General features: G+C 37.4%; 3 protein-coding genes across 4 annotated transcripts in view; 2 read left to right on the top strand and 1 right to left on the bottom strand.

The window, feature by feature from the left end:
* Nucleotides 1-4,420: 4,420 nt before the first annotated feature.
* Nucleotides 4,421-48,354, bottom strand: nup210 (nucleoporin 210). The gene is made up of 40 exons (XM_038281817.1): nucleotides 47,730-48,354; nucleotides 45,071-45,210; nucleotides 44,432-44,563; nucleotides 43,702-43,798; nucleotides 43,344-43,494; nucleotides 42,122-42,254; nucleotides 41,762-41,920; nucleotides 41,449-41,517; nucleotides 41,256-41,362; nucleotides 41,022-41,162; nucleotides 40,787-40,924; nucleotides 40,455-40,610; nucleotides 38,316-38,514; nucleotides 37,892-38,037; nucleotides 36,729-36,947; nucleotides 36,460-36,633; nucleotides 35,393-35,585; nucleotides 35,153-35,259; nucleotides 33,792-33,896; nucleotides 32,347-32,448; nucleotides 32,105-32,233; nucleotides 31,741-31,868; nucleotides 31,532-31,667; nucleotides 31,390-31,452; nucleotides 29,840-30,019; nucleotides 29,680-29,760; nucleotides 29,402-29,533; nucleotides 27,993-28,151; nucleotides 27,558-27,649; nucleotides 27,253-27,427; nucleotides 26,209-26,384; nucleotides 22,500-22,720; nucleotides 21,297-21,433; nucleotides 19,169-19,283; nucleotides 18,766-18,912; nucleotides 16,263-16,513; nucleotides 15,974-16,178; nucleotides 14,832-14,954; nucleotides 9,042-9,119; nucleotides 4,421-5,552 (listed from the first exon to the last, which is right to left on the bottom strand). The coding sequence occupies exons 1-40, from the start codon at nucleotides 47,909-47,911 to the stop codon at nucleotides 5,455-5,457; spliced, it is 5,676 nt and encodes a 1,891-aa protein (XP_038137745.1). The 5' UTR covers nucleotides 47,912-48,354; the 3' UTR covers nucleotides 4,421-5,454.
* A 14,900-nt stretch (nucleotides 48,355-63,254) lies between these two features.
* fbln2 (fibulin 2) lies at nucleotides 63,255-104,610 on the top strand. Of its 2 annotated transcripts, none has more exons than XM_038281833.1 (17): nucleotides 63,255-63,341; nucleotides 66,052-67,407; nucleotides 81,678-81,792; nucleotides 82,084-82,213; nucleotides 85,545-85,728; nucleotides 88,510-88,719; nucleotides 89,420-89,530; nucleotides 91,359-91,460; nucleotides 93,229-93,360; nucleotides 97,465-97,602; nucleotides 98,331-98,471; nucleotides 100,279-100,407; nucleotides 101,602-101,727; nucleotides 102,058-102,174; nucleotides 102,263-102,391; nucleotides 102,748-102,871; nucleotides 104,039-104,610. In XM_038281833.1, exons 2-17 carry the CDS (start codon nucleotides 66,138-66,140, stop codon nucleotides 104,394-104,396), a joined length of 3,516 nt encoding a protein of 1,171 aa, XP_038137761.1. In that variant the 5' UTR covers nucleotides 63,255-63,341; nucleotides 66,052-66,137; the 3' UTR covers nucleotides 104,397-104,610. The 2 variants fall into 2 exon arrangements, with proteins under 2 accessions (XP_038137761.1, XP_038137762.1); XM_038281834.1 differs by having other exon boundaries at nucleotides 85,548-85,728; nucleotides 104,039-104,609.
* Nucleotides 104,611-123,373: 18,763 nt separating this feature from the next.
* The window catches only part of LOC119781403, a 5,990-nt gene continuing 3,708 nt past the window's right edge, over nucleotides 123,374-125,655 (top strand). The window contains exons 1-5 of the mRNA XM_038281835.1: nucleotides 123,374-123,692; nucleotides 123,765-123,827; nucleotides 123,911-124,015; nucleotides 124,101-124,142; nucleotides 124,402-124,530. Of these exons, the coding sequence (XP_038137763.1) occupies nucleotides 123,410-123,692; nucleotides 123,765-123,827; nucleotides 123,911-124,015; nucleotides 124,101-124,142; nucleotides 124,402-124,530 (622 nt within the window). The 5' untranslated portion in view covers nucleotides 123,374-123,409. The remainder of the gene's footprint in view (nucleotides 123,693-123,764; nucleotides 123,828-123,910; nucleotides 124,016-124,100; nucleotides 124,143-124,401; nucleotides 124,531-125,655) is intronic.

Here is a 125,655-nt window from a genome sequence, read left to right as displayed (position 1 = left end):
TAAAAGCACTATGAAAAAAAAGCTTCATAGTGACCAAGTAAGTGTCTGTATTTACGCCTGTTTGTGGTATGAAGCAAAACATGCAGTTCAATCTGTAAAACTCCTGTGTTAATTAAAAGATTCTTAAAAAAGAAAAGATGGCTTCTCTGGCTTGGATAAAATGTTTGGCTTACATTATCTTTGCATATTTGGTCGGGTTAATCGTCATTATTTATCTCTGATCTGAATAATCTAAGAGTGATTTAAAGAAAAAACAAAGAACAGAGAAATCTCTGCATCTTAGCTTAAAGTTAAGAGAAATAAACAAAGCCTTCCTCCTAAAGGAAGGAGTGTTTTACCAGCAGACCTGCAGTCCAGCAGGAGCAGCCTAACCATTTTGGTCAGGTTCAGTCAGTTAGCCCCTCATTGATCACCTCCACTGACAGCACAGTAAGCCATGTGGAACAGTTTCCCTTCACTCTGGACACTGCGGGATGAGCTCGACAGGCTGCTGTCAGGGGCTGGATGGTCTGCATGCTTTAATGGAAAGAATAAATTGAGTGCCGTTTAAGCTGAGGCAACAGCTTTAATCATTGAAAAAGTGCAGTCACACTGAAAACCTACATGCCACTACCTACTGGTGGAGAAAAAAAGAAAAACGGTCACTTTTACTTTTGCATTTTAAGTAAAGCAGACAGTTAATTAAAACTGGTTTGCAACAAATGCCTCAGATAACCATTTCCTAAATTAGTCAGGCAGCCAGTGAGTTTATTCCATTGCTTCTTTGCACAAAGTTTACATGTTTTCTTTCTTCTTAGCCAACCGGCATCTAGAAAACACACACTCTGAGCTAGACAGAGGCCCTCTTGAGCTTTATAAACCCATAAACAGATTTCTGGCATGAATCTGGGATGTATCTGCCTTACCCCACCTTAAAGAATTAATGATCCCATGAAACAAAGGCAACCCGCTAAAGCCCAGGCTAGCTTTAAGTTGCAGAATTGTGAATTAATCTAAAAAATGACATATGTAAAACATCAAGCGAGCATATATCAACACTTAAAGAGCATTGGTAGTAAAACAGCTTTTGTACTTTTAAGTGTTTCTTTGATATGTTATAAAGGTAATGGTCTCTTACTTTATCAAAGCTATCAGAGTCCATATTAACAGTGCTGACCCACATGCTTCATATCAGCTTCTGGTACAAATCCTGATGGCTATTGATCCATTCTCATCCTGTTAGTGCCTGCAGTTGATCACAGCTTTACTCTCTTCTGTTTATGTTCCTAAACTTTTAGAAGCAACCACAGATTCCTAATAGTTTTAAAATGACTGGAATTTTGAACCATGAGTGAATTATAATATTGTTATCTGTGTGTCCCTTTTCTGATTTCTTTTGTGCTATGACACACTGTTTCAACATGCTGGAAAATACAAAGATCCTCATTAATTTGACATTTCAATCTCAATATTCCTTCTAATAGGTGTTTGGGGGCAGAACTGCATTTATGTCAATTTTATTGGGTGTAAAGCAGCCCTTTAGGCTTGTTTTAATGTTCTCATTTCACTCTTTCATCACCAGGAGACTCATCTAAACAGGAATAAACAAATAGAATAACCACACCAGCCTTCTGCTGTCACTTCATGTACTTCCTTGCACAATTTCAGTCTGTCCTTAATATTTACTTTGAGTAGATTTTTCTAAAATTGCTTTAAGGTGGTCCAAACAAGATAATTTGAGCACTTGTCAGTAGGAAATGCAGCCGGAAATTTAACAGGCAATTCATGGTCACTAAGGTGTCCTGAAGTGTTTTTGCACTGCAACAAAACCTTTCACCCTTAACGCTCAGGAAAATTGTATTTGTAGACCTTTTTTTTTATTATTATTATTTTTAGAAGCAGCTGTTTTGTTATCTCCATGTCAGACATTTTTGATGCAAAGATTGCTGTATACATTTGTGTAAAAACAAACATATCTATTTTGTTATAACAAACTGTTTTCTTCTACGGTGTGAAAAACAAACAAAAATTGTAAAACTTGCTGTAAAGGTTGAACAATCAGGGAAGTTTACATGTTGCTTATGGAACAGTTTCTCTTAACAATGTCATACTTTTATTCATGAGCTTGGACTCTCAGCCAGACAACCAATTCCAGCGCTTCAATTTTCCTATAGGATGTTTTATTTAGACTTTTTTTCAGCATATCAACTATTCAGCTACTCAAGCCACTAAAAAGTGTTTATGCATGAAAGAAAACATCCAAATAAGCCTCTTTGACAGCCGCACAGCTTTAGTAAACCCCAATCTCATGTTATGCTGCCTTCCATATCATGTCGTAGTGTACAGGGCTCGCACCTACGTGAGATTGTGAATCGGGTTTTGAGTCAGGCTGCTGCTGCGGGCATACAAATGAGCTTGGTGACTAACACCACCACAGCAGTTTAGGGGAAGGTCTCTGAAAAACGGGACGCATACAATCAGATGTCAAAGGGTCTAACAAATTGTGAGTTATTTTTTTTTCCTTTCGCCTAACATTTCATTTACATCCAGAAATATATATTCAATGCCAGATTTAAAGAACAGATTCTGGGTTGATGTCAAAGATTTCAACTTAATTTGTAAGAAAATCTTGCAGACAACTTAAATGATGGGCCAGTTGGTTAAATAATTTCTATGCGACTAATATCAAGTGACTGAATTTGCAGCGATACCTCCTGAATAAACACATGAAGCAAATGACAACAGTGGACAGGTGACTATGGCAACAGAAGACAGGACTCCCCCATTAAATAAAAAAAGAAAAAAAAACCCACAAGCTTTGGTCCAGAGTTAATGGCAGCAGCAGCTCCTTCACCTTGGAGAAAACAACTAAACATAAGATCTGAGCAGCATTACTCATCCCATCCATCTCTTATTCCAGCAGCTCACATCTGGCAAGTTTAAAGTTCCTCTGGCCCCAGAAAGACACTTACACCAAATCCTTTATTTGTAATTTTCAGCTTGAAAACTAAAAAAAAAAAAAAACAGAATTGTGCTTTTATGTCATTATAAAAAATCCACTTTGTATTTTAATGTCATTTTGTATGTGTCAAATGTACCTTCAGTGCAGGAATAGTTATTGGAACCCTGTCAAGGATTTCTCTCACCATCGTGGGAACAACTGTTTTGCTGCATGTTGCTGATGTAGGGCTCTCTGCCTAATCTTATCCACTAAGTGCACATTTTGTTTAGTGCTTGATGTAGCAGGTTAGCAGAAAGATAACTAAAGATAAACTGGTGCTGAGCACCAAGGTAGAGTGTTTAAACCAGGGAGAATAAAAAAACAAAACATAGATGAATCAGCAGAGGGATGACCTCAATCCCCTCTAATGGAGTAGGCAGGGTCAGAGGCAGTCATCACTTTGTTGAGCACGGAGATATTTGATATACTTTGGAGAAATCCATGGCAACTTCATACATCCCATTTACAAACAAAAATAAATACAAACCTGCAGAATAAGGTCCAACATTTGATGTACTCAATTTGTCCAGATAGGTCCTATTTCAGTGATGCCTTGATAGACAGCAGGTTTGGCAGTAATAAAGTCTGAATGTGGCTGGAGGTGAACTGCAATGTGATAAATGAGTCACTCTGACTGATTAAAATAGTTTGTGGCTCTGAATGACTTAAGTGTGACAAAAATATATTAAAAAAGGAGTAAACAAGTTCACACCACTGTAGCTAGCCCTAAAAAAAAATCTTTTAACTGCTTTGTTGAGGGGAGATTGACAAGAGCATGGCCTTGAAAGACGATACGATGGTACAGGAGAGCGTGCCAGCAGGGAGGTTTAGCTGGAAGCAAAATTAACTAAAAAATGATAGAAATTACTAAAGATTAGCAACTAAAGGTGTTAAGAGAAACCTAAAACTTCCTAGTAGGCAGCTTAACTGTGGATAATCTGGAGGTAATGATACTGCTCCCTAAAATCCTTTGCCTCAAACTGAATGCCTGCGGCTCTCCATGCTTCCTCCAGGACATTCATTTCTATACTATAGACTTGAAATTTACCTAATCTAAAAGGAACTTTGGCTCTCCGAGTTCCTCTAAACTTACCCTATTACTGTTTAGAACATTCCAGAGTTAAAAATCAATTTTCAGAATATCCCCGTTTTCTGGGAAACCCATTTGATTTTAAATGATTTTCTGTCACCAATAAATCAAAACATTTTATGGTTTAACCTAAATTGCATAACAAATAAATTGAGTTTTATATTAAATTCAATTTATTGAGATTCACCTTGACTTTCTAACATAGCATAACTCTGGTTTCCATCTTTCCAAGTTGCACATATATCAGAGTTCTGTTAAACTAAAATAGATGATCTGGCTGGTAATGTTAATGCAAAAGAAAGTTAAACTATGTTATCACATGTGTATTTATAAAACAGATGAGACAAACATAAAATGTAAAATCTTTAATTAGCAAATACAGTCACACTCACACACAAGCAAACAAAAGTAATTATGTGCCAAAAGCTGTTAAGAGTAGAATGTAAGGCGTAACCATCAATTGATAACCAACATAAATACATTCCTGGGCAAATAATCAAATACCAAAAGATGTCACTTGAAACAAAGTCACATGTTGGTGAATCAGTCTTCAACACTGATACAGGTCGTTAACTACCAAGGAAAAAAACAAAAAAAAAAACCCAAAACGATCACATTTTTTCAAGATGACGGCAGGTCACATTTGAGTGCTTTTGTAAAGACACGCCTGCTGCAGATAAATTTCACATTAACAAACCAAACAAGAGCTGCATTCATTGTGGCTCAAACATCAAAACGACTAAATAATGAAATAAGAAATGCCTGAGACAAAAATTAGACCGACTTTGTCGGAGTTTAACACATTTGGAGGGTTCAGCTCCTTTGTGGACGGATTCAGTGGATCGTTATCAAAGCAACAACAAGCAAAAGTCTATAAAAAAAATAAAACAAGTTAGCTTGCTTCTTGAAAATGTTCTTTTCCTGAGTTACTGACTTTCATAGTTGAATACAAGCAGCACACAGGCTGATGTCAAATAGTCAAACCTCTGGCTTTCATACAACATTGAGAATAAAATAATGATTTGGTTTTCAAGCACTTTGCAAATATTTGTCATTAATTGAGTGGCAGAACAGAACAAATCAGGACACTATGTATATTTCCACATCACTCACAATCTTCATATACAAATAGCACATCACACTTAAACATAAAACATACAAAAAAAGGGGGAAGGATCCTTGCATCAACTTCTTCTGATATATCTGAACTTATTATTTTTTTAAGTTTCTTTACTAACATCTTTAAAAAAAAAAAAAAAAAAAAAAAAAAAAAAAAGATATTCTGCAACATCCCAAAGCTGAGGATCAGAGGCACATTCTTCATATATTAATGGCCTGAGATGCTGCCATGTTAATGATCAGAGGGAGCGAGCAGAAGGCCCAATCAGGACTTGTAGTCTGGAGAATAGAGCTGCGAGTAAGAGCTGTTTGGACTAACTCTTGTCCTGCGGTTGAAAGAATTTGCGAAGGGCGAGTCTTGACCTAAAATAGTCAGATAACAAATTGTTAATGAAGTACACAGAATACAATGCAGAAAGGCTTAGAGAATTATTATTGCCTACAGAGAGGTGACGGCAATTAGAGGCTGAAAATGTACGATTAAAAAAAACAGGTGAATCTTTAACAAATTTGAGTTTAATACAAACATTTAATTTCATACATTTCAAATAATTATATTCACACAATGACTTATTTTAAGGGTATATTTTAATAATCATAGGATACAGCTCATCCAATCCAGAAGTTATATTTCCAAGTGAAAATAGATTCCAAGATATTAATTTTACAGGCTTCTATTTTTGTTATACTATGGTTTACACAAGTTAGGAGAAGATGGCTGACTTGATGGGGATTGAGCAGAAATTCATTGACACCCTGCACAGGGACAGGAAGCCACAGGGGGTAACTGTCAGACGTTTGCGGTTTCTACAAAACTCCATCAAAGCATATTAACAGAAAGTTGAGAGGAAGAAGAAGGTTTGATAGGAAAGGGAACTTTAGCATGAAGGAAAACCTCTGCCTTGAGGGGATGAGAGAATCTGGAGGATATTACCAAAATGTTAACTGGCATCAATGCCTTAAGAGGCAGAGCACTGATGTAGGCTACAAAAGGCCTATCAGCACAGCTAAATGGTTACAAAGACTGGACTGTTGCTCTCATCTGCCTAAAGTCCTTCTTTCAGATAAAAGATGTTTTTTATTGGAAATTAAGGACCCAGCTTGAAGGAGGAGTAGGGAAGCATATGTCTAATGTGAAGTATGTCATGCCATCTGATTGAGAGGAGGTCCACTGTGTCTCATCATGTTCAGATTAAACACTTCCTGTTCCTTCTGCTGAAAAGCTTTAGGAGGCTGATTTTATTCTTCAGTGGCATCGGTTAAACACTCTGCTAAAGTTAGTAAAATCGTTTTAATGATCATGGTGTTTCTGTACCTGATTAACAAGCAAACATTTTGTTTTAGTTGTAATCTATATCCAGTTATAAAGAGCAAGATGAGAAACAGCCAACCAAACTAAAATGAGCGGAAGTCTGCTATAAGCTAACCTGGGCTTCCTCTACACCACTCTGCATTATTGCAGTATTTAATGCAAAAAGAAGCCTGATCAGGTACATAATAAACACACTATGCTCTGACACTTTATAGTCGGCTAGAGGTTGTACTGCTAAAAATCTTTTCAAACCAGATTATTGTCATTTTATATTTCTTTGGTTACCTGGAAACCAGTAACACCAACATTAGAAGTAAATGCTTGAAATGTATTACAGGCCATACAGTATACTTTTAGAGCATAGGTTCCTTTTTTGAGTGGAATGACCAAAAATGTAAATTGTATGTAATAATCAGACAGAGAGGATCATCTATGTCCAAGACTATTAAATGCTGCTTTTATAGTCAATTGTTTCTTCTTTATCTATTTTAATAAATCTCCTGCCTTTGTGTCGGGGCTCGATTTCTTTTTCAAAGACTTCTCAACAAATCCAGAGGTCGAGGACCAACTTCGCAGCGATAATGTAAGGAGAAGAAAAAAAACAACAGCTTGTCCACCTGAGGGACAGTCGACCACAGCTCAACAGCCGTCTGTGTGAGTTTCACATCAGACAGCCAACAAATCAAAGTCTGTCTGAAAAACAAAGATCAAAACATCTGAAACACAAATATATTGAGAGCTAGAAAATACTAAACATAAGCCTGCTGAAACCTAGTGCTGTGGCTATTTTATACCTACAAGCTTTACAGCCGACTAGAATAGATTCACTGACCCTCATTCAATTCCAGGAACAGGGCTACGATTTCAACTCTAAACTGTCAGTTTAGCTAAAAAAACATGTTTTGCCTTATAAATTGAGAATATTTGAATAAGCTACTAAGAGAACAATCAGTCAGTGATCAAAACTGGCAAATTCCCCTCTTTCTGCTCTGCCTGGTGATCATTAGATTAACATTAGATTTAATTGCTCCTGTTCATTAAATCTATTAATAGAAAATGTCCACTTTTAGCCTGACGTAGTCCGACTCAATTCTAGTCAGAATATGAGTCTGATACTGCTCCATAGAGCTGTGATTATGGGGCGTGTTTTGAAAGAACCAGGAAAAAAATGCCTCTGCACTCAATTGGATAGACCTACAACCAATAAGAGCAACGGAGTGCGTGACGTATGTTAAGCGAGGCATAGTTGTTGTCCACAAAAATCAAAGCGTGCAGTTGCACGCCTATAATAAGAAGATGAGACTTGATCGCGTTTCTCTGTTCCTCTTTTAAAATTAATTTGCTGTCGATATCTTCTAGAACAGACCTAATAGCAGAATCTACTCACCCAAACTCTCCAGCGGCAGCCATTATTGTTGTCACCCAAGCGCGCTTTGGTCACGTGGTTGATAACGTTACTCTTGATCATCTGTCCATCATCGTATAAACCCCGCCCTGACAATTTGATTGGATCGCCTGACAGTGGGCTTTAATACTCGCGCTACTATGGAGCAGAGCCAGACCGAACTTCCCCGAACTCAAACCTTGTGGGCGGGACTAAGTTCGGACTGGCACCCAGGCTAGTCCACTTTAAGTGTTTGGCTGTAAACACATTAAATCATTAGTAATTTGGTCAAAAAATGATTCAACATTTGCGAGAAATGTAGGAATCAAATTTATCACTGATAAGGAAAGCTCAGCCAGATCTTTCCCTTTTATATCCAATTTTTATTTAAATGTCAAGTGGAAATCTGACAAAAACACAGCATACATGTTTTAGCTATACCTTCTTCCATAGATAAAGCTCCCAGGGATACACGTGTGTATGCAGCATGGCATCCAGAGCCTCAAGTGAAAAATATTGTTGATATAACCAGTTGGAGGGAATCTTGCACCCAAAATCCATGTCTGCCTGCTGCACTGCTCCCCAAGCAGTGCCAAGTTAACATGACGTTTGTTCTTAGCAGATGAGTCTAAATTCACAGCTCGACCTTTATATGGTTGACTTCTTTTACTGCTTATAGTCTGAATATACATACCACAACATTTCTGTGGCAAATATGTGTTCAGATGGTAGCAAAGTGGATATGTTTCCCATTTTAAAGTGGACAAAGAAATTAAATTGGAATTTGCACAAACTGGAATAAGCAGATCTAACCAGTAGGGAAACTGGCATTACAACCCAAAGTGCTGCACCACTAGAAGAAACAGCCCCTTTAACTAATCTTTTTAAATCCATTCATAGAAAATCATCACTTGTTTCTGTGCTATGGCATATTTTTACTGCTTTACTTTCTAGGATAAAAAAATAAAATAATAATAATCTTTAATTTATCTACTGACTGCCTGTGGACTTGGAGATGTTAAATTTCTTGTGGAGAATTGAAATGTATCTTTACTGAATCAGGAGAAATTAACAGCCGCTACAAAGTGTGTTAATTTGAATCCATTAGTTTTAAAATCATTTTGTGGACAAAGCTTTGAAACTTTTTGTTTCCTACCAGTGGTGGATGGTGGTGTCCTCTGGATGAAAGCCGGGTGATATGATTGCTCCTTTGGTGACAACAATGAGTGCAGGACTGCAGGAAAGAACAAATACATTATAATTATTCCAATTATGCAAACAGGGGAAATCTAGATGGAAGGCAATTTTAGGGCTCTTACAGAGTTAAATGCATGCTGTGCTTGATACACATAATATATGCAACAAATGACTAATAGATGAATAAAAAAAATATATGGATATAAGCAGCTAATAAGTTAGGAACTAAAGGTTTTATATTCAAAATAGTGATGGGAACAAGTGATCGACTTATGATTAATGTAGTATAAAATTATGGAGGATTTTTCCCGCAAAAACTAAGATTTCCTCTACTTGAATTCAACATTCAAAAATTCTGCTTTCTCTCAAATGTATTTTTTTTCTCCATCAAATCTTTGTTCTTGCACAGATATTTTTTTTCTCTTTCGTTTACTTCCTTCTCCTCTTGTGCAAACCAGTCTCTGCTCAAGTGTAAAGTAATTCTGTTCATAAATATAAACACTTGGTAAACTCAAGTGTTTATAGTTATCACCTAAATAGCACCGTGTAGCCATGCTAAACAGTTTCAGATTTAAAGCTATGAGAAATTAGCAACAATGGTTTTGTGACATCTCAGGAAGTGTGTGTGGATCGGGAAGTCTGGGCATCTCTGCTTAGACTGCTGCCTCCATGATTCGGCCCCGGATAAAGCACAAGAAAATGGATGGATGGTTTTGTGATGGCAAAAATGTTTTTCAAAACAGTTATTTGCAATTTTTAAATTGTAATCTTAGAAAATGTTATTCCTACGACGGAGTATTAGGGCCACACATGAAGAGAAAAAATATTTTTGCCATGACGAGATTAAACTCGACATGTCCACTTTAAAGTCGACATGTCGACTTTAAACTCGCCATTTCGAGAATAAAGTTGATAAATCGTGGCAACTTTAATCTCGACATTCCAAAGTTTGGAGAAAAGAGCAACCGCGCTCCACAGCTGCAGTCTGCGTTTTAAGAGTGAAGGTAGTCTTTGACGTGCTGCAACTGTATAACTGTATAATCATCACAGAAAGTACAATTTGACCAAATCATCTACACAAGGCATGTCTGATTCTGGATTCTGTGCATGTAACCTGTGCAGCGGTTGGCTCTCTTGAACTAATTTCAACTTTATTGTCGACACGTCGAGATTAAACTCAACATGACATTTCAACTTTATTCTCGAAATGTTGAGTTTAATGTCGACATGTCGAGTTTAATCTCGTCATGGCAAAAATATTTTTTCTCTTCATGTGTGGCCCTAATACTCCGTCGTATATTCCAATTTCCAAACTGACAAAGCAAATTTTTTTTTTCCTAAACCAAACTTGAAACATGCAAACAATGAACCAGCTTCCTGTGCCTTTGCTCGCCTGACATTTCACCTGCCCAATGAAAGCAATCTGTATCGCAAAAGTGGTCTACTGGTTGTCAGTTTCCCCTTAATGTGACGGATGGGGATTTTACGGAGCGACTCACGGTACTGTATATACATTTAGAAGCAGAGCAAAGCGGCCAGCATCCCTGGCTCCAGCAGATCTTACAGAGGTGCTCCCATTTCAGAGAGCCCAGGAGTGGCTGGTTCACGACCGCTTTCCGCAAGGCCTAAGGGAGGCACCTGCTGGAAACTGGCCGGTGTATGGTCTGGATGAACAGTCCAAGGACAAAATTAAACCTCTTTTTTTTTGTTAAATAACACCTAAAAACTTAAGAGGTTTCCTTATACTTTGTCAATATATTTCTCTCCATCTTCAATTTTGATTTTTGAAAAAAAGCTAGTCTCCACTGACCCCTTCACTCTATGTCACAGCCACATCTGGTCCCTGACTGGTTTTCAAGATGTGAATAGAAATAGTTTACTTCCTGCTAATTTCGCTTTTCTCTACTTTGCAAGGGCGGTGGCACTCTCACTCCACTGAATTTGCCAAAACAGTAGCTTTTGTTAAAAGGATAATACTGCAAAATTTATACCTTTTTGAAGTAAAAAGTTCTAGTTTTAAACGAAAAATACGGATTACTGTTAATTTTTACCAACTTTTACAAATCTGGGTTTATGTCATACATTTAAATCTTTAGTTGCATTAATGGGAATCTGCTTGCTTTCACGATAATGGAAACATGTCCTCACATTTAATCCACAGGTGCAAACAGGGAGCTAGTCCTGCATAACATATTGACTGGCAAGCATCATCATAGTATCACTCTGTAAGATATTGCATGACTAAAAACTACATAGATGCAGTAGTCTGTTTAGAGACCATAATTTAAACCTATACTTGCCATAGCAATATCTGGATAGCTGGATGGGCTTTGACCAGCTCCATTTCCTACACCTGATACAAGCTCTTAGCTATAATGCTAAAGCTCAATGAGATAATTGGGGACGTTATGAAGGCAGACTGATAATATATCTTATCTTCTAATGAAAAAATCCACCGAAAAGAAAGAGACCCTGAGCAGTGCCTCGTGTGCATCAGAGGTACTTGTCACAGCTTCTGTTATTGTATGTACTGCTGCCAATAGAACTGGTGCATTTTAATGAATCTCTGCCAACAAAAAAGCATGAATAAATGCAGACTCATGGAGGAGCATCTTGTCCTCACATTCAGCCACATGCATTAAAACTTTCACAGACATTCCATCATTTTAAAAGGCAAAACAATCAGAAACACTGTAGCAAAGTCACATTGCTTTTCAGGATGAAGAGGTAGGGTGTTTGAGTAAAGTAAAAGGCTGATATGGATCCAATGCATCAGCCAACCAGCTAATCAAGATCTGATTGATAGATCTGTTCCACAGACAGCTGAAAGCATACAAGGTTTGAACACCTACAAAACCTAATTTTCACCACAAACAACCCATTTGAAGCCATTTTCTTTGACATAAACCCTTTTCCAATTTATTTTTTATTTTTTACTTTAATCTAGACTTCTGTCTTTTGGTCAAATATTAGACTTTTTACACACATATCAGGTCTTCTTTAAATACTCTGTGCTGACTAAAACTAGATTACTAATTAAATGCTTTTCAACTCCTTAAAATGAGCTGTCCGTCATGCCAGCAACCCAATCTTGCATTTCCTGTACACTTAGACCAGGCTGCATTGGAGAGAAATACAGAATAGCTTTCCCTGCAGGCCATGGAAATTTCCCTCTTCAGACTGATCAGGTAAGTAGAGCTGAAGCTACTTCCAGAACCAGATTCCAGAACCATCCACAACAAGACTGTGTGCAACATTCTGTCCGAATTACGGGAGTAACTTGAAAAATCTGAGAGACTGCTGAATGAGGCAGAACAAAGGACACATCTAGCCTTCAGGCTGGGCTATCCAGAACAGAGTCCATTGAGAACACAGCCAGCACCTGAACATTGAAGATGCCCCATCTTTCAAAAACAGAGATCAATAGTGATTCCTCTGTTGAGTAAAACAAGCTTATGCTGCGTTCACACTGGGGGCAGCTGGCGCGACAGAAGCAGCGAGTTTACATGCAAAGTCAATGGTTGACGCGCGTCAAGGCGCAGCAAAAGGTCGGGCGCTGAAGCAGCGCGTCGGGCGCGTTTTGGCATCTGACGCGCGTGACGCGCCGCAAACGCGCTGCTGCTCGAGATGGAAAAATTGAATTTTTGCTGCTCGACGCGCCTCGTCAACCAATCAGAGAAGCTGATCTGGGAGCTGGCTGGGAGAGAGACACAGCGCTGATGACACAGACCGCTCTGATTACTCCTCTTAAACAGTTTATTAACGCATAATTAACTTAAAATATATACATCTGCTGGCAGAATATGTTCGCTTTTATTATTCTGGTGCCTGCAGATCGGATTATTTAGATGAAAAACACCTACCAGCCGCCGCGGTAAACCGCGAGGAGGCGACCCGGCCAGAGGCTGCTGAAGAAGGGATTCGTTCTGTCGGCGCACTGCTGGTATGTGGGGGTCTGAGCGGCTCCGACAGAAATAACATTGGGAGACAGGATTGTAATCTGGATGAACTGACTGCACTGATGAAGTTTTCAGGTGTATTTTCTCACCTAAAAACATATTAAAACTACTTTATTCCCACTGATCACAGCAAATATAGCTGCAAGGCAGAGAAAGGATAGTGAAGCTCCGCCCAACGCGCGTCAGAGCCACTTTTGCACCGCGCAGCCAGAGCAGCAAAGTTGCTTCAGCCGCGCGTCAGAACTAACTGGTACAAGCAGCAAAAATGAAGCAGCAGACGCGATTTTGCTGCTTTTGCAGCGTCCGGTCTGAACGTAGCATTACAGAAATTAAAAGTAACTGCATTGTAGCTATCCCAATCCTAACATCTTTAGAGTTGTTGTTTAAAAAGTTAAGACAAACCATTTCAATAAGGGTTTCAAGACTAACATGATGCTAATGTTTAAGTTTTCTGAACTGCTCATGAAATTTGATTCCTTAAATATGAGAAAAATCTTTAAAATGAGTTCTGTAGTGTCTGCTAGCATTTAGCTCCATTGCTTTATTAAACCAAACCTAGCAAAAGAAGCAAAAAGCAATTCTTCTAAAAATTCACTAAGAAGTAATGACAGAAAGTTAAGAATATCTTATCTAAACTAATATTAATTTCTGATCAGGCAAATCCTTAATTAAAATGTTGAATTGTTTGAACACATCATTAGTTTAAAGCTAATTTGACCTCATTCTACAGACTTTAAAGTTGTAGGGAAGCAGCTGTTCCAACCGTTGCATTTCCAAATTCTCCCGAGTGGTGCCCGAGTTTACGCGAGTGAATAAAGTGAATGTGATTGGTTGATAATCAAGGGGGCGGGATTGTTGTGGCGGAAGGTTCGCAAGCAAGTTTAGCTGTGGCCAATGTCTTGGAAGCATCTTGCTAACCAGTTAGCAACTTAGTGCTAGTAGGTTCCCAATGGAAATTTACATTGGGACCAAGTAGCACTTAGCAACGACACTGTCAAGGAACGCTATGGACAGAGGAAACATGCAAGAGGAGGAGAGTTTTGTGTCGGAGGTCATGGATGAGTCTCCTCCGTCATTCACTTTTTATTTAGAGGAGGAAAGCGGGGACGAAGTTGTTGTGAAAGAGGATGCCAGGGCGGCAAAAGCTTCATTTGGTGTAGAAGGCTTACAGCCGTACATGTTTGAGCCCTTGCCTGGCAATGCTGCCAGTTTTGTTAGCTCTACGCCTCCCGAAGACACAGATGCCCATTCCCGTGAACACTGGGACGGAACTCAATGGTAAAGCAAATTATTCTTATTTAAACCGTTGCGTATATTAGCTGGGACATATGAATCAAGATGCTATGACCGAAAACATTTGATTGACAGTCTGATAAAGTGTACATTTATATACATGATTAAGCCAGAATGATTTGACATTCAAATATGACGTCCCTACGACTAAGAAAAACAATCATAAAATCCATGCCCAACTGTGATATCATTGCAACCATTTCATTACCTTTTATGTTTACACAATAGCTAGTTCATTTTTGCTGAGTTTCAATCTCTTAGTTAAGAGTTTTCAACTGAAATATGTTTAACCTTATGCTACTAATTTTTTTGTTAATATATTCTTAATTCTGAAAGGAAGTTAAAATTTATTCCATATATGTGCAGAGTTAACCAATTAACCATAATCTGAGTTTGAATCAAACTTTCAGCTGTTTTTCCTAACATGGGAATGTGTTCACAGAACGACACATGAAGTTAAATAAAGTCACAACAGTAACTAATTGCATAACACCTACCAATGATGATGATGGCAGTGCCAGCCAGCAAAGCAAACAAGGTGCAGAACATCATCTGGTAGGAGTTTATGAAGCTGTGGAAGGAGTTGCCGTTCTCCATGGAGGTGCCTGGAGGAGCCACAGCTGGGAGGAAGCAGAGAAAATGTGAATAGATTGTTAAAGCTTTTTTAAAGTGATGAGGACATAGTGCACACATTCTAGTAAACCGCCATGTCCATCCTCTTAATGATTAATGAAGAAAGATTTCCCTTCTGCATGATTTGAACTTAAACCTTCAGCACCTGTTTTTTTTTTCCCCCAGTAACATCATGTTCTTGGTTAACAATCTCCTATAAGCAAAGTATGTCTAAGATCTAAGAGCCAGAGGACCTAACAGGGCTTAAATCATGTTTATCAACAAAAAGTAAGTTAGTGCGTCAGGTTTTCATTCAAAGGAATAATTACAGCCTCGGTCATAAAACATGTTTGTAAACGAGAAGTCTAACTTAAATTAGTGTTTTCTTTTGCACGTTCTAGATTTAGGAGTTTAAAGACCGTGTGATGTAAATTTGAAATATCATTTACCAATTTACGGTAACTATGCAATAGCTTTTCCTAATAATATAAAACTAAAACAGAGGTTTTTGAGGTCTGGCATGACATGTTATTTTTTACACAATTGTTATTCAACTTCAACATCGTTCATTAAACAGTAAAGCGTCATAATTACTGATCACAGATCAGTGCCAGCTATTTAAATCCTTGGCTTTCAGCTAAGTCTTATTTTTATATACATTTCCAAGATGTAAGAGTTAAGAGTGCTAATGCTTATATCAAAGCTTGGATCTGGATTGTCCTCACATTAATAATAATCACATGTTACTCAGGGAATGTTTTAGCAGATTTGTAGAGTTGTAGAGAAAGTCAAATTTGTAAGGATAGTTTCTGGACAGGACTTATTGCTTCCCTGCAAAGTAAGGTTTGCTATTTTAATTGTAAAAAAGAAGAAAAAAAAAAAGCAGAATTTTGATGGAAGATCAATGAATGAAAAAAAGTACTGACTGTAATAATACATTATTTTGAGAAAGATGTCACCAAAAGAAGATCACATTTGGTAACCTGTTGCTAAGCAGATTAATATTCACACAGAAACAGTGTCTGACCTTGTCTGGCTGAGCTGGAGTCACCGACATGAATGAAACTGACCGGGATTACTAAACTCTGGCCGGAGGAAGGGCTGCTTATTGTGATAGAGGCTGAAACAGCTGAATGAAGGTCCACAGCATTAACAGTGTACTTGGTATAACTTGGAAACTCTTCATGGACCTCTTTCTCGTAGACCATAACACTGGGAGAAGAAGGGACCACCTAGAGACAGCAAAATGTGTTTACCTATAGCAGGTTACAAAGCTTTCTATTGTATTTTTACATGTTACCAAACAAACTCCTGACCTCCAAGCTGGACAGAATGCTAAAAGGCCCATAAACCGTGAACTCAGCAGATGGGTGCAGGCTGGAGAGCAGCAGTTCTGTCTGGTCGGAGAAAAGGCCTGGCTCTATAGGCAGCCGAGTGCTGACTTGTTCTCCAGTGAAGACGCTGCCAACCAGGTCTGCCTTCACCAGCAGGTTGCTCATAGACATGCTAAGCACACGTGTCTGTTGGTCAGTCATGGGCAGCAAGGTCATAGAGCATGTGTAGAGACCTGGAGCAAAAACAGAGATTTAAAAAGGGATGGTCGTATTAGTCATGGGCTTAATTAGAAAGAGAGTCATCCTTTTTTTTTTTTTTTTTGCTTTACAAGTTGACGTGGATTTATATTTGGCCAAATTTGATTTGACACCACTAAATAAATAACCAGTGCAACCTATGTCTGTGGATGTCGAAGGGAAAATAAAATATGTGTGTTATTGAATCAATGTATATCAATATATATTATTCTTTGAAGGCCTCAGAGGTTTGTTGGAGAGCATCAGGAAACGAACAGTGTCGTGAAAACAGGTGGACAGCCACAAACTGCAGGGCTGTCCACTAAACTAACAAGACAGGCACAGAGTGCATTAATCAGAGGAACAAGGTAACACTATGAGAGCTGCAGATGTCAATAGCTAAGGTGGAAGCATCTAATGAGAAGATGGCTGTTTGTCATCTACTCCAACCATTTGACTTTTATGGCAAGAAAAGTCAATAGTTACAGTAAACCTGCTAGAAAATTTGCTTTAGGTTTGCAACTAACCCTGTAGGGGATAAAGCAATTATATCAAAGCTCCTCTGGTACAATTTGGTGGAGGGAGCACCATGCTGTGGGAATATATTTCTTCAGAGTCAGGTTGAAGTTAGAAGATTTAAATCTCTTAGATGCTGCAAAGACTTGAGACTAAACATTATCATACAGTGAAGGGGAAAAAAAGACCATAAGCTCAGCCAGAGCTACAATTAGTGGATTTGGTAAAAGTATATTTGTGTGTTAAATGGCCTAGTCAAAGTTTAATTAATCTAATAGCCAATTTTTGGCCAGACTTGGAAAGATATGTTCCCAGATGGTCTCCATCCAGTGAGAAAGAGCTAGAGCTGATCACAAAAAATGGGAAAAATATGTACAGCAACAGGTGTTTATACACAGAACGGACCTGTTGGAGATAAATTCATACATTAAGGACAGTTTGCTGATTTGTTTGTTCATTCAGCAAGTATTGTTTTCCTTTCACTTCACAATATTCAGAAGTCTTCAAGTGTTGATCTTACAAAAGGCACAAAATATCTACATGAACTTTAGGTAACAAAGTTTACTGCAAAGTCCAGAGTTCTAACATCCAACCCCGGGTTCACAATTAAACAGAGTATTTAGAAAACAAGTGGGAAGCTGTAGGACTGTACGATAAAGCACACCTAGTGGAGGCCAGCAGTGATAAACAAGCAACTAGGGCGAGTCCCAAAGCCCAAACACAATTACATCAGTGCTTTCAAGCAACATGGAGTCACCAGAGTTCGATACATCACTCGGACACCTTTTATGGCCTCTGTTAAATTCATTCCTTGGGCAATGCAGGTACTGATTAGGCCCTTGTAAACACTATTTTTCTGCTCTCATGAAGAGCACAGACATAAACACTGTTTCTAAGATTTAAATGTACCTTTTCTAAGAACACATCACAAAAAAAGGAAAACAAGAAACTAAGCCAAGAATAGATAGTTAAATTATTTAAATAAAAGATGCATGAATGAGAGTTTAAGTGACATTATGGTCTGGTTAGTAGACATTTCCCAATCCTTTACAAAACTTTATGAGCAGGTCAGATTTGAAGATTTTTTTCCTTTCCTAAAAACGAGGAAAATCTATATATATATGTCACCTAGTGGGCTTAAAATGGTATGGAGGCAAGCATCCCAATTTAAAAAACATCAGTCAACTACAGGTTAAATCCAAAGCAAAGAAAAAGCTTCTCCAACATTAAAAGCAGAGATCTGGGCATTCTGTGACGCTTACCAGTAAAGAGGGAATGTACAGTATTGGAATTTTGGCCGATATCTGATATGCTAATATATTATCAACTGAACTGACTGATAACTGGTTATTTTCCTCTTAGACTTATTGACAGACATTAGGTAGTTTTCTCCCTCCTTTTTGGATTGCAAATAGGACAATTAGGTGCTGGATCCACTGGTGCTGCAGGCATAATCATCACTTGTTTGTCGACAAAAGAAATATTATTTATTGCTTAATTATATTGGTGGAATGGCGTATGTCTGATATGTCGTTTAAAAGCTAATGTCAGCATGTACCGATAACATGCCGATAATATCATCCATCCCTACAACAAAAACTATTGACATTAAATAAAGTATTCATGAGTGAAATGTATGCAAATGCATCAGAAAATGTTATTTAAGAAAATTGTTCAAAAGGTTCTGTTGTCAGGAGCCCACAATTTTAACCTAAATTTAAATTAGTCTTACCAATGCTGGAGTCAAAGCTTGTGTGGGTTTTGAAGACATCATTGGCAGAGAAGTCAACAGTGTCACTGGTAAAGCTAAGATGGCAGCTTAAAGATTTCTCCGGCTGAAGCTTTGAAATAGCTTCTATCTGGGTAGATGAGCAAGTCCCTGGAGAGCAAATCGGAAGATAAAGCTAAAACACCATATATTATATTTAAAAAAAAAAAGAAAAAAGATTAAACTAGCATTTTTGTTAATTATTTTAGAAAAGGCAACTGAAAAGCTGAAACTGAAACATTTGAACGTCTAGATTTACCTACAAAGAAAACAGATAAGCTGAAACCAGAAATATTTTAATAACGTAATCCCCTCTGTTGCCAACATAGTTCTTTGTACACCAGATGTCTGTTTAAGATATTCTTACCAATGAGGTTGGTTCCTCTCTCTCTGGTTGTAAGTAGAACTTTTGTCACCTTTCCAGACCTGACAGGTGAAGGCTGAGCCATAGTTGCCGTTTTAGAAGGTGCTTCCACAATTACCTACGGAGTAAAAAACAAAAAAATAAACAAACTTCTTCCACATTCAGAGGGATGGGGGGTTATTTTACCCCTTTCCTAGCTTTAATTGTTTGGTACCTTATTCTTTCAGCTAAGGAAAAGGGTCTTTTCTATCAAACATTTACTTTACTCAGATCCACACCCTGTTGCCAGTAACTAACAATTTTCTCCCTCTTCACATTTCTGCACTAACATTTTATTAAATTATTCATGAAATTATACTTGGAAAGAGGCACATGGTCTGTTATGTTGACAGGTGGTGGGGTTGCCAACCATCGGATAAAATATGGACTCTAATAAGGAATCCCTTTATTTGGCAGTTAAATTTTGTGTCCTGTATTGAAACCAAAATAGACAGAATTTGTCCCGTGTTTTCATAAATGTTGCTATACATGTTTGTTTTATGCTGGTGAAGATTCTCAGTCATCCCGGTCATATTTTTTTTTTTTTTTACTTTTACGCAATGTTTGTTATACTCACATCAACACTAAGGATAACAGTAATTAATATGATAAAATCCAGGACATTTCAAGTCCGTTAAAACTGTTATTGATTGACTGACTTTATTGATCTCACAGTGGAGAAATGTATTAATGGTCATTTACTAAATTTACTATGGTCAAATCTAGGCAGAACCTGAAGAGACCAACAGTAAATAAATAATATAAATTAACAATATAGCTAAGCTGAGGTGTTTCTGTACATTTCCTTCATTAAATAGGTTTCAAGTGTAAATACTGATTTTTGAGGAATCAGTATTTAGTGGATCATCAACATCAAGCTGTTTTTTTCCTAGCAAGGATAATATATATAACTTTGATATTTACCCTTGGAGGTAAACCAATAATATCACTTCCTGTGTTCAGTGGGTAATGGAAAAATGAAATTGATTTAATTTCTCTTTGGATCCACTAACCGAATGGTCTGTGTCCTCAAGCATGAATTTGTATGTGTTTTTTTTCTGTTCTCTATTTTATTCTCGCTAATATTTGAAATAAACCAAGAGGTTTTTGTTTTAGTTTTCTTCTTTTAATTTAGCCACATCTTCAATTAACTACCAATATAAATCATTTGAATAATTTCACTTTTAGGGAAATAAGCTGATAAACAGTTTTGTATGTGGGTATAAATGAGTTTGTTTACAGTGCTGAAATGAAAACGGGGTGAAACAGATTACGTTGGTTACATTGCTTCCATCTAATGTTTTGCCGTATCTGAAATTGTGTGATTTGATCTCTTCTGCTATAATCTACTGGGGTAACAGCATTAAAGAAATTAAGTTTAAAATGCTTAACAAGTTGAAAAGCAGCCTGGTTCTGTTCTCTAGAATCTCTGGGATTTTTACAGTAAGGAACAACTCTTAGCATCATTTTCTGAAGACTCTTGAACAACAACAGAGGATCTTCAGTCAGATGCTTCTCCAGATGTGCTGCAAGACAGACTGCAACAAGAGATCCTTCCTGCCTAAAGCTATAAAACAGCTCTCTCTCTATACAACATTAATTTCACTTTGGGGTCAAATAAATTTTGTTTAATTGAATTAATATTAATTTACCCACATCTGGTATATTGAGGTCTTTTCAAACAATGAGAAAAACATTGTAGCTATTTGATAAAATCTCAACACATATCACCGTGTCTCACTTTTCTAATGCATTTCTTGCGTAACAAAAAGGTTGAAAATGGACCAGAGCAAATTAACCCAGGATTCCCAAAGTGTGGTACAAGTTAAAGAGAAACAATGTATGCACTAAAAAATGCTCCTGATTGATACAAATGAGTGTATTCTACAGCTCTACAAAAAAAAAACTGTTGTTTTTTTATAATATAGTTAGCTGATTTGTTAACAGATGCAAGAACCACTGAAGTAACTTAACGAGCCAGAAAGTTGTGCAGAATGTAAAGAGAAAAAAAGTGCTGCTTTTTATTCATCATGCTCATAAAAACAAACAAATCATAAGAATATATTAAAACTAATGTAAATAAATAACTAACCTCTCTGTATGTTTTCAACACACCAGGTATTTCATAGAATACAGTAACTGTCCCAGAGTCTCTGGCTACAGCTGCACCACTTTTAGGGTCCACCTGGAGGACCCCACTTGCTGAGGAGCTCCATGTACCATAAGCACCTAAAAAGGAAGGGAGGGAAATGATCTGAGCTATAAATATTCAGTAGCAAATGTAATTCTTATTGTATTAAGTATCAGAGAAGAAACATAAAATGCAAAGAACAAGTAAAAAAATAAAATTAAGGGAACACTCATAAGTGTTATTTATATGTATATGTAATCCCAGATCTGAATGAAGGAAATGTTATCATTGAATACTTTGTTCTGTACAAAGTGGAATGTCCAGATAGCAATTTCACACACACAAAAAAAAAATATATATATATATAAAAATCAATGGAAATTAAATGTATTAACCAATCGAGGCCTGGGTTTGGAGTCACACAAAATTAAAGTGGAAAAACACAATACAGGCTCATCCAGGTTTGATGGTCAAAATGAGGCTCTGTATTGTGTGTGGCCTCCACATGCCTTTAACTCCCTAAAACACCTCGGCGTGCTCCTGATGAAGTGGTGGATGGTCTCCTGAGGGATCTCCTCTCAGACCTGGACTAAAGCATCCACTAACTCCTGGACAGTCTGTGGAGTAAAGTGATGCACATCCCAGATGTGCTAAACCTAATTCAGCTCTGAGGAACAGGCGGGCCAGTCCATAGCTTCAATGCCTTCCTTGTCAGCAGGAACCCAGGGCAAACCACATCAGGATATGGTCTCAATAGGGGTCTGAGGATATCATCTCTCTGTCCCTAAGGTCAGTCATGCTACCTCTGGTGAACACATAGAGGCCTGCCAAAGAAATGCAACACCACTCCATTACTAACCTACTGCCAAAACGGTCATGCTGAAATATTTGGCGGGGAGCAGACTGCTCTCCATGGTGTCTCCAGACACTGTCCCATTTGTCACATGTGCTCAGTGTGAACTTGTTTCCATTTGCACAACGGCATGTGGAATTGATTGTCAATCAGTGTTGTTTCGTAAGTTGACAGTTTGATTTCACTGAAGTTTGATTAAATGTGTTGTTCATGTGTTCTTTATTTTTTGAGTAGTGTATATAAAATTTCTTAATGTAACATTTGTAGGCTTTTGCATGAAAATGGTTTTGTGCAATTAATGCCCCACTCACCATCTGGGTTTGTTAACTTGGCTTGGAAGCAGACCACATCACCCACAACCAGTTTGTTGGCTCCATCCATATAAATGGCATGTTCAACAGGAAGTGGAACATAGTCTGCCACACCCATGTTTTCACTATCCCACACTGCAACAAGTGTGAGACCTACATTGACGGTTCTCACGGACAGCGAGTGGTTAGTGGGGCCGACTCCTAGCTGTACCAGATCATCCCTGGAAGAAAGCAGAATGCCATAGGTCAATGTAACAAAAATGGCAAGTGATATGTACACCGTAAATATAGCTAAGAGTGTATATAAATATGCTCCCTTTTTTAAAGATGTTGCTCTGTAAATATGTAAATTAAATGTGTATATCAGGTTCATGCTGTTATATCTTTGCTTTAAAGCTACAGTGTGTAATTTTCAGCGACATTTAACGTCCAGACTGCAGACCGCAGCAACATGAACATCTCCCCCCCAACGCTTCTCCCCCCCAACAGTACGGCGAGCGTTACGGGACAAAATGTCTTCCACGACGTCCGCATCACCTACCTTCTCAAGTGATGAGGTTTGTATACATAGATAATTTTACAGATAGTATTTCATTAGTCTGTGTAGGGTATAGATTTCATGTAGACTTAAACAACTTGCCGTAGTTACTTTCGAGCGTAATGGGCGATCTCGCAATCGCTAGTTTGTTGGCTCTGCGCCGCCGTAGCGCAAAGATGTCTGCCTCCATGGCTGCGAGACCCGCTCCTATGTAATTATAAATAACGAATTCTAAGGCAACGCAAATCTTAAGGTTAAGAGGCTGAGCTCGTAGATGATGATAAATAACATAGTTATATATAATATATTACATTTCTGACTGTATATCCCTGTAAATTATTACACTGTAGCTTTAAATAATTTTAGAATATGTTCAACAGTTTTGTTCTGTAAATACCTGAATTACACCAAATATTATGTAGTACATAGAAGCTTTGTGTATACCCTGTGAAAGCAAACCTTCCAAAGTATTTATACATTTTTAATGACTGTGCACTGAGTGTGTGAAACGAAATTCAAATTCCTTGTTTGTGGTCACATCTTGGCCATTAAGCTGATAGGAATTCTTAATTACCAGGCAGGTTTCTGTGCTTGTCTAGGATAGTGTTCTAGTTTACCTTAAATTAAATGTAATTCAAGTCCAGTCAAATATAACTTAAATCTCAGATATTCAGCCCAATTGGTCTCTTTGGGACTTTAGGTTTTAATTACAGGCCAGTGTTGGCAGTTCCCACACAATCAGGACTTTAACAACAGAGCTCAATGCTGTGGCTCTAAAATTATCTCAAGAACTAGAAAGCAAGAAATGACTATAGTCACATCCCTAAAAGGACAGCCACTCTCCTCTGTGCCCAGCACTTCCACAAACTTAGGGCACTACCTCAGGAATAGAAAAGAACAGTAAATTCAGCTTTTAGGCGGATTAAGAAAAATTTATGTTTTTAATTAATGAAGAATTGCAGAAGCCCATTGCCATAATTTTAATGACCAAATGGATTGGACTAAACACATGCAGAGAAAACAGTTAAGTCCCAGGGCATCACTAAGTAAAACTAAAATATTTCAGCATGCCACCTTGTTCAGCTCCATTACACTTTGATAAATGATATTGTTCACAAATAATTAATCGACAAAAGTTGCTCTGAAAATTCAGCAGCATTCTGTAGAATAGAAAGCCTGTCTCTTATTAGATGACGAGGCTTTGCTGCCTTGGGTAATATTAGGGAATTAATTAAACCTAAAACCCGTTTTCCATTTTAATTTGAAATGGTAGGTCTGAGTGGGATACCATGACAATTACTGTAATTATAAATGTCTACAAGCTTTGCTTATAGACATCTATTCAAAATGAGCTAGTTGTAAAATAATCACAGTTCTGCCAGTTTCATAAAAATATATCTTTAAACTGGTAGATATGAGAGTTCAGAAAAGTAGAATAACTTCAATACAAAATGACTTAACATTTGAACCATTTTCTGACCGATACATACAGGTTCTATTTTTTATACAATATCGAGTCCTACTCCAGCCACTAATACTGACTTGACTCCAGTTAAAAATAATAACTGCTCATAGCAGCGAGTAGAAATAGATTTTCAAATCAAAATGGTTCTCATATTTTCTTAAAAGACAAAAAAAAAAAAAAATGCTAAATTCTTTATGAGCAGGACAAAGCTTTAGGAAAATAATGGATGAGAGCAAGGTTACAAATTTCAATTTAGCACATCTCTCATGAATGTACTCTTTGGTGATTTTAGTAACCTTTGATCTTAAGAGAAGTTTTCTTTTCAACTTTGTAATTTGTCAGAAAATTTGTACTTTTGGGAAAAAGTCGTCTTTACCGGCTTTTTTCCACCTGACTAAAATGCATAAAACAGCGCCATTTTTTTAAACCGTTGTGAAAATAAGGTTTTAATCAAGGAATTTTAAACTTTAACATCTTAAGGCATCAGGAAGAATGGCTGCTTTGCACCATTAGCTGCATTCAGGAAGCATCAAACACATCCGAACCAACAGTCAGCGGGTCGTTTTCAGCTTCCACAATGACAATCAGCAAACATATCTTGATGTGAACTGATTTTTTTTTTTTTTTTTTTACTGTGTGCAAAAACATTCTGCAGACCATGAGTGCATGTGACTTATGTAAAACCTGTTTAAAGACAATTTAGGCAATGATAAAAAAACAAATCAGTTCAGCTCCAGTTAGAGGCGGTCATTCTGTGCGCCTCATCCAAAAATCAGGAAGTACATGTACTAACTGCTCTAAATATGGTGCTTTGCTAAAATATACTCTTTGTACAAAGCTTCAAGGACATAATGGTCTAATTAAAAGTACAAATTCACATCTTCCGTCGAATTTCAACCTGAAAATAAATGAAGAAATTGCACCTTAGAATAAAAGCTGCAAAATTATTTAGGTTTAATTGGGGACATACTTTTAGTCTTACAAAACTGAATAAGCAAGCCTTAAAAACATGGTCTACAAGTAATTGCAGTGGGACCCTTTAGTTCATCTAATTAATATTTATTAGTTTAGGCTTCAAAATATTACAACAGAAAAGAATCAAGAAGTGCATTTAGCCAAATCCTACTTATTTTGTTTAATGAAAGAAATGTAACATTTCTAAACCCAATGAGTAAAACAACATAAAAATGATCGTCTTATTGATCATAAGGTTTATCATTGTTTTTTGTTTTTTTTCCCTTCCCTGATATTTTTGTGATTACCGAGCAGCTCTAGAAGAATAAAGCAAAAAAAATCCCTTCCTAGTACACTATGTTACTACAGTAAACTAGCATTTACTTTACATGAGCTATAAAAACCAAACCCTGCTCTTCTACTGCAACAGGGCCTAAATCACATGGAATTAACCTCAGTGGGGAGAAACCCAGCAGCTTTCTCTCCACACCAAAAGTAATACTGCTCCCTCCTGTGTTCTGTATGGGTCATAGATATGCTCAGTGGTATTCAGTCTTAAAAAGGCAGCATAATGTTCATTAAAGGGCATAAACGAAAATTATACAAGAGTAAAATGAAAATTAAGGAATAATTAAGGTGAACAGATAATGTGGAAAAGTTATTATTGTTCCATATTTGAATATATTTGATATTGCTTTAACACCAATAGAGCAGATTCTTAAATTCTGCTTAAAATATTTAATTTGACAGACCTGTTTGAAGAAAATGCAAGTTGGGAGTTTGAGCTGTGCAGGGCTTCTCCGGTGCTAGCATGAAAGTGCACAGTGAAAGTGAGGAGTATTCCCAGAGGAAAGGCGTTCAGGCCCTCTCTAGTGAGCGTGTAAAGCACTGGACTGGTACTGAAGCGAACATAAGACACAGGAACCACCTGAGGAATGAAGAAAAGGGTTGGTGTTTAAAAAAAAAAAAAAAAACTCTTAACAGGTGCTTTCAAAGAAAATGTCAGATTGACTCCAAACGCGTGTGAGCATCTCTTAAATGAATATTAATATTCGCCAAGCTAAGAATGAAAATATTGTCATGCATCCATTATAACTTGCAGATTAAAAGACATAACATGACATAAAATGTTGCAATTTAGCTTTGGTACATTATCAAATGGTTATGGATTAGTGCTTCTAGATTCATTTTGTGTCTGCCTCCTTAAACTCCCAGTCGGCCTCGGCAGAAGTCCGCCCACATTCAGCCTGGTTCTGCTTTCTTCCTGCTAAAAGGGAGTTTTCCTCTTCCCCTTCACTTTGTGCATGCTTGTTGTGGAAGAATGCTGTAGTGTCAACAACAAGATGCAAGCGAATATCTACTGTTGCCACATGCTCACCCAGGAAGAGAAAATCCTATAAGTCAATGACCATATGCAATCAATTGATTTTAATTATACAACTTTTCACCAATTTGACTACATGATCTGACTAAATTGTGTCTGTAAAATGCCTCAAGATGACGTGTTGTGAAATGGCGCTATATAAATAAACTAAATGGATTTGAACTTTCTTAACTAAAAACAGTTAGATAAAAGCACATTTAAATGCTTCTAGCCTATTTTCAACAGAAATAAAAAAGAAAAAACACCTCTTAATTGAGATTAAAGAATTGTAGACTTTACATAAATTAAGACCTAGTTGGTATTGTGAGACCAAATTTGATGGAGAGTTTAAAAGGATGCATTGCTTTTCTAGGGCTACAGCTCATAAGATTTTAAACACTTATATAAATTGTTTTCAACAAACTGAGCTGACCTTCACAGTAAGGATGAGAGTTTGATTGACGCCAAAAATCTCCTGCGAGGTGACCAGTAATGAAGATATCCCAGTGAGAGAGCCAGATGAGAGAAAGCCCTTATTGTCAACTTGAGCGACAACAAGCTGGTCAGGGCAATCTAGCATCCGGTAGGAGAGCACACCGACCCCGTCTCTGTTTGATAGAAGAAAAATAACATGATGTTATGTATGGCATTTCTATGGTTTAGAAAACACTGGTTGTCTGTGTCTGTTTTTCATATTAATGCCATAAAGACATTGTGCAACAACAACAGGCGACTCACCTGTTAGTTTGGAGTTTGAGAGCTGAGTTTGGAGCCATCAGTATCTTCTCAGCCTCTACTTGAGGATTAAGCATGTGCAGCTTGTCATAGACCTTGATTAAAGCAGAGCGTTGAAACTCAAATTATTAGAGGACCTTCAGCAGGCTTTGATGTTTCTGTGCTAGTGACATGTCATAGTTTATTAAAGCCCTGAAGACAGATGCATTCAGCTTCAGCTAATCTGAAGTGTTATCTCTTCAAAGATCCTCCAAACCTCCGCATTTTCAATATTCTGCTGTCACAAAAGCAAGCTTTCAACATAAAGCAGCAGGGAACACAGTGGCGACGAGCAGAGAAGTGCATAAAACAGGTTTGAATTATTTATAATACTGGTGCTGGGATGAAAGATGAACAATTCTTACACAAGATTACCTCCAGCATGTTTAGTTACTGTACCTGGATCTGGATCTCATCACTCAGCTCCTGTACATTTCCCTCCAGCTGCTGTGCATCTGGGTCAGAAACTCTGAGAACCACCTTCAGCCCAGTGCGGCCTCTAGTTCTTCCTGTCACAGTCATGCCGAAATTATGCTCTGGCTGAAGTTCAACATTGGCCTGAAGATACAGATCATTATAAGAATGGCAAAAATAGCAGCAAATCTCATAAAAAGGAAACAGCAACGACAAAAGAGGGACAAGAAGGAGGCTATTAATGAGGAAGCGGCTGAGTGGTACAGGGTTCCACCCTAACAGAGACATTATCTTAATTTAATCTAAAAAAGCATCAAAAGGAAGCAGGTGACTAAAATAGGCATGGTTCGTCAAAAAAAAAAGGCATTTGAATAATCTGTACATTTCCTTAGCTTATAATGGGACTAAAGGGCAGGTTTATACTCCCGCAGCACTGTGTCGCAGGTATGATGCAGACATTTTTGATTAATGCTAAACAATGAACCTCGGTCTGCACTATGTTTATTCCACGCTACAACAGAAAAGGGGAAAATCAGGAACTAGCTGTGGTTCTAGATATGGCTGAGGTGGTGAGGAAGTGGGGGCAGGTTTGTACGACAACAGAGGGACAAACTTCCAAATAGCAGAGTTAAATGATAGCTAGGGGTGGTTGCTTTTTTGTTGTCGTCATCACTCTTTACAGGTGTGCTTTAGAATGTTACAAGCGCATTTAGTTACACATAAGGATTTTCATGTATCCAGGCATAAAAACTCTACATTGATTCAATTAAAGCATTCGCTGAAATTACAGTAAATGTGTTATAATCCTACACTCAGTCCATTATGAAGTTAAACTGGTGTTTGACTTCTGGTTCATGGGAAGTCCTAGACTTGGCCATGCCTGAAACAACTTTCCTAATTCCTCTGATTCAATGATAACAGTTTGGATTACACAGACGGAATGTTGACAAAACTGGGTGATCCAAAGCACACGTTAACATAGAATTATAAAAGGATAAAAACAAACCAACACTTAAGTCTCAATGTCAAGCCTGCTGAAAATGCTTTAACAGTGCATAAAAACTTTATCTATGCCAAGTATAATTGCAATTTAACAGGCTTTGTCATCTCCAATAAGACTCACTATCCTTTTTAGAATCACCCCTCTCCTGGTAAAAAAAAAAAAAAAATGCATCACTTAAGACCTTATTAATGGCTTTATGGAAGTAAATGTAAAGTTTAGCTTTCATAATTGTTCAGATTGACGTGTAGACAAAAAAAACTCCCCGCAATGAACAAAACAAAATAGAGATGAAAGGTAAAGATTCAACATAGATGTTCAAAAAAAGAATGTGTTTAAAAGGAAAATCTTTAAATGTCACTCTTTAACCGTGATATATAACAAGATAAAATACCTCAGTGTGTCTGGAGTGGACATCTAGAATGTCTCTCTTAGTGGTTGACCAATGAAAGGTGAGACTAGGTAAAACACTGCCAAATGAGAAAGGTGTCTGACTATTGGTCAACCCCATCACATATACTGGCATCTACAAAAAAAAAGAAGACAGACAATTTAGGTGATTATTCAGAACAATTAACAGGACATGAATAAATACTGTAACTACAATAACAGAAGTTAACTACACCACAAAAACTGTGAAAAGCAACAATAATGAAAACAAAATAATCAGACCTGTGCTCCTGTCTTTATTCTTGTAACTGGTGCTCTGATTCGAATGGCTGTCAAAACAACAACCTCAACTTCTACTTGATCCTGCAAACAAAGAAGAATTAGATAATAAATCAAGGTAAATATAAAAGAGCATATCAGCACCTGAGCACCATGCATTTACCTGTGAGATGACCACAAGCTTTCCAGTCTCAGCATCAACAGCTTGGACTAATCCCGTTACTGTAACATTTCCAACAGAGACCCCCCTTACATGCCCCACAGCATTAACAGAGGCGATTTCCTCATCAGAAATGGAAAACAGGATGTTGGATTGAGGCTGAGGGCCACCCTCAGATGTGATCTGGATAGGGCAATGAAGGAAGAGAGAATGAAAAGTTCATTAGGAGTAATCAGGGCGCATTTAGGTGCACAAGCTAACTTATAAATAAGGGTGCACCAATTCCAGGTTTCTTTGCATTTAGATTGACCTACGATGACGGCGGAAAGAAAGTTGTGGATAAAAGTAAAACAGTGTGCAAGCATTGTGCAACACGTTTTGTTTATGCTAACAGCAACATGTCATGCTAATCCCGAAATCCCACATACTCCGTCAGCAACCCCCGCTGCGCTCCAGACCGGCTGCTCAAAGCAAAGCCTACAGCCCCCACTGTGGCTTCGTCTGCTCCCCTCTGAGTCCCTTGGAGATGTTAGAGAGCATGTAACATGCATCTGGCTGTTGTCAGGTTAGAGAGCATGCGCCAGATGATTAAATTCAAAGCAGCAAAACATACGGAAATGATCCAGGGTTTCTGCGGATCATTTAAAATAATTACAATCCATTATTTTTGGGGGGATTTTTTCATTAATTTCATAAATTTTTATGGGATTTCGGTGTAACAATCAACATGTATCGAATCAAACCGAAAACCATGAATCGAACCGAACCGTGGATTTTGTGAATCGTTCCACCCCTAATATATATATATAAATTTCAGACCTTTACAGAGGTAGGTGAGATTGGTTTAACGTCTACATTTTTACCTATCACTAATTTCCCAAAATTAAGAAAATTGATGCTGATGATCGGCTGGCCGATACATCTGTGCACCCACACTTATTGATTAAATTTTGTTTATGAAACCCTAATTGTGGGAAAATATGGATTTTATTGTTTGCCAATGCTCTTCCTGGGCTTCATTGCTCAGATTGACATAAGTTTATCACTTTTTGTTTTGAAAGTTTTAACAGATGAGCTAGCTCACTGTGTGATACCACTAGCTGCAAATATTTGGTTATATTTTCATTGTTTGTTGCATATATATATATATATATATATATATATATATATATATATTTTTTTTTTTTTTTTTTCTCTTTAAATCAAAGTCATCTCCTAGAGGGGATGACTGGATTTGTCATTTGTTTGTATTGAAACTTAAGATAAAAGAAGAATTTAAGCTATATCACCATTCCTAATACAAGCTTAAGAGATGCAGAACAACCTGTGATGTACAGCAAAGTTCAGGACCTGGAAATAAACTTTTATGGTAAACTTTAATTGGAGAGACTGACTGAGCTGCAGATGTCTCCACTTGACACGTATACCAGGAGCAACTGGTAACTTTAAGGAACAGATAAGTAATGCAGGCAGATAAGTTGACAACAAGATAAAATTGCTTTGCAATATGAACCAGTGGCAGCCGGAACATGGCAGAGTCCTATCACCCCTACCTGCATCATTGCGCCGATTAACAGAGTCATCTTCTTGGGAATCAATTTGAAAGGTGGAAACACCTTTAAGAGGAGGAAAGAGTTACCTTTTTTACAGCATATACTGGAACAGAAATTTGAACCCACTTTTTGAAAATGATACCTCAATTTGCTGTGGTGCAGAGGCAATTCTTCTACCATTTTTATCCACAACAACAGCTGACAGAGAGGTCTGACCGATGGAAAGTCCTTTCACCAGGAACACTGCCGTATCGCTTTCTGTCAGCTCTGCTAAAGGACTGCAGAACGAGTTCAGGAAATGTAGGCATTGCTTACTGGCTCATGTTAAATAACACATGTTTAATCACTTACCTCAGAGAAACTATTACTGAAGCTGCCTTGAGTTTGAGATTCATGGATTTGAAATAGCTGGCTGAGAAGGGCTTCCTGTTGTCATCAAACACTCTGACATAAGCTCTAACAGATTTGCCAATCTCCACCTGTAATCAAGATTAATCTTATTTATAATGAGGAAAATAAATGCGGTTAAAAATGATAGGTCTACAGTTAAGGGACAAAGTGACTTTCCCTTAATAGGGCTGTGGAGGTTGGGCGCTATGGAACCATATTTCATCTCTGCACATCAGTCAGCCATTGCAGGCAATTCATGACACTGATAAAGATATTGAGGTTTAGTTGGGCTGTGAGGCTTAAGTGATAAAAGGGATAAACTGACCTTGTCAACCACTCTCACATTAACCTCCAGGATGTCAGAAACATGAACTGTGGCTTTGGCAGGTGCTGGAAAAGCCAGACAGAGATCATGTACCATTACAGTGACTGTGCCTGGACGAACAGGGGAGACCTGGACACAGAAAAGAGTTTATTTGGAGGAATATTTAAGAACATTTAATAAAACCACTTTTTAATTGCTGAACTGCAGAGAATTCTCATGGACACAGTTTAGATGTTTGTTACCTGAGCCCCGCCTTGGGCCTCTTGGAGAACCACATCCACTAGCCCCTTTACACTGGTGTTCACGAAAAAGTACCCTGAACCTTCTCTCATGATCAGATCCAACTACAAAACAAAATACAATAGAAGAATTAGGAAAATTGCTTCATAATGCAGATGATCTTCACACTATTCAGACAGAGGGATTAAAATGAGTATAATCCCCTTACACAGATCTCTGTCTCATGTGCATTGAGGACAAAATTCCACAGTGCGAATAGTGAGAAATAATCCCATGCAACTTCATTAAACCAGCCCAGAATGATACTGGATGTCTGTCTAAACAATTGATTTAGTACATGATGTTAACATTTAGAGGAAGCTCTTAATAACCATAATTATTACCAAACGAAAATGAAGCATGCATTTTCATCATCATGGTGAAACATTTGGCATTCAGGGTCCAGTTTTTCGAATGCATCTACATCATTACGATGAGAACATCCAAACGTTTAATCCAAAGCTGTAATTTACTTCTTTTTTTTTTTTTTGATTAATCATCGGATAGCCAAAGGTTTCTTAAAATATTTTTGACAGAATAAAACCAGGTGAAACTAAAACTTTTCCCACTTAGGGAGTTCTGAATAGAGCATATTGACAGGCAAGTTTTATTTATATCAAATGCAAAATATTTATATAGTTTGTTTTTGTTTTTTTTTACAATCTTGGTATAATTACTGCTGTAGTGCATTGCTCTGACAGCTAAAGGCAAGTTTTAGAGTCTCAATACTTCAGTTCATGATTAATCGATGATTATTTTGCTAATCAATGAATCACAATTAATTTGATTGTTTCAGCTCTGACTTTTACTCTCAGAAAAAGCACTCCTGAACCAGCTTTGTGTTAAAACCCTAAGCCGGAAACAGAAGATGGCCATTTCAGCTGGATTCTGCTATAGTTTCTTCCCGTTATATGGGAAGATGTTCCTTTCCACTGTCATCCCATGCTTGCTTAGCATTATGAAATGCTGCAACAGTCCAAGCTGGACATTCTTATATACACAACTTTAAAGAGACATTTTTCTAAGTTTTTACCGAAAAATATCTTTAAAATAGCCTTTGCATTTGATATTAAAAGTATTGTTACAGATTCTAGGAATACAGTGTTTGAGTGTTATTACTAAAACAAAAATATACCTACAGTGACTTTGGTAATAAGTCTCAATTGATCTTCTAAACAGCTATAGGCAAATAACTTCATAGTAAACACAGCAGCTACTGTTAAAATTAGCCCAACCTAAAGTTTTAAATCAATGTAATGAGTGCCCCAGATACAGGCCTAACTTTCAAATGAACATGTCATCCAGTCAGAGGTGCAGTCTGTGCTCAATGCAAAAAAATAAACAAATGAATAAAATAAAAACATCTAAATGAAATGCAAGTGAGCAGTAGTGATTCTTTGTCTCTTACCTGAACATCTGGGTGGTTATATATCGTCACCATATCAGGGAAAACCTTCACATCTTCAACCAACAGAAGTTCCAGTGTTGCAGATACAGGCGTCAAAGGTTCATACTGTGCAGGAAAGGAAAGCTGTTTGTTATGGGCGGTTTATTATCGACAAAAATGAAAGGTGGAGGAAAGAATTACATGCGCCACAGGGGAAAAAGGGATAGTATAAGTATGTCATTAAGTATACATATTTTACCAGCTATAGATACTAAGAAAATATTTGTTTACACATTAGTATACAGTAATCGAAGTGCTAAAATACACCTAATTACACTGATTTAGAAGTTGCTCTCGGGTAAACATGCTGATTGCAATCTTATATGACCAGTTTTGCGTAAGAATATGGGTTCTATGATTTTTTTTTTTTATTCAGCAAAATAACTCCAATAAAACATGACAGACACTCAAAACTGACCATTAACTATTCTATAGGTCAGCAAATGAAAGAGATCTTGTGGATCATTAACTGCTGTCCCACCATGTTTTCTGCCTTTAGTTAACTCCTACTCTGAGCAGAGCATCTGCCTTTGGATCAAGTGTGTGGAATTAAGTCTTCTGCACAGACAGGATTGTGTTTGTTACTTGTCGTCACTCTTATTTCTATTCCCAATATTTGAAGATCGACTGACTGGAAAGGAAATTCTGTTTTTCAGAGTGCCGCAAGAGGGTAATATAATTATCAGCCCACTTAAAAGTAGGTCCTGCCATCATTTTAGCTTCAAGCATTCATCATCTAGCTCTGTAGCACTAATACCTGTGCTGCCTATTTTATCTGGTTACATTAAATTGTCTATGTTAGCATGTCAAATGGGTTTTAAGGCATTACTGAAGTATCCTTTTTCCAACGAAACAGCAAATTTCTAATGCACTCAAATCAAACCAAAATGCAAAAATGCAATTAAAAATCCATAAAATCAAATTTCACAGAGAGCATGAACTAGAAAATATACACCAAAGTGGAAATGACTATATTTGCCTTAAACTGAGCACATTTTGCTAAGCTGCAGTGAATCAGAGCCTTTTCTTAACAACAGACCCAGTATTTACAGCCAGGTTAAATCACGCTAAATAGGACATATTGAAGAAAGGGCTCAGCGCTGCTGGATGGACATTAAACATTCAAAAGACAAAGACAGATGTTCATTGTGACCCCAAATATTGTCTGACAGCAAAGCAGCTGTTACCTTGACCTCAAATGTTTTACAGGTTTGAGATCAAGTCATGGTTAATTCAGAATTACACAGATTATAGAAATATCTTAACCAGATTCCTTTTCAACTGCTGTTGCATCTAATTTTGAAGTAGTTTTTTTTACTCACTGGACTGGGAACCTTGGCCGCTGCTAGATGTGGAACCTGGTATCCAAGAGCTGTCACAGTAATGGAAACGATTCCCGTTTGTTGATGGACGAGAACTGTCTGACGTCCTGATCAGAAAAAATACAGAACATACAAAGCTGCTCCTCAAAGTTCTTTTATAATTACCTAGACATGTAGAGGGTTTTTTTTTTTAAGTTGGGACAACCAAACACTGGCTATTAAAAAAAATATATATGTTACCATGAAGTTTCATCTGTTTTTTGCTATCCTCAAAGAGTTGAAGTTCCATAGGCATAGTGGGCTCAATACTAGCCAGAGAGCCCTTTGAGGATTCCCAAAAGATGCTTAAAAAGCTGAAGTTGTCAAATTTCCTTCCTTGTTGATCAAAAGCTGCCAAGTCTAACACAGGGTTACGATAATTGGAAACCGGTACCTAAGAAAGAAGCACAAAAAAATTGAGAAGATCAGAACAGGACTTACAAATTTAGACTGGAAAATGTTTGAATGTTAACCTAGCAAAACTGTAATCTACTGTATTTAAATTCATATGCTTTTATTACAACAGTCTCTTTCTGCAACCAGAATTTATAAGATCAACTTATACATCATCTAAAAAAAAGTTCCCAAATACAAAATTAGCATTGCCATTTAAATGGCAATTATTTTTCTCAATAGGTGTCCAGACTTATGAAAAATCATCACATCTGCCGCCGTTGGTCAAAATATGAGTCTTTGCCAATTGGCTATTATAAACACTCAAAAAAAAAAAAAAAATATATCCAGAAGACTAATAATAGCCATTTAAATTTTGTTTACTTTCTTTGGGCTCTAGTAGCCTTGATCTTGAAATTCAGAAAACAGGAACAGGAGAACAGAAAACAGTGGATGATATACAGCAAAGAACTTCTGGTCAGGATTTGATTCTGGGACATTTTCGTTGAGGACTGAGGCCTCTGAACACGGATGGTAAACTGATGTCTGAAGAAAATATCTTTAAAATTTACAAATATATACATTTTTTATAAATGTTTTACCCTCTGATTAGCTGTGTGAGAGGGCTGTTTGAGCACATCATTTGTTGCTCTTTATTAGTTCTAAGTTGATTGACCTCATCCCAAACTTCTCCAAACAAACATCACCCTTGCCATAATATTACCTCATAAATATTTATTTTTGTCAAAAAAAAAAAAACTAGCTAAGAAACCCTGCATAATTAACTAGAACCAAAATAAAAATGATGCCATTACCTTATTCTAGTGATTAAAAGCTAGCATACAAACCCTTTGTAAAAAAAAAAAATCACGCACCACTTGTTTATTCTGCTGCAGCAGAGGGCAGGTCAGGTCCAGCTGTGGACTGGTATAAACTGGGACCAGAGTGAGCCGTGATGGAGGTGCACAAACAAACTTAACCACTGCTGGCTCCAAGGCTGGAAATGGATTAGTAACAGTGGGCTTGTTTCCCACTGTAACCTCAAGAACCTGAAGAGTAAGACAGTAACAGCTGAAATTAAAAAACATCGTCCGACTAAAAAGAAAATTGGGGACTGGGAAAAAATGTTTTTCATCACCCTTACCTGCTCTCCCAGCACCCTACAGGTTGCTCTAAGCCAGTGGTGATTATAGTTGTGAGATGAAGGACTAATAAGACTAAGGCTCACACTGGTCTCATCCTCAGCTCTTGAAGAGCAGAAAAACTTTGAGGGTTCTAAAACCCAAGGACGTGGTCCTCCCTCAAACAGCATGTCTTTGGAGGAGCCCAGTGTGACTACAGCCACAGACACTGGATCAACTGCCTGAAAATGACAAGATTGCATTCACAAGCTCAGAAATCTGAAGCAAGAAATGTCTGCCAGTTTAAAGGGGTGGGCAAATGAACTTTAAAGATCACCAAGATAATATAATAAAAAGATTTTTATATTTTCAAATAACATAACCTACATAAAAAAGGGTACGATGTGCACTGAAAATCATTTAATTGTTAAAAGGAACATCAATGTTAAATCTAAAACTTGGCACAGCTTGCCATATAAAAAAATAGGTCAAACTTAGCTGCCTGGATAAAAACAAATGAAGCAACACTGCAAAAATATCTGAAATATTTAAAAAAAAAAAAAAAGCCATTCCCTGATAAACAAAAACACAGGGCCCCAAAGTGATGCAATCATGATACTACTTATAGCTAGAATTATGTGCACCTGAAAGCCAGAGATTATATTTAAATCTGCATATAAAGACTGAGGACATTTTTATGAAGCCATTTATTATTCCCACTTCCTCATAGAAAACTCACAGCATTGGATTATCAAATTTCACTAACAGCTTGCTTGACTCAATTCTAGACTTGACTAAACAAAATCATAAATGGTGAAGAATAATAAAAACACCAGAGGAAATTCAGAAGCAGAGCGGAGCCGATTATGGAGCTAATCATTTTATCTCTGCCTTGACACAAAAGAAGATTTTTCATTTGTTTCTGAAGAAGACAGGTGGCAATAAAGTGAGTTGCTACATAAAGACAAACAAACTTCGCTGTAATGTTATTTATGCCGCTTTTATCTGAACTAAATGGAATACAAATACACAACATTAACCTTTGCTGTTTTTTATTCTACCTAAAACAATTTGTTAAGCTATCTCTGAGCCTCAGGAAACCTGCAATATGTACAGACTGGTTAAAACATCATGGTCAGAGCTCATAATTAACAAATTCCTAGAAGGATAAGATTTAAAGACTCACTCTGAGAGGAAGGTAGGCAGCAACAGTGATCTTGGCACTGAGATGCACGTTGCCATGAGTGTAGCTGACAGTAAGCACTGTGTAGCCAGGAGTCAGGGCCTTGGCTCGCACTCCGCTGCAGTGCTTCTGGCCAGGAGCCAGCCTCTCTGAGGAAGAACCAAACAAAGTGGGACAAGCAAAAGGGTTAGACAAAATTTAAATTGACAACTTTAAAATGGGACAAAATAAAAATACTACTGCTTTGATGCAGTATTATTTTCAGAGAGAACAGCAGATCACTTTGCTGCTGTCAGTTTATAGGAATGTTGTTTTACAACCTTCTAATAGCTGCTGTACTTCCTTGATCATCTTTACAAACAATAAACAACCGTTGGTACTTTCCATGCAGATCTGAGTCTGACCCAGCCAAAACACCAGGACTCACCATCTAACAGTTCAAATACTCCATGGTTCTCCTCCTCTACCAGCAGGTCAAAGTGGGAGCAGTCACTCAACATAACCCGCTGCATCTCCAACTCCTCCAGCAGCCCAAAGATCCTGAGGGGTAGATCCAGAACCTGGCCCAACCGGGCTTCTACTGGACATGGAGCAAAATCCATGGCAACAGGCTCAACAACATATACCTAATGAGGAAAGATTAAAAATAATGAAGGAATATGCTTTACAATGATGCCATACTTTAAATGGTTAAGTAAGAAATGTATTCACGCCCCGTACTATTTTTTGTGAAGTGTCAATGGAAAACAGTATTTCGTTGTGCGTTAATGCACCTGATAAGCACAAATACAAATGCCATGAGTGTGGTACGGATTGGTAGTCAGCCCGATCAACACATGTAGAACTAGAGGGGTCTGTCTATCAGTTCACCATTTCTATAAACTGATTATTTTCTTCCAGTTTTTCCTTGCAAAAAATCTTAAGCTCAGTAAGCTTCAGAAGAAAAAAAGCATCTGAACGGTAACTGCCTTTTACTGAGACATTTTACGAGTTTTAAACAATTTTATTGTAGCTGTGGCTATGCTATAGCCTGGGTGCCATTCCGAACTTAGTCCCGCCCACAAGGTTTGAGGTCGGGAAGTTCAGTCTGGCTCTGCTCCATAGTAGCGCGAGTATGATCGCCCACTCTCTGGCGATCCAAACAAATTGTCAGGGCGGGCTTTATACGATGATGGACAGATGATCAACAGTAACGTAATCAACCACGTGACCAAAGCGCCCTTGGGTGACAACAACAATGGCTGCCGCCGGGGAGTTGAGGTGAGTAGATTCTGCTATTAGGTCTGTTCTAGAAGATATCGACAGCAAATTAATTTTAAAAGAGGAACAGAGAAACATGATCAAGACTCATCTTCTTATTCTAGGCGTGCAACTGCACGCTTTGATTTTTGTTGACAACAACTATGCATCGCTTAACATACGTCACGCACTCCGTTGCTCTTATTGGTTGTAGGTCTATCCAATTGAGTGCAGAGGCTTTTTTTTTTCTCCTGGTTCATTCGAAACACGCCCCATAATCACAGCTCTATGGAGCAGTATCAGACTCATATTCTGACTAGAATTGAGTAGGACTACATCAGGCTAGCTATGCTAGGATTGTTGCCCAGATGAAAGGTGAACTTCTGCCTCAGGCTTAGATCTCTAAAACGTTTTTATTTTACATTATGTTTTTAGCTCCATCTATCTTCCTTTTCTAAAACACCTGCTAGGCTAGGGCTGGAAGATATGGTGAAAACCTATACATTTTTCTTAATTGTGGTCAATACTATATAATTCTGACTTCTTTTTGAACTAATTTAACATTTTTGGAATGATTGATAATGAAATTCTCAACAGTTTCTTTATCATTGCGTCCTTTATTATTTTTTTATGATTTGACTGTCATGTTTAAAAAGACAAACCAAAGGCTGAAAGACCATGTTCACAAATCAATTTAATAAATCAGCAAAACAATAACTTGCACTGAAAAATATAATAAAGGTCCAAAATTCATAAAAAAAAAAATCAACTTTTAATAAAACTGTAGGCAGTACTTTACAATAAGTTTTTTTTCATAAAAGCTTGATTTACTTTGTACTTCTTATTTTTGGTAAAAACAAAATAGATCCAAGCCCTTTTTTGTGCTCTCCTGTTTAATTTTCAGGCTGCGCTCAGCTTTTCTACTGTAACTTTAAGCTAAGTGACAAGCTGCTGCTTAACGAGCAACAGTCTTTCTACAGAGCTACGCAACAATCTTTTTAATTCATCAGATGCTAAAATCTGAGAGGTTTGGAAGGCTTTTGCTGGGTACAAGACATTTGGTCACTGTATCATGGGTTCATATTTTTAGCTAAAACTTACTGTACAGATTAGCAGCAAAGCGATGTGTTATAATGTCATTAAACGGATAATGAATAAAAATGTATTGTGCAATACATTGATATTGAATTAAATGCCCAGCCCTAATTTAGGCTAAGCAATAAAAGAAAACTACTATCTGATTGTTTAATAAAATGTAATTCAAACCCATACAAGGTTCAACATGTGTGTGAAAATAATTTAAAAAGGAGTGTTATCATCTTCCAACCTTCATTTGTCCATAGTGCAGCGGGTTACGCAGATCGTGGGCATAAATGAGTGTGACACCAATGTCACTGACTGTGGTCATCAGTCCTTTCACAGTCACTGTAGCTACAGCCGGATTTGATGAAGTCCAGCTGAAATTCCCACTTCCACCTGTCGCCTGCAGTGAGAAACAGAACAACTCATCACATCCAAACACTTCATTTTACTAATTCGATCTCACTCTCAGACGAGGTGCTCCAGATCTTGTTTTGAAGTTGAAATTACTGGGCTTAATATGCTGCTGTTTATTGCATTCAAGGCCCTTTGGCAGGATTTCTGAAAAGAAATAATCACCTTTATTGTGTACTGATATGCTCCAACTTTCGGTTGCCACGGAAACGTGAGAATACTGGGAGTGAGGACTATGGGGTTATAAATTTCCACATCCTGTTCATTGTGAACTGGATTGCTGAGCGCATGGACCCTTCCATACTGAAAGAAAACAGGGGACACAGGAAATGACATCATGAAGTGGCGGAAATGTAAACAGGATTAAAACTAAGATAATGTTGAGGTAATAAGAACTCACTTCATCAACAACAGCTTTTAGGTTGGCACCAATCAGAGTAAGGCCATCTCTTAGGGCTCTGACATGATGATATGATCCATTTACTGAAGAATCCAGAACTTCAAAATACTCCTCAGGGAAAACCGTGGTTATTCGGATATTCTGTCACATTGGAAGAAATAGTCAAACTTATGAAAACTAACTTGTTTTTGTCCAAACACAAAAAGTCTTGGAATAAAGATGATTTTCACTTACATCAGAGAGGAAAATTTTGTTCCCAGATTTATCAAACACTTCAATAAAAATGTCATATTCTCTGCCCGTTTCAAGAACCCAGCTTTCCCCTGGATAAATCTTAAAACCTAAACACATAGGGGAAAAAAAAAGAAAGGTCAACTGAATCTTTCAAAAGAGGAAATTAAAATAGTGTATAAAGAGGAAAACAGACCGAGGTAGCCTGGCTCAACAACATAGAGCGTGCTGTTGGGTAGGCGGGACACTCCTTGCATCCGAAGACCTTTAATCAAAGCCATTAAGGAAAAGTTATCCAAGCAGAGATGAATGAAAGTGACAGCTCTGAAAGACATAATAATAAATAATGCACTGGTAGAAAACTAGAGGTGCATTGATCTCGCCATTCCAAGTCTATGCCGACTTTCCTCACACTCCAGTCTCTTGCGATTGATTGTTGCATCTTGATAAAAAAAAGCAGCTCATTATGCAACAATTTTAGCTGCAGGCTCATTTCACTTGAAGGATACTCTTGTGATCCAGCACTACATTGATGTTTCCCAGCTGAACTCCTGTAACTTTGGATGTACTTTGATCAAGAGAGGCCACACTGATATCTGGGTTTCCATTGGGACCAACCACACTGTTCTGAAGGTGCAGCTCATACTGATCACAAGGCATAGAAAGCTCTGGACAAATGAACAAAAACACAGATCAGTTTGTAGAGCTTTGGTTCTTCCTACATAAAAATTATTATGTTAAGCAGACAAAAAAAAACACTTATCTGTGAAATTACATCACTATTTCACTTTCATTTTATCTTTTCAGCTTAAATAAGGTTTTAACTGTTCAGCAGCTGAAAGATAAAACCATAGTGTAAAGATTCACACCTGTGATTTTGCCTTGTCTTATCTTTAGGACTCTGTATTTGATGGAGGTTCCTGCCAGCAAGTAGACATCATGTGCAGGGCTCAGCAGGATGTTCTCTAAAATCAGCAGTCTCACTTCAGCAGCACCCACATCCTGTGGCATGGATACCATGGTTACAAAACAACAAAGCTTTGGCTTCCCGCCTTTTAATAAAATGAAGCGGTTACAGGTTTCATAAGTGTGCCAAAAAGAGAAATCAAATGAGAATCAAATTACACGCAACAATCCGTTGGGTACATTTTGTAGTGGATGCAATCGTTTCTGCTGCAGCTCTGAAATTATGTTACATTTTGCTAATTTTCAAAGTTCATCTTACTCCATTAGACAGAGGGACCAATTGCAACAAAACTAAGATATTAAACGACACCTAATCAGGCTTTTCCTGTCCAATACTGATATTCACCTGTCAATTGAGATATTTTTTCATTATTTTCTATCAATAAAAACAAGCACATTCCACAGCCTCCCTTGTAGGATATATATATTGTTTCATTACCAGCAGAAAATACAAATTATTATCCCCATTAGGCCTGTCACAATAGCAAATATGGCTAGCTGAAAAACTGTACGAGAAATTATTGTAATAAATGAGGATTTTGTAATTAGGGTTAAGTCCAATGTGCTCCCATACTGCAGCTATCGCCTTTCAAACCAATTCCATCAGTTCCTGCAAATCTCAACAAGCAATTTTCTGGCTTGTTACTCCTCAGTCATGAGACTCTTATGCTACACTCACTACGCTAAAGAAACAATGAGGGGAGGGGTGAGTGGAGATCAATGCACCGGAGTGAAACCTTTGGTCACCCGGACTGTTTAGTACAAAGAGAGAAAGAAAACAGGAAAACAAACAAGCATCAAAGTGTGAATTTATGAGTTAATTCCAATTGATTGTGTGAGTTTTATCATGCAATTAACTGATTTATTGTTTATAGGTTTTTTTTATTGTAACAGACCACATCCCCGTGTTTAGCATAGGTCCCTGACCTCAAACAAACTTTAACCAAACTTAAAATAAGAGCATCACAGCACACGGTGTTGGTTAGATTATATATAATAAAACTTTAGGGGATTTGATGCACAGCAGAGAAAATGCAACAAACGAACTTTAGCAATTGACTTGCAGATATTTAGTTAATACCCGATAAAACAATTTAGCTGCACTAATATGAATAAGCCAATTACCTTATACAGAGACTCTTGTATTTTTGCCTTTAGTTTAGCGTGTCCTGTTTTCAGTCCTGACACTAGAATGATGTCTCCTTGCTTCCCCACACGCTCCATTTCAGATATGTATAAAGGAGGAGTGTATGTGGACTCTGAGAATTTTAGCACCCTAAAGATAATACAAAGAAAAAACAACAGTAAGAAAAACAGTAAGAAACACTTTTAAATTTGATTTTATAAATAGGACATTTTCAGAATAGTTAAAATTATATGTGCAAAGCAGGATCAATTCATAATTTGCTTATTGGGAAATCTGGTGGTTTATATCACAAATTTCTACAGGGGATGAGTGGAAAATTAATGACAGAGGGATTACCGTAATGAATTGTAGGAATCTGTAAATCCATTCACATCTACATCTTTCACTAAAGTCCAGTCAAACACCAGACCTGCAAGGGTAGAGAAGGTGTTCCCTGCAAAAGGAAAAAAAGTTTGTATTGAAACCTTTGCTTTTACTCAAAAAATGTACATGTACATGAACAAGAATTGATGAGGAACTGAGATAATTTCTTGAAAGTTTTGAAAGATTCAATACTGTCCGAGAGGTCCCTACATTTCAGTTTATAATTAAGCAAAAATTGTTTGTCTGAAGGCTGCTGGCAGCCAGATTAGTTAAAACAAAACCAGGAGGGATTTCATTAAACAGTGCATTGCAATCTTTTGCAATCTACTCTGTTTAAAGGGTCTGAAATGGAGTCTTACGCCAAAGCAAACAGAGCACCACACCCTAGAGCCATCATCAGAAAGTATCAGGCTGCAGCTACAGCTCATTAAACTAAGTGTGGCTGTCCTAAATGGAACAAGTCACACAGAACAAACAGCTACCTCACTGTAGGAAGAAAGAGCTGCCTGCAGCCAGCTCACTCTGAAGAGGTCTCAAAGCAACAAATAAACAGCATCACGTTAAATCCCTCTTACCGGAGAGCTGGGTTAATATAAAACATTTTTTTTAGATTACACATTCTCCAAATGAGGTGTTTACTTATTTAAACCCCCATTAGCCTTTCATTAGAAGGTGGATATCCTGCAATAAATCAGCTTATCACCTTCAGAATCCAGTGCATGAATTTTGAGCGCCAGTGGAGAGTCTTCAAGATGCAGTTCTCTGGTCGTGGAGACTATCTGGATCTCACTGATTATGTCAACGATGGCGTCACAGCGTAGTACCTGTCCAGTAACTACAAGTAGATAGGTGATAAAAAGAGGCATAATAAATGAACTATACTTTATGATAAATATATGCAAATGAGCAGTGGGAAGTTATTCGCTTTAGAGATTGCTTTAATCCTCAGTAGAACACTGTACACTTATCACAGTATTCAAATGTTGTGGCCATGCTGGTCGCTTACGGGTGTTTCACGGGACAAATGAAATAAGCAAATGTGATAAAGCTGGGTAATTTCAGCCTACATTCTGAGTCAGATATTGTGATTTGGGTTGATTTTTATGTGGATATTAAGAGGTTAAGAGAAAACTTTGAACTGCAAAACAAATTCAGGAGACGAGAAGTTAAACAGTCTGCACCAAGGTAAGACCCCCCCCCAAAAAAAAAAATAAATACACTAACAAATATCAAAGAACAACACTTGGCATGGTCTATACTTTTCAACAGAATTGACTGTAAAAGGGAACTCTACACAGCTGCCATTGTCATATTCAGAAGCAAAAAGTGTTGTTTTATTTACCAACATCTTCAGCTAAAATGATGCTGGTCAGTCTGGAGGGCTGGGTGGACAGAGCCTGCAGAACAGCCTTCCGAGAGCAGCCTCTACCTGCATCTTCTTCCACAGGTTGGATGCTTGCTACCTCAGGTCTGGTGGATGACCTGGATAAAAGAAAAACGGTTATGACCGGGCCATTACAGTATAAGGCACTGTTATAGAATTTCTATCTGTTGGCATTCTATAGCAATTAATGGTGGAAAAATAAAAAAATTATTTCTTAGGGTGCCCCAACATTGTTGGTATGTCATCCATACAGTGCATATGGTACCTAGATCTCCTTCACAATGTTAATGACCCTCCAATTACTCTGTTTTCTTTAGCATCTCAGTCAGTATAATCTACATCAGATAGGGCATAAGAGAAACACGTCCATCCAACCAGCTTAAAGCAATTCATTTTTTTAACATCAGCTGAAAATATGACCGACCTATTCAATACTTTATAACTTTTGTTATATTAGTTTTCCAGAGGAGGCGGGACTGAATGGACTGATCAGCTTCTAGCCTGTTAAATTAATTGAATTACAGATGCACGTATAATCCAGTCAGTTCTGGTCAGTGATTGGTCTTTCATACAACCAAAACATAATCTTTTGAATACTACAAACAAATTAACCAACTTCATTCAGGACAATGAACTCTTTGTGAGCCGCATAAAAAAGATATATATAAAATCCGCCAAAGATTAGGGAAATACAATTCATAAATGGGGATAAACTTGTAACGCTTTTATTTTGTGATCGATTCAAAACAATTGCTTCTCTAACTCATACAAAAGAACCTTTCCTCCACTACAACAATCTAAATTGATAAAAAAATATAAAATTTGACTTCAGGATATTTGCACTTTTCATTGTGTAAAATATAATACTCTCAGAAACCTTTAAAGAACCTCATGATGCAAATTTCAGACTTGGATGAATCACACTAAAGCAATTTGTTATTAAAGTTATTTTTAAAAACCTAATGTGTTACGGAAAACTATCAAATCCAATCAAAGCTACGGGGCATGACAGTTAAAGGGATGTTTGGCCTGCAGTTAAATCACTGTGCAGGTCAAAAAACAGTGTCAGGAAATAAGTCGAAAAACTATTGAGTAAAATAAATAAGAATACCAAAATAAATGCTTATGATTTAAATTTGCTGCCTAATGAATTCAAAGTTGGATTGGATACAAACATTTAATCATCCACTAATGCAAAAAAGGGTCTTCAACGTTTTCCAGGCCAAGGACCCCCAAACTGATGGCGAGATGGAGCGGGGACCCAGTAATGATATATACTGTATGAAATTGTGTTATATCATACTGGTCCTATAGTCACCCTATTACATATGGAGATATGTAACGAATGTAATTTTACCCTGGGATTATTTAAGTATTTCTGATTCTGACTCCTTGTTGATGGGACAGGTGTTGTGAATGAAACGGTGCCCAGCTTGAAAGAGCTCCTGTGTGTCTCTGAATGTGAGCATTGATGACTGAAAGACATCTTCTGCCTCCATTTATCTGTTTACTACAGTATGTTGAATTCATGTTAATGTGTATTTAAAGCAGCCTATCCAATCCAATGTGTATTTAAAGACATTTCAATTAGTGGAAAAAATTGCTGGGGGGAATCCATCCATCCATCCATTTTCTAGCACGCTTGTCCCAATTGGGGTCGCGAGGGGTGCTGGTGCCTACCTCCAGCAGTCAATGGGCCAGAGGCGGGGTACACCCTGGACAGGTCGCCAGTCTGTCGCAGGGCAACACAGAGACAAACAGGACAACCATTCACACACACACACACACACACACACACTCACACCTAAGGGGGACTGTAGAGAAACAATTAATCTAATTAATCTGGGAGGAAGCCGGAGTACCCAGAGAGAACCCACGCAGAGAGAAGATGCAAACTCCATACAGAAAGACCCTGGACCGGGAATCGAACGAACCTAGAACCTTTTTGCTGCAAGGCAGCAGTGCTTCCCACTGCACCACATAAAAAAAAAAAAAAAAGAAATCAACCAAAACTTTCACAACCCCCATGCAGTACCTCGGTGGACCCCCTGTTGAAGACCTCCACACTAATGCATTTACTTATCTTAATTCATATGCATTTTATTTCATTGAAAGTATACAAAACAATGTTTTCGAACACGCACAGATGTACATTTTTATTAGACAAATGATTTACTTGCTGGGGTAAAAACTAGGAATGATAAAGTTGGAGCAAAATAGAAGGGAGTAAAATTTCCAGATTTACTGACTGTAATTTAGGACCTGTGGAGTCAAATTATTGATATAATTTTGACTTTTGAATTACATGTCTTATGATTTCATTTAAAAGCTGGGGGAAAAAATGTAAAATGTCATCAGCCATGTGCATCTCCATTCATAGTGTCACTAACAGTGACTCTAACATGCATTGATATTGCTTTTAAGCAAGAGACAATAACCACTCAGAATTTGCAACTCATATTTTTTACTCAATAAATCTGAGACAAAGACACCAAAGACTGGGGGGGAACATATATTTTCTAAAATACTACTACACTGTACATGACCATGTGGGTTCACTTGGTCCAGGGTAATAAGACACCTCCATGTACCACGAAGCAGGCCTGAGTGTACTCACCATCTGTAGCAGCCTTCAGTCGTCTCCAGTGTGAAGTTAATTCTTGTACTTCTCGCAAGTGGGAGCAACACTTTGGGAATATTTAGTTTTGACGAACCGTAGGCACAATGGAGAGACATAAAAAATAAAACTAACAATTTCGCCAGACTCCTTTTCGACTCTCGATATTTATAAAGAGCCATGACAAAGGTCGAATGAATGGGACACCTAGCTTATTTACTAGCTTAACTTCTTTTGTCTCATTAAGTTCACTGTTTTATACAGCAGGGCTGAAACCGGAGCAGTAAAACTGACGTTTCTGCAAGTTAGCATAGCCAGCAGTTAAGCTAATGCTCAAGTCAAACGCACGCCGTCTTCCTGCCTAGTTTCACTCTGACACATTCGTTAACACACTACCGCACGCGACATGATCATGATAAAGATACCAGTTTTTTTAGCTCTTCTGGAGCTGCAATTCGGCTCCTTCGTTGTCTTTAAACTCGAAAATAAATCAGAATTCAATCGAATATTGCTTGGAAATCACTCATGAACAATAACACAACTATATAACAAACAATAGCGTAAATTTCTATGTGTTTTGTACAATACCCGCCATTAATAATAATTGGACTACCAGTGAGCATGCCGCGAATGAGGAGACGTCACACATGAGGGCGGATACTACTTTTCTTAAAGGTACAGTAACACATACTAATCAGTTTTCTGTAGTGAAAAAAGAGCACTATTTTTATGATGCCAATGATACTTAAGCTTTTATTAATTTATTCGATTCAAAAACACCATATTAATCCAACATTTTTTTCGTTTTGTATACACTCTGTGTATATAAAATAGCAATAAAAGTTGTCTTAGTTTAAATCTAAAATGGATCAAATTAATTGAACTATTCATATATTAATGTATGTAGTTAAATTAATTATGTAGTTCCTGAAGAGTCAAAAATAAAATAAATTGATACTGAAATTTCTTTGTTTGCCATTTTCGAAATTAATAAATATCTGATGGTTTAATGTTGCGCAGTTCTTCAAGTTAAGAAGGTATATTTCTGCTGCATCCCTATGGATTCAGGGGATAAGGGCAGCATGACTTATTAATAAACAGTTATGTTAAAACTAAAAATGTAAATCCCTTTTATGTCAAACAAATGGTAAATTAACTCTCTGCATTTGACCCATCCCCTTAGGGAGCAGTGGGCTGACATTGTGTAGAGCCCGGGGGAGCAGTGTGGGGTTAAGGGTTTTGCTCAAGAACCCAGAGTGGAGGCTGTAGGGATCAAACCGGGTACTTGCAAACTTTTCAGAGCAGAAGCACACTGCTCTAACCACTAGGCCATCACTCCCCATATATCACGATGCAAGCAGCAGAGGTTATTAAAATGTTTTTAAATGGTGGGCCTCAGCAGTCACAACATTCCAAAAAAAATATCAGGCTATTTCTATCTAGCCATACAGTTGCATTTAAAATGTGCTCAATTCAGTTTATTCATATAACAACAATTCACAACACATATGTAGATTCTCAAGGTAAAGACAATTCAATGATATTACACAGACAGATTGGTTAAAAGGTTTCTACTTAATGAAACCCAGCTGATTGCATGGTCATTGACTTCTCAGGATCCATTCCCCCTGGATGAGCATGTATTGGCTTGCAGTCTTTGACTCTGTAATCCCTCACATCAGGCATGCAAGCAGCAGTTGTGTAGAGAAAACAGGAGGAAACCTCTGGCAGAACCAGGCTGAAACTGAACCCTGGAAGTTGGAAGTTGATGATTTCCCAACTATGTTATCCAGGCTTAATGATTAAGATGGAGGAGATGTTATGGAAACGTCAGCATGTGTAAATCCAATATGGATGCCATAGATGATGGCCTTTCTTGGGGCCTATTCTTCTAACAATTCCAAAAAATCATTGTCTTACGATACAGGGTTTCATGTGTTAAGATTCTGATACATATTTTACTGAAAGTTGTATCTCAGATTCAGATTTGAGCAGGTTAGATTTAGTTAAATGGGACTGAGTTCTAAAGTCTAAAGAAGTATCCTAAATAATCGTGGTGATGTTAAAAAAAAAAAAGTCTTATTACATGTTCTTCAGTTTAGCAATGTGTCGTCCTGCATTCAGCATAACAAATAGGATGAATGACAAAAGGGGTATTCTAAAATTTGATAATTTCTAAATGTACATCTCAACTTATTAATTAAATATGCAAAAACATTAATGATATTATGTTGAGGAAGTGGCATTTACTGAATTATTCTTCTTTATCTAAAGTAAAATAATATTATAATAATAGTGGAAGCAGCTGGAGTTGTACAAGTATTTGTAGTAGCAGTCTAGTTTTGAAAACAAATTGACAAACAAAATGCCTGCATATGTATTTTTCAATGGCTTTAAAAAATTGAATAAGAAGATTTATTTAAAAATACAATTTTATGCCACATTGAATTATTAAGTTTATCTTAAAAGAAAACATAAATATAAACACATTGAATCAACCATTCAATATAATGAATAAAAATAAATCATCTACAATTCCTCACCTTAAGCATCAGGTCCCACATAAGAAGTTTCATAAGAATGTATTATTTTTACCAAGTTATAACAACACATAATAGTTAAATTAATAACTATCAAAGCCAATCTGGCAGCTCTTTGTGACTCTGAATCTTTGCAAAACAAGGACAGTTTTCATCTGCACTAGAAGAATAAAAGCATGTACTTTTTAGTACAACTTGAAAGCAATGGCAATATAATTTGTAGATTTTAAATACTCTATCAATCCATCAATTTTCGGCATCTAATTAATCCTGTTTAGGGTGACCTCTTAGCAGCCAACCTATGCGAGGAGGACACACCATGGACAGTTTTCCAGTCCATTACATGGCCAGCAAAGAATAAATGTGGCTTGAAATTGAGCAAGATAGACGGCAAGACCTTGGGTGCCACTTATTCCTGCATTTATCTTTTTGATTTTCTCTTAGCTGACAGTTCTGTTCTCTAGGCATAAGTGAAACATATATAACGCACAGCTTTTGACCTATAGGTGTCAGTATCAGCCACCTATCATATAAAACTAGCAGCAGCAGGAGGATGGTCACTTTAATGGCACTCATTCCATTCAGATAAAGTAGGACTTAAGAAAAAGCATTGGTTCACACGAAAGATAGAATGAAATAAGTTTAATGTTGATCAGAATGAAGAAAAAATATGACAATCAAAAATCTTACTTCCCTCTGCTTTGGTTCTAGCAAAAAACAGGATTTCTGACACAGCTGTAATTCAGTTGCAGGGTTATCACTACCCATCTATTCATCTCCTTTGAGGTTTCTGATCAGTGCACCTCCTGGATTTAACATCCTTAAAACACAAAGAAATGCACAATATTATTGGCCACATTGTTCTTGTAAGTGCTGTTGAATTCTTGTTAAAATTAATCATTCATAATTTATGTTGTTGTTTAGGTTAAAACTTTAAATGAGTAAATTTATGGACGTGTTATAAGATAAAATACGGGTTAATTTTATAATTTATTTTATAAGTTTGCTCTTTTCTGTTTAGCCAGGAACCAATGTTCATACTTGTGTACTACTACGTTAAAATTAATAGATGCTACACTATGAAGCTAGATTGCAAAGCTGATGCAAGCATGTAAAGAACCTCTCTTCATGAACGTCACAAAGAATGTAAATGAGAGAACAGATGAAATAAATGCCAGTTAAAGAGAAATCAATCTGTGTCTGTCGTGACGAGAGTTACAGTTCTGAAGTTTTTTAACATTTTTTTTGGTTGTTGTCAAAGTTAGGGTGTTGCTTATATGGTATTAAAGCATGTTAGCAATAAAAGCCTGTTCCAGCAGTTGTGCATATGCAGCTCCAACAATCTTTGCTGCTGCATTGCAGACTCTATATCTGATATTAGCATATCAGGAGTTTTGGAATTTTGGATCTGTCTGGACAATGATTCTAAAGTGGACTGAAACCAGAGGAGAAAGTGCTGTTTTCATTTATTTTTCACCATCCTGTGCTGTTCAAGCTTCAACCCTGCATTAATTTTCACCTTTGTACCCTTTCCTCAAGCAGCTAATGTGTAATTGAAGCAAGAAGTGGGTGATGTAATGTCTGTTAACGTGAAAAAAACAATGCCTGAGAGTCACGCTCTTGGACTCTAAAGCTGCAACATCAAGATTATTTTCTGAAAAAGTGCAAGACTGAACATGTTTCCAAGCAAAATGGGTCTATGGTGAATTTGATGAGCTGAGACCTTGAAAAGCTTTCTATGGGATTGCTGCCAGCAGAAGCCAATTCAAAAGAGGAACTTCTTAAAGGATTTGGTAATACTTTCTTAGAATTATCAGCTTTTTCACATTTGGGGGGGATGAAAAGGATTCCTATAATTTCTAAGTATAATTGCTCAATGTCTAATATTTTAGATCCATTTTATTCTTTATTCTAAAAGTCTTTAAACAATCGGAAATCTTTCTTGAGCACTTTTTAATGCTCCAGGCCATATGTGACCAAAATACTTCCCCATACAGAGTCCCTACATCTGCCTTGGTATCCTGTCTTATATCTCCTCATCTGGCATGCATCACTCACATTCCTCCTTCAGGACCGTTTTCTCTGGCCACCATACTCTGCTAATTTGAGACAAGTGCAGCAGGCCATTGCACTTGTTTACTTCACCATCTACACAATGGCAAAGTGCTCAATCACAGCTCTGCTTTCGGCAGTAATGTAATAAACTTGAGAAGGGTCACTATTTCAAATAGTCTGGAAAGTACCCAGCTTAAACGTTCTCTGGGTGTGAGCCACAGGAGAGAATTGCTATAAGTAGGTATAATAAGAGGTGCTACTATCCTGTGAAATCAGCATTTGCCTGTGGGAACTATTATGAGTGTTCCATGAAATATGAAAGAAGGCACGAAGGAGGGACTGGCTCAAATTATTACCCTTGTGCAACTCCTTGATAAGATATCCATAGGGCCCCAACCTCTCCATTTTCTCTGCTGGGTGTTTTAATGAAAAAAGTACTAAAAAGAGAAAAACTGTCTTATAAAAGTTTCCTTCAAAAAGTTAAAATCTTTTTCCTTTCTTTTGAAAATTGCGCACATAAATCTGAGAAACAGAGCTCAAGTCATGCAAGGCTTGAGTATCATGGGGCTTACAGATATGTTTGATTTTCACATTTTGCAATGCAATGTCTAAGACTCTCTACCACCCCAACTTCGAAATACGGACTCAATTCTCCATTTTATAATGCAACTCAAAACCCATCTGTTCAAGATTGCTTATTCTCTTTAAAAATATCAATTTCACTGTCACAGCCTCTGTATTTTTTAAATGTTTTTAAATGTCTTTATAATTATTATTTTTATTTTTTCTGACACTTTTTATGCTTTTGTACGGTGACCTTGAGTGTCCAGAAAGGCGCCATTTTAAATAAAATGTATTATTATTATTATTATTATTATTATTAAGACTACCAAACTAATTTTAATGTTAGACAAATTTAACCTAAGAGCAATTAACATGCTGTTTTTTTTCCTCTTAGTTTCCTCTTAAATCTCTTACCTGTCCGGCATAAACTAGGTTAAGATAGGTGAAAATCAAAATGTTATCATATCATAAATAGAATTCGAGATCAGATGAAAAACAGAGACCTTCACATTTGTTTTGCAACATTTCTAACTCTTTGAGATTGCAGCAAACATTCAGAGCCATTCTCCAAACTTACCTCAGTTATGGTCAGAAATCATGATTTAATCATAAGAAAATTATGGCAAGAATCATCCATTTGTGAATTCCATCATGAAAATCATCTCTTGCCAAAAACACAGAGGGCTGTTTAAAATTATTCCCCAGGAAAAACATCCTGTTGGTCTCAAACATTTTTTGTTAAAATATTCTTTGGACCGGTGTGAAAAACATAAAAAACATGGTGTTGACTGTGTGGTTGCCAGGTGTTACTTCAGGATGTGGGGAAATTGTAGCAACTGATAGAACAAAGAAACCAGATCTCCTTTAAAATCTTGAAATAGAACTTTCAGCAGTACTAAGCTTAAGAATGTATGTTGGAAGCAAATTATTGGAAGGACATGGCCAAGTCAATCTGAAAAAAATGAAGTGTGTTGCTTAGTCCAAGTCGAGACTTAAGTTTAATTGAGATTTTTTAGCATTACCCGTATTTTCACGACCATAAGGCGCACCGGACTAAAAGGCGCACTCTCAGTTATGTGTCCCATTTCTGTATTTAACACACACATAAGGCGCACCGGACTATAGGGCGCGTTTTTTATATACAGGTACATGTCCTCTCAGGTGGATTTTCCCACTTAAAAACATATTAAAACTACTTTATTCCCACTGATCACAGCAAATAAAGCTGCAAGGTGTATTTATTACAAAGTATTATTCAAACCTGGGAGCTGGCCATGAGAGACACATCGCTGATGACACAGGGCTGTGATTACTCCTCTGATACAATTTATTGACGCATAAATTAACTTAAAACATAGGCAGGATAATAATCTGGATGAGCTGACTGCAATGATTAAATTTTCAGGTGGACTTTCTCACTTAAAAAGATTTAGATTATTTAGATGAAAAAACACCTGCCGAGGTGAGTCCGGATGCGCGGCCCAGAGCCTGCTGTTGAATTAAGTTTTCAGGTAGAAAAATAGAGCGGGAGCAAAACTGAGTATGATTGTGCTTTATTCAAGTATTTATTACAAAGTATTAATCAAACCCCTCAAAGTCCTCATCCTCTGTTTCTGAATTAAACAGCTGCGCTAAATCCGACATGCCAGTTTCCCCTTCTTCTTCGTTTATTCACGCATACATTAACTTAAAACATAGGATAATAATCTGGATGAACTGACTGCAATGATTAAATTTTCAAGTGGACTTTCTCACTTAAAAAGATTTAGATTATTTAGATGAAAAAACACCTGCTGAGGTGAGTCCGGATGCGCCGCGGACCAGAGCCTGCTGTTGAATTAAGTTTTCAGGTAGAAAAATAGAGCGGGAGCAAAACTGAGTATGATTGTGCTTTATTCATGTATTTTTTACAAAGTATTAATCAAACCCCTCAAAGTCCTCATCCTCTGTTTCTGAATTAAACAGCTGCGCTAAATCCGACATGCCAGTTTCCCCTTCTTCTTCGTTTATTGACGCATAAATTAACTTAAAACATAGGCAGGATAATAATCTGGATGAGCTGACTGCAATGATTAAATTTTCAGGTGGACTTTCTCACTTAAAAAGATTTAGATTATTTAGATGAAAAAACACCTGCGGAGGTGAGTCCGGATGCGCCGCGGCCCAGAGGCTGCTGTTGAATTAAGTTTTCAGGTAGAAAAATAGAGCGGGAGCAAAACTGAGTATGATTGTGCTTTATTCATGTATTTATTACAAAGTATTAATCAAACCCCTCAAAGTCCTCATCCTCTGTTTCTGAATTAAACAGCTGCGCTAAATCAGACATGCCAGTTTCCCCTTCTTCTTCGTTTATTGACGCATAAATTAACTTAAAACATAGGCAGGATAATAATCTGGATGAACTGACTGCAATGATTAAATTTTCAGGTGGACTTTCTCACTTAAAAAGATTTAGATTATTTAGATGAAAAAACACCTGCGGAGGTGAGTCCGGATGCGCCGCGGACCAGAGCCTGCTGTTGAATTAAGTTTTCAGGTAGAAAAATAGAGCGGGAGCAAAACTGAGTATGATTGTGCTTTATTCATGTATTTATTACAAAGTATTAATCAAACCCCTCAAAGTCCTCATCCTCTGTTTCTGAATTAAACAGCTGCGCTAAATCAGACATGCCAGTTTCCCCTTCTTCTTCGTTTATTGACGCATAAATTAACTTAAAACATAGGCAGGATAATAATCTGGATGAACTGACTGCAATGATTAAATTTTCAGGTGGACTTTCTCACTTAAAAAGATTTAGATTATTTAGATGAAAAAACACCTGCGGAGGTGAGTCCGGATGCGCCGCGGACCAGAGCCTGCTGTTGAATTAAGTTTTCAGGTAGAAAAATAGAGCGGGAGCAAAACTGAGTATGATTGTGCTTTATTCATGTATTTATTACAAAGTATTAATCAAACCCCTCAAAGTCCTCATCCTCTGTTTCTGAATTAAACAGCTGCGCTAAATCAGACATGCCAGTTTCCCCTTCTGCGCTGTCAGAGTCACTTTCCGTGCAGCGCGGCTCCTCAGAAATAATGCCTGCTTTTGCAAAAGCTTGAAGAACAGAGCCAGCAGACACGTTATTCCTCGCTGCTTCTGCTGCACCTGCTGGGTCCGGTTCACACCGATGTCGAGCGGTTGAACAGCGAGCACAGGGTTAATTTGTTTCCCCATGTTTTTCACATCAGCTGTGAGATGGGCACGCATGGAGTTACAGATTAATGGTGATGAGTGGAAAAAAAACAGCTGGTCTCCTTACATTCAGCCACTCTTTCATCATCTCCTCAATGAGGTGGTCTCAAAAGTCGCAGTTACAACACACAGAGGGCGCACCGCACCATAGGGCGCACCGCACATTTTGAGGGGGAAAAAAGACGTTTAAGCGCGCCTTATAGTCGTGAAAATACGGTATTTTAAAAAGGCTGTCAGTGCCCAAAACCCATTTTTTGTGGCTGAAATAAAACAACTCAGCAAAAAGTAGGTCGTCTTCCCCTACAGTGATGCAAACGAAAGAAATACTATTTATTTTACAAACACCTGATGCCAGTTCTTATCTCAAATGGTGACACAACCATGATTAAGATTTTAGGGGAGGATTACTTTCTTTTCATTGATAACTAATGTGCAATCGCCATTTAATACCCTGTACAATAACCTGTTTATATCTAATGCAATGTGCAATAACTAATACAACTAATACATAAATAAGAGACTTCAGCTGTTTTATATATGTATATATATATATGTATATATATATTGTATATTTCCCATGCACTTTTGCTCCTTTGACTATTGAGCCGATGTGACAAGTTAATTTCTCCACTGTGAGAAACAGTAAAGTCTATCTTAATCTTATTTTATCTGTTGGTATTGAGAGCCTCTTTCATTTAATGAACAAAATCTTTATTTGAAAATGTTTGTATTAATTATCAAAATTAGGTTGACAAGTTGAAGTTTTTCCATCCATCCATCCATCCATCCATCCATCCATCCATTTTCTGACACGCTTTATCCCAACTTGGGTCGCGAGGGGTGCTGGTGCCTATCTCTAGCTGTCTACAGGTGAGAGGCAGGGTAAACCCTGGACAGGTTGCCAGCCCATCACAGGGCAACACAGAGACAAACAACCATTCGCACACACACTCACACCTAAGGAGAATTTAGAGAGGTCAATTAACAGTCATGTTTTTGGACTATGGGAGGAGTACCCGGAGAGAACTCACACATGCTCAAGGAGAACATACAAACTCCATGCAGAAAGACCCCGGGCCGGGAATTGAACCCACAATGAGCAGACCCACTACCCACTGCCCCACTGATCAGCCCAAGTTGAAGAGTTCAGTGGGTTAGCCCTTACTGGCCAAAAATTTCTCATGATGCACATCTTAAAATTTTCCCCAAACCTACAGCCAGAGCAAAAGGAATGATTTCAGAAATTCAGCGCTTGTTTGCTCAACTTTTTTTTTTCCTAAACAGAGCCATCTATGTAGCTAGTTTACTGATATTTTTTTTTTAACCAATCATAGAAAGCATTTACAGATCAGTGCTTCCATATTCCTCTTGTGTGTCTGCTTCTGTCTCCTGGAACCCCAGTCAGCCTCGGCAGATGGCCGCTCACACTGAGCCTGGTTCTGCTGGAGGCTCGTTCCTGTTAAAGAGAGTTTTTTCCTTCCCACTGTTATGGCATGCATGCCGGTGTGAGGGATTGCTGAAGAGTCAAGGACACAATGCAAGTCAATTTCTATCATCCCCAAAGGCTTATCCAGGGGGAACGAATCCCACAATCAATGGCTCAATGCAATCAGCAGGGTTTCCTTAGATATAAACTTTTTACCAATCTGACTGTATGATTTGATTGAACTGTTTCTGTAAACTGCTGTAAATTGACATTTTTATTTATTTATTTCAAGCTATATAAATAAACTGAATTGAACTGAAAACAGAATTTTAGTTAGAGCATGTTACTGTGTTAGAAAGGCCTGGCCAATGTCCTGACATAAATATACTTAAAAAATTCTTTGAAAGGTTTGAAAATTAGCAGTCAGCCATTTTGAATAAGCTTAAGCTAATATGAAAAGAAAAATCTCCAATGATATCAGACTATTATGTGCAAAGCTGGTTTGGAATTACCATCAAAAGACTCACAGTTACAATTCCAGCAAATGGTGCAGCATGACTCAAAGGAGAGATGTTACAAAAACACAGTAAAGGCATTTATCATATTTACTGTAACACACTGCTTTGTGTTGGTCTATTCCATGAAACCCAGATGAATAAAGTACAGTTTGTGGTTGTGTTGTGTTTCACTCACTTAAAACCTTGATCTCACACATCTTCCATTTCTTTGTTGAATATTAATCTTAATAATGGAGCTGATTTCTGTACATTTTAGTCCTGCAAAAAGCTGCTGTGTACAGGTGGAAAATAGCAAACTATAACATTCACCAAACCCCTAAAAAGCTTTTTACAAGATGCAGGTCGTGAGTCGCTTTCACAGCTTTACATTTGGTTCTTAATTTAACTTAGTGCAGCCTCCTGTGGTGCCTCAGGATTCTGCCCTGGTTGGTTTATGTTGAAGACTTCATCCCTCTTTTCACCTCATATTATAAGGACACACAGCAATGTGATAAATGGAAAAAAAATAATTTAGAAGGTTAACATTACTGACACCAGTCACATGTGAGGTTTGTTCCTTTAGATGGCTGATTAAAAAAAAAAAAAGGTTTTCTGGCTCATTGTGCTTGTAAGTGCTTGTTGCAGAAATTCTGTTACAAATCTTGTTTTTATGATGAGATTAAGAATTAGTCTTGGCATTGTGCAGCCCTCGCTGATTAAGAAAACCACATCACACTCCAACTCGGTGGAAAACATTTTAATGAAAACCTCCAACAGAACATTAGGATATAACATCGTCTGAGAAGCTAAGACAGATAGGCTTCACTCTGCTGCAGCAAAAAGTAATAAATGCCATGTATTACGTTTTTTAATTCACGGAAAACACAAATTAAGTGTAATTAGAAGATAGAGGAGAAAGTCAGTGGGCTTAAGCCATTATAATTGGTACAAAGCACTATTCAAACGTGCATGAATGAGAAATTACAACAGTGTGAGGTGCAATTAGCTCTGCCACATCACTGTGTGTCAGATGATATTATCTCACACACTGAGAGCCCTTACAGCGCTGTGCTTTTTTTAGTCCCAGAGGAGTCATAAGGGTCAGTTGTTGTGTGTGGGGGGAGCGACACACCATTCAGTCCCTGGCTGCAACCACGTAGACGACCTCACATGTTCTGGGTCCTGATTTATTATTTTAATGTACTTACTGATGACAGAGTGGAATTTAGATTAGAAGCAGGCTGTTGTTGAAATGGCACATGGCAATTAATTTCTGAGGAGATCATTGCCAGAACATTCCAGGGTATTTCAATTGACTAATAATGGCAGGTGATCCTGTAAAATGTGTTACATAATCAATGTTCTCAACACAGTCTGAACACTTTTAAATTTTACCCCAGGAAGATAAATAACCCAAGAAATTTTCTATGTATGAATGAATAACATAAAGTTAATTAATCTTTCTTACATTTTGCTGTATCACAAAGATTTTCAATCTATCTCTAGTATATTTTTAACAGTTTTAATTTGATAGACCAGTACAAATAGTAGCTCAGAGTTACGAATTGGACATAAAATTATAATAATTTTTTTTGTCATAAATTTTTAACATATGTGGCACATCTGCCCTAAACTCTTTTAGTCTAATATTGTCAAATAAATTTTGCTTAAGAAAGTCAATTATTACTTAATAGATTCCACCAGAGTGTAATTTAATTCAGCTGTTCTGTAAATGTTAGAGAACATCATTGGACAAACTGCAGCATAAAGCCAAAGGAAAACTCCACTGAATAAGGGATAAACTCCTTGAGCTGCTGTGCTGACATTTCTGTTAAACAAATGAAGCGAGCCACTAAAGGGGGCAATGACTCAGCTCCATCATTGATCATCCAATGGAAAACCCTGAGACAAAGAGGTCGCTGGCCCCAAATGTTGCCCTTTGAGCCTCTCTTCTCTGATCATTCTATTCATCCAGGGAAGCCTTTGTCATTACATATTCTCAAAAGTGGCTCAATGACCCTTAAGATCAAGTTGGATGTAAACCCCATCAGTACTAACAAGACTCAGTTTATTAGTATGTTTAGGAAAGCTCTTGTTGCCATTTCTGAGTGAATCTAACTTAATTTACTGCTTCAAAGATCACAGACAACAGGCTTCCTTCATCAATAAGGCTTTATTGCATAAAAATGGGATTCTAAACTGAACTAGCAGCTTTTATAGGAAATGAACACCTGCTCTGAAAACATTTTATCATTGCAATTTTTTGTAAATTATTATACCATGGTAATTATCATAAAAAAAACTTGTGCTAGTGGCGTTTTTCACAAGGATTATTGCCACCTCTCTGGATTCTGAGCAGATTGTAGTCTCACAGTCAGTCTGCCTCTCTAGCTCTCATCTAGCTGAGTGATGGGTTCCCTTAAGGTTCTTGGCTCCCTCTTTGCTATTCATACTGTTATCATAATTAGCCAGTGTTGGAAACAAACAGAAAAACATCATTCGGCTCCATAAGGCTGGGCATGAGGATCCCTCAAGGTTGTATACAGTACTTTCTCATTTATGCTAATAACACACAACTGTGTATTTACATCTGGGAAAAACGAAATAAAAAAAGCTAGTTGAATTTGTGAAGGTATGTATATATGCACTGTTTAAAACAATAAATAAAAATAAACACTCAAATACCACATCCTAAATTTGAATGAATTAAATATCCTCATTCCTCCCTACAACGCCCGGGCGTGCTCCTGAAGAAGTGGTCGAAGGTCTCCCGACCTGAACTAAAGCATCCACTAACTCCTGGACAGTCGATGTTGCAAAGTGACAATGGTGAATGGATCGAGCTCTCCCAGATGTGCTAAATCGGATTGAGGTCTGAGGAATGGGCGGGCCAGTCCATAGCTTCAACACCTTCATTTTGCAGGAACTGCTGAAACACTCCAGCCACATGAGGTCTAGCATTGTCCAGCATTAGCAGGAACCCAGGGCAAACCACAACAGCATATGGTCTCACAAAGGGTCTAAGGATCTCATGTCTCGGTCCCTAATGGCATTCATGCTACTTCTGTCGAGCACATAGAGGGCTGTGCATCCCTATGCCAGCCCACATCATTACTGACCCACTGCCAAACTACGGGGAAAGACAGCAAACTTTCTTGCCACAGCCCCCATCGATGTGTCGTCTTGGATCAGCTGCACTAAATGAACCACGTGTGTGTGTTGTAGAGTCCCTTTCATGCTACAATGAGTGTCACAGCACCACCAACACTCAAAATCGACCAAAACATCAGCCAGAAAGCATTGGTAAATCTCTATAAATGCTTAAATGCTCTATATGATCTATATGATTTACATGGTGAAATGCTCTATAAGTGATGAAAAAAGAAGAGTAACACAATAAAATAAAGTTTTAAAATCAGCCCACTGGTCAGTTGATATATTTTTAGAAGATGCTGAGGGCACCCCATGTGGTACTTGAGGACCACTTGTTGGTGACCCCTGCTATATAGGCTATATATATATATATATATATATATATATATATATATATATATATATATATATATACACTATATTGCCAAAAGTATTTGCTCACCCATCCAAATTATTGGAATCAGGTGTTCCAATCACTTCCATGGCCACAGGTGTATAAATTCAAGCACCTAGGCATGCAGACTGTTTTTACAAACATTTGTGAAAGAATGGGTCGCTCTCAGGAGCTCAGTGAATTCCAGCGTGGAACTGTGATAGGATGCCACCTGTGCAACAAATCCAGTCGTGAAATTTCCTCGCTCCTAAATATTCCACAGTCAACTGTCAGCTGTATTATAAGAAAATGGAAGTGTTTGGGAACGACAGCAACTCAGCCACGAAGTGGTAGGCCACGTAAACTGACGGAGCGGGGTCAGCGGATGCTGACGCGCATAGTGCGAAGAGGTCGCCAACTTTCTGCAGAGTCAATCACTACAGACCTCCAAACTTCATGTGGCCTTCAGATTAGCTCAAGAACAGTGCGCAGAGAGCTTCATGGAATGGGTTTCCATGGTCGAGCAGCTGCATCCAAGCCATACATCACCAAGTGCAATGCAAAGCGTCGGATGCGGTGGTGTAAAGCACGCCGCCACTGGACTCTAGAGCAGTGGAGACGCGTTCTCTGGAGTGACGAATCGCGCTTCTCCATCTGGCAATCTGATGGACGGGTCTGGGTTTGGCGGTTGCCAGGAGAACGGTACTTGTCTGACTGCATTGTGCCAAGTGTAAAGTTTGGTGGAGGGGGGATTATGGTGTGGGGTTGTTTTTCAGGAGCTGGGCTTGGCCCCTTAGTTCCAGTGAAACGAACTCTGAATGCTTCAGCATACCAAGACATTTTGGACAATTCCATGCTCCCAACTTTGTGGGAACAGTTTGGAGCTGGCCCCTTCCTCTTCCAACATGACTGTGCACCAGTGCACAAAGCAAGGTCCATAAAGACATGGATGACAGAGTCTGGTGTGGATGAACTTGACTGGCCTGCACAGAGTCCTGACCTCAACCCGATAGAACACCTTTGGGATGAATTAGAGCGGAGACTGAGAGCCAGGCCTTCTCGTCCAACATCAGTGTGCAACCTCACAAATGCGCTTCTGGAAGAATGGTCAAAAATTCCCATAAACACACTCCTAAACCTTGTGGACAGCCTTCCCAGAAGAGTTGAAGCTGTTCTAGCTGCAAAGGGTGGACCGACGTCATATTGAACCCTATGGATTAGGAACGGGATGTCACTTAAGCTCATATGTGAGTCAAGGCAGGTGAGCAAATACTTTTGGCAATATAGTGTATATATATATATATATATATATATATATATATATTTTTTTTTTTTTTTTTTTTTTTTTTTTTTTAAGGTAATCTCTGCTGGCTGTACAGAAAAATTATATAGTTTATAGTTTACTAGACGATCTAACCATTTTCTCTAAAGAACGACACAGATATTTATCATTGGCTATTTATGGAACATATTTTTACATTAGACCCCAGATAAATAATGCTCATTTTTCTTGTAGGCTATTCTACAGAAGAGGATTAGGGCGACTGAAAAAAATTTACTGATTTTTACATTTTCCATGTAGTCTTCTGTCATCTTGGATAAATGACTGAAAAAAAAGACAGAAAGAAAGACGTGAAAAAGTTAGAACTGTTTCTCTTAGCCCCGCCCCCCGGAGGAGAGGCGCTCCCAGCCTCCGGAGTCAGATTCGAGTCATAAACTTTACGCACAGGTTCCCTTTAGAGACACAGCAGCCCAGAAGGACCAGAAAGGCAAGGTAAGCAGCGCATATAATAACTCTGATCATCATACCATTTGATTTCCACATAACAATGTGGGTAGACTTGCTTACTTCTTACGGTGCGTTCTGTTCATTCTTGGATTAAAGGACTGCAGCCTGGGGTTGAAATCTGTACTAGATGTAATCTGGCTTTCAGACATTAATACCACCTCCTAAGTTTGGATACTAAAATTATTTGGCGTGTTTTATAAAAGCTAAAGGAGAGAAAAAGATAGTCTTTTCGCAAGATATCACATATTTGAGAATTTATCTTATGGATTGAGTTTAAGCAGTTTTAGCGCTTATTTATGGGCGTGCATGTCACAGGATAAAGGTCATATAATGTTAAAGTTGTTGTGAATCAATGACTCAAACATATATTTGGGGATTTTTAGCACCTTTATTCGAGTTGAACACAGAAATATAATTTTTTTCCCCTTTTGCGTTGGCATGTTCTCTGTCAGTCAGAATATTGCAGGTACAGTGGCTGTGCTTGGACTTTGTTTTTAAAGCTGAGGTCATTCCTGCTAAGAGGATCTGGTGAAATTATTTTTTACCCTCTGCACAAAGGCATCATTGATTCCTTAACCGAATGCTGCAGTCCATTTTAAGATGATATAAGAACTGCACAGTTTCTAAGAACAGAGTAACATAATTGATGACTTGCAGACAACAGGCACATATCGACCTTCTAGCAAGTTACGTTTAAAATTAATTTATTGCATGTTCATTGGGTTTAACAAAGTACTTGAAATTCAGTTTTATTTGCATTGGCTGTATTTCTCATGGCACTGCAAATTAACAGAACAACAGTCTTTAAGGTCTTTCTTTAATGATGGTATATCTAACAAACAGGATGAAGTCTAAGGCTCTCAACAGATCAGGTTGTCTCTCTTGTGTTCTTCTTGTGCGAAAAGCTGATCCACTGCATGTATAGCTTTTGTAGCTACTGAAATATTAGAACTGTTACAAGGTTTTATTTATTGGTGCACCTGATGAAGCGTTAGAAACTCAAACAAACTATTTTTTTTATAGTGCAGTAACATCAACTGACATTGAGAAAAAAATGTAAAAAGGCATTATGGAGTTTCTAATGATACTGCCAGTTATGCCAAAACACAGAACTGCAGCTCTCTTCTGCTCATTCTCGTAGCTCGCGCTTGTGCTTGACAAGTTTCTTCCACATCTTTTTTTACTTTTTTGACCTTACATGGAGTTTTCATTGATCTCTGAGTTGAGCTGGATACCGGTTGCTTCTAAGTATCCACCAAATCCTTCTTGAATAAAATGCTTCATTGTTTTCTAGATTGGATCTATTTAACAATGATGCTCTTGACATCATATCCGCGAACAGCGTGGGAACTTCCGACCCAAAGTAAATTCAGCAATACAGGCTATAGGCTTATAGATGCATCAGCTCTGAACTACTGAGATGTCAGTCTGATCATCAAATGATGTTTTAGTCATGAAGCATCAAATAAAAAGGCAATTTAAAGATATTTTTCAGTAAAAACAAAAAACAATGTGCATTGGTCATTTTGGACTTATGTGATTTTGGCAACTAACTCTCCTAGTCGGTTATCAATTAAACAAAAGTGAAAATGTGTGGAAAAGTAAATGTGTGGAAAAGTACTTTATCCCCTCTACTGTGGACCCGTGCTTTCTAAAAGTCCCAACGCTTAGAGTTCAGGATCTCTTTTAAGGGCATTTTCAAAACATCCTGCTGACCTCTGCAGGAAAACTGAAAAAGAGCCATTAATGGGTCTCATAGGAAGATAATATCAGGAGGAGATAATGATCTCAAATATACTGGATAATTAACGCAGAAACTGTTTGCCAAACTAAAATAACCATCATCCAGTCCTCTGATCAAGTCTGAAAACCTTCTGGATGAGTTGTTGGAGGACCTCTTATTGCAGAAAATAGAAATCTAAATTACTCATTTTTTCTTAAAGCAAGTGCTTTTTTTTTATTGAGGAGGTAAATGAGACACTTTGCCGATGGAACAAGACAATTTTACTTTTAAAATAAATAAGAATAATTGCATTTTCCTGCGATGGACTGGCGACCTGTCCAGGGTGTACCCCACCTCTCGCCCATTGACAGCTGGAGATAGGAACCAGCACCCCTCGCAACCCCAATTGGGACAAGCGTGTCAGATAATGGATGGATGGATGGATAGAATTGCATTGTCTTGTTTCAAGTGCATATTATCTAATAATGTTATTTTAAGAGTAAAAACACTCAGTCCATTGGCAAATCATCTTATTTACCTACTGTAATTAAGGGTAAATGCACTTAATTTAAGAAATTTCAACACAAATTATTAAAAGATAAGTTGTCTGTTATCTGAAAATAGTGAACACTGTAGTTTTATTAAAAACAGATTAAAATATGAAGTTTCGTCATTTACAACTAACACTGTGTCAGGTCATTACTTTTTCCTTGGGTAGAATATACTGGCAGCCAAATTTCCATGTGCAGTTAAATATAAAGCACATCCTTCCTTCCCTAGGGGATCAAAACAGAAGGGATGGAAAAGTATGCATTTGGCTGCTGATCAGATCAAAGCAGGCAGGTTATTTTAATGAATCAAAACATGTTTTAACACTAGCTAAACACAAATCCTGGAACACGACACTGATTATTATCAAGCTGTGTAACAAATTATGTCTGTACATCCTTCATTGCTGTTTATTTTTTACAGGCTTAACGACGAAAACATCTTCTCATCCAAGAGAAATTCTGGCTTGAAGAGACGTTTGAAAACCTTTTTTGTGGTTTTTCAGCAAAATGCAAATAAGATTCTGTTTACTTTTTTTAATAATGTCTTTGGACATCACTCTGAGCCAGAGAGACTGCACAGGTGTAACCTGCCCTGTCCTGCAGAATTGCATCGAATCAGTTTTAGAGAATGGCGCCTGTTGCCCAAAATGTATACAAAAGGGTTGCACGTGTGAGGGGTACTCGTTCTACGATTGTGGGCTACAAGGCTTCAAGCATGGTAAAGTGCCAGAGGGAGAATCCTACTTTGTGGATTCTGGAAGCACTAAATGCTCTTGTCCCCAGGGAGGAGGCAACATAACCTGCCTTTATATGTTTTGCCCCGACATACCCCCGAATTGTATTGAAGTTTTACAACCTGAAGATGGATGTAAACAATGTGGGCGTGTTGGCTGTGTCCATGGCGCCAAGAAGTACGAGGCAGGGCACTCCTTTCAGTTAGACCAATGCCAGGTTTGCCATTGTCCAAATGAAGGGGGCAGGTCAGTGTGCTCCCTGATCCCTGGCTGTGACCTCCGCACTGTTAATAACCCCACATGGGCAACAACCACTGAAAATAACAGCCCTGTGAGAGACATTAACAGAGGACGTGACCCTCGACTGACAAGCCTTCTTGAACCGTTTTCCAAGTTTGCAATGGCAAACTCTCTCCCACTTTATAAGGAGGACCCACCCAGTTTTGGCTCAGATTATGACGACATGCTGCCAGAACCAACAACTTCCACTTTTCAAAATCTGGCTCAGTCACAGGATGCTTCTACAGTTCCTTTAACTTACCCCGAGTCCAGCTCCTCAATCTTCACATCTCACGACGGCAAAGCAAATGAGCTGAAGGAAACTGAGAAACCTCGAAGCACAGAAAGGACCAGAGAGAATGACCAGACCCAAGGCTTGGATTCAACCACGACTGGAGCTGAAAGCAGTTACTCACCATCAACAGCAAGCACAGACACAGTCGCAGAATTTACAGACAACCAGAATTTAAAGCAGGGAACCGATAAAAGGCCCCTGAGACATAATATGCACAGAGATACAGGTCATCAGAAACACAGGCAGCGAGGCCACACCAGGCATCTTAGTGAAACCTATTATGCCAGCCGCACTGAACAAGAGACAGCATCAATGCAGCACAAGCTTAGCAAACAAGAACATGGTTCCTACCCCACAGTCCTGTTTAGTCCCACCAGCAGAGCTCCAGTCAGGATGAGAGAGGAGCCTCAAAGACAACCTCAAACCCTCGACAACTACGGCTCACTGGATGAGGAGGAAGACGCAACAGGTAAATCCTTAGTCCTCTGAAAATATTAAATAACAGTGGTTCAATGACAGCTTACGATGATTGGTCCTCTTTATAAAAGAAAGCAGATTACAGTGCCAAAATAATCAGACATAAGGCACGTCTGTTTTAAATAAAAACTGTAAAAAAAAAATCTATGTAAAGTTAGCAGTGATCAAGGCGAAAACCTCTAATGAGTTTATAGTAACTATTAGAGATAGTATTGATCTGTTTCCCTCATTAAAATACTAAATTTAGAAGAAACCATTTTTTTATTTATACAGAGAAAAACTTGCTTTTAGGTTTGTACTGCAAATAAATAGCTACAAATATTCAAAATGTTTTTCTTTAGTATGTTTAATATACTCATACAATAAATAATTAGACCAGCTTTGGTTTCCTCAATTTATTTGTTTAGAAATCACAGTGAGCAAGAAGCTCATGACCATCTAATATTACTTTCTCTAACTTTATATATGTTACAAAACTGATAATACAATTTTTTTCATAAGCTATTTTTCTTCACTGATGGATTTATATACTTAGGTTCATTTGTTACCGTAAAAGGTTGGATCTCCCCCTTATTGCAGAAAAGTAAGATAAGCCACACACAAGAAAAGTGAGACGGACTATTTTTAAAAAGTTATGAAATAAAGACTTAACATGATAAATCTTTTTTTTTTTTTTTACCCCATGTCCTGAGAATGTGCGTAAAATATTAGCTGCAAAACTAACCCAACATCATCTAATGAAATAAGATTTAAAAGATTTAATATGTTTTTGAATTTTAAAGCTTTTTTGATGGAAATAGTTGCAATACCTTTTTAATTAAAAGGAAGAACAACCTGTTGTATGTTTTTAAACATGTCTGAACTCAGAGTTCAGCTCCTATTAAAGCGTTTTGAAATAAAACATCATTATTGTTATTAGAAAATTATTTCCTGAAGTTCAATCAAAAAAGGTTATGAGACCATTACAAAAGATTTTTACAACACTGAGGATTATTTTAAGGTGTTACTATTAAATTGAAGAAGGTTGCTATGCTTCCAAGCTTTGAGACCAAATTGGCCATAAAATAGGTGGCATTTGTCAAAAATATACTTTGTCACTTACAATTAGCACAGTCCAAGCTGATATGCACAGCCACAGAGAGTTGGTGATTAAGGCTGGATCTGCTTAATGAGAAGTCAACCAATATGTGCAGAGAAAGCTGTAGGTTTGCTAAAGCTTATAAATGCAAAACTACAATCCCCCCAAATTCCCAGAAGCTAAACATAATGGCTAAAAAAAGATCAAGGTGCTCTGCTGGCCCAATTAAATTTAGGCTCAAGCCAATGCTCAAACGATCGGCCACAAACCTCATTCAGCTGCTGCTGTAAAAAAGGGTGGGGCAAAAATGTTTCCTTTATGAGATGTGAAAGACTAATCTGGCCATATGTGAAATGTGGCTTTAAGGAAATTATATCATAAGGTCTGTTTTTGGTGTCTATGAAAAGCGTTCATACAGCTAAAGCAGTCATGTTACAGTGACAGTTTAATTTGAATTAAATGTTTTGGATCGGCCCGTTTTGCATGTCTAAAAAGTCTGATGTGCATTTATATTCAGTTATAAAAAAAAGACTTCTTTTGGCCACACTTCCATAAATATCTGATTTGTGACTAGTGGTCTTTTTAACTGATTTCTCCACTTGAGCTGCAGATCCTTGGAGGTCTTCTAGTGTTACCAAGGGCCTTTTGGCAACTTTTTGCTTTAATGCTCTTCTTCCTTTTTCCTGTTATTTTGTCGTCATTCCACACTCTTTATTCTTTTCATCTAGTGCATTGAACAATGCTCTGTGGGATCCTCAAAGCTTGGGAACTTAACTCTGATAGAACACCTCAGCTTAATATTCTCCTACAGCTGTCTGCTGTGTTCCTTCATCTCCATGATGATGATGATGATGATAATGTTTTATAACGAACTTTTGCTGGACTTAAAACTTTATAATGAAATGACATAACACACAAATGGACCCTGTTTAGTAAAATACTGACCTCTAAAGGTATTTAGTGTGGCACTGTTTTATCTAAGGGTTTCAGAGTATAGAGAACAAATAATAAATGCATGCCCCAACTTTTACATTGTTGCAGGTGAACAATGTAAAAAAAAACAAAAAACCTTATTTTTTTCTTCTGTTTCATAATAATTTGCCACTTTGTGCTGAAGTATTGTACCTGTACAAACTCGGGTATGTGGTTATAATTTGACTAAAGTGAAATGCTTTAAATAGCTGTTGTCAAACTCTATTAACTGTCGCTTTTTTTTGCATTTCTTTTGTATTTTTGCAAAAATAATGGCCTGATGCATGATACATATACAACATTTCTTGGACTCCAAATCCCCCTCTAGTAAAAATATTTGAATTGCAACAGTGCAAGCTGTCATTTTACCTGGTCGGTCAGTGCTTTACAGGACTATCACTTTTGTTGAGACCTGCCAAAATATTTAGTGTCTTTCAACACGTTTCACCTTCTGGTATGCATACTGTAAGCAGGGCACATCTTTAAAACCAACAGAAAGTTTTCCACACACAAGTGCCTGCGAGCTAACAAAGACACGCATTTACTACCTCAGTTTTTATTTCTGTGACACTTGTCATGAAAGGTTTTCCACTTTTTCTTTATTAACTTCAACTGTTCAGCCAAAGAAATTATTTCACGGAGAGTTTAACCCATATTGCAAGTGGTGTTGGTTCCCTCCAGAGATGAGGAGCTGAAATTTGCTGGTCTGCAGTTAACACCTAGGCTTCACTACACTGCAACGCACTGAAGCTAGATTTTCATTGTGGTGACATGTTGGAACACAAACAGGAAAAACCCAGCTGATAAAGGCCTTGAGTAATGTCTGTTATCAATGCTATTAGCACAGGATGTCAACATTATTTGGACAGGAAAAGAGAAAGTCAAAAAACAGGCAGATGGCCTTTTATTCCAAACAGAAATGAGCTTCTATTTCCGTAGGGTGCGGTGCAAGTTAGAAATAACATTTGTTGAATTTATAACTCAGACTCATGCCTTTTTTCTTTGCAGCATGTGCACATGGGGGGGATGGATTGTTTAGGAGTTGTAATGCTGCCTATTTGGTTTAGAATTTCTTTGGGGTGGGGGTCTGTACCTGAGAGCTGCATAATTCCCATGTGATGAATGAGACCACTGTTATCGTTTGATTGCCAGGCACTACTCCCTGTTCTCTCTCAGTGTGATTACCCATCTCCCACGTGTTTGTTGCTTTCCCAATCTGCTTAGTATTATCCTCATCTAAAGCATTCATCATTTTGCTTTTAGAAATTAGTGAACAGTACCTATTATGCTAATCGAATATTATTTTGGACTTGAAAGAGTGGATAAAATGCATCAGTAGTGCATAAAAAAATCATGAAAAGATTAGTATAAAGAAACCGAGGATCCACTTGTTTTTATCAGCCTAACTGTCACAACATGCTGCATGTTGGGTAGATGTGTAATTCTCTTTATGATGAAAGAGAAGGGTGAATTCCAGAAGTGGCTGTGGAAGAGGTTGTCCCTACTGTACAGCAACTTTAAAATTTGGTTTTAAGATTATAGCTGGTTTATCTGGTGTGCCTTCCAGTTAATTTGCAGTAATTTTAGCTACGTCCCATCCTCAACACGTTTCTTTTGAAAGTTCCCATGTTGCTGGTCTTTATAAATCAAACCCATACACAAACACAGCTTAGTGTACAGAACACAAGCCGTAAAAAACACCCACAAAAAAAGTAGACTAATTTGCTTCTTGCACTCATACTGTAGTTAGAAAATCTTTTAGATGATCTAAACCATATAATCTGAGCATTCAGTTTTTCCTTCCACCTTTAGAGTGCCACAGCTTTTTCAGCTCAAGTTGTATTATTCACCATTTTCTCATGATATATAATTTCTAACTTGAAAATGGCATCAACAGGTGTGACTTTGAACTAGAAATCTTCCAGTTTTTCACAGAAATGCATTTTTTTCTATCATAAAATCAATAGTTAGATGGATTTCATCCGTAATATTTGTAGGTTTCATGTATTCGGGCTTATAAATAGTGGGTGAAAAATATATGGTATAGTAAAGCAGTGAGAAGCAGGTTTGATTTATGAGTGGAAAATGGTTTTGGTGGTGCTGTGCAGAGGAAGCAGATGTTAAAAAGCTGAACATTGATCTTGGTTTGGGTATGTGCTGGAAATTTGCAGCATCCTTTGGAAACACAAGCAAGTGGTTCAAAAAAAATCTCACATATTAAGTTGTGACAAGTGTGTGTTGTGACAATGAATAAAAGGGAAAATATATTTTGCTTGAAGTATGAAATAAATGTCCACCCAAACGATATTACATTAAAGTAACAAAATGGAAATTTTGAGTCACTTAAACAAAGGGGACTCAAACCTTGAATTTGTAAAGAGGTTTTAAAAAAAACATTTTATTTGGAACAATTGGGGGGTTTTTTGGCAATAAAAAAAAATGATGTAATTACTTTTTTCAAAGAATTATGCAGAATGTGTTTGTGTGGAAGAAAATAAGTATAAAGGCCACATTTCTCCACAACCAATAAAATCAGTCTTTGCTGAACTTCATTTTTGCGCTAAGTAAAGAAAGAATCGAGAGGTGAGGACACAGATCATGTGCAAGGTCGACACGATAGTTTAGGCGGGGAGTAAACAGCCAGACCATAATGCATTGGTCTTATTTGTTAAAGTTGATCAAGGAAGAAAATTCTTTCAACGAGGTTTTTACTTTGTACTTTTTTGTCTTTGAGAAAATGTATTCAGATGTAGGCAGTTTGTTTTAAAATCAACAAGGTCACTCTTCAAATGATTCTACTGGTCAGGAGAATAAACTTAAGCTTCAGCAGATTTGGCCTCTGTGTTTGACTGAATCTGCTGTCTGATTGTATATAAGACTACTTCCTTTCTTTCTACCACATGTATCAAGTTGAAATGACATTGTTTTGGCCAAACATATTTTGGGTAAGTAGTCGTAGTTTTGAGTTCTAGACAAAGACAATGTCTTTGAAATATCTGCTTATAGTAGTTATCTTATGTTTGGTAATAGAGAAGTACTACTTTGGCCACAGTTGGCTGGCACATTAAGTTTAAGAACACCTGAACAGGTCAGAGTGACAATGTCCATAGCCAAGGCAAATGACCTAAAGCCTACATTGTTGTGTTTTGAGTGCTACTTTTTACTTTAAGACTTCAATTACAGTTAAGCTTCCCAACATCGTTCTTTAAAATAACCTCATGGTAGTGCTGATTATGCTTCCCTCTTGGGTTGAAACTTCGAAAATTCAACCAGATACAAAAGATTCATTAAAAGGGAATCCTCTGGATAATGGCATACAGTCATACTGCAGACTGAGAGACAGATTTGGGATGATTTTAACGATTTTTAAGGAAACTCAAAGAAAGAGCCACTAACCTCAAGATTCTGGTGGAGGCATCAATAGTTTTTTATTGGTTTATAGCTGAAGCTGACGGCAGGGTAATGACTTCACTGCAGGTGAAGAGGAGGCGAGAAAGACTAGCTAACTGCACAGCGACAGCCACTGACAAATCTTTGGAGTCAACTATATAAACCTTGGGATTAGGCAGGTCTTACTGGTCAGATTCAGGAAATCAGTTCAACAGCATAGACTTTCCATTATTGTGGGCAGTCTATGCACACCTGTGCACTAACGATGGTGTCTAATCAGCATGATATGGCACACCTGTGAGGTGGAATGGATTATCTCAGCAAAGGAGAAGTGCTCACTTTCACTGATTTAGACCTGTTTGTGAACAATGTTTGAAGAAAATTGTGATATTTGAGTTTGTCTTAAGTTGAGTGTTTAGATTTATATATTAATTACTGGTAGTTTATATGAACAGTTCTCACTACTTTGTATTAGAGCCTTTGAGTTGGTTATACTGTATGAGAGGTAAATGTTTTTACTATTTTATGCACATTTTTTAGTATATAATATGGAAGAGTTTAATTTAATACATGTGGAAGTTAATTTTGATTTATGTCCCTGGGGGCACCCCATAAAAAATCCTTTTATTGTCCCACAATAGAGAAATTGTGATGTTACAGCAACAAAAGGTTATAGCAGAAGTGGTCACACAATGTTGACCTTAGAAAGTGTATAAAAAATAACAGAATAATTAACAGAGTTATCAAAATAAATAAAAAATAAGTACTGTACTATACAGTGTTTTTACAATATTAATGCTCTGTATCTGGAGAATAAATAATCAATAAACAGCTGTTGACGTTTTTAGATTAATTAATATGTCATGAATAGCAACAGCATTAGATGTGCAAAATGACAGCATTATGTTATTTAACTGACTAAGACAGAAACTGTGCAAAAATTAGTATGAATGTAACAGCATATTGAGGTCGTTTGGAACAGCGATTGTTATAAAGTCTTACATCTACTGGGAGGAAAGATCTGTGACAATGCTTCCTCGTGCATTTAGGCTGAAGCACTCTGTCGCTGAAGGAGCTTTCCAGTTCTGGACCAGCTTTATGAATGGGGTGATAGACATTATCCAACAGATATGTTATTTTAGTTAGAGTATAGGACGTATAGGTCACCTTAGAGTTGTTTTCTTTCTTTTGTTTTTTTTTTCCTATTTCAATGTTTCAGCATGAGTGATGACATGAGTTGGAGATTGACACAATGGAGAAAAGAATCGGGTGCTGGTGTCAGTCTAATGAGTGGATATAATGACAGACTATGGAGCAGATAAAAGCTTTCCTAAAAACATACTGTATCCTGGATCTTTGTTGTTAGAGCACAAAAATTCTGAGTGTTTAATTATTGCACAGCTGGATGTAGGTTTAATTATAAGTGCTGTCAAAGCAAAAGAGAGGACCTGCAAGGTTAGTCATAGTGTGGTTAAAAATCTTTTTTTTTTTTATCTTTTTCTTTTACAGTTACTATTCATTGAGAACATAATCCTTAGAAAACCCATCTTAAACTACATGTATTCTAACCTCATCCTCCATTTAGTGTGAACACCTGGAGAAAATGTTGCTGATTCTTCCATGAGAAAATGAAAAGGAGGCGAAATAATAATGGTAAATAATCATGTTGCTGCCTTTTAATATACTTTAACACAGGTTCAAAGAGACTTTGTGTAACTGTACAGTTGCTGTAGCTGTGTATCAGAGAGCCACAGGGACCCACAAAGTTTAGATTTTCTTCTTTCCAAGCCTTTAAATTAAAGCACAGCGCAACTGTCACTTGCACTGGTCTGTGTCATTGCTCTGGTCTGAATTAGTTGGTATGACAAGGAAATGCATTTCATTCAAAAGAAGTATAAGTAGAACAAAATACACTAAACTGATCCTTGGGTCAGTTCTCATCCCTTAACATTAAGGACGGCCATTCATTGTATACATTTATTGAAAAGATTAAAAAAAATCTTCTTATAGTAGTTACATCATTTTACAATGATTATTTTGCAGAATGGTGAAGCAGAAGTTACACAAATGTAGGAAACAGCTGAAGCTCTATGTTATAAAACCCCAAACCTATGACGATGCATACATTAGCATGTGTCTCGCACTACATGTGAAGAAATAATTTTTTATTGTTAAACTCCTTGAAGTGGGCTGTGCCTATACATCCTGTTACGCAAGGGCAACCCTATAGCTCCTATGAGGTGAATAAGAGGGAAGTCCCTATGTTAAATGAACTATCATTAGGAAGCATCCTGCTTCCTCTTCCTACCTCCAGTCTTACTGCCAGCACTATATGGATAGTGCCTATCATGCCATACTTCTGCTTTGGTCTAAGTGCCCTTACCAATTCGCACTATACAGATGGACCTAAGATGTGTGACAAGGGACCTCTATCGACTCGAGCTACAAAGGTGCCCTTTACCCATCCTTCAGAAGCATGGTTATTAATAAACCTACTGAACTCATTCTATAACCTGCATATTAAATGCAGTGACAGAAAACATGGTTCCACTACAGAAACTGCAGTTAATAGCTTTGACTATTTTAAATTTGACCATATAGTGCCTATAGATGAATTTTATGGAGAATTTTAAATACTGCTTCCTTAACCTTATTGAGAACTGAATATTTATATGGAATTAACAAGTCTTTTAATTGATATCTGGAATATAATAGCTAGAAGATATGGAGGAGAAACAACTGTTTTTTTTGGAAAAACCTGCTTCTTCTCTTATTGCTTTCATCAAGTTCCTGTGAAAAAAGTAGATGTCAAAGGCTTAGAACATAGGACCCAGAATTGAAGCCCAGGGTCATTTCAAAACAAGCATTTATTATAGGAATCAGCGTGCTACTGCTCATAAGCAGGGACACACTCTCTGGATGCTCTGGTTAAGTTCAGTCTGAACCCAGAAGATGGAGGGAAATCTGGAGGGATTGTTTCTCTGTAGCTTGCAGCTGAAGCTGCTTATAGAGTTCCAGGAGAGAAGCAGAGCAGCGACGAGCAGAAGCCAGAGCATGCAGAGTAATAGTTGAATCAAGAGGGATAATCCAAAGGCAGATTTGAAGCAGGAACAGGTTTCCATGTGTGAAGGTGAGAAGTTCGTAGAAGCGCCAAAGAGATATCCAGGTCGGGGTCAGAAACAGGTCCAATGTCGTTAACAGCCAGAACCCAGGTAATAGTCTGAAAACAGATCAGGCAACAGAGCAGAACAGAGGAAACCAAAACTCAGAAGTCCAATGACGGAAACTAGTCAGGATCAGGTAATCGGATCCAATCCAATCCAATCCACTTTATTTATATAGCACGATTTCAATAAACACAAGGTTCCCAAAGTGCTGCACAAAAAAGATAAAATAACTCAAATAAATAAAAGTAAATAAAATAAATTGGAAACTCAAAGATAGTTAGAAAACTCTCACACTCAGCTTGAATAATCTGGCACAGATGGCTGGAAGCAGGTGGCTTAAATAGAAAGCAGGAACAGGTGAATCTGATGAGTGACAATGAGCGCTTGGCAGAGCTAAGCAGGCAGACAGGAGAAAAGAGCAACATCCAGCTATTAGTGCCGAGGTCATGGCAGTATATTTCCCCCAATGATGACTAAGCAGAATCAGGAAGACCAAATGGAGTACATAAGAAATTATCAGTGTTTTTAAAGGAAAAAGAAAGGGGGTTATAGAATGCAACCCTATTTACATTGTCATAGATCAATAACGATAGTTCAATGGGTGAAATGGACGTACAGAGAAGTTCAAAACCCATCGACACCTCCTTTCTCTGAAAATCTCACAATTCTAAACTTCCACCATGATACAGCAACTGTGGTGGGCCGCTGACTCACACCGAGCTCCGGGGCTGGTCCGGGAACCCCGGCGGCTGGGCACGGAGCGACCGAACCCGACCCGGTGACGGTATGCTTCCCCCCGCCTTCCTCACGGGCCACCGTGTCCAGGCCGACCAGCCCCGGAGCTCATGGCTCAGTTCGAATGCCTGGTCCTGTCCAGTCATCTACAGTCTGCACTGTAGTTGACCAAAATCCTGGACAGTTTTGAAATTCCCCCTGGAAATTTTTTTAGGCATGAAAAGTAGGAGATGTGCGGGTAAAAGAGGATGTCTGGTCACCCTATCATATCAACAATTTGATGTTTCAGTGAGTGATTGCTTGTTGCTATGACGCGTCTTTGCTCAGCAGCTTCGCTTGTTGTAAACTAACCAATCAGCGCACAGCTCATCTTAATATTCATGAGCATACCATAAAAGGAAGAGAACCTGTCGTTTCATTCTAGGGCTTTTAACCAGGCTTGGTTAAAAGGGCTCATAGAACAGCAAATATGCCATTTTCAGCCCATTGTACTTATAACTCTAAATTAAAATTTATCCCATAAAATCACAAAAAACTACATCAGATAGAAGTTTGGTTCTTAAGAAACTGTTTAGCCCAATGAATTTAAAGGGTGATATTTACAGTAGAGAAATCTATAAGATGAAGCCTACCTGATTCATGCGTTTTTTTTATATAATATGTACAGTTTATATATTTTTATAAAATTATGAGTACTACTGTCAATCTCTTTAGTAATCTCATTATGTAAATTTAAGGAAAGCACAGCATTTGTAAATCAGGATAATCCTTCAGCTTTAGCAATAAGTACTCCACCTTTTAAAGATAAATCCCTCTGCAGCAGTTTGCTAAGTTTATTTTTGATTTTCTGCATAATTGGTGTAAAATTAGAGCCGCATCTTACCTTTTGGTCTTTAGAGAATTAAGGTATTTGACTTCTTGTTTAACAGAGATAACATGTATACCATTCGCTAAACAGTCTTTAATTCACATTTCTTTTATTCTAACGTGGACATTATATTTAAACAGACACTTATTACATCTAAGAGAAGATGGATCAGATTTTAATTTCCTAAATAACTGCGGTATTATCCGCAAACTGGATAATGATAAGCTCTTTATTAACTAACCTCTTACAGTACCACTGGAAATATAAGTTGTACACATTTTTGAACAACAGGAATTATTAGGATGGAATGGACCCGCCTTGGTTAATATTACAATTTAGGACTTACACCATTACAAAAAAATTCAAAGATTGAAAAGTAAACGGTCACAGCAACATCTTTAATCTGAAAAAATAATAATAAATGAAAAAAAAAGTTCTATGAAAATAAGCAGATATAAGTCAGTAATTGATCTTTAACAGAATACTTAATACAATAAACTCAAGAAACAGGTCTTGGCAAAATTGATGGTTCCCTTAGCTTAATGTTTTGTTGCACAACCTATTAACACAATCATTGCAATCAAGGGATTCTTGTACTGTCAGTGAGACTCCTGCAGCTCTCAGCAGGTATTTTGGTCCACTCCTCATCAGCAAACTGCTTCAGCTGTCTCAGGTTTGAAGGATGTCTTTTCCAGACAGCATATTTCCGCTCCTTCCAAAGATCTTCTATATGATTTAGGTCAGGGTTCATTGAAGGCCACTTCAGAGTTGTCCAAAGTTTTCCTCTTAGCCATTTTTGGAGGTTTCTTGGATGTGTAGTCTTTTCTTGATACGCTTCATTTTTCTGTCTGTGAACAAAGAGCTGATGTGCCTTGGCAGGTTTGGATTTTTTTGTCTCATCTGTCTAGAAAACATTCTACCAGACGCTTTGTGGCTCGTCTACATGTAGTTTGTCAAACTCCATTCTGGCTTTGTTATGATTTAACAATGTCCACTTTGGCTCAAAAAATGACTGACAGCTTTGATCTTTATAAAATTGTTTCCGGGCTCTTTTGTTACCATTTATATTATCCTTCTTTTAGATTTGTCATCAAATTTTCTCCTGTGGACACGTCCATTGAGATGGCTAACATCCCGCGGATCTTAAATTTCTGAATAATATGTGCAGCTGTAGTCACAGGAACATCAAATTGCTTGGAGATGGTCTTATTGCCTTTACTTTAAACATGCTTTTGTATAATTTAGGGCTGCAGCTTACAATTATTTAGCTATTCGAATAATCTGTTGATTATGTTTTAGTTGAATCGATTAATAATCGGATAGCAAAAGGTTCCTTGAATAAGATTTTTTACAGAATTAAACCAGGTGAAACTAAAACGTTTCCACCTTTTGACAGAATAAAACTTTTTTTGTTTTATTTTAAACAAAATGTTTAAATATTGTTAATATTTACTGCTCTAAGGTTGCTCTGTGAGCTAAATGCATTTTTCGGGTTTCTACACTATTATGACTAATCGATCACTAAATTAGTTAACGATTATTTCAATAATTGATTAATCACGATTAATCCAATTATTGTCTCAGCTCTGGTATAATTTTCTTTCTAATCTCCTGAGACCAGTTTTTACTTTGCTTCCTCTGATCCATGTTGAGTGTGGTACATACCATGTCAACCTCTTTTTGAGGATACCTGTAAAAGAAAAGAAACTACAGGGCTAGAAAAAAGTTTAATAAAACTTTGTAGATAAAATGTCGGTACTATTACTGGCTTGTAGTGCAGCAATACATTTAGAGATCTCGTCTACCTTAAATGGGTTGTAACAACTGTTTCCATGTTTCACGTTTTGAATTTGAAAAGAAAAGATAGTGAAATCTCATCACGTCATTATGTTTTAATCTGTATACGTTAAAGTAAGATTTGGCACAAAAGTTTAAAATTGGTCTTGGTTTGTTGGCGATAGTATCATATTTAGTTGATATTTAGGGTTTGTTTTTTATCTGTATATTTTTCAAGCCTAAAAAAATAAGCAGATTTTGTTCTCCCTCCTCTAGCCATCTCTTCCTGGATCAAACAAAGGCACCTAGGGCTTTGTTTTGATATAAGATTTCCAGTTTGTTTTCAAGTTCTATTAAATTATACTTATCGTGCTCCAATAGTTTTTCAGCAGATTTCTGGTAATAAGAGCTAATCTTTCTTCTAACTTTTTCCTTTTCAGCTTTTCACAGTTTAGAGATTCAACTCCCATTTGTTTTAACAATTTTAAAGTTTAAATTCAGAGTTTCAAGGTTTGCACTGTATGAGGTCTCTTGCCCTGGAGGCCATCTACAGAACGCAATATCTATGACGATGTTAAAATCCAGTTAAAAGGATTAAGTCTCAGTATTTGAAAAACCAGGATGTAATTTTTTTTTCTAAAGAGTCAAATAGTTTGTCATTTTCAGTTTTAGTTTTGCTACAATGTGTAATACCTGCAATAAAAGCATTGCTGCAGTATCCAGTTACTGAGCAGAATGTGTCCTAGGGTGTCGCAAAGAGAGAGAAATGCTCACAATGCTCACAAGCAGAGCGTTTAAATCCATGAAATAACCACACTTCATTGCCCCATCGTGATTTCCACAAATTACTGTCAGCAGATGTGGAGGGACTCTCTTGAAAAAAAAAAAAAATCAGTTTTAAGTTTTTTGCCAAAAAAATTTTATGTTTTGCTTTTTTGCCTCCTGTAGGCTTAATTTGGATTATTCTGCTGAAAGACATTATGATATTGCATTTTCAGTTTTCTGGCAGAGGGCCACAAGATGTTATACTTATGCATTCCTGAAACGCTTTGGACGAGGAGAAAATCCCACAGCATAATGGATCCTTCACCACTGATCATTGTGTGTGCTGACAGGATAAAAAATTTTTAAATTACTATTCTGGTTTTAAATGCAGGTATTTTTTTGTCAGTAGCTATTTTAATGAGGGCCTTACCTGACTTATAAAGGTCGGCAACAAGTCTCTACCTGAGAGTGGCTAAAAGAAACAATGCTTCATTAAAATGTATTATTAAGAGAAATGTCTCGGCCGTTCTTCTCAAAACTAGGTTAGAAACAGTTAGGTCTGTTTTTTCTACTTTTTAATTATTGAGATATTACACTGTAATATGACTGCAATAAAATATTTGTCCACTTAAGTCTTTTTACAGATATTTTGTTGCCTGTAAAAAAAAAAGGGTGAATTATTCCCGCCTTTGGGCCTGTGCCCCCATTCAAAGCTTGTTTTGCAACAGACCATCAGAAGAAGACAATTAAGCCAGAAGAAAGTTCAAAAGCTGCATTTCTTTCCCTTTTTTTGCAGGATGACTGTCAGAATGGTTGGACTCTCCATTTGAGTGTTTTCCACTCTGGAGAAATTCCCTTTAAAATCAGTAGGTTGCCTTGAATCTGAATTGTTTGCGTTTTCCCACTGGGATCGAAACAGAAAAGTTTAAAATGAAATGAAATAGTGTTTGCTAAATAAATGATTGCCATAATAAACATTAAAAAAATAATTTTATTTTCTTAGTCATGTGGATTGTTTGTCTCATGGTTACACAGGAACCAAATGTCATCCTTTATATATTTGTGCAATTTTTCCCCAAAAAACAAAGTTTATGAGGCCTAAATCAATTAAGATTTCTCAGCAAAAAAAAACTTTTTTTATTTTCATGCTCCCATGTAGAAAATATTTGGAGTTTACTGTAGGTGCCACGAAAGAACAACACATTCAATTCCTGGTGTTCTCTTTGTGCAGTTTTCCAAATAATATGGAAACACATGAGATAAAATTGTATTGCTGGTATCACTACAGCATCTCATGAATTGAGATTTCACATACTTTAATTTGTGTAAGCAATTTTCCCTGTCTTTGTAGGATATCCTAGAGTAGAATAAATCTTTATTGTCCATCCGAGTGGAAAATTGCCTTTAGCTCAGCAACATACAAGACAAACTGACAAGAATTTTAAAGAGGACCAAGCACTGCTCCCTTGGTGCACTGAAAGACTGAAATGGAGCCGTTTGTTTCATTACAGCATCTGTCAAAGACCTGGTGAGGAGCTGCTGTGAGGCTGGGGAGAAATGGGCTTCAACTAATCACCACTGCAGCAACATGAAGCCACCCACGTATGACAGGCGTGCCATTTGTCGGTGAGTTCATTATGTAACATACATACGCTGAACACAGAAACAAGTTGATATAATGGAAAAAATGGGTTTTAACAAAAATAATATATTACCATACCATCCACTGTTAATTTAGGCTTCTTGAAATATTCATCAACTTTATAAGTTTCTTCTACTTTTGATTTGAGAAACTTGAAACTCTAGTTTGTTTAATTCTGTGGCAGCCCTCACGAGGGCTCTTTCTCCTCCTGTAGGGACACAGTTGCTGTCTAGAAAGGTCTGAAGTTGTTTTTCATGTGTGCCTCTCTCTGTTAGAACCGCCCAACAACAGTGCTGCCTCGGCTCTCTGAAAGAACGCCAGTGCTTGGCGGGAATTGAAGCAGCCAGAGCAGGAAATTTCTGTGGAGAGGATGCCAGCAGTAAATGTGGGACAGATTCCTACAAGGCGAGTATGCAGGACCAGGTTCCATTGTAAAAGCCCCTAAAATCTCATAACTGATCTTTCTAAAGCGAGGAAATATATAATATTAACTTATGTGGCTGAGGTATATTCAATGTCATTTTTTAACATTCCCATGGGTGCTCATTTAACGACGTACCTCATCACTTCACATGCACTGTATCTCTTTGAGGGCAAAAGTAATACTTGCAGGACAGCTGCAGAAATCTAGTAGCTTAAGGTATGTTATGTCCTGTAACAGTGTAAGTTAATGGGTATGACTTTTTAATATATGAAGATGAATTTCAAATTTCCAAACTTTTACAGCATCGGTTTTAAATATCTTATGAGGAGGTCCTATAACATTCTGGATCTCAGTCTAGACATGGCCGGGAGTTTATTATCTATTAGATCCAGAGTTTATGGAATTATGATAAAAGGGCATTTCACTTAAAATTGGTAGGGAATATTTACTTTTTCTTTGTCACATACTTCTGGAACTTAAAGTTTACCTTTATTTTTAAAGAAGTAAAAGCATTATAAAGTATCCCTGTCTTTGAGTAGAAATTTTGAAACTCTGCCCTTCAAGAGTAACTTAACTAAAGAAAAAAAAAGCTTGTTTTTAACAAAAATGCACAATGAAGTATTTGTTATAGATAATATTAATGTTTCTAGATAAGCTTTATCTTACTTTTGCTCTTTTGCTTTTATCTTACTTTCTATCTTCTAAGCCTATTGTAGTAATTAGATAGAAAAACAATAAACAGTGAACAGCAGATACTGTAACTGAAGGTACTTTAATCTGTTCTAGAATAGAATAGAATAGAATAGAATGTACTTTATTGTCCCCTATAGGGGAAATTTGTCATGGACCCAAGTTCACAGTGCATAGTAGTGGCTGCCATAACAATAAATACACAAAAACAAATACCAGCTTAATATGCACAAGTAGGTTACATACTGAATTAAAAATAAATAAAAATAACATGCAATACTAAAACAACAAGCAGAACACCAAGTTATTGCACACTTTCCATTTCTCCCTTAAAGATCTGTTTAAAATTTTGATTTAAAATACATTTGTTCTAATACATTATCGACTGTTATCATATGTGTATCATATGGTATGTGTGGAAAAGGTTTTATTTGGAAGTTTTTCCTTCTGTCTGAATTTGTTATTTTATAATCATGTTATTTGTTAACACTTTTTTTGCACAAAACCCAACATTTTTGTCTGGTAACATTTTTATTGTTTCATATAGACAAGTGTAATCAGTGTTGCGGAGTACTTGAGTCTGGTTTTTTCTGATTCCTTTTTAACTCTTGAGCAATTTCCTAGATGGCTAGTTTTTAGGTGTATTTGAGTAAATTTATTTTGAAGTAATGGTACTTTTACTTGCGTATAATATTTTAGGGCCTCACCCAACTCTGGATTTCTTTGTTTGTTTCTTTGACACCAGGGAAAATGTAGATCCACGTTTTCTTACTTCAAATCTACAGAATTTAAGGTGTATAATGGGAATAAAACGTGATGAAGCAACTCTTTAGGTTCCTCATTTTAGAAACTGAAGACCACCTAAAATCTGAATTAATTCAGTAGCCCTGCAAAGGCGTCAGAGGTTTGTTGGAGGCTTTATCTTGGTGAACAAATAGCAACATAGAGATGAGGCAGCCATTATTTTTCATGGCCCTGGATTTCCATCCTTCCATTGTCTATACCGGCTCATCCTTTCGGGGTCGCAGGGGGGCTGGGGACTATCTCCAACAGTCATTGGGCAAGTGGTGGGGTACACCCTTGACAGGTCTCCAATCCATCACAAGACAACATAAAGAACCAACAGCCATGTACACATACTAAGGGCAATGTAGAACAATCGATTGACCTTTCAGGCATGTTTTTTGGCCTTTGGGAGGAAGCCAAGGAGGAAAACATGTATAATCTATGCAGAAACATCCCAGGCTGGGATTCAAAGCCTTGCTCCAAAGCAACAATGCCACAAACAGCCTCTCTGTGTAGCTTGCACCGTATTACGCAATCTGTATTACTTGTAACAGCTGCAACCAATTATTATACATTAAATACAATTTGCCAAAAATTGTACCTTCAAACCTGAAGCTAGCTTTTGAACCGCACCCCAAACAAACACTGCTTCAATCTACAGTCCCAATCTAAATAGTTGTGGAGGCTAAAAAATAAAAGCTTACAAATGGATCTCATTTTAAGGGATTCTTAGGGAATACAATGTTTATTGCCCAAGATAGACTGTGTTGCATATTGCAAAAGTAAAATACACCATTTCTGAAATGGTAACGTTAACATGTTCAAATTTTTCAGGTGGTTGGAATTTAAAGCACAATGGTAACCATATATTGGGGTAAGGGCATGTAATCAAGAAAATATATTTTAAACTGTCTCCAGGTAACAACGAATTTCATATTATGCATTTTGCCTTGTTAGCTGGGTTGTCTGTCTTAAAAGAGAGCTGAGAAATTACTGATATTTAATTGAACACAACGTTTACAAAGGAAACACTTCTCAATTGCAGGAGGAAAGATCACTAATGAAGCAAAATGATGGAGAAGCTGGGCTGAATTAATGTTGCATCTGTTAAAAAGTACATTTAGAGACATAAACATATTGAAATCAAGTATTACTGTTTCAACTACTGATCTGGTTTTATGCCTTTCCTATTTTCCTGCATTTTATCAAAAAATGTAGACATGTAGAGAATTTACACCTCAAGAATGATTATTGTAGGGTTTTAGATATTTTTTAATCAAAAAGAAGAATGGAGAAAGCAACAGTCAGACTTGTCTGTATGCAGGCAGGCAGTTTCACCAAACCTAGGATAAGGGATTTAATAAAAAAAAGAAAAAAACAGGGCTCTGAAATAAAATATTAATTGAGCTATATTTATGGTAGTCACTTTCAAGGCATGAAGGCATAACCCTGGAATGCACTTAGACAGTTCAAAGCATTTTAAGAGAAAGCAGGAAATCCTTCCAAGTGGAGGCAGGAAGCTGGTTCGTCTGCGTTGGACAGCTTGCTGCCCAGAATTTTATGACTGCCATGATAAACCTCTCACTAAAAATGTGGGGCTTGGGCACTCAATTTTATTAATGCCCCTGGGTGTGTGTTTGTGGTCTGCTCAGGGGTTTGTCCATCAGAAATCCACAAAGGACATCTAGCCTTTAGATTCCTTAAAAGTTTTGAAATCCTAAAGATATAATGCGGATCACAGCTTTTAAAGTTTTAGCCAAAATATTTTATGATTTCTTTGAGGCTCAACTAAAAACTCTAAACGCTGCATAATGAAAGTCATTTTCTTGTGAACAGCAGGAGTGCTGCAGTTGCTGCTCCCTTGGGCTGCATTTCCAAAGAGCCGGCCATGACTGTGAAGCCCACCACTACCTGGGTTTCCACTGCCAACACGTCTTTCTAAACTGCTGTGGACAAGCTGAGGGGAGGCAAACAGTTAGAGACAGGCCTGCTGAGGACCAGACTCTGCATCCAGTAAAAGGTAAAACATACTAACACTTCCACTAATGCAAAATCTTTACTGCAATCTAAAATATATGACGATGTTTGAAATTCCAGTTTAAAATGGTTGTTAAAATGAATTACTGGAGAAAATTCTCTTCACCTTGGTGCATGTAATAGCCTCACTCACCCCGTGTGCTGTAATTCTTAGAAATCTACAGTCTGTCTGCCAGCTGGGCCTTGTATTCAGTGCCTTTTCCAGTAACTCACTGCATTGGAGTTGGTGGAGCAGTAATTTGAGTTGGCCTAACCCAGCTGATAATGTTGGCTCATCTTACATTCAAAGTAGAAATTCTTTAAGACGTTTTTTGCCTTGTGATTAAGGCTGAGAAATGTTTTACTAGGAGGATGATGACGATGAATCATTTATGCCAAAAGTTTCTTGTACCCAGCAGCAAGTTGGATGAAAGAATTGGAGACTTTGTTGTCGAATCAAATTTAGAAGTGAACTGGCTGGAAATAATTTGCTCAATTTGCTAAAAAATAAACAGGTAAATATCAAGTTAAATGCAAAAACATTAAATCCAACATAAAAAATCCACATCTCTCTGTGTTATCTGTAATTTAATCGTTGAATTAGAATCTTGTTATAATGAATCACATATGGAGATTGAGTTGGGAGGAAAATTTACAGTAGGAAAAGCTTCTTCCTTCACAGCCTTGAGACTCGCAAGGAATCAGGAGTCACAACACAGAGATACTGAGGACATGCTGTAACAGCTTTTGTCAAGCCACTCTAATACCAAGGGCACTGTCCTACACTGGCTAAGGAGAAAAGAAGGGAGCTGATTAGGCATTTAACTTGGAAATCAACATAACAAAGTCACAAGGACGAGTGAGGAGACACAGAATCCAAGCTGCTTGAAGTCTTTTGTGAAGTTTTCCATGGTCAGTGGTGATCTATGGATCTGTGCCATCTGCTTGGATTAGGCCGCTGTGCTTTCCTGAATCAAGAGTTAACAAATCCTTTTACCAAAAAATTTTAGAGCACCTCTGCTTTAACGAATGCAATTTCACCAGCAGATCATGAATATATTAAATAACCAGAGATGGCAAAAGTACTCACTTTCCGTACTTGAGTAAAAGTACAGATACTTGTGTTGAAAAATACTCTGGTAAAAGTGGAAGTACTGATTAAACGTCTTTACTCAAGTAAAAGTAACAAAGTACAGGCTTGTCAATTTACTTAAAGTATAAAAGTAAAAGTAGAAACCACTTTTTCATGCCATTGCCTACATTTTAAATGGATGTCTGCCAATAGACTAGATCTCATTTTCAATCATCTCGTCGTCCATACTACTATGCTAACGCTAAGCTGCAATGATTTGCCGTGAATGAATACCGCTGAATCTGTCGATTCATCTTGTAGTGGTGCGTCAAATGCAACGTAGATTCCCATCCAATTAGATTGAATTTGGTATTGATGACGTGAAAAATAATAACCGTAACTCCATTGAAATGATTCAAAACTAAAGTAACGAGACAATTTTTAAAAATGTAAGGAGTAGAAAGTACAGATATCTGTGTAAAACAGGCCACTCAAATCAAAGGTAAAATTCAATAAATTATTATTAGTTAAATGATTATAACTGTAATCTCCTTATTCACTGAGCTTCTTTAGTCTTTTACCCAAGGTTAGAGGTTCTGGACCGGCTTTCAAAATCCAGTCGTTTTTCACTAATTTAGTGATATAGACTATGATTATCAGCAGAGTTATTAATCACCAACAAAATGAAATTATTTCTGTTACTACGAGTGTTAACAAAAGGGTGGTTCTGGCTCTGAGTGATAAATCGTTCACTGCTTAAATAACCACAGGTGACCACGGGTCAAACATATTGGTACAATTCAGAATGCTTACTTAAAAAAACCCATCAATGTTTGAAATGAAAAAAAAATCATATCTAAATAAAACACAGTGCATGCAAAATATAGGTATTTATCCTAACCTCGCCCAAGCTTACACAACCTGAATAAGCGACAGATAAAAAGAAAGGAAAGGGAGGGTTACTGTGTGCTGGCTCGATCGAAAGGAGGGGATGATTCAGTTTGGCTCAGGAACCCAGGCCACTCGTCCAGTAGGCAGCTCTTTGAGGGACTTACATGATTCTGATGCAAAACAACAGAGGCATTTTTGCAGAGCTTAATTTGATCACTTGCAGGTACCTTTAAGAGGACGTCTCCCCAGAGTGGCGGCTGATAGCTTCCCAGCAACGCCTCGGTTACACAGTTGGGCCAGAACAGTTCCGTGGGAATTAAAGGAAGGGTCGACGATAAACTGGATATTACTTCTTGCTTCATCATTGAACACATTTACTATGATATCAATTGCTTGAATGGTCATCACACTGGTCTGAACCCTAAAGAAAACCTCCAGTATTTGGTGTGGAGATGGAGAGATAAGATATATAGTATATATAGCTGATAGCAGAACCAATTGACTGCCATTACAGTATTTAAGCAACCAGGGCTTCCCTAAGACCCCAGAGCCACAAGCAGACCTCCTGCTTTACTGTATTTAAAGCCTTTCTTAAATTTTATGTGCAATATTGACATTTTTTAGAAAATGAATTTTAGCCCTAAGCCATGATAATCAAAATTGACAGGAATTAGCTTCTGAAAGACATAACATTTTGTAATAAATCTGGATAATATCTAGGTTTTTTATTTAATTTGAAAAGCTGAAATATAATCAGTTCTCAAACTGATGCATCTGTAAGTTATTAGATGCCACTCACATGTAATTATACTTGTGTTTTAGTATCAGACAGCCCATATCCTAAAGAGGCCTTCTCCATTGGTGAGGAGCACGATGGTGAGAATACTGTCGAGGGACCTGTTCAGGACATGGATAAGTGCCTGATGTATGAGAACATCTGCCAGCACAGATGCATCAACACGCCCGACTCTTTCCGCTGTGAGTGCCGCCCCGGCTACGTGCTGCAGGAGGACGGTACCACTTGTGAGCGAGGTAAAGTGAAGTAATGACAACGGGTCGTATTTTGTCTCTGGCATGTTCCAGGGGTGCAGACTCACACAGGGAGAGCAACCTTCTGTGCCATTTAATACTTAAATGAGTTTTACAGCCTGTATGCATGTCAGATAGATCCCATCTGTCATTGTGTTTTCTTTTTTTGACCTGTTTGATTTCCTTCCTTTTTGCAAGACCTAATAACAATTATTCTATTTTTATTCTTCCATCCTGTTCCTGGATCATAGAACCTCACATCTTTTCTGAAGATTTCAACACTGTTTCCTTTTTTCTTGTTGTCATTTTTGCTCACAATCCTTGCTCAAGCCAAAAAAAATCCAAGCATCTGCTCAGACGAACAGTTAAGAGGTATTTTCAGCTACTTTGCAATGGAGCAGGCTTTAATCAGCAACAAAAGCCTGTCCCAACAGGATACCAATGCCAGAGTTCTCAGGCAATTGCCATGAGGTATGGGGCTCACTATTAAACTCTCATGTATGTCTGAAGGCAGTGTTTTTTCCTGCCCCACCTCCGCTGGTATGACAGCTTTCATCCGTAGCCACTTTTACCACATTATTGAATTTATAAGGAGTTATTTGACAAGTCTATAACTAAGACTGCAGTAGAGGATATAGGGGTTGGATTGGTGATCACAGTAAAATCTATCTCACCTGTTCTGTCTGTACTCATGTTTGTGCAGAGACCAACGATGAGGAGAACAGACTGAAGGAGTTTGATCGAGCAGGAGTGGAAACCCCCTCTCCACTTCCTCCTCCAACCCAGCCTTCTGTCCCACTCAACCCCTGTGAAGGTTAGACATTTAGCTTAATTACAGAAGAAACGGCTCACTATGAGCATTTTTGGCATTTTGAAACTAATTAAATGTGCCGAGAAGATAAACATAGGCTGAAGCCAGATCAGGTTTCCACAAAATTAGTCCAGCCACAAAGTGGAAAACACTTGCGAGGTGCAGTGAGTTATAAAGGCTTTCACTGAACTCTGATGCTTTTCTCCTTTTAGTCACATACTTTATGGTAGACCAACAGAAAAATAATGCATATAAAGTTAAAGGTACATGATTTTCAAAAAGCTCCATCATTTAAGATCTACAAAGCTTTTTGCTGTGTTATTTCACAGCTATAAGTATTTTGTGATATGCCTCTACCAGGTTTGTGCAATTTATTTCTAACATCTTTGCCCAGTTTTCATTATAAAATAGCTCAAGCTCAGTCAGACTGGGTAGAGAGCCTGTCTGAAACTCTGTGTTTTAGAGTTGCTACAGATTCTCAATTGGATTTACAGTAGGTCTTGACTTTGACCGGGTAATACTAACACAATAAGATTATCGGATGTATTTTCTGGTTGTATAATTGTGGTCATTATCCTGTAAAAAGGTAAACCACTGCCTTGGACCCAGGTTGGTTGTAGCCTTTATGCTCCTTTCAGCCTTTGCTGATCTGATTGATCGTCTTCTCATCTAGGTAGGACTGAAACCAAATAATAGGGTTAATAGTGATTAAGCAGTCACTAAAATTATTATCTAATTGACAAATTCATGAATGGAATAATCATAAACTAGAGTAAACAGAATAGACAGCTCGAAATCTGCTGAAAGAACAAGCCACTCAGAGTACTACATAAATCAAAGACTAACAAAAAACATGTCATTTTGCTTCTAAGAGGAAAAAACATATTTGTCTGTAAGTATGCTTTATCTGTTTTTATGTCCAAACACCTATCTATTGAAGCATGTTAATTTACTAATATCATATATTTTTTAAATTAAAATAATTGGTAGATTAATCCATTACTAGGGTATCGATACTTCAAGGCTATCGGTTTGTGTTTGCAAGAAAAGCTTGCTGGGCTTGTAGTCATGCATAGCTGTTTTAGTGGACTGATTCTGAATTGAAAAGTCGTCTTTGAGATTGTTTAAGTGTATGATGTCGTTATATAACCTAAACCTAGGTTGACATATGTTTATAGATCATGATTATTTAGTTAACTATTGTCCAAATAAATCTTTAAAGCCTCAGCTGACCAGATGGAATCAAAATTAGATGAAATTACAGGAACAACTGAACTCTATTTACTCATACCATCTTTTGAAGGTAATTGGTTGTACTTTATTTATGGATATCAAATGATCTAGTTTTTAATGTATGGACTCCGCACTTTTACTTTGCACATTTAGGGTTTTGGTCTTTCACATGAAATCTTAATAAAATACTGTAAAGTTTTTAGTTGAACTGTGAGAAACTGTTCAAAGGTTCAAGGGGTAAGAACACTTTGTGTTCTGTAATCTGCACAATGTAAGATTTCCTTGCTATTTTGTATCTTTGGTTGAAGGTCAATCCTATGTAGTCAAAATCTGGAAACTCAAAATATGCTAGGAAGACTTGTCCATGTTGCGTGCATTGATGCTGGATCCAAATACCCAGTTATTGCACTGAATGACTGAACAGTTCGGGGAATAAAATATCTGATACTCAACTGGCTTCCTTTTAAGACCATTTCAGGGTTCCACTTGAAATATAACAACTTTATAAAACGAGAAAAAATTTTCCGAATGATCTGGTGTAGGAATGTCTTTTTTTGGTGTAAAAAAACTATGTAAAACAATAATATATATTTTTCAGGAAGCAACATCTGTGAGCAACAGTGCACCCCAGTGGGGGGAAGGCCCCAGTGCTCCTGTTTCTCAGGATTCTCCCTCAGAGCAGATGGACGTTCATGCGAAGGTAAGGAGCTGAAATGATTGTATATTGCTGAAAGTGGTGTGGGAGTAGAACAAGACCCTCTGAAAATAATTCTATACCCCATTTCTTTCCAGCCAGTGAGGTTTTCTCGCAGAGACTGTCTGACCCCGAGTTGTCTCTTTCACTCATCAGTACCTCATCAGTGCCTGTAGATTTTTCTCAGTAGACATACAGCTCTAATCCCCTTTGGAAAAGTTTTCTTCTTGTTCCCAAACTTAGTCTATAATGGATGGAGTATTTCAACTTTTCAGACAAAGTCAGCATACCATAGATAGCCATTATATTTCACTAAAAATGCTGGTGGACAGACTACTCAGTACAATTCTGGTGTTTTCAAGCTTCTTAAAATATCTTTGCAAGGATGTCATTCCTCCTGACAAAAATTCAGTTTGATAGCCAATTTAATGAAGCATACCTTTTCAGTTCGAGCAAGAACAAGACCAGGACTTTCAATACAAAATATTGATTTTATTGTTTCAAGACCATTTCATGACTAATTCAGCATTGTTGTGCTGTTGGTCGACTCATTTGGGCTAAGGTTTTAAGACATTGTATGAGCGTCTAAATCCTCTTTTAACTATGACTATGCAGGATGTTGTCAGAAAAAACACATCCCAGAGTATGTTTGTTATTCTACCATTGTAGTAGCATTTTTGTAAAAGGCCTAAGCACTGGATGTAAGTTCACTCTGCATCAGGAAACTGACCATTACATACCCTGTTTGTCACGGCTGCAGCCCCATAGAACAAGCACGAGTCTGAAGCCGGGTCAGGCAAACAGATCTGAAAAGGAACAGGATGGCTCAGAGATTTAAAAGACAGTTAAGGTAAACCACTCAGAATGAAACAGGCAGGCTCAGTGGTTGAGAGGCAGAACTGGTCTGCATCAGGAAATCAGAAACCCCAAGGAACTCTGAAGACACTTTCACCACTCGCCAGAGAGGACAAGAATAATCTGCCGCTGATGACTGGATGCAAGCAGCTCTCATTTCCAAGATGGCGCCACCTACGGTCGCCCTGGTCCTCTCGTGCGCCTGTTTTTATTTACCTACTTCATATTATATGTTTCATGTTGCACGATTGTACCATAAAAAATTCCTAGTTGTGAACTCCTTCACTAACAATGGCAATAAACCCGAATGTGATTCTGATTCTGATTCTTATATAGAAGCAGGAGCAGGTGGATCAGATGAGCAGTGATGAGAAAGGTGAATGGAATGAGTAATTAAGCCAGTCATCAGTGCCAAGCTCAGGACACACCTAGCTTTAAAAGACTATTTTTGGTAAAATAAAAGAAAAGATGTTAGAATAGATATGAAATAATATATGTAATCATTCAAAAGACAAACTATCTTAGAAACCATTATTTTCCATTCCTAAGGAAAGAAACCCATCATCCTCAGAACTGAGGTGTCTGTCCAAGCCGTCTCTTGGGAGAACCTTGAAAGACTGAAACCATAACTGGCCCATCTGCTGCCTCACATTATGAGGCTGTTGAAACTGACACAGAGAGAGCTTGTATGGTGACAAATTTCATTGTTCTGTTTTTTTTTTTTTGTCTTTTATTTGAAGGAAGGCTGAAGGAGACTTGTCCCTTTAATCTGTTCCTATCCGCCCGACTGTCACATTCAGACCATGCAGTTGTTAGACATTTTTTGTACATCTTCTTCACTGTTTTCTCTAAATCATTTCACTCGTCCTTACAATCCAGGGCCGTCTGTATCCTGACACGTTTTGATTTGTTGTTGCAGATATAGACGAGTGTTTGTCTGCACATGCCTGCCAGTCTAACCAGCGCTGCGTGAACACGAGGGGGAGTTACAGCTGTCAGAGACTGATCACCTGCCCGCCTGGATACCGCATCAACAATGACGTTTGTGAAGGTACTCCCCAACTTATCAGCACTGAGCTGCATCAGTGGGCTTACTTCCACCTACTGTGAACATTTTACCAACTGGGGGATTTGGTATTGCTGTACACTCACAATGTCAGGAAAGTGCATTGTTCAAAAGAATCTCATTTGACTCCCTTGGGACTTAGACAGTGGACATTAGATAAAAAAAAACCCTCAAGTACACAAATAATTTAACTTGAAATGTCAGCCCACATAAGAAAGCACACTGATGACCTTTATTTTACTGCTCCAATTGTTTTGGTCAACTCTAAATAAAGGTCTGCCTGTGTGCTAGTAATGGGCAGCGCCCGACCTTGGGATGCGATAGTAATCCTCTCAATATGTCTCATTATTTTCATGCACCATAAATTGGGTCTGTTCAAAGGGCCTCATTCTTGAAGCTGCAGCAATGTTCACGGGAGAAGGCTCTCCATGATACGGGAGGTTCAGATGGGCTGTGAGAGCAATTTTTTTAACTGTAGGCAAGGTCACGTGGTTCAGGTTGATGATTGCATCTCATCTTCACTCCCAATGGAGGTTGCTACGCAACACAAAATAGATACTCTTCTGAAGAAACAGATTTTTTAAAAGAAATTCAGACATAAGTCAAGATCCTATGAAAGACTGTATTTATTTTGTGAAATAAGTACTGTAAGAAAATTGAAATTAAAACTTAAGAAATGAAAACATGTATTGCCCTGTTGATTTTGTAGTGATTGATATTGTAATGCAAGGTCTTACTTTCATGTGCCACCACAAAATCGAACTTAGAGTTGTACCTGCTCCAAATGGATAAGTTCTTGTATCTTTAATTCTTTCTTTTTTTTATGAGTGATAGTAATTTGTGTATAGTTCTATAGTATATAGATGTTTGTGTATAGTATAGTTTTTAATTGAGTTTAACACAATAGCTTCAACTTACTGGACTATCTATGTTCAACCTGCAAACATCTATTGCAGTAGGTTCTTCTGAATGAGAACACCTCATTGAAAAGGGATGGATTGATACGTAGGACCTCATCTTTAAAAGTTATTCATATTTTAAAACACATGCAAAATTGTTAGCGCCTACAAAGCTGGTCTACAAACTGGGTGTAAAGTGAATTGCATGTGTAAAACAAGGAGAACAGCAGGTGCAAACATTGCTGGTGGGTCAATATGCTAATCATATTCTAATGACCGAAGGACACAAATTTATGTGTGGAGGAACAGCAAAAGGTAATAATTACCACCTGCAAGATTGTGGCTGCAGTTATTTCACATATATTTAGCACATTTGAAATTCAGATGCAAACTTCCTCACAAAAATTTTTGGGGTCATCATTGGGGCCAAAACAAAGGCATTAGTTCAGTGACAGATGTACACAGAGAGACAATGTGAACGTGCAAACATATTTGTATGTTCTGGAAATTGAGAAATAAATTTAGTAGAAAAAGACAGCTGAACTGAAAAGACATCAAAACAAAACATTAACAGCTACCCAAAAACAACCATCACAAAGAAACTTGGAAGGAAGAGGGAGAGGGCTGAAAGTGAGAATATTAGCCATTTGACTAGTTTATCTATTTGATATTAATGTATAATCCTATAGGTATTTTATTGTTTGTCTGATTGTATAAAGTCGCTTAATTTGGCAAAATGGCAGAGAAGAAGCATGTCCTGTTAGCATAGCTCCACAAGACAAAAAGGTGAGTTTTAAAAGCAGAAATGGTTCCAGGATCACATTACGAAGAAGCAGAATTTTCCGTTGGTGTCTTTTTCTATTCTTTAATGCACCAGCCTGGAAGATGGGAAGCTTTGCAGTAAATAAACAGAGAAGGGATTGCATTACATAATACATTTTCTTTATAATTTTGGCAGTGAGTACTGACATCATCATGTACAATACAGCAAGTACTTTCTCACCTTTTCCAATAGTTTGTATGGTATTATACATAAATTTGTCTAGACTGTGTGTTTCTGCATTCATTTTCCTACAACTTTGTCCAATTCTTTTCCAAATCTTTATCATTGGGATAATTTTACAGACTGCACATTATACTGAAATTCCTCTGCACTATATTGTTTGTACATTTTTCCTACTTTGTTTATCATTGTTTTCCTGTTATTGACTTCCTCCATGAACTGAAACTACACAAATCGAACCTTTAACTGGCTGCTCCATATTAATAACGTGATGATTGCTAAAGATGTTTAAGAGCTATCGCTTAGGAGTAGGATCAGCTTATCAGCTTACTTTGTTTTCCTTATCTACACTGCTTAAGACACTCTTAGGCTAGTTAGAAGTCCCCCTCACTACTTCCAACTCTTTTAAACTAGTAGTTGCCCTGATATGTATGAATGACTTTTATCTTACCATAGTAGAATTCAAAAATAAATTGTAGAATTTTTCAAATTCAAATTTCTTTTTCCGCTATGATAAAACCAAAAGATTCTTTGTGAATATGGGCTCTGACCCTAAGAATATTGTTATTTTACTTGTTAAATTTACATTTGATCCTGTTTTTCTGTCAGAAATGGAACTTTATTCAGCTCAGAAATCATGGAATAATTTTTTTGTCAATTTTGTCCTTATATCAGTGCTTCTTGGCATTAATCTTATACATTAGCTTTTCTTTCTTAAATAGTGCCACATTGCTCAGTGGGTAGCACTGCTGCCTTGCAGGAAGAAGGTTTCTGGTTAGAGTTTGCATATTCTACCTGAGCATCCGTGGGTTCTCTCCGGGTACTCTGGCTTCCTCCCACAGTCCAAAAACGACTGTTAGGTTAATTGGCTTCTCTAAATTCTCCTTAGATGTGAGTGTGTGCATGAAAGTTGTTTGTCCTGTTTGTCTCTGTGTTGCCCTGCGACAGACAGTTGGACAGACAGTTGAACAGACAGTTAGGCATCCGCTGACAGGATTTGGCACATTTTTTTTCCCATTTGCAAAACCCACATTTTTAGCTCTGTGGTCCAACCTGCTAATGGATTTTTCTCACAAATGTGGCAACAGTTAAAGGTTTTCCAATAATGCGAGGTTTGTTTTCAAAAAGCATTGTTACAACAAAGACACAATCAACCAAACACCTTTTTTAATTCTGGGTCAATGATTTCTTCCTAATTATAAATTATTATAATGCACAGTGTAAATATAAATGCCTGACCTGTCCTATGTATAACGTTCTACAGTGACACATAGCCAATTGGTTTCCTAAATTATACTGTGGATTAGATAATACAGCAATCATATACTTTACACCTCTGCATTATCTTTTATTAGTTTAGAACAATCTGTGAAAATATACATATATTTATCTTTAACATCATGGTTAAATCACCTCTTCTTGACATTTTTGGTATGTAGATCAAAGTAGTTGAACACAGATTGATTTAGTTAAACATTCCAAACCACTTTCATTCAGTTTTTTTTTTTTTTTTTTACTGAAAAATGTGAGGGAAGCCAACGCCCATCTCCTAATCATTAAACTAATCTCTCTGAGGGGGGGGGGGGGTGTTCTGGAAAAAATGTTAAGGTCTACTCTCCTCCTTCTAAAATTAAAAAAAAAAAAAATATCTGTGAAGACCCATCTGTTGAGGCAGATTAGCAGATTAGAATAGAATAGAACAGAATAGAATAGTGGGAAATGGCAGCTGTTTTAGCAGCAAAGTTTCTTTACAGCCACTTTAATTCTAAAATCCTGTAAACCCGTTCACATCTAAAATATATGTTTTTCATTTTTCTGTAAGATCTCAAGGTTATAGTTAATACTTTTGCAACAGATATGGAAGATTGATTGACAAAACATAAATCTTCTAGAATACAGGTGGTGGATAATTCATGGGGGAGTGTTTTGCATTCATCAGTGACAGACTCCAAGGATAGAATGATGTGTGGGACCACTGTTGTGTTGATTTATTAGCACTATCATCAAATGAAAAAAATAAATAAGCTCTCATTCAGTGTGTTTTAATTACATCAAGATTAATTTGTAAAGGTGCTGCTTTCAAGCTGTCAGAAATGCAGTTTCCTCCTGAGCTGCAGTGCCATCCAGTGGAGAGATACTGCACTACAGTCATTTTCAATTCATGACTTCCCATTTGTTTTGCTGCAGATATTGATGAGTGCATGATGGGAAGCCACAACTGTGGAGCTGGGCTTGTCTGCATGAATACAGAAGGTTCATTCAGGTGCAACTCCAAACCTCTCTGCCCTGCTGGCTTTAAGCAGGACACTGTGGGAAACTGCATAGGTAAGAAAAACATGAACATGCTCTTTCGTTTGACATCTAATTCCTTACTCAGTCTGATTCTTGTTACTTTTATAATATATAAAAGGATTATAAACATGGGGGGAAATCCTTTAAAAATAGATGAATTATTAAAATTGTTTTATGTAAAGTTAGCTCATTTTTAATATATTGATACCAACCAAAGATAAAATAACATTATGATATTCCTTATCTTTTTGTTCAAACTGATGAGTGAATCAGTGCAGACATTTTTCCACATATGACTCACTGTCTACAAACAATCACAGATGAACGCCATGCAGATGAATCAGTTGCCGTGCAGTGGCAGAGGGGTTAAATGCCACACAGACAGGAGATCAGAGACGTAGCTGTGAGGGGTTGCAGAGGGGGTGGATAAAAGCCAATCCCCTGTCCTCCTCCAGTACAAACTGATGCTGCGGAATTAGCCCCCAGGGGCAGGAACTTGGGCATGCAGAGGCAGCAGACGCCTATATAATAGGACTGTAGAAGAAATGCTGTTACAAAAGATAAACTGGAGAAAGTGCAACAACAAAGCTATCCAGGGGAATGTGACTGTGTGATCTGTGTTTGCTTTCATACCTCAGCACAGAGCGGCTAAAGTAATGCCCCCTGGTCTCTCATGTCTTGTCTGTGTGACTACATGACTCTCCTCCCATCTCCTGCTTTCTTCCCTTGTGCTTCCCTGCCTTTCTGTGTGTCCACACCAGATATAGATGAGTGCGCTACTTTGACCCAGGCCTGCAGTTCAGGATTTACCTGTGTCAACACAGCAGGGTCCTTCATCTGCAACAGGAAGATAATATGTAGCCATGGCTATCATGCCAGCCCTGATGGATCCAGATGTGTTGGTAAGATTTGCAACAATTACACAGCGTGCAAAACACATCAGATCTAGTGTACAGACTTAAAATCTGCAGAACAACAGATTATTCTCTTACAAATACAGAGAGGTTTAGTAACATATTCACATCCTTTAGTTTCTCCACATGTTGTTACAAACTAACCATAAATCTTGTTGTTTTTTTGTGATGACCAATAAAAAATAATTAATAGTGATGTTATTTGTATGATTACGTTTTCTTTGTTTGTTTTCATGAATATTAAATATCACTACACTGCTTCTGAAACAGTACTCTGTAAAACCACCTTTCACTACAAGTCAAACCTCACGGGGCTTGCAGCCTCTAACAAGCTTCCTGTCAGGACTGGGCTGTGTGTCGCTCCATACATCTTTCTAATAAACTCACACCACCTGTCCCTGCTGAAAAAAACCTGTCTCACTGCTTGCTGCCTTAACGATTGGGGCAGCGTGTTTTAGGTGATGTGCTGTATTAGTTTCATGTCACATACTATTTTGTATATTTTATTTGGGTCTCATTTGACCAGAGTACCTTTTCCAATATGCTTACAAAATAATTTGTTTCAAAATGGGTTTCTTTTTTTCTTGTGATATCTCTTCCCTATAAGACACATTTATTAACTAAACCACCAATAGTTATTCTATCAATGAATCCTTCCATCACCTGAGCTCTGGGTCTCTCCATCTCCTCCAGAGTTAGCATAATACTCTTGGTTTCCCTTCTAAATAATGATTTGCTTACTAGGAAACATGTTAAGTGATCAGACTCTTCTTTGTATATTTGTATTTGCACCCAGAATTTCCCCATTGTGGGACAATAACTGGATATCCTATTCTATTTTATTCTATTCTATTCTATTCTATTCTATTCTATTCTATTCTATTCTATTCTTCTATTTGGCTGATTACTTATTTACATTTACCTGATTATGAAAATGAGGTCCTGATTATTCAGTGCCCTGTATGAGGATTGGAGTGTAGATGCTCTCATATAATCTTATTATAATCTAATATAATCTTACTCTTCCTGTATATCCCTGACCCCTCTGCTGTTTCCTTAGATATTATGATGCAGGTTTGTTCAGTTGTGTCAAATGAGAATTTGGTACTGTACCAATTACAAGTTTGGTCATTTTTGAAGATGACTGGGTTGCATTAGGTTGTATTAACAGGCATAAGACCATATCATGTTTTATTTTTGCACTGCTAGACATAATGTGCACACTGACACAAAGTTGTAATTAAGTATTTATGTATTTTTGGTATCACTAAGTTTCTTTTATTTCCAAACCTTTATGTATTACTTTAATCGTTTGGTTTCTTAACAGAGGTAACCGAGAGCAAATTTAAATACAATTAGGACGGCAAAGCTCAAATTTGGTTCTCTACCTTAGTTGTTTCAAAGATACCGCCAGTAAAAGTCATAGTTATACGAGACCAATATTACTTAGAATATTGAAATATTTTACAAAGAACAATATTATCATTTTACATTTTAGATGCCAGAATAGGTGTTAATTTCATGTAGCAAAAAACCTTTAGCATGTTTTGTTTTAATTAGTAATTTCAATTAAAAAAAAGATAGAAATGTTTAGGCCTATTTATTATGTTTTATTGTCAATTAATTATGCTTTAAATTCTATCATTTACATATTTTAGAATAAGGGTGAAAAGAATAATTATTTTTATCAACATTGACAAAGGGAAATAAGCTTAAAATCTTTTTTTTAAATGTTATATTTGGAGGTATTTTCCTGCTGGGACTCTGATGTCTTTTCTTTGTTTATTTCTATTAGATGTAAATGAATGTGAGAGTGGCCTTCATCGCTGTGGAGAGGGACAGCTGTGCCACAATATGCCGGGCTCTTACCGATGCGAGTGCCAGACTGGGTACCAATATGATTCATTCAGGAGGATGTGTGTAGGTATGCTAACCATTATATGTGTGGCATGGAAAGGAATACATTTAGAAATAATTTTTTAGGTTTTCCTTATTCTTTCTAATTTACACATATCATAAACATCTCCCACCTCTAACTCGCTTTGATGTTAATATTAGCTAAATCATAATATAAGTTAGCATGATAGGTTATAAGTTGTTGTTACATTACCTGATGATCATTACCCAAGATGGATTAACTCTGACATTAAATGTTCACGTGTGTAATGATAACAATATGAAAAATAAAGAAAGTTCTTACAATCATAATACTTAAAGGTATAATGGAGGATGTTCTTCTTCCGGGTGGATCATCAAAGTAAGTGGTCCTACTAATTTTAATAATTCTGGTGATATGTATATGTAAGGCCATCCTACGTTCTTTTCACTTCTGAGTCTGACATAGTGGAAAAATTGCAAATGGGCACGAGGAGAAATGGGCTCGTGCATGCTCTTGCACGTGTTTAATAAGCGTTCCCACTGAGGTATGGGTACAGGGTTGTGCATGTGCATTTTTTTTTTAAGAAGAGAGGGCGGGTGTTTAAAAAAAAAATCACGAAAATCCTCCATTGTACCTTTAATATGCTATTAGCTAATTGCCCATTTTTTTTCCTATAGAAAAAATGATGATAACTAGCATCAGTTCATAGTCATAAACAGATTTTCACATGAACAGGTGTTTATGTCTATCATGTGTGTTTATCTTCCCAGTGACAGCTACCATCATATTTGCTTCTGAATTTTTTCTCTAGTTTCTGCTTATTCTGTTCTTCCTTTTTTTATCTTCAATTCTTAACGACTTTTTCACTCATCCATTACAGTACATATAGTTTGCCATTTCGTTTTCTGGCTGCCTCTCATGCTGTTTATTATTGTAGCTCTGAGCCAGTCCAGCAGCCTGTCTCTTAAGGATGAGAGTGGATTACAGATCACATCTTTTCACTCTTCTCTCTCTACACGTGTTTTACTGTGTTGTGTTTCCCACAATAATACACTCTACTCTGAATATTTTGACTATCAGCAGACAGATGATTTTCACACGTACACACCTTTGCACAGGACACCAAGTGTGCACGTCCTCCCTTTAACACACGCCACCTGCACGCATTGGTGTCGACATGCATAAAGTGCCCTTTCCCAAGGCATGATGACGATGATGATGGTCCTTTCTACCCCTCAGATGTGAACGAGTGTTGGCGCTACCCTGGCCGTCTTTGTGCCCAGACCTGTGAGAACACCCCAGGCTCCTATGAATGCTTGTGCACTTCTGGTTTCCGCTTATCTGCTGATGGCAAGAACTGTGAAGGTGTGTTTTTGTTAATGTCAGTCGGCTAGGGCGTGTGTTCATGTTGCTTCATGTTTTTATTTTTTTTTTATGGATTTTTGTGTGAAAATATGCATGCCTGGACAGCGTCCTTGTGTACATTCACAAACAGTCTGGCTTAAAGGGCAAAGCTGTTTTTTGGAAGTTTGATTAGTTGCGTTACTCTTGGTGTATGCTCTGCCTTGAAGCGAGAACAAACCCAAAAGTAGACCTGTCTTCATAACATCTTGTTTAAACGTGATAATTAAAACAATGAAGATCCTTTGATCATGTGAATTATGACACTAATGAGCTCTAACCTCCAATCGGTAGATGTGAATGAGTGTCTGGCTAGCCCGTGCAATCAGGAGTGTGCCAACATCTATGGTTCATACCAGTGCTACTGCAGAAAGGGGTTCTACCTCAGGGAGGATGGGCACACTTGTGAAGGTGGGCACCGCAAACACCAAATTCATCACAGATTCATGAGAAATTCATAGCTTTATTTTTTATTCAATTTATCTTCTTTCTCACTCAGACATTGATGAATGCTCCCAGGGAATTGGCCACCTGTGTTCCTACAGGTGTGTGAATGCACCAGGCAGTTACCACTGTGCTTGTCCTGAATATGGATACACCATGTCTCCAAATGGACGATCTTGCAGAGGCAAGTGAATTAATCTTCCCTTCCAAGACTAAATGGGAATATTTTTACTCTACTGCAGCCAATTCTTTACCAATCTGCCTCATTTAGTTCCTTCCTTAAATTGATTTTAGAAATTGCTAAGAAGCCATTTACCTTTAACCAAGTAGAGAGTAAGGCTTCTGCTAAATATAATTGGTAGTCTTAGTGTGGTGCAATAATTACACACGCTATAAAATTTTACTGGCCTAAAACTCTTGTCTTGCTAATTTGATTTTTTTCTCCAGTTAGACAGCTTTCTTTTTTGCTTAATTTTATCCTGTTGTAGCAAACACCTGGCAGTAAAACAGTTCTACTGATACTTTCTATGTGTGGCTTAGATATTGATGAATGCAGCACTGGGACCCATAACTGCTCTCTGGCTGAGAAGTGCTACAACATCCAAGGAGGATACCGCTGCCTTTCTTTGAGCTGTCCTCCAAACTACCGCAAAGTGACAGACACGTAAGTTATGGAAACCATTTAGAGTCCCTGTTCACGATTTTCATTTATAAAATGTTGAAAAATGCTTGACATAAGATAGCATTCATTGTTTCTATTCTATAATAGGATAACTGATTTAGTTTTCTCCGTATCAGAGGATTTCCCCCACTTTTTGTTGTTTGCCCTTTTTTTATTTTATGAGGTAATGTATGGAAAATATATGAATTTATGTTCACTCTGTAATAACATAAACATCTGATAAGCATCAATACATATGCTGCACAAACAGGGGGCGATATTATCACATTAAAAGCGATCAAAAGTCAAAATAACATCTTGTGCATGACTAAGAAAATTAAGGCTAAAGATAAAAGGTTTGTTGCATCATACTTATACCTTTAAAATTAGCTGAAAACTATACTATTCTGTTATTCATATAGTGATAATATTAGGAAGCAATTTTGGGCATCCATAAATAGGGTCTTTCACATTTATATTCAGTTATCTGGACATTTAAAAAATATCTTTAAAGGATTTCCATTATAGAAAGCACTTTTAAACAATCTCTCAAAAGCAGATGACATTCTCAGTTTTAAAAAGCCTTAAGCACAAGATGCTAGTTAATAAATCAATGTAACTAAAATGAATCAGGCTAACTACTATCAGCAAGACTACCCTTTATTAATGGTTGCATCAAAATAAAAGAAAATATAAGGCAATGAAGAAGGTGGGAGTGTTGCTTCTTTGCCAGATGTGAAAGAATAGTGATAAAAAACACTGGTTTAAAATGTATACCTGCTTAATTTTCACCTGACCCATAGGGTTTGACCCTCTTAGGGTTATTTCTATAAAAACACTTGTGATATTATATGATATGTGATATTATTATGTATAATAATTTATTCCTTGAAGTCGCAGGAACAATTAAGATTTAGTTGTTTAGATATGAGAAATGTAATCTTTAATGGGCTCTGCTCTGAATAGCTGTTTATTGGCCTAACCATTAGTTTCCTTCTCACTCTCCAAAAGCATGTCTCTCTACCTGCTGTCTGCTGTAGGTAACATGTTAACTAAATATATCTACCCCAATTCTCTAAATGCTATAAAAACATAACTATGATTATTGAAAAATTTAAAATTTTAGAGTGAAGAGCTGTTATGTCGAGTTTTCCTTTTTGTTGTTTGTAGGCGCTGTGAGCGGATCAGCTGTTCCAACCACCTGGAATGTCAGAACTCTCCTCTGAGAATCACCTACTACTACCTCAGCTTCCCATCCAACATCGTCATCCCCGCTCAGATCTTCCGCATCGGTCCCGCTTCTGCGTACTCTGGTGACAATGTTATTGTGACTGTCACACAGGGGAACGAGGGAAACTTCTTCAGCACCAGGAAACTGAATGCCTACACAGGTGCTGTGTTCTTACAGCGACAGGTGCAGGGCCCAAGGGATTTTCTAATCACCGTGGAGATGAAACTTTGGAGGCAGGGGAAATTTACCACCTTCCAAGCCAAGATCTATGTTTTCATCACGGGAAATTTACTGTAATCGCTGCTATTACTGGGATCAGAATGGAACCTAATACAGTGTATTATTCAGGTCTTTGTTGAGAAGAGTTTGACCTGATTGGAAATGTTGCAAGAAAAATAGAATTTTTAAAAGATTATATATCCTGTTTTTGTTATCTAATCATTCCTCTGAGATTTTTTTTTGTATTCTGTCAGATGACATACATATATGTATCTGATCATATATATATATATACACTATATTGCCAAAAGTATTTGCTCACCTGCCTTGACTCACATATGAGCTTAAGTGACATCCCGTTCCTAATCCATAGGGTTCAATATGACATCGGTCCACCCTTTGCAGCTAGAACAGCTTCAACTCTTCTGGGAAGGCTGTCCACAAGGTTTAGGAGTGTGTTTATGGGAATTTTTGACCATTCTTCCAGAAGCGCATTTGTGAGGTTGCACACTGATGTTGGACGAGAAGGCCTGGCTCTCAGTCTCCGCTCTAATTCATCCCAAAGGTGTTCTATCGGGTTGAGGTCAGGACTCTGTGCAGGCCAGTCAAGTTCATCCACACCAGACTCTGTCATCCATGTCTTTATGGACCTTGCTTTGTGCACTGGTGCACAGTCATGTTGGAAGAGGAAGGGGCCAGCTCCAAACTGTTCCCATAAAGTTGGGAGCATGGAATTGTCCAAAATGTCTTGGTATGCTGAAGCATTCAGAGTTCCTTTCACTGGAACTAAGGGGCCAAGCCCAGCTCCTGAAAAACAACCCCACACCATAATCCCCCCTCCACCAAACTTTACACTTGGCACAATGCAGTCAGACAAGTACCGTTCTCCTGGCAACCGCCAAACCCAGACCCGTCCATCAGATTGCCAGATGGAGAAGCGCGATTCGTCACTCCAGAGAACGCGTCTCCACTGCTCTAGAGTCCAGTGGCGGCGTGCTTTACACCACCGCATCCGACGCTTTGCATTGCACTTGGTGATGTATGGCTTGGATGCAGCTGCTCGACCATGGAAACCCATTCCATGAAGCTCTCTGCGCACTGTTCTTGAGCTAATCTGAAGGCCACATTAAGTTTGGAGGTCTGTAGTGATTGACTCTGCAGAAAGTTGGCGACCTCTTCGCACTATGCGCGTCAGCATCCGCTGACCCCGCTCCGTCAGTTTACGTGGCCTACCACTTCGTGGCTGAGTTGCTGTCGTTCCCAAACACTTCCATTTTCTTATAATACAGCTGACAGTTGACTGTGGAATATTTAGGAGCGAGGAAATTTCACGACTGGATTTGTTGCACAGGTGGCATCCTATCACAGTTCCACGCTGGAATTCACTGAGCTCCTGAGAGCGACCCATTCTTTCACAAATGTTTGTAAAAACAGTCTGCATGCCTAGGTGCTTGAATTTATACACCTGTGGCCATGGAAGTGATTGGAACACCTGATTCCAATAATTTGGATGGGTGAGCAAATACTTTTGGCAATATAGTGTATATATATATATATATATATATATATATATATATATATATATATATATATATATATATATATATATATATATATATATATATATATATATATATATATATATATATATATATATATATATATATATATACCCTTACATACCCTTCCATTAAAGACAGAAAATCTGATGCCAGTGACATAAATGAACAAAAGTAATAACAATGACAATGATAAAAAACTGGAAATTATGACAGGGATTTTATATATGTGTGTATATGTGTATATGTATATGTATATATATATATATATATATATATATATATATATATATATATATATATATATATACACTATATTGCCAAAAGTATTTGCTCACCCATCCAAATTATTGGAATCAGGTGTTCCAATCACTTCCATGGCCACAGGTGTATAAATTCAAGCACCTAGGCATGCAGACTGTTTTTACAAACATTTGTGAAAGAATGGGTCGCTCTCAGGAGCTCAGTGAATTCCAGCGTGGAACTGTGATAGGATGCCACCTGTGCAACAAATCCAGTCGTGAAATTTCCTCGCTCCTAAATATTCCACAGTCAACTGTCAGCTGTATTATAAGAAAATGGAAGTGTTTGGGAACGACAGCAACTCAGCCACGAAGTGGTAGGCCACGTAAACTGACGGAGCGGGGTCAGCGGATGCTGACGCGCATAGTGCGAAGAGGTCGCCAACTTTCTGCAGAGTCAATCACTACAGACCTCCAAACTTCATGTGGCCTTCAGATTAGCTCAAGAACAGTGCGCAGAGAGCTTCATGGAATGGGTTTCCATGGGCGAGCAGCTGCATCCAAGCCATACATCACCAAGTGCAATGCAAAGCGTCGGATGCGGTGGTGTAAAGCACGCCGCCACTGGACTCTAGAGCAGTGGAGACGCGTTCTCTGGAGTGACGAATCGCGCTTCTCCATCTGGCAATCTGATGGACGGGTCTGGGTTTGGCGGTTGCCAGGAGAACGGTACTTGTCTGACTGCATTGTGCCAAGTGTAAAGTTTGGTGGAGGGGGGATTATGGTGTGGGGTTGTTTTTCAGGAGCTGGGCTTGGCCCCTTAGTTCCAGTGAAAGGAACTCTGAATGCTTCAGCATACCAAGACATTTTGGACAATTCCATGCTCCCAACTTTGTGGGAACAGTTTGGAGCTGGCCCCTTCCTCTTCCAACATGACTGTGCACCAGTGCACAAAGCAAGGTCCATAAAGACATGGATGACAGAGTCTGGTGTGGATGAACTTGACTGGCCTGCACAGAGTCCTGACCTCAACCCGATAGAACACCTTTGGGATGAATTAGAGCGGAGACTGAGAGCCAGGCCTTCTCGTCCAACATCAGTGTGCGACCTCACAAATGCGCTTCTGGAAGAATGGTCAAAAATTCCCATAAACACACTCCTAAACCTTGTGGACAGCCTTCCCAGAAGAGTTGAAGCTGTTCTAGCTGCAAAGGGTGGACCGACGTCATATTGAACCCTATGGATTAGGAACGGGATGTCACTTAAGCTCATATGTGAGTCAAGGCAGGTGAGCAAATACTTTTGGCAATATAGTGTATATACATTGAAATCCACCATTTTCTGTATTTTTCGGGAAATGTTCAGTTAAACTTCCACAGCTATAGACATGCATGTTGGTTCACTTTTCAATGGACCAACATGCATACAGAGCAGAGGAGGATAATTTAAGTTGTCTAACACATTTTGTTAGATTTATGTTTAAAAATTAAAATTCAAAATCAATATTTCATTTTACTAAATCGGAATTTATTTCATTTTGATTTATTATTTTTTCAGTTTTGTGGTATTTGAACTTCTAATGTGAATTCATTTTCCTTTATGGGAGGGTATGTAAACTTTCAAGCACAACTATATATGTATATACTTATATATATATATATATATATATATATATATATATATATATATACACACACGTATATATACGTATATATTTATTACATTGCTTAAATTGGCCAAAAGTCAAACCTAAATTACAATTATCCTACATGTTATATATATGCTCATACAATATAATTTTGCTCTAACGTAATGTATTTTGTAACTTGCACTGCTGCTTGTCTATTCAGTTTTGCTAATTAATTTAATTTCCCTTAATTTGTAAGGAGATCTGTCCTTTACTGTAAAGATTTTAGATTACTAGATTAAAACTAGATGTATGTATATTATTAATATGCTGGGTTCTGACATAAGGAGCGATTTCAGTAAAATATTGAAAAGGAATAAAAAATAGTTGGGATGTTCTTTGAAACAAAGTTTTTGTTATAAAGATTATATGTCATATAAATAAGATGTTGCAATTTTATACAGGTTTTCTATAGAAGCTGTCTTATTTGGTGCATGTTATACATTTCTAACATTTATTACTGCTGCTGTATTTTCTTATTACACACAAAGCCATTAGCCACACATTAGCCATGTTGTTACTATATATGTTTATATCTTGCTTTAAAACTGAACTGCTGAATAATAACTAATTGATTATAAAATACAGATTTGATTAAATACCATTATAACTTGGCTTCTAGTGGAGGTCTCAGCAACTCTATGCATTGCAAATTCTATAAAGTGTTACACTTCCACCTACAGGAGTAAAAAGGTATTACATTTCACTCTTTACCAATATTTACATTTTTACCCAAGAAAATAAAGTTTAAAAAGAAATTAAACAAACTATGAGAACTTGTTTTATCTCCATACTAAATGCAGTTTGCGGGTCTGTTGTAATGTTTGTATTAATGTGTGTCCCATAATCACAGTCAGCTTTCTGTTCCTCTTGATAAATTACACCATCTTTCAGAGCCCTCCCTCCTGTCATGACTCATTATAATAGCTTCCGCTTTGTAACTGAAAAGGTCCTCCTGGTATCTACAGTTCATGACGGCACCCTCTCCATACACTGAGTGAGTGATGTCTCTTTCCTCTAATCTGTTTTATCTGTTCATGAAGAATAGGCGGTGCTGCCTTTTAGGGAACACAGAATTAAGGACCCCTGAGAGAGAAGATTAACACATATCTGTCAAAGATTTAATGGCCACTCAGAGAAGACTTTTTTCTTGGACAACAACTGCAAAGTGACAAATTGGAAAAGATCTGTAAAGTATGATGTGCATCCAGTATGGCCAATGTTTTTGTTTCTTTGCAAAATGTTAATTAAAAACAAAAACCGTAGAATGTACTACAGCTAGAAATTATTTTAACAAAAAAATGAATAGATGATGCAGAGTACTCTCACAGTACTCTGAGCAAAATTATATTCCAGCTCACTTCATGCTTCATGCAGCTAGAAGGCTTTGAAGCAAATTATGAGTGAAACAAAAATGTTATTAGTCTGCAGTTTTAGACATCATACACACTAGGCTAAAAAATATGACCCAAGCATTTCGTTTTGATGCTGCATCACCACTAACCATCCCACCTCCAGTCTGCATGTTAGCACTAATTTGGGATTTGTTACAGCCAGTCACCGCTCTTAATCTATTCATATCTGTTAAATAGTGAATTAAAATATTTCTTTATGAAATATTGAATCGGTGTGTAATTAAACTTCATATAGACACCTTTTACAAGCCAAAAAACAACAGTGTTTCACAGTCAAATCAAACCATACGGACCACATGATTAAAAAAACAGATAAAAATAACAAACATGTCACAGGATACAGCTTAAAACTAATTAAAAGCCAAAACATAAATTAGTCTTCAACTGCTTCTTTCATGATAGAATAAAGACAATCTAGAGTCTGATCATTGATTTTTTTTTCTCTCTTTTAAAGAAATAATAGTTAAAGGACATTTATAATGTACAAATCTATTTCAACATGTGCAGCATGACTTAAATCGGCTGTCACAAATGCTCTACCATTTAACAATCTCTATTCCTAACCTTAATTCAACATCCAGAGGCAGGTTCAGTGGTACAATATGCTAAGTATATTTAAATAATTCTCGTGATGCAACATTAACATCGGTTCATTTTGCACCTGGGATTTCTTTTTAGATTGGTGACTGGAATCCAGAAAAAAAAGGTTCACTGTGAGGTTAGAAGAAAAGGTAAAGCAATGGCACCTCCACCTCATGCTGATTTACCAGATGGGCCACACACTGCTGTGGAAGGCAATCAATTTCTTATTTAGTGTTGGTAGCAGGTCAGCAAACATGGTTTCATTGGTTTCTAAACAACAACAAGCCTAGGGTCATAACAAATGTTCAGTGGGTTGAGTTCCAATCAGTGGGTGGGTCATTTCATAATAATCACTGCTGAATTACTCCTGCTAACAAGTCATTTTTTCCACTGTGAGATCAATAAAGTCAGTCAATCAATCAATTCATTTGGACTGCCTTCATTGAGGCCAAGCTTTGTTTTGTTTAGTGAGATCCCACACCATTACCCTACCTCTACCAAAAGCTATTTAGCTTTTGGGTAACTCACATACAAAATTTACCTCTGAAGCTAAACCTACAAATGCATTTTCCTTACAAGTGAAGCGCCGTTTAAATAAAACTGAACAAGATTATCAAAAGCAAACAAAACATTGTTTCAATGCATTATTATAACAAATCAGACACAGAATTTACTAAAGTTTTTGTGTTAAGTTCATAATAAAATCTAGAAGATATTTTTTATTTTTTTGTATTCTCCTCATTATTTATTATCTAAAACAGAACTGATTTTATTCTGCATCAATTCATATACATTTTCAGTTATAAATTCCTTATTTGATTCCTTTTTTATTTTGTGAAATTTGTTGGTCTTATTCTTTTTTAATATGTAAAAACTCTTATTTATATAAGATATAGAGCATTAAAATTAAGATAAGCTCAAGTACCATCTTTTATTCGTGCTGTAAAAACAGCTTTCTAACCAAACGGTTATTCACATAGTAAAATAAATATATGATCTGGTCTTTGTCAGGCACTTTTTTATATTCTCATCTGAAGTGAGTAACAAAACAATAAAAACCTTTGACAACCTTTAGTATTTATTTAAAAGATTATGCTAAAAGTGAAAAATTATAAAAGTACAACAAAAAAATCCTGGATCCATAAAAATAACAACCAAAGACCAAAAAAAAGAAAAAAAACTGCTGTTTCCTTGGTGTGTTTTTTGTTTTAGTTTTTACATCAATATAATTCAAGACATCATGAAGTGATAACCCTGTTACCATAGCAACACCATGAGAAGGATATTTTGTATCATCTCCAGATTCCAGGCACCAAACAGCAGGTTTCCAGAGGGCAGTAGCAAAACTAAACTGGTAAACAACAATATAATCCTCATTTATATGTAGAATTTCTCCTAATAATTTAGATAAGGGTGTCGAATTTAGATTTTTCATATCATCTGTATTGTGAATAAATCCTTAAAGTTTAACAAAATAACCACATGAACCTTGTTTTCTGTTTCACTTAATACATTTTTGAAATATTTGTGAAATCCTTTTTCATGATAATGATAGTGCTGTAAAAACTGTCCTACCTCATTAAAAAGGAAAACCAACATCTACCTCCAGTGATGTGGTGAAGCTATAGAGTTTGGGCGGCGGTCGCCACAAAGGGAGGGGTGAGGATGATGAGCTGGGGGGAGGAAGATGAAGAAGGGGAAGGTGGTGTCACAGACGAGCTTGTCTTTGATAGCTCAGGTGGTCATCACCTGAGGGGGGAAAAGCATTAATGGGCATTCTCTGCATCAGACAAGCACAGGCTAGTGCTCCTCTTTTCTGACTGCCATAAACAGAGGGAAGTATGCATCATTAGATGAAGCTAAGGCTAACGACCTGCAGTAAAACCCTCCTCGTACAGTATAGAGATCCCAGAACGTCTCACTCCCTCTGATTGGATCTGCCAGCAGTGGGTCCACAACCACAGCTGGGTTATTGATTCTATGTAGAATAAGTCAACTCCGTCAGAAAAACAAATGCAAAAGAAATTATACCAAAAAAAATGTAAACATAGGTTTAAAAAACAGTAAAGTCTGCACAAGAAAAATAAACAGTTGCAGAACATTGGCAGAAAATAAAGGAAAAAGTGTGATAAAAATGTTTTTTTTAAAGGTTAAACATCTTAAAGTCATTACTGTTCTTGTGTCTGTGATGATGTGGAAGTTATAAGAGCAGAAAAAGGAGAGGAGCTAAAGAGGGAGCAACAAACAGAGAGGAATTTGCCTGAGAGGAAAACGAAGGAAGGTATGTAAGGTTGCCTGTCACTCTCAGGCGCCTAATAGCTTAACCTATCATCTTATCACAGTGTCATATTTTATGATATTTCACGTCTCAGAACACAACTGATTGTAATGTATACACAAGGCTGTTCATGTACAATATGATAATTATTTTTAAATACTAATAAATAGAAAACCAATCCTGCTGGAATGGATCTTTCCACTGAATCATTCCCTCGCAGTTCTCATTGGGTGGGATGATTTACTGGAGTCCTAATCATAGGTCGACAACCCTGGCAGCAGGCCTCCTGACCAACAGCAGAGGAGTCAGAGATGATGATGTTCTCCACCGTTTACGGCCTTTGACAGAGTGTTATGCAAAACATCTTTGGTATGTGTGACTTCTGACACCAGTGACTGTGTTTAGTGCTCCCTAAAATTAGGATTACACCTGCAGGACTACATAGCAGGTAATTAGTCATTAGTAATGAATGGGTCACTATATGCTGATTATATAGAACAGATCCCTTTGATGGTTTTGGTTTCATTTGTATAGATTTTCAAACCCTTGCTTAAAGCAAAGGTGCAGTTAGGATCCTTTTTCTTTAGTACAGACCTCAAATAAAGTTCAGCTTTGATGTGAAAGCAGTCAAACCTTTTTTTTTGTCGAAGTTGAAGAAATAAACGAAGAAAATATTTTTTTCATAGTGTAACTAAAACAAAACATTTAATTGTATAACCTCCTAAATGTTTAAAGTGGACACCATCTATTTAAGATACAGAAACTAATCCTGTTTATGCTTTTTGTTCAAATAGTAGTTTGCAATGGTACTTAGTTCATTATTTTGTTAGCATTTTTTTTTACTTCAGAGATTTGACTGGTTTAAACATATGTTTCAAACCATAGAAAAGGAACTTTGATGCTTTATAAATGTAAGATAAAGTTCATAATGTTTGCAAAGTAATATATTTACAGGCTGTGGGTCTGTTTTGAATTAATACTGGTGAAAGAACAAAGTATAAACTTTAACAAACCCAGATATTACAAACTGTATTCTGATGGCTCAGATGACAGAAATGTAGATTTTAAACTACATACTTCGCTCATTATGTAATCAATAACTATGCCATTTATATTATTTGTAATGCAGAGTAACATAGAACCAAAACAAACATAAGCAATATAACTTAATCTAGGTTTAAATGTATTTACAATAAGTACCCAGATAATGTAGAAAATGATTCTAAGAAAAGACATTTTGATCAATGTGTGTTTGATGCAATTTAGTCCAATACAAATTAATGCATTGTTGATAATCACCTCTCATTTTAAATTCATATTTATATATAACATCAATATTATATTATAAATAATGATCTAATTTACACTTACCAATGCAGAGGGAGTAGCCTTTCATGAACTGAATTTGCGCTAAAGTGCCCTCTCATCTTTCCCCAACTGCATTAGAAAAACAATAGTGCTGCTACTTGTACCGTAAATTGACTGAAGCCTCTATCTATGTATCTATCTATCTATCTATCTATCTATCTATCTATCTATCTATCTATCTATCTATCTATCTATCTATCTATCTATCTATCTATCTATCTATCTATCTATCTATCTATCTATCTATCTATCTATCTATCTATCTATCTATCTATCTATCTATCTATCTATCTATCTATCATGAATCATCCAACCTTAATGCTACGGAGCAAGTTTTGAATGAATTATAGCACATTCAAAAATACTGATGAAAAGAAAAATGATGTTTATTTGTTTAGTGTGTTTGGGATGCATGTTCTCCCCATTTATGCAAGGGATTTCTGTGTACTTCGGCTTCCTCCTATAGTCCAAAACTAAATCTTATGTTAATTAGTTTCTTCAAATTTCCCTCATGAGTTAGTGTTTTAGCATGGTTGTTGTGATGGTTTCTCTCTGTTTTCCTCTTATGGTCACTATTCTGTCCAGAATGTAACCCTAACCATGGTATATACGTACTCTAACTGACATGACTCTACAAGCATTATTGGTTAGAGACAATTGATGAGTAGATTTCCAGTTCGTTTATTTGATTTTTGCATGCATCTCATCTGCCACTTGTCAACATCTAGGCCCCTTAAACCACAAATTTACTTTGTTTGATCATAAAAACATCATCATCTGATTATAAATTGAAAATAACGCCACAACTAAAACACCATTATTACATTTGCAGTAATTAGACACCCCTAATAATGGATTGAAATTAAGAGGAAACAAATAAGATTTTTTAACCCGGAAATTTCTCATTATTTGCATCTGGTTCATCAATCCCCCTTGTGTCACTCCCCAATTTAAGTGGTAAAATTTCACAATATTGAGCAAATGAATTTGCAAGATGCAACAGGTACTGTGTGCTGCTTTCAAGGCTGTCTGCATACCAATGTGACCACAGTCTAACTATTACTCTCTTTATCTCTGCTCCCTCCGGCAGCAGTACAGAAAACCTTGTGTTCTCTTTCCAAAAAAGAAACATCTTTAAAACTTCTGCGGGATATATACATTTGTTAGTGTTTATGCCTAAAGCAAAATGTTTTATGGCAGTTCTTTTATTTATAAAAAAAAAAGTCAAAGTCATTAAGGAGTGTAACAAATCACATCAAATCTTTTAAAATACAACAACTGTTATTTGCTCAGTTGTTGTTTTCTTGCCTGCCACCTGAGTGCTTGGAGGGTTTTCTAAAGAAAAGATTGATGCTTGTGTGCTTATGTGCTGTAAATCGTGCAATATGTGGTTGTGAGCAGTTTTATACTGACTGACAGCTTTTCAATATTCTTATTCATAAACACAAGCAGCAATCAGCATAAATCATGTCACTCACAACGCTTTATACGCTCCAAGAAACTTTTTTCAACGACAGCTTGATTTGTTGTTATTTCTGTCTAATTGTTGAACTTGTCACTGATGCGCACACTTATGACTCACATAAAAGCACGCCCAGATAATGGCCTTGCTGCAGAGGGAAATTTCCCCCCAGCTCAACACAATATCTCACATTAAAACAGAGGAAGAGTGCAGGTACATCTGCACCCACAGGAGGGGCCTTTGAGTAGGGGCCACATTGCAAATCCACTCAGGGATGAAGAGAAACATTCCCTGTCATCATTTTAAAGATGACTGAAAGAAACTTACCAAACACATGTGGACATTTTCAGCTAGTTGTTGGTGTGTTTTTTAGATGGTTGGCCCTAAGTGATGTTGACAAGATCTAATTTTTATGCCTTCTGAAATGTTTCCTTAAACAGAACCTATAAACAAAATGGGGGAAGTGGCTGCAACCTCATTGGCTTCATTTAAGTTTAATAAAAACTGTCTAAACAGTGTCTAAATAAATTGCAGTCTTTTCAAAAGCTTTCTGTATTGTCTTTTCTTGTGATTTTGTTCATGCCAATATTTAACCCTCAGGGGCATTTTGCTTACAACTGATCAATAGCACTGCTAGAATTATTTTGTATTATTGTTGGATGTCCTTGTTAAACACTAATATTACTTACCTGTTAAGTATGAAGGCTAATGTTTCCCCAGCTGTTTATGAAGTTCAGACAGAGAGCTCTGTCAGTGTGCATCCTCATTTACAAACATGTGTGCTGTGATGATTTGACAGAGTTTGACCCTGCAAATGCTTCTTTAATGAGCCCCATGGTAATCACTGCCGTTGTATCTGTGCAGCCTATGTAGTCTGGGTAAGATTAAAATTCTGTTAAATGTGCCATCCTGTACTATAGTCATTGAGTATATACACTACCGTTCAAAAGTTTGGGGTCACCCAAACAATTTTGTGTTTTTCTGAAAAGTCACACTTATTTACCACCATACGTTGTGAAATGAATAGAAAACAGAGTCAAGACATTGACAAGGTTAGAAATAATTGTTTGTATTTGAAATAAGATTTTTTTTTACATCAAACTTTGCTTTCGTCAAAGAATCCTCCATTTGCAGCAATTATAGCATTGCACACCTTTGTCATTCTAGCTGTTAATTTGTTGAGGTAATCTGGAGAAATTACACCCTACGCTTCCAGAAGCAGCTCCCACAAGCTGGATTGGTTGGATGGGCACTTCTTGCGTACCATACTGTCAAGCTGCTCCAACAACAGCTCAATGGGGTTCAGATCTGGTAACTGCGCTGGCCACTCCATTACAAATAGAATACCAGCTGCCTGCTTCTGCTCTAAATAGTTCTTGCACAATTTGGAGGTGTGTTTAGGGTCATTGTCCTGTTGTAGGATGAAATTGGCTACATTTAAGCTCTGTCCACTGGGTATGGCATGGCGCTGCAAAATGGAGTGAAAGCCTTCATTATTCAGAATCCCTTTTAACCTGTACAAATCTTCCACCTTACCAGCACCAAAGCAACCCCAGACCATCACATTACCTCCACCATGCTTAACAGCTGGCGTCAGGCATTCTTCAAGCATCTTTTCATTTGTTCTGCATCTCACAAATGTTCTTCTTTGTGATCCAAACACCTCAAACTTTGATTCATCTCTCTACAAAACTTTTTTCCAGTCTTCCTGTGTCCAATGTCTGTGTTCTTTTGCCCATCTTAATCTTTTTCTTTTATTGGCCAGTCTCAGATATGGCTTTTTCTTTGCCATTCTGCCCTGAAGCTCAGAATCCCGCAGCCGCCTCTTTACTGTAGTGTTGACACTGGTGTTTTGCGGGTACTATTTAATGAAGATGCCAGTTGGGGACCTGTGAGGCGTCTGTTTCTCAAACTAGAGACTCTAATGTATTTATCTTCTTGCTCAGTTGTGCAACGCGGCCTCCCACTTCTTTTTCTATTCTGGTTAGAGCCTTTTTGTGCTGCATTCTGAAGGGAGTAGTACACACCGTTGTAGGAAATCTTCAATTTCTTAGCAATTTCTCGCATGGAATAGCCTTCTTTTCTAAGAACAATACAGTAATATACTGTCGAGTTTCAGATGAAAGTTCTCTTTTTCTGGCCATTTTGAGCGTTTAATTGACCCCACAAATGTGATGCTCTAGAAACTCAATCTGCTGAAAGGAAGGTCAGTTTTGTAGCTTCTGTAACGAGCTAAACTGATTTCAGATGTGTGAACATGATTGCACAAGGGTTTTCTAATCATCAATTAGCCTTCTGAGCCAATGAACAAACACATTGTACCAACAGAACACTGGAGTGATAGTTGCTGGAAATGGGCCTCTATACACCTATGTAGATATTGCACCAAAAAGCAGACATTTGCATCTAGAATAGTCATTTACCACGTTAGCAATGTATATAGTGTATTTCTTTAAAGTTAAGACTAGTTTAAAGTTATCTTTATTGAAAAGTGACCCCAAACTTTTGAACAGTAGTGTATAAATTGGAAAGTGGTTTTTAAAGTGTTTGTTCCAAATCTCTTCTCTGGAAAGAATTGTAAATAGAAAGCTTGAAGTTGTATAAAATAATCAAAATTTTCACTGGACTAATATTTTTTTCCTTTTATTATTTGCAGGTTTTCAGTTTCTTAATTAATCCTCTAATTTATTTGATTGGAATGTACATAAATTGTTTCATTATACCTTACAAGGAAATAGCACTTTGACATTGTGTGTTTATGTAAGCCAAGCATTTTTCTAAGCAATGGCATCATTAATCCGTTTCTCTCTGTAACAGTCATGCACACCTTTGCACTGTTTTTGCCCTGTTTACTTACCATCTGTTTTGCTGTTGGTTTTGGTGTGTTTTATGGCAATGTCACAGCACCACTAAAGGGCCTGGCAACCATACTATACCACAGTGCTTTTGGCAGTGTTGCAATCATGTATGAACATTTAGCCAAATATTTATGAAAAGATAGTGTTCCTCTTTGTCTTCACTAGGACTATATTTTTGTTTTGCGTTCAGGTAACTTTTTTTTAAAGCTGTGTGCAATAGCTTAAAGTATGTACACCCAATGTCATAATATTGGCTTGAGTGCTCATTTCATTCACCTGTCTATCTCTGCACAGTTTTCATCCACTGCTCATCTGATCCACCTGCTCCTGCTTCTATTTAAACTCATTCGTCCCAGCCATCAGTGCCAGATTATTCTTTAGCCTTTGGTGTTGAGAGTTCCCTAACGTTTCTATAGTATTCTGAATGTGATTCTGATCCGTTTCTGTATTTTAACCTTTGAGACTGCCTGCCCCTGTCTGATTTGTTTACTTGGCCTGTCTTCGAAATATTTGTTTCGCCCCGAGTATTATCCTGCCTTCTTTCATCAGCTCAGATCTGATCTCTTGTGTATTCTACGGCCTTCAGGCTTCAGTGTCTGGAACTCTCTGGCAGTTTTCTTGTTAGCCGACCAGCTGGAATCATCCTCATTCTCTGGGCACAGACTGAACTGTCAAACCAGGTTAGTGACTCACGTATTTATAATAATACCAGGCTATCTCTGAACTCCAATCTGCAGGGTGTTTTCCTCATTGCTAGGGATTTTAACAAGGCTAACATGAAGACTGTTCTCCATCATTTTTACTAACATGGGGACTTTGCAACTCGGGGTGAAAACACTTTAGACCTGGTTTACTCTAACATCAAATATGCATTCAGAGCAGCCCCCAGGTCAGCAGATCATCTCCCAGTTATGCTTATCCCTCTATATAAGCCCTTCTTTGGAAGGTTTCAGGCACTAAACAGCACTTCAGCAGTGAAAGCTGTTCCACACCACAGGGAGGAGGCCTGATAACATACCTGGGCAGGTGTATAAGGAGTGTGCAGATCAGCTGGCTGGTGTCCTCACAGACATCTTTAACACCTCGCTGGACCAATCCATAGTGCCAGCATGCTTCAAGTCTGCCACCATTATTCCAGTCCCAAAGAAGCCTCAGGTCAACTCACTCTATGATTACCGGCCTGTCGCACTGACACCCATCATGATGAAGTGCTTCAAAGGCTGGTTAAAGAACACATCATCTCCAGTCTGCCGCCAACATTTGACCCGTTCCAGTTCACCTATCGACAAAACCGCTCCATTGAGGACGCCATCTCTGCTGCTCTCCACTTGAGCTTGGCACACCTGGAGGAGAAGAATACCCACGTGCGGATGCTGTTCCTGGACTTAAGTTCAGCTTTCAACACCATCATCCCACAGAATCTGATGGGCAAACTGGAACAGCTGGGCTTCAATACATTGCTCTGCAACTGGCTGTAAGACCTCCTCACCAACAGACCTCAGTCAGTCCGGGTCGGACAGAACACCTCTGATGTCATCATCCTAAGCACAGGCTCCCCTCAGGGCTGCGCCCTAAGCCCCCTGCTGTTCACCCTGATGACACATGACTGTGTCCCCAGGTTCACCACCAATCACATTGTGAAGTTTGCAGAAGACACTACGGTGGTGGGCCTCATCAGAGATGACAACGACCTGAACTACAGAGAGGAGGTGGAGCAGCTGGTGGAATGGTGCAAAGATAACAGCCTGATCCTGAACGCGGAGAAGACAAAGAAGATCATCTTGGACTTCAGGAAGAACCAGATGATGAGGAGAGCCCATTTGCCCCCACCCATCCTCACCACGTTCTATAGAAGCACCATAGAGAGCGTTCTGACCAGCTGTCTCACTGTGTGGTGTGGAGGCTGCAGTGCCTCAGACTGGAAGAAGGTGATAAGAGAGGCAAGAACAGCAGAGAAGATCATCGGGGCTCCTCTTCCCTCCATTGAAGAAATTTCAACTCAGCGCTGCGTGCCCCGGGCCCGTAACATTATAAATGACCACTCACACCCCCACCATGGACTATTCTCCCTGCTTCGCTCTGGGAAGAGGCTTATATAACAGTTTCTTCCCAACTACCATTAGACTGCTGAATGTTGTGTAAAATGGGTTATTTTATTTATATATATGAAAAAAATTGTTAGAACTGTAAATATACAGTCATATATTTATATTTCTTTTTTAAAATGTATTTATTACCGTTTTCAAGGCTGCACTATAAAAAATGAAATTTTCTAGAGCTGTTTTAAACCAAATTGTATACAAAATAAATCTTTCTAAGTCTTAGTCTAAACAAAAACTGTCAACTTCAGCTTTATTTACCCGGTTATGTTAAAGTAAGAGTGAGGTTCTAGTGAACAAATCAGCTGTTTCTGTGGCCAAACAACTCTTATCTTTGCCTCATCTGCTTACATGTTATTCCAAACAGAAAAGTCTTTACCTCTGTGAATTAGGTCACATTTTCCGTCTGGAAAGCCAGAACTTTTTCCATGACTCCTGTGCTGGATTAAATTGAGCAAGAGCTTTCTAAACATTGATCTGGAGCCAGCAGCTACCTGCCTGCAGATCTTGTGATAACATTTTAAACTTGAAATTTATTTTTTTAATAAAACTGAATAATTTACTAGTTTTGGGAAAATCTTATAGTTACTGTATTCTTCATCATTTAATTTTTTATTTATTTTTCCTTTAAATAGGTGAGCTGATGTAAATGCCTATTAACCACCAAAATATGATACAAAACACATTAAATGTAAACCTGACAAATATTGCTATGGTATCATATTTCGATTCTTTGTGAGCATAAAAAGTTGCAGCATTGTGCAGTGAAAGGAATATTGTAATTTACTAAGTTTTTTAAAATGTGCCACAATTTTCTATTCTGCTCCTGTAAGTCAACACTATAAAGACGCACCTCCTACTGCAGTTAGAGATCCATGTCTTTTGGAGTATTGCACATTAAGACATTAAACATGGCCAAAGCTTAATCCAACTCAATCCATCCAATATTGTTGGTAACAAAAAAAATTTGTTCATGACAGATTTTCTGTTTATTCTAGGTCCGGCCTTTCTAATACATACATATTATTCACTTCAAATCAATCTACCTTAACTCTAGTCAGTTTGAAATATTTTTCAAGTTCTGACAGCTTTTCTCCCAGCTTTTCCTCCATCTGTCTTCTCATCAACTTCTACCATTTTACATATTTATGCACTAAAAAGCTTCCCTCAGGATGACAAGGCTACCACCATGTTATAGATGCTTTGTTCTTCTGGGTGATAATTATAGCTAGTCATCTGCCAAATACACAATGGTGCTTTGCATTTAGGTCAAAATACAAAATGTCTGTCACATTTGACCAGGGTAAATTGTTTCACATGTTTGCTTTGTTAATTGCATAAATATTCTTTCAAAAATGTCTGTCTGTTTTCCGTTGTCCCTCTTCATAGCTACACCCCTGCATCTATACATCATGCTCTCCGTAGCCTGAATGTTGAATTGTTGAGGGTAGTATTCCTGACCAGGGATACTGGCTTGACTTATGAAGCTGCTTGTTCACAGATGTTCTAGAGGAAACCTTTGAGGGGTTCACAGAAATGCTGGATTTAGTGAGACTGAATAAGTCACACTATTTGCAATGAAATGATTTTCAAGGGCAGATTGGCTGCACTGTATTTTAGTGAGAGCTATCAGACTAAAGGAGATCCCATAATTCTGATTACCTATGCCCAGTACCCTGAGTTACATATGTGCCTTTTCACAGTACTTTGATATATTTGGTCTTGGTGCAACTGATGTATTGCAACCATTAGAATATGATTGCAGCACAAGCAGAAATACAGAAAAAAGGCCCATTGATCCTCTCCTCTTCATGTTGTTATGAAAGCCTTTTTAACTTTCCTCCTTAGTCTGTCGATCTGTAATCTTTACAGGGTCCAAAAACACAACAATAAAAGCTTTGTCAATGGTAAGGATGTACTGTATTCTTATCTCTCTGATACTGATACTCTGATGTCCAGCTCAGGGTAAAATGAAAAGGTACCGAACCTTAAGTCAGAGATCTGGGAGAAGCTGAGAAATCTGGTAGATTTGATGGTGGTGCAGGGAGCAGAGCTGAAGTGAGGTGCAGGTTCACAAGGAGGACATTGAAATGTACTACATATACATACATATACAGAGACTCTGATTGAAGAAATGAGGATAGAGACAGAAGGGACCATCTGAAGGATTTTTGGGATCATAGACTGAAAATGTACAATTAAATTTTAATTATTTCAGCTGCGGGGGAGTGTTGAGCTAGTGGGTTAGAGCAGTGCGCTCATGCTCTTAGAAAGTTGCAAGTACTAAGCAAAAACCCTTAACCCCACACTGCTTCCCGGGCACCACGCAATGGCAGCCCACTGCTCCCCAAAGAGGCAGAGTAAAAATGCAGAGAGCGAATTTCCCCTTTGTGGGTCAATAAAGGGATTAACATTTTTCTTAAGTTGCAGAGCTAAAAATAAATCAGCAGAATCTCAGCATTGTACAGGAAAGGCAATTAATAAATGTTGCACACATGAAAGAACTGGAGACACTTAATATTATAAGCATTCAGATTACTTTTTAGAAAATGGATTTTTATCAAAAACATAAATAGTGTGCACAACTGAGTAATACCTGTATTAACCATAAATGTAAAAGGAGGTTTTTGTGGCCCCTAGAAACTTGGAGCCCTAGGCAACTGCCTAGTTTTGCCTAATGGTAACCCCTGCTGCTGTAAGGGGTAGATTTACCATTTTATATTTTATATTTACCAAATTAGACGGAGCCAGCTGAGAAACATAGCGTATCCTTGGTCGTCAGATGGAAACAAGAGGGCCTACAAAGAGGTGAAGACTTAACTTTGTCTACTATGAGAACTGAACAGAAATCAGTGAACATTTAACGCCACAAGCCCCTTTATAATAGATCTTATCACAATGTGCACATGAGGAAAATATTTTTTGTTTTATAAAATGGTATCAACAATTTTTTTCCTTTCTGTGAACGTCATACTGAGTACTCTTCAAAACATCATTCATACCTTATAGTACTAGTTGTTATGAAAATCTCACGAAACAAGAAGCAATTGTCTTTTTTCTGCAAGTGCATTCCTTTAGTTTTTGAAAACCGATAATGACTGGGATTGTGTTTCAAAAATGTTTAACATTCTGTTTAATTTTGAAGAAATAGCTAAATTATATTTAGCTAAATTATAAATTATAATATTTGAAAGGTTTTAAATACTCCAGCATAAATGTGTTTGTTAGGCAAAGCAAGCTGCTGGAATATTATTATTATTTTAATGTGCCTTCATTATAATTAATTTGCCTTGCTTTTTTTCATAACTTTATGACATTTAATTTCTTTAAAAATAATCGACTATCATTATGTGTTTTTAAGTGAAAAATCTTTACACCACTACTACTTGGTCTCTTACCCTAAGCAACAGGTGTACTATTTCACACAGATGTTGGTACATTTGGCCTTGACATCACTAATATATATAACCTGCATTAGATCCATTGCATTTACTGTGAAAGCAGAGAGACGGCAACAAACCCACTTATCCTATGGTTAATCATGAAAGCTTTCTTAGCCTTTTTCTTCATTGTGCCGCACTACATTCTGTGCAATGCACAAGAACTCAGCAGTCACAGTTTTATCAGTGGTGAGGATGTATCGGGGAATCAGTTCAACAGGTTAGAGAAAAATCAAGATGTGCAGGAGCTTCATTTGGACATCTGGGAGGAGCTGAGAATCCTACGAGATTTGGTGGTTGTACAAGGAATAGAGCTAAGGCTTCTCTCAGCAAAACTTGCAGAATTTGACAGCCTGTTTCAGGTCCAGCAGAAGGAGATTACAGGTTATGTACTATGAAGTTGGAACGCATGAAAATACACAAGTTCCTATGTTTCAATGTATCTTCGTTTTGCAGTGATGAACGACAGGCTGACTGCAGCAGAGACTCTTATCGAAGAAATGCAGACGGAGAAAGAAGGTACCTGCTGGACCTCAACTGAAAGATTTTTGGGTTAAATCTTTTACTTGTGAACATTTATCGTCAAATGTCTTTCACTGAAGCTCAAGGTGCAGAGATAAAATTAATTCAGCAGAAACTCAACATCGTAGAAGAACGACTATTAATACACATAGCTCATGTGGAAGAGCTTCAGGAGAAACAGGAAGGTAACGTTTAGGTACTTTACATTTGGTACATGGTTTTTTCAATTAATTAATTAAAGTAATTAATACATTTTTATTTTGTTTTTAGATCAAGATTTGGCACTGCAAGAGCTACAAATGACCAACAATGGTAAAATAGTTTTTTTCTTATTATTGTAGTTACTTTGAACCATCTTAAAGTGAACAGTCATTTTTTCACAAACTTTACCAGATCAGCTTTTATGTTTAATTATGTGGCGTGTTAATAATCAATATTCTAAAAAAAAACTGATTGGCAGAGAGTGTTCTTTCTCATTGTAAGAATTTATAAGTAAGTGTAATTTTGTAAGTATTTATGAATTTTTTAAGGCAAAGTTAACTTTCTGATATTTTCAAAAACTTTATTGCAGTAAGCAAAGTGGCCTTTTCTACTTCTCTTCTGGATTCCGGTGAAGGAAACACAGTCAACTTAGAATATATGACCCTTGTTTTCAAAAATGTCTTCACAAACATTGGAAATCACTACAGCCCAGTCACAGGTACGTTAATTGGATTTTTTTTTTGTGAATTCTTTAAAAAAAGATTTAATGTCTTAACTCTCACCAGGTTCGCCGGCGCACCATTTTCAATACTAAAATTTAAGACAGCAGTTCACTTGAAAATAACACTGCTTAAACTTTTACCAATATAGACATGTTATACATCTTTAGAAAGCTTAGACTCTCCACAGTTCAACTGCCAAGTTCATTTTATAGAAGAGTCATTCCATGAGAATGGGTAAAATTGGACTTCGACATTTTCAATTTTTTTACCCAATAGTATTGTTTCTATGTATATCCCACATATTTAGGGATATATTTAACTATCCGAAAAACATATTTTCCCATCTCAGGCATTAATTTTCTTTTAGTATTGATCAGTACTTTAAGATGTGTTCACCTTAATTCCTCAACCCCGTTACGGACACTTTGAGGCCTTTCTGAATGTTATTATAAAATGAATTTAGAAAGAAATAAACATTTTCACATTAATCAGAAGTCCCCCATCCTAATTCAATCATTTCAAAAAGAAAAATTACGTAAAATAACACTTTATGCTTTCTTATATGCTGAAATGTTACAAATTGGTGAAATCACTCACTCATTTTTCTTCAGAAATTCAGTTTAACTCAAGAATTGTAATCAAAATCAATTTCAAATGATAGCTCTTTATATTTGAAACAAAAGTCAATAGACATTAAATTATTTTATCAACATTTAAAAAAAATAATATGTGAAAATATAGGTGTGACGGGGTTGAGACTAACATAACAGGGTTGAAGATGGTAACAGGGTTGAAGGGACAAATACGATTTTCTTTGTTTATTTCAGTGTTTAGGACTTTCTGTTGGCATTTATTTTTTAACCATAGCAAAGACACCAGCTAAATTGCTATTGAATTGAGCTTTAATATAAACCCAAAAACAACAACAACAACAAGAACAAAACAAAACGGCATAATAACAACAATAGAATATGAGGTGAGGTGACATTCCACGTCCCCAGAGCCAGTTTAAGCGCCCGCGGATCAGGTCGCCGAGGTCTCCGCCTCTGGCTGCCGCCCAATCCCCTTTGCACCGTTCCCTCATGGTTCCCCCTGCAGGTGGTGGGCCCACTGGGGGATGG

Source organism: Cyprinodon tularosa, unplaced genomic scaffold, assembly GCF_016077235.1.
Source record: "Cyprinodon tularosa strain WSP-4 unplaced genomic scaffold, ASM1607723v1 ctg176, whole genome shotgun sequence".
Taxonomy (NCBI): Eukaryota; Metazoa; Chordata; class Actinopteri; order Cyprinodontiformes; family Cyprinodontidae; genus Cyprinodon; species Cyprinodon tularosa.
Note: the sequence above shows the minus strand (reverse complement) of the source record. Positions and strands in the feature narration are given on the sequence as shown.

Excerpts from the sequence above, each read along its gene's own strand:
- nup210 (XM_038281817.1), bottom strand. The coding sequence starts at position 47,911 with ATGGCTCTTTATAAATATCGAGAGTCGAAAAGGAGTCTGGCGAAATTG. Across the intron at positions 41,363-41,448 it reads TGTTGAGCCAGGCTACCTCG|GTTTTAAGATTTATCCAGGG; the intron begins GTCTGTTTTCCT and ends CTATGTGTTTAG. Across the intron at positions 16,179-16,262 it reads GCATTCTGTCCAGCTTGGAG|GTGGTCCCTTCTTCTCCCAG; the intron begins GTCAGGAGTTTG and ends TGCTGTCTCTAG.
- fbln2 (XM_038281833.1), top strand. The coding sequence starts at position 66,138 with ATGCAAATAAGATTCTGTTTACTTTTTTTAATAATGTCTTTGGACATC. Across the intron at positions 81,793-82,083 it reads GACAGGCGTGCCATTTGTCG|AACCGCCCAACAACAGTGCT; the intron begins GTGAGTTCATTA and ends TCTCTCTGTTAG. Across the intron at positions 102,175-102,262 it reads GGATGGGCACACTTGTGAAG|ACATTGATGAATGCTCCCAG; the intron begins GTGGGCACCGCA and ends TTTCTCACTCAG.